This window comes from Otolemur garnettii, unplaced genomic scaffold, assembly GCF_000181295.1.
Source record: "Otolemur garnettii isolate 467f Iridium unplaced genomic scaffold, OtoGar3 scaffold00190, whole genome shotgun sequence".
In the NCBI taxonomy this organism is placed as follows: domain Eukaryota; kingdom Metazoa; phylum Chordata; class Mammalia; order Primates; family Galagidae; genus Otolemur; species Otolemur garnettii.
The window spans coordinates 2,165,336-2,273,790 of NW_003852585.1; the positions used below are offsets into that span (position 1 = coordinate 2,165,336).

Sequence of the window (108,455 nt, forward strand, 5' to 3'; positions counted from 1 at the left end):
AAAAAAAAAAAAAGAAAGAAAAAAAAATAAGAAAGGGGGAGTGAAGGGAGGAGTACAAATGAAGGCGCCTAGTGACGAGGCCAGAGGCCACAGAGATGTTCAGCCCAGGTTTATTGAAAGGAGAGGATGACCCGCCTGGGCAGTGCAGTTAGAGACCCCTTTTATATGGGGCTGTGGGCAGTGGACAAATTCCATAGCTTGCCTGGAAAGTTAGGGTCCTTTGAAACAAACTTCTGCGGGGTGGGGCTAGCTAGATCCTTTGTGTCTTTGTCTTCAGAGGAAAGAAAGATGAGGAGGGGAAAGGGTTTCCTTCTATGTGGCTGTGTTAGGCCCCCCAACATTCCCAACTCTTGTTAAAAGGGGTGACGGGGACAATAGTCTTCTGCAATTGCTGGCTAGACAGGGCCATAGTTGTCCTTAGTGGGATGAGCTGGGTATTGGTAGGGCTGCGTGGGTTTGGGGTATATCTCTCAGGCAGTCCTGACTGATTACACTGTTTTCAACCTGCGACCCTGGCTCCAACTGTGCTTGTGGCCATCCCTTCTATCTGGGACAGTTATGTGAATCAAGGCATCATCTCCTTTTGGCTTATGCTAGACTGATTTTTTTTTCACCTGCAACTGGAAGTGTACTGGCCAATGCAGTTACACACAGTGTGGTAGAGTGGGCTAGGAGACAGGAGGCCTGGATGCAAGCCCTATTTTTGTCATCAGCTAGCTCCATGACCTTCAGCAAGACACATCCACTTACAGGACTGCATTCATCATTGTTAAGAGAAATACACATCCATAAGGGAGATGAGGGCCCCACAGTCAAGAGGCATGGCCAAGCCACATGAGTAGAGTCAGACACCTCTACTTAGGGGTCACTGTTCAAACAACAGCATGAATCAGAACTTATTCTGATGACAGAGCTGAGAAGGGAGGCCACATTTCCTCTTCCTCTCCCTTCTCTGTAGTCTGTGCAACTGCCCTCCACACTCCTGGTATCAGCAACCACTTGCAGGTTAGAGGCTCCCAAGCTAGACCCAAATCTTGGCTGATTTTGATGCCAACATTCCTATAAGACATCACCACTAGTCTGGCCCAGAGCTGCTACCAACTCAACTTGTCTGTGCCAGCATCAGCCTCTCAGCCTTGCAACCTAACTCAAGGCAAGGTACAACCAGTTAGCCAGCCACTGAAGCCCAAAAGACAATGTTTGCCTTAGAGTCCACCTACCACTTCCTTCTCATATGTGAATGTGTCTCTCTAGTGACCACTCACCTGATTGGGTCTCTCTTACCTGCTAAGCATTTTGGCACACTGCCCTATTCCTAATCCGATTCCCTGTTCCAGACCCCATTATTCTTCATGTACTCCACCTGCCTCATGAATTAAAGCCCCATCTGTGTGCCAATGCCTGTAAAACTTAGGCTTCCAGCCCAGACACCACCCCTGAACTCCAGGCTCATATAAACCAACTGCCTCTTTGATATCTGCTCTAGGATATAATTGGCATCTCATAATTGATATGTTCAAAGCAAAGAACATGCTGTCTCCTAACCCTGCTCCACTTGGAGAGACTTCTCCATCTCAACAACACCATTTTTTCCACAACCTAAATACCTGAGAATTCTCCTTGCGGCTTCTCTCATACCCAACAACCCATCTTCACTCAGCAAATCCTACCGGCTCTAACCTGCAGGTCTTCAAATTATATCTAAAATGTGGCCACTTCTCCCCTTCTCCACAGCATGGCGCTCTGGGCTGCCATCCTCACTTGGCCTATGGCAATAGCCTACTACCTACTAGCCTCTCTGCTTCAACTCCTTCCCCTCCATGGTTCATAAAATGGATCCTAGTGAAATCTATAACAGATCATTCACTCCTCTGTTCCTCCAAGGCTCTCCCTCATCTGCTCCAGTGACTTCTTTAACTTTATTCCTTACTTTTCCCTCCCTGCGAATGACATCTAGTCTCCCTGCTAATCCTTAAACACTTCACTCCCACTCCAACCCAAGGCCTTTGTGCAGGCCTCTGCCTAGAATGCCTCAACCCATGGTATCTATATGGCTGAACAACTCCCCCCTTGGAGGTATTATTCAAATGTCATTTGTCTCAGGCTTTCCCTGATCATCAAAAGCTCTAAAGGAAACCAGAATATGAGGCATATTTTGTGTGACATATTCTGATTGCCTTCAACTTCTTAAATGATTTCAGCTGTATGCACTAGCCCAAGTACTACTGTGTTCTACCTCTACCCTAGCACTTAACATATTCAAGTTCAACTTTGGGTTTGTATGTATTCTACACTAGATGGTAAGCCAGAAAGCAAACACCATCTTGTATTACAGATTATTCTTTCACCAAGACCTCATTCATACATTGTTGAATATCTGAAGATGAGTGACATCCTCACCTTTCTTTCCAAGTGCTGTTTCAGCTGTGAGTAGTTTTTAGTGAAGCTAACCACTGGGATGATTACTGTATTAAAATATATTGTAATTACACCAAGATGGAAACAAAGTGAGGGAGTGTTTCTTGTTGTTCCTGTGCTTCTGGAAACTCCCAAAAAGTTCAGCACATTGCTATGACTAAGGCTGGCAGGAATGAACTCCTGAAACTCACTGAGGTACATTGCAATAATGTCTGTGCCCTAAGCACAGTCTAGCGTCAGGGAAATGGCCAAGGCACAGGAAAACTGGATGTCCGGGCTAGAGGTTAAGCCATCCCTTGTCCTCAGAAGATGGGATGGCTCTTCTCAGTTGAACACGGGCAATTTATGCTTCTAATTTCTCTAAGTTCTTCTGTGTGTGCCTCGCATGTAGTAGGCTAGCAAGAGTTAACGAAAACAATAAACCGGTTCGTTCAAAGTGTGAAGAACTGAAAGTAAACGATTCTGTTTTCTTGCCTCGTGAGCAGTTTGGAAGTTTTCCATCCCAGTTTTTCAAATCACAGTATCTTTGCCCTGATCTGCACCAGCTCCCACACCTGTGGGGTCAGGTACCCCAGTCCCCACTAACCACCTCAACGTCAAAGACCGCAAGCTGCAGAACTGGGGTCTTAAAAGCACATGAGGCAAGGTGACCCTGAAAGAGGAAAGCTGAGGCGAAATACCCCCCCCCCCGGGGATTCGTGGCCTGGGCAAGGACAGCCAAGGGGTCGCCTAGGGCAGCAAGAGATGGCACGGGAAGTGGTTTGACAGGTCTGAAACCCCTCTTGGGGTTCGGGGAGCTGGGCTCACGAGGCGGAAGTGAGCCAGGTGCGCTGCTGGGGCAGGTCGGAGGGCGGTGACCAGACTATGGGGGTACAGGGTTTCCGGAGGGTGGCGGAGGAGACCGGAGAGCGGCTGCCCATCTCCGCTTCGGCCGGGCCCTGCGCGGCGCGCGGGGTGGGGGCGGCCAGGCCTCGAACAGGGCCCTCGGGAGCGGGGGCACGGGAGGCCGTGGCGGCCAGGGCCCCGTTTACCTGTCCAGGGTCTCCACGCTGGGCTGCCGGGAGCCGGCGGTGGCGCCCCCCGCCACTCGAGGAGGCCTCCTGCCGCCCGCTGGCCCCGGGTTCGGACCCCCGCCGCCCTCGCAGCCCACGGCCGCCGCCGCCGCCGCCGGCCTGTCCATATCGCTCCCAGCTCTGCCGCCGCGGGGACGCCACAGTCGCGAGGAGAGCGGCGCCGGGAAGATCCCACTGAGCGCCTCCTGCAGCCCAGCTCTAGCGCCCGCCTCTGGCGGCCGCCGCCATTAGCTGTCACCTGGCGGCCCCGCGTTACCCACAAGGCCGCGCGCGCGCGGGGTCGGGGGGGGGGGGTGGCGAGGGCGGGAGCGCGGAGGGCGGCTCGCGGGGCCTGAGCCGGGTCCCCCCAAGCGCCGCTGCGCCCCACCTGGGCACCTGTCCGAGGAGCCTGAGATTTGGGTGCTAGGGCATCCTGACTGAAGGACCTGGGCACGTACCGGGCCACTGGGGTTAGGAATCTCCAAACGGATTATGCATAAAGTGCTGTGCTCTGCGGTCAAACCAGGTTGACTATTAGAGATGTGGGGTGTAAACAAAACTTTGAGGAAATAAAGAATTACAAATTATTTTCCCCCTCAACTGTCCTTCCTAGAAAAGCTTTAGGTTGGAGACAAGCCAAGAGCCCTGGGCGCCCCTGGTCTTGACATTTTGAAGCACTAGCAATTTCATGCGTTTTAGCAATCCCTACACAGCCCACTCTTGCTTCCACTCCCCCCCCACACACACACACAGGAACCCACCCCCTGCCATCTGTAGGGCAACCAAGTGTTCTGACGCTGCCCTCGGAACTTCCGCCCTCGGTTGATATTAAGACTAATATTTAACTCCTGTTTAGAAATCACTGCTAAGAAAATCAAGCCAATGTCTGATGCTAAAGGTATTTAGAACATTTGCCTCCTCCAAGGCTAGATTTCTTTCCCTGCTCATTTTGTTTGGGTTCCGATATCAGTCTGCTGTCCCCTCTCAGCTCACCTTTGATTATGTTGGGAAGGGGAATCATGACAGCCCCCTTGCCTGTGATTTCTCTGAGTAGGAACAGGAGTCCTATGACCCAGGCTGGCTAAGGACATAATAAAGGAAATAGTTCTCTTCCTATTAAAAGACAGACTTGCAGACAGGGAGTTACCTGTGCTCAACAGACTCATCCTGCCCTGCCAGCTTAATAGCTTCAAACTGAACCTTGAGAACTTGATGCCTAGAGCCCTGGCAGCCATCTTACACCCAAGAGGCGGTAACCCTGGGCTGAAAGGATGATAGAGTGAGAAGGGCTGGGAGGAAGGAAAGGAAAATATCTAGACACACTGGAAAATCACCTCATGCAGCCTTCTTGTTTTCCAAAATTATTAAATCAAATGGTAAACTCATTATTATGAACTGAATGCTTGTGTCCCTCCTCAAATTCATAGGCTGAAGCCCTAACTTCCAACGGTATGGTATTTGGAGAGGATGCTTTTAGGACAGTGGTTCTCAACCTTCCTAATGCCGCGGCCCTTTAATACAGTTCCTGTGGATCCAGACCCACAGGTTGAGAACCATTGCTTTAGGAGGTAATTAAGTCATGAGGACAGGGCCCTGGGCTAATGGGATTAGTGATCTTGGTCTTTCCAGAACAGTGAGGAAATACATTTCTGTTGTTTAAGCCATAGTCTGGTATTTTGTGATAGCACCCTGAGCAAACTAAGACACCCACTTTTAGTCAAGTATTTTGTTACAAATAACTGCAAGCATCCTAGATGCCCTGAGATTTGTCCGAAAGAAAACTGTGCAATTTTAACCATATTTTAAATACCATATTCTTCAAAGAGGAATTCACTGTGATCCTAATCAGGCTTCCAATTCAATTAAGCACACTTATTAGGGGATAGAGATGAATCTGACATATACCCAGGTAAGATGTTCACAGGCAAATGGAGGAGACAGAAAAATTAACAATGATGTTACAAGTTGGTAAGTGCTATGATGGGGACAATCACACAGGCTATGGGAACACCTATTCCTCCAATCCATGGGAGAAGAGGAAGTCAGCAAGACTTCCTACAAAGGGTGACATAAAGCTGAATCTTATAGGATGAGTAAGCGCTTGGTGAGATAAAGAAGTCAAGTCATTCCAGGCAAAAGGCACAGTAATGGAAAAAGGTGTGGAGTAGGTTAAACAGCATATTAAAGTGCAAGAGAACTCCAAGAAATTTAGTGTTGCTGAAGCATAAAGACAAGTGAGGGTCTGAAATGTTAGGCTAAGATGTTTGAGCTTTGTTTTATAGTTCAGTGGTTCTCAAAGGTTAATATTCAAGACTCATCCCCAATCTGCATTTTTGAAAAATTCTCCAGGTGTACCTGATACTCACTGCACTTGAAGAAATACTACTGTGTAGTCCTCCTGTGGTATATTATGATTCCAAATACAGCTGTAATAATATCCTCCATTGCACATGCTTTTTTACATTCAAGAAGTGGAGTCTATTTCCCCTCCCCTTGAGTATGGACTGGCCCTGTAACTTCTTTGATCAATACAATGTGGCATAAGTGATGCTTGCTATAATTACCCAGGCTAGGCCTTAAGAGATCTGCAACTTCCATTCTGACTTCTGGAAATGCTCTTCAGAATTCTGATGCCAAGCTGTGAGGAAGCCCAAGCAGCCACGTGGAGAGGCCCATGCAGAAGACAACCACAGTTCCTAATCAACAGCCCCAGCTGAGTTTCTCAGCCAACCTGGCCAGCACCCAGTACTAACTGCCCACCATGTGCATGAAGCCATTTCAGTCCTTCCAGCCATCTCAGGGGCCTAGTCAATACCATGTGAAGCAGGAGAATCTTATAAGTAACACATAGATTTTTTTTTTTTATTTTTGGGGAATCATTGAGGGTACAAAGACCCAGGTTACACTGTTTGAAACCCATAGATTTTTGATAAATAAACTATTGTTTTAAGCCACTGTGTTTGAGGGACAGCAACAGGAGCACCTAGACATTGTTCTTGATTACTGATCCAGTCCCTCACCTGCTCAATTCCTTTCCCCACTCAGCTGAGAATACATGCACAAATCATAGCCACCCTCTAAGACAGAGATTTTCTTTCTTTCTTTTTTTTTTTTTAAGACAGATTTTCAATCAATGTGTTGTGGCACACTGGTCTGCCATGAAAGGACCTTAGGTGGGCAGCAAAAAATTTTAAAAATCATTAATTAAATTATTTTCAAAAGAACTTCAAAGCACAATAAGTATATTCCTTTTTTCTTTTTTACTTTTTTTAAATCAACATAATTTAAGTGAGCCACAGAAGTTTAACTGTAGTTCAAGTGTGCCGTGAGATAAAAAACATTGAAAAAGACTGCCCTGAGGAGTGATTGTACACTAAGGTCAGCAGCTGTTACACATCTGAGATTTTACTCTAGTAGCAAGCTAAAAAATTCACTACTTGCCATACTTTGACACTCTGACAGAAAACATGATGTCTCTGGGTCAGAAACAAAGATAGTTTATTATTTACAGCAAAAGCAGCAGCCAGAGCAGTATCCTGGACTGAGCCCTAGTCTCTACTACGTGACATTTTTTGGAATGCAACCTTGCCACTCCTACATCAAGAGATAGCATCTATTTCCCCTCCACTTGAATGTGGGCCACCCATGTAACCTCTGTTGACTAATAGGAGGCCAGATGGTATCTGCACATTTAATGGGGGTACATCATGACAAAGGAACTCCAAATTTAGGGAACTGTGATCTTGTATTGGGCTGCTAGTGACTTGTCTTTTTTCCCTGCAGAGAGAATGATTATTCATCACCTGAAAATGCAAGCAAATCTTCTCTGTAGAGATTTATCTTTACTACCTTGGATTGGCTTCAGGGAGGGAGACATCTCAGATGGCTCTTTATACCAACTTTCTTAACTCAACTATAAATGCATTTGCTCAGAGGACCCTGACCATACAGCAACCTGAAGTAGTCATGGAGGATTGTCTCCTAACACACACAGGCTCCACCACCCCCTTCTGCCATGCAAGGTTCATGTGAAGGCCTCTCTATGGTTGCCCAGTTGATTTTTGCATTTCTAGAAATCACTCTAAAGGGACAAGCACATGGCTCCAGAATGTCACCCGGAATTGAAGTTGTGTGCTGGGAGACATGTGAGTAGTGAATTCTTAGGCCTTCACTTCTGCTCACCAGGGGATAGTCAAGGCCTCCTTCGTCCTCCCCACTGCATTGCACAGCCCCTGCTGGGGTAGTGGGAGATGTGTGAGCCTGTGCTGTATGTTTATGAAATGTTTATGCAGTGTGCTATAGAAAGTGTGAAAACCACTTGCAGTACATGCATAAATGACAGGGTGGCACCTGTGGCTCAAAGGAGTAGGGCACCAGTCTCATATGCCAGAGGTGGAGGGTTCAAACCCAGCCCCGGCCAAAAACTGCAAAATAAATAAATAAATAAATAAATAAAGACAAAAGTGACTTGAGACACTCTTTAATATGCAGATTCATGAATTTTACCACAGAAAAATCTAAAAATTTAGTAGCGTAAGTCCTTGAAATGATTCTCCTACAGATGGTCTGAGGGCCACACTTTGAGAAATCCTGTTAGAGATAACAAAGACAAGACCTTGGCGAGGGGAGAACAGATCATATTTACCTACCAGGAAGATCCTAGGGGTTGCATGATGGAGATGGATTAGAGGCACAGGAGTGGCTATGGGAAGGTTAGTTAGGAAGACCTGGTACTTGAAGGCCGGGCATTGGACAGGACTCAGTGACTGATGTACTGCACAACCTGGGCACAAAATGGGGAAGGAAGAGAAGCCAAGATGGGCCAAGGCTGGCACAGAGGTTTCAGACTTGGATAACTGGGTAAAAGGAGAAATCAGTCAGTGAGATAAGGAATCCAGGGTAACAAGTGGGTGGGAGAGTTGAGCACGTAGGATAAATTGAGTCTGGACATGTTGAGTTTGATTTGCCCTAAGTCCCAGCCCAATATGGTGCCTTTCTGCACGTTAGAAGGTAAGACCCCTTCCTTACAATACTGGACTTTTCTTTGTCTTAAAATTGTCATTATACACCAGTTTTGTTAAAACTCAACACAAACAATGTATCCTAATCATTTGTACCCTCATATTAATCTGAATTTAAAAATACTCAACCTGTGACCACCATATGCCAAGAAACTGCCATAGTAGACCTAGAAATCTGTAAGGACTTCATTGTGAATGATCTGTCTTTAGTCCATTTGGGCTGCAATAACAAAATACCACAGACTGGGTGATTTAGAAGCAATGGATATTTATTTCTCATAGTTTTGGAGGCTGGGAAGTGCAAGCTTACGGCTCCAGTTTGTGAGGGACTGGTCTCTCTGCTTCCAAGATGACACATTATTGCTGCATTCTTTGGTGAGGACAAATGCTGAATCCTCACACAGCAGAAGGTAGAAGTACAAAAAAGAGCAAACTCCTTCCATTAAGTCCTTTTATAAGGACACTGAATCCCACTCATGAGGGTGAGACCTCAGGGCCTAATCACGTCCCAGTAGACCTCAGCTCTTAACGCCATCACAAAGGGGGTTAAGTTTCAACACGGGAATCTTGGGGGATAGTCAGACCATAGCAGTCCTCCTTAGAGGTGACCCCCTTGTGCATTGCACAGTCTGTACAACAAGGCACAGTAGCCTTGGGAGATGCCTATGAGTATCTAAGTGGAGATTTTCAGTAGATAGTTGATCACAGGGTTCTAGAGTTCGGGAGAGAAAGGTAATAATAATAAAACATTGGTTAATTGCCATAAAGTTTAAAAACAAACTTTTTGAAATTTACCTTTTAGCTCCCCAATTTGGGAACTATAGTTGAGGCCACTTCTTTCATTTCTGGAAAAGAAATTAAGCAAATGAAACTGGACATGACTATGCCTTATAAAATTAGTTTCTCAAAAACATATTTTTTTTAATAAATAAGCAACTCTAATCCTTGATGGAACTACATGTAACTGACACTGCAGAGAAATATCTGATCATTTGGAGGGGTTGTAATTTCAAATAAAAAGAGCAAGACTTTGGTCCAATCTTTATGGGCAAGTTTGGATGATACTTCAATGACATGTAAAAATGTATTTATTTCAGGAGTTGAAAATACTTTGCTCCATACCCAGGGATTAGGATCTAAATATCTTGGGAGTACTGCCTACTAAAAGTACCAGGTGAAGGTTCATCAGAAAAGGAGAACCAATTTTGAGAGCAAGAGAGGTGAGATATTTTAAGAAATTCGCATTGGCTCATGTGATTGTAGGGGCTAGCAAGTCTGAAATCTCCAGAGCAGGGTAGCAGGCTCAAAATTCCAGCACTCCACTGGAAGCTCCCTGAAGAGATGCCAAGGGGAGCTGTTGGCCACTAGGCACTGCGGTCCTCCATATGCTGTAGAAACCAAGAGCTGGAGCAGCTGGGGTTAGCAAGGCCCCAAATGTCAAAGCATCACAATACAGTAAACAAAACACACAGTCAATACATGCAGAAGCTTAGCACTAAAGAAAGTGTCTTCTTAGGAGCCTGGCAGCAAAGAAAGCAAGCTGTGCTCTGAAGGAAGCAAGCAACAGAGGCACACCAAAACCCTTTTCTCCTCTGCTGTTTCTCCAGAGCTCTTTACTGACAAGAATTCAGATTATGCAGGCTGGTAAGAGAAATAGAGTATTTACAAAACTCACCTCCATTATCACGGAGCAGTTAAAGAAGAGTGGCTTTAGAATTGAGATATAGACATTGATGACTGCTATAGAGACTCACGGGCTGGCTGGACTGAAGGACACCGATCTAGTTTCTTCCTACTTCCAATCCACATCCCACTTGATGATTGAATTCCTTCAAAAGATCCTATTAGGCACTGCTTCTAAAGATGTAAGGGCAAAGAAAGAAAACCCTACACTTTAAGCATACTTCTGTCCAAAGTCTCAATCAATACAAGGCTGTCCAAAAGAAGCTGACTCCATAATCAGTGATTATTTCAATGACATCTATTTAAGGGTGCAATTTGACCAATATGTAGACATTGTCTGAAACAGTGATTTCTAAGCACTTGGTTCTGGACTAGCTGCACAAAATTACCTGAGGTGCCTTTAAAAAAATTTTAGGTTTCAGAAAAATTGAATGGAGAGAACGAAGAGTCCCCATATACCCCCTCCTACAGTAACCCTCCCCCACCTTGTATCCCTATTATAAACATTAGTGTGGTTTACAAGTTACAAGTTACAATTGATGAGCCATGATTGACATATGGTTGTTAATTCAAGTCAATAGTTTACATTCTTTGCATTGTACATTCTATGGGTTTTGACAAATGCATAATGGCAATGACATGTATCCAACATTATAATATCAAAAAGAATATGTTCGCTGTCCTCAAAATCCCATCCTCCACCTATACATTCCTCCCTCCCTCCCCCAAACCACTGGCACCCACTGATTTTTACTGTCTCCATAGTTTTGCCTTTTCCAGAATGTCATATAGTTGGATCATATAGTGTGTAGTCTTGTCAGATTGATTGGCTTTGTCCATGGATCAATTTGCACTTAAGTTTCCTCTGTCTCTTTTCATGGCTTGATAGCTCATTTGATTTCAGTGCTAAATAATACAAGCAGTCCTCAAGTCACAAACATCCACCTTGCATACAACTCATGCTTACTTACCAGTGGGGGCTTTTACAGTAAGTCCCTGAGTTACAAACATCTGACAGATGAACAACTCACACCAATGGAGGCTTTCAAGGTAATAGGTAAATGTACCTGTTCCAATTTACATACAAATTAAACTTAAGAACAAACCTACAGAATCTATCTTGTTTAAACCTGGGGAACAAATGTATTCTAGTATCTGGATGTACCACAGTTTTGTCCACCTAGTCATATATGGAAAAACATTTTTTTGAGACAGTCTCACTTTGTCATCCTCAGTAGAGTACCCTGCCATTGCTCACAGCAGCTTCAAATTCTTGGGCTCAATTGATCCTATTGCCTCAGCCTCCCAAGTAGCTGGGATTATAGGTACCTACCACAATGCCCAGCTATTTTTAGAGACAGGGTCTTGCTCTTGCTCAGGCTGGTCTCGAACTCCTGAGCTTAAGCAATCCACCTGCCTCAGCCTCCCTGAGTGCTGGGATTGCAGGTATAAGCCGCCACGCCCAGCCAGAACATCTTCATTGCTATGAACATACACCAACCATGTCATAAACATGCAACAAATAAACATTTTGTGTGAAGGTCTTGCTTGGGTTTAAGTTCTCAGTTTATTTGGATAAATGCCAAGGTGTATAATCTCTGGATCATGTCGTAAAACTATATTTAGCTTTAAAAGAAACTCAACTACCTTCCACAGTGGCTGTACCATTTTACATTTCTACTGGCAATGAATAGGAGTTCTAGTTGCTTCACATGCTCAACAGGATTTGATGTTGTCAGTATTTCAGATTACCCATCCAAATAGGTGCGCAGTGGTATTTTCTTGTTTTGATCTGCATTTCCCTGATGACATATGATGTGGAACATGTTGTCATATGCTTACTTACCATCTGTACATCTTCTTTGGTGAGGTATCTATTCAAGTCTTTTGCCTGTTTTTTAATTGAGTTGTTTGTTTTTATATTGTTGAATTTTAATAGTCCTTTGGATATTTTCAATAACAGTCGTTCATCAGATATGTGTTTGACCAAAATTTTCTCTCAGTCTGTGGCTTGTCTTGTCATTCTCTTTACAGTGTGTTTCACAGAAATTTTAAGTTTTAATATAGTCCATCTCGTTGATTTTTTCTTTCGTGGATTGTGCTTTGGTGTTATATCTAAAAACTCATTGCCAGCTGGGCATGGTGACTCAAGCCTAGGCAGGATGATTGCTTGAGGCCAAGAGTTCGAAAACAGCCTGAGTAAGACTGACACCCCATCCCTACAAAAAGATAGAAAAATTATCTGGGCATTATGGTAGGCACCTGAAGTTCCAGCTACTTGGGAAGCTGAGGCAGGAGGATCACTTGAATCCAGGAATTTGAAGTTGCCAAATGCATCCTTGCCTGTGCAGTAGAGCAAGACTATTTGTACAAACAAACAAACTCATTGCCAAATCAAGGTCACCTAGACTTTATTTATTTAAACACAATTTGCATACTAATTTTATAACCTGCATGTAGCAATGTTTTAGTAAAGTTTTAATTATCAGCTCTCTGAAGAGAGAAAGAAAAACAAAACCTAACTACAGCCTTGCTGATTTCTGTGCTGATTTCAGTGTACCACCCTGTCCTATTCAAGGAACCAATGTGACATCACTGACTGCAGAATTGGGAAGACATGCTCACCATTGTTTCTCATAAGCTGTATGAGCCAATCCCAGTGCGCTGCTAATGTCTGATCACTCAGATACTGTAATCTGAAGTTTTATCTGCTTTTTGTTTTCTATTGGTTTTCTCTGAAAGCTTCCAGTCACTGCTATTTTTTTTACATGAGATGTTCATTTTCTTTGGAAAATTATTTGTTCAATTCTTAGAGGCCTGGGATAAACTTATGTTCTTTTAGAGAACATTTGCTTTTGCCATGCACCTGAGGGCACCACAAGACTGGTGCCTGAGGCTTTTTTAACCAGTGAAGTGAAGTGAATTTGGACTATATATCACAGAGCCTGCTGGCAAGGGCCATTTCTGAGGAATGTTTTATTCTTTTTCCCTCTCCTTTGCTCTGGGCCAAAGCAAATTTCCTTATAGTCCTCTGCTACTGGGGATGTGGTGGCAGGCATGTAAGAATATTGAGGTAATCAGATTCTCTGTCCCCCTTGTATTCATTCCCAGCAGCTTCTTTAACAAATCACCACGAATATATCTGCTTAAACAGCATATGCTTATTATGTCACAGTCCTAAAGGGCAGACGTCTGACATGGGTCTCACTGGGCTCAATTCAAGGGGTCAGCAGGGCAGTGTTCCTTTTGGAGGCCCTAGGGGAGAGTCTATTTCCTTCCTGTTTTCAAGTCCTTGGCCGATGCATCCTATAGCTCATGGCCTATTCCTCCATCTTCAAACTGAGTCATGGAACATCCAGTTTTTGTCACATGGCATGGCTCTGATCCTGTTCTTCTGCCTCCCATTTCCAGTATTAAGGACCCTTGTAATTATATTGGCCCCACATCAATAATTCAGGATGACTTCCTCATATCTGTGATCCTAATTCCCCTTGGCTGTGTGGCCTCACATATTCACAGGTTCTGGTGATTAGGATGTGGACATCTTGCAGGAGCCACTATTCCTTCCATGTTTCTTCATGTGCACCCACCCTCCTCTTGTCTAGTCACTGAGGAAGGGAAGTCCTCTCTGTTGTTCCCAGCAAACATCCCTGTGTTCCATCCCTGCCTGGACACTTTGGCTCATCTACACATGGGGGCCTTGTCTAGTCAGGTGACAGCTCTCTTTCCTGTGTGTAATCTTCCACTCTGCACCTGCTTCTTCCTCCCATCATAGGATAACACACACGGCTCTTCCTTTGTAAATTCCATCCTCCTGGTCTCACTTGTCAAGTAGTTATAATGCCATCTCTCTCCTTTCTTTATAATCAACCCTCTGTAAAGAGCGACCTGCACTTGTATATCCTTCACTCACTCATTCATGCATTCAAATAAATATATAATATATTGTGCACCTATCATGTGCCAGGCGCACCTTGGCCACTATAGCCAAGAACGAGACAGAAAGGGTCCCTGCCCTCACACAAACTATAGTGTAATGAGGAGGAAAGACACTGAACATAGAATTCAATGTAGTATGGCCAGTGCAATGATAGGGGAAGTATGAGGTGCTGGGCAACGCAGACCAGGGGCCCTATGTATTGAGGGGAGGGGCCTCATTATTGAGAGACATTTAGGCAAACAGAGCTCATAGCTAGTTGGAAGAATGGCGGCAGAAGGTGGGACTATTTTTCTTCAGTTTCTTTGTCCTCTCTTCACTGTAACACATTCCTGCCCTGTGATCTGAAACACAGGCCATGGCATCGCCTTGAAGCTTAGTGATCCTGGCACTAGAGTAACACATTTCTCAAACGGGGTGCCCCCCAGGCCTTGTTTCCCTTAGCTGCTAGAATCTTAGCCACTTTCAATTCACTGTTCTTTAGCTTCTGCTGCTAAAACAGCTTTCATAAACATCTCTAGGGTCCTCTTACTTTTCCAAAGGGACTACACATGTTTTTGGCCTTAATTCACCAGATCTCCCAGGTTAAGCACCTTCTCCTTGAAATGCTATTTTCTCATACCTTCCATAGTTTTCTCTCCAAATCTGTATTTCTATCTGACTTCTTTTGTGAGCCTCCATCCTAAACTCAATCATGTCTAGGACACCTGTTCACATAAGCATGTCCCAAAATGGCCTTAATATTGGGCGTGCTCCTCTGCTGACATTCCCTACTTCTGGAAAACCTACCCAACTGCAGTCACAGACAACCTCAGTAGCATTTTTTACTTCTTTTGAACCACTTTTTCCCTGTTACAAACTCCTTTTGATTCTTTTTCAATCTCTATCTCTACTCATCTGTACTCCAGGCTCAGTCCCCATCCTTGCCACCATTTAGTCTTTCTGTCCCCAGCTTTGCTGCCCTGAAATCCATCCTCAACACGTGGCCCCCCAGGTGCTCTATGGGCAGCCCCTGACTAGCTCTTGGTCATCTTCTGCCCGGCCTGTACAATCCAGGACAGGAAATCCACCAACTTTCCGTGACTTCCTACACACTGCACCCCGTCGATGGTACTACGTGTTTTGCTCATGTCGTTCCTTTCTATGGTCATGGTTTCTTTGCTTCTCTTTATTGTTTACCATCCATATATCCCTAAATAACAATTTAGCTTGTTTTTGAACTGAAAAGAATGGATAGTACTGTATATAGTACAGTGTCCCCTTGTTCGAAGTTTTGCTTTCCATGCTTTCAAGTACCCGTAATAAATGACTATGGTCTGAAAATATTAGTTTTGAGAGTGAGAACATTGACATAATTTTTATTACAGTATATTATGATAATTGCTCTATTTTATTATTATTGTTGTGAATCTCAGTGTCTGATTTATCAATTAAATTTTATCATAGGTATGCATGCATAGGCAAAAGCAGTACACATAGGATTGCAAACTGTCTATGGTTTTAGGCATCCACTGGGAGTCTTGGGATGTATTCCTGGAGGATAAAGGGAAAAAACCATGTATTCTTTTGTACCTGTTTGCTTTAACATGCTTATGAAATTCAACTGTGCCATGTTAGCTGAAGTTTCATTGTTCATCCTGGATGAACACATTCTATTCTATGCTCGAATTTATCTGTTCTGCTGTAGATTGACATCGGAGTTGTTTCCAGTTTGGGGTCATTGTTTTGGCTATTAAAAAATGTTGTGAATATTGTTGCACATGCCCTTTGGTGAACAGAAGTTGTTATTTCTGAAGGCTATCTCTATACTGAAGAGTAAAATTGCTAGGTCATAGGGTAGGTATCACTTCAGTTTTACCAGATAATGCCAACTGTTCACCTATTGGCTCACAACCTTGTCAATACTCTGAATTGCCAGACTTTTAAAAAAATTGCAATACATGGGTGTGGGGTAGTATCTCATTGGAGTTTGATTGTACATTTCCCTGATGACAGATATGACTGAGATCCTACTTTTTTTCTTTTTATAGAGTTTTTAAAACTTTACTGTATATATTTAAGGTGCACAGGATGATGTTATGATGTACATTTAGTTAAATTGTTACTGTAGCCAAGCAAATTGACAGATCCATCATCTTACATAATTACCCATTTGTGTGTGTGTGTAAACAACACCCAATCTACTCTTTAAACAAAACTCCTGTATACAACATGGTTAACAATAGCCTTCATGTTGTTTATTAAATCTCTACACTTCTCTGTGTTACATATCTGCCTCTTTATTTCCTTTGACATACATTGCCCCATTGCCTTTCCTCCACCACTGTTTTTTCTTTCTTTCTTTCTTTCTTTTCTTCTTCTTCTTCTTCTTTTTTTTTTTTTTTTTGAGACAGAGTCTCAGTCTGTTGCCTGGCACCATCTTCACTTACTGCAACCTCAAACTCCAGGGTTCAAGCTATCCTCCTGCCTCAGCCTCTCCAGTAGCTGGGACTACAGATAGTTACCACCATGCCCAGCTATTTCTTTTGATTTTGTGGAGATAGGTTTTTGCTCTTGTTCAGGCTAGTGTTGAACTCCTGACCTCAAGTCATCCTCCTGCCTTGGCCTCCCAGACTGCTAGGATTATAGGCACAAGTTGTGAGCCACCGCACCTGGCCTCCACCACTGTTTTGTTCACTCTGTGTATTTGAGTCTTTTTTTAGATTTCATGTGTAAGTGAAAGTTTTTTGTGTGTGTCTGGCTAATTTCAGTTAGCAAAATGTTGTTCAGTTTCATCTATGTTGTGGAAAATGGCAAGAATTCCTTATTTTTTGAAGCTAAATAATGTTCCCTTGCATGTGTATATTTATGTCACATAGTTCCTTTATCCATTTGTGCATCCATGGACACTTTGGTTGTGTCCATATGTTGGCTATTATGAATAACACTGCAATGAACATGGGAGTGTAGCTATCTTTATAAGGTGGTGACTTTATTTCCTTTGGGTACGGATCCAGAAGAGGGATTGCTGGGTCATATGGTAGCTCCACTTTTTTGTTTTCTTTGGAAAAGTCCACATTGTTTTCTAATAATGGTATCAGTTGCAAGGTAATGTCTTACTGACTGATTTGAATTTCCCTGATGATTAGTGGTGTTGAGGACCTTTTCATTTACCCCTTGGCCATTTATATGTCTTCTTAGGATAAATATCTATTCAGGTCTTATGCCCACTTTTTCGGTTGGGTGGTTTTTCTGCTATTGAGTTGCGTCAGTTTCTTTTATATTTTTTGGATCTTAACTGCTTATTGGATGTATGACTTGAAATATTTCCTCCCAACGCATAGGTTGCCTTTTCCTTTTCTTGATTAGTTTCCTTTTCCGTGCATAAGGTTTTTAGTTTGTTGTAGTTTCATTCATTTATTTTTGTTTTTGTAGCCTGAGCTTTTGGTGTGATATCCAAAAAAAAACTTTGCCAGGGCCAATGTCAAGGAGTTTCCCCCTATGTTTTCTTCTAGTTTTATAGTTCCAAACTATATATCTGATAAGGGGTTAAGATCCAAAATATATAAATAACTGATACAACTCAATAGCAGAAAAACAACGCAATTGAAAAAATGGGAAAAAAACCTGAGTGGATATTGCTCCTAATAAGACATACAAACGGCCAATGCTTATGCCAGGCATCCTCAAACTACGGCCCGTGGGCCACACGCAGCCTGCCGAGGACATTTATCTGGCCCGCCGGGTGTTTTTGCCGCCACTGCCTGTCCTGCTTAGCAGCCGACTCATCCCAGGGCCCGCAGTCCGGCCCTCCAATGGTCTGAGGGACAGGGAACTGGCCCCTGTTTAAAAAGTTTGAGGACTCCTGGTTTATGCCTTCTATCCGTTTTAAGTCATGTTTTCTATGTCATGTAGGGATTCCATTTCATTCTTTTGCATCTAGAAATCCAGTTTTCCCAGCACCATATATTGAGGAAACTTTCCTTTTCCCATTGTGCCCTCTTGGTACCCTTGTTGAAAACTAGTTGACTGAATTTATTTCCAGGCTTTCTATTCTATTCCATTGGCCTATTTATCTGTCCTTGTGCCAGTACCACGGTGTTTTGGCTACTATAGCTTTATCATTTTAAATCAGAAAGTGGTTCTTTCTCAGAATGGCTTTGGCTATTCTGGGTCTTTTATGGTTACATACATATTTTAGATTTTTTTTATTTTTAAAGAATGTCATTGGAATTTTTGGAATTTTCATAAAGGTTGCTTTGAATTTGTGAATTTCTTTGGGTAGTATGAGCATGTTTAGCAATATTATTTCTTCCAATCTATTTCTTTGTGTTTTCTTCAATTTCTTTCACTTGACTTCTATAGTTTTCACTGTACATATCTTTCATTTCCTTGGCTAACTTTATTCCTAAGTATTTTATTCTTTTCAATGCTGTTAGAAATAGAACTGCTTTCTTGATTTCTTTTCTGGATAGGCTGTGTTCAGAAATGTAAATGATTTTTGTATGTTGACTTTGTATCCTACAACTTTACTGAATTCATTTTTTAGTTCTAATAGTCTCTTTGTCATCTTAAGGGTTTCCTACGTATAGGATAGTGTCATCTCCAAATAATTTTCCTTTTTCCCTTTGATCAATATGTCTTTTATTTATTTTTCTTGTCTAATTGGTCTTGCTGATACTTCTAGTACTACATTGACTAGAGGTAGCGAGAGTAGGCGTCCTTCTCTTGCATCATATCTTAAAGGAAAAGCATTCTGGTTTTTCCCATTGATTATGATGTTAGCTGTGGGTTTTCCATAAATGGCCCTTACTATGTTGAGGAAATTTCCTTCTCTACTTGAATGGTTGAGAAAAATAATGTTGAGTTGCACATGGTGGCTCACAAGTATAATCCCAGAACTTTAATAGGGCAGGAGTTCAAGACTGGCCTTGGGTAAGATAGCTAGACCTGTCTCTACAAAAATTATCCAGGCATGGTGTCATGCACCTATAGTCCCAGCTACTTGGGAGACTGAGGCAAGAGGATTGCTTGATTCCAGGAGTGTGCTGTGAGCTATGATTGTGCCATTGCACTGAGTGACAGAATGACAACTTGTCTCAAAAAAAAAAAAAGAAAAAGTAGAACTTTGCAAATGCTCTTTCTGCATAGAGGTGATTGTATGGTTTTTATCTTTCATTCTGTTATTGTGATATATCACATTCATTTGCATACATTAAACCAGACTTGCATGCCTACTTAACTTTTAAGACTTAGTTTTGACGATATTCGCCCAAAGTTCCCCTGATCCCTTGGGAGGGCCCAGAAGCTCTCCATTTCTTGATATCATAGCAGGAAGCATCCTGCATGGAAATTACTGGTTAACTGGACTATCTTCCCACTAGGCCAGCTGCTCCTTCTAAGGAGGCTACTGCTGTCCTTATTTGTGCTTCCCCAACAGCTGGTACAGGTCTGGGTCAGAGTGACAGTATTTGTTGAAGTGATTTTGAAAGGAAAAAAATCACCTTTAGATCTGGACCTTAGTCTCATTTATAAAATAAGTGGAAAATAATTATCAGTTGTATAAGCTTGTGGGGAGATTACATAGCAGTGTTTGGCATGTATGCCTCCAATGAACAGGTCCCCGTTTTCCATTTAGAGACCAAGGTAGTTGAAGTACATGGTCTGGCTTTGAGTAGAAGAATAAAAATAGGGAGTAGAATTGAAGGCAACTCTAAGTTTAAATTTTATCTGAGATGTAACAAATGAATTGAACTGGTCACTTAACTAATTGTACAGCTTGTAATGGGAGAACCCATCAGTGTGTGACTTCCCACCTTGCAGACTTCTCTACCATGCAAAGCTAAAGAAACTGGGGGTGGGAGGCAGCATAATGCCCCCTGCCATAGATATCCACAGTCCAATCCCCAGAATCTGCGAATGTATTACAAGCAAAGGGGAAAGTAAGGTAGCAGATGGAATAAAGGGTGCTAATTAGCTGACCCTGAGGTGGGTAGATTATCCTGGGTTAAGAAGAGCCCAACGCAATCACAGGAGTCTTTTAGTGTCAAAGAGGGAGACAAAAAGAGAGTCAGAGATTTGAAGATGTTATGCTGCTTGGCTTTAGAGATGGAGGAAGGAATCACAGATGAAGAAATGCAGGTGGCCACTAAAAGCTGGAAAAGGCCAGGAAGAGAATTCTCTTCTAGAGCTTCCAGAAGGGCAGTGGCCTTGCCAATACCTCCAGTGAGATCCATTTCAAAAAAAAATTTTTTTTTTTTGCAGTTTTTGGCTGGGGCTGGGTTTGAACCCGCCACCTCCAGCATATGGGGCCGGTGCCCTACTCCTTTGAGCCACAGGCACTGCCCCTCACTTCAAACTTTTGACCCCCAGAACATTAGGATATCAAGTATGTTGTAAGATAGTAATTCACAACTAAATTGGTGATTTATTACAGCAGAAAGGGGAAACTCATAAATGAGGCAAATGCCATTTTGTGCTATGAAGACAGTACATGCACAAGTGATTAAAATGCAGTTTTGAGAACATCAAAACTTACTATAACTTTCTACCCATTGACCAACTCCTCACGGTCTCCCCTTCCCATCTTTCCTCCCTGACCTCTGGTAACTATTCTACTCTCTACTTCTATGAAATCAACATTTTTAGATTCCATATGAGTAATATCATGGGATGTTTATCTTTCTGTGCCTGCCTTATATACATGCACTGAAATATCTTATGCCCCATAAATATGTACAACTACATCAACTATAAATTTTTAAAAATTAAACAATAAATCTTTCCATCTCACTTTACACAAGCTATGCATTTCTGAGAATGACTGTGTTTGAGTTGTAAGGAAACTTCGAGAACGTGAAGCCCTTCATTGAGCAGATGGAGACCAAAGCCTCCTCTGGACCTGCAGCATGTCTGGATCTGGGAGGATGTCACCTAACACCTTCTGGCTAGAAAACAGGGCCATGAGTCAGTGCCAAGCCCAGATGGGAACCAGGGTTTCCACACATCCTATCCAGAGTTTTAATACAAGTTTGTGATATAGAGCTGGTGAAATGAGGTGAAAAACTTTTTAAATAATTTATGTGGAAGTCACTGAGAAACAATTTCAGAACCACTGTAAGTGAATGAGCATGTTCTCAAAAGCTACTAGAGAAATGATGTGCAAAACCTTAATGGCTGTGTCTTAGTGTTGAGCTATTCTATGTTGGACATATAAATTATTGAAAATAAGGAATCATCCATATTTGAATCTAAGCCTCATAGGAATTGAGGATACTTTGTTTTGCAAATATGTTTAATACAAAAGACCTTGCTAACAATTCCTTAACTAAGGTATAAATGTACCAATAAATGTTGCCATATCAGACTATTTCAAATATTGGTATTCAGCTTCATGCTTTTAGTGATCCTGTGAATCTAAAAAAAATGTGGATGAAGTCTACTTCAGCCGTAGAGCACATTTCACAGATGTGCCGACAGTATTCATTCTTGATTGCGGGTTGCACACTGGTTGCATTCCTTACTTCTCTCAGGTGTTCCCTGCTTTTGCTTTCACGGCCATCAATGGCTATGACCGCCAACAGTCACAGGTGTGGTGTGTCCACTCTGTAATAAATTCCTACGTTTTAAGAATTTTCTCTTTATCTAGTCCTGCTTTTGCCTAATGTCTCCAAATGCCACGACAATTGTGTGACCCTACAAACCTGCCTTATATGGAAATGGCTGCAAGTGATGAAATACTAGTCAGCTTATTTTGAAACTTCTGAGTATCATTCCTTTCAGTAAAGCAAAAGGATAAGCTTTGCTGCATTATCCAAGACAGATCAGGGAATGCTATGACTAGATTTAGAAAAAAAACCTGTTATATCACCATAATTATGGTGTCAAATTGTTTGAAGGATTGTCCCAGGGACAGAGGTTATTCTATTTCATCCCAAAAGACAGAACTAAGGCCATTCAGTGTGACTTAAGGAGAGACTTCAGCTTAATATCAGTATGAATTTATTTTGATGCCGTGGGACTTGGGACATGTCAGTGAAACGCTATAGCAAAGAGATTGTCCTAGTTGAAGATGGGGATAATAGAATATCACCTAGGAGGTTGTAGTGAGCGTTAAATGCAGCAACGTCTGAGTAAGAACTTTGCAAAGCATTTGAAAGACTCATGGCTTAAAAAGATACGCTCACTCTTTTGAGAGTCCTATTTTACCTTGAGAAAAGGGGCAATTGTAGCTTACTGCCCTCTATTTAGCATTCCCAGGATGCAGATATATAAACAACAAAATTTCCAACTGTCTACAGTATATGAAGAATACAAGCATCCTAACTTAAAAATATTTAAAAATTCTTACCTAATGAGATAGCAAATATGGCTTACTTTAATCAGTATACCTTCCCCTACTATCAACTGCCATGTTCTCCATTCAGAGCCTAAAGTTTTACATCTATTCACTTCAGTACTTTTTGCAAAAGCTATCTTTATAGACATTTATGACTCTTAAAATCTCCACTGTTTATGCACTGAAATGCCCAATATTGCTGGAATTTTGAGAGAGACCTACAAGGTTGCCAGTAAGATAAAAAGCATGTGAAGTGGACCCAGGAAAAGAAAGTAGGATGGGTGTCATGCACATTTCCAACACATACACAGTTAGATACCTGAAAATAATACTAGGTTTTAGTTAAGATATTTATTACAGCACTCTTTAGTCATTATTGCCATGAAAAAGTTTTCATGAAATTTCACAAAATCCTTTAAGCCATTAGCATTAGCTTCTTTTTTAATGGAGTGACACTTGGTTAATTTAGGAAATATTTACAGCATTTACAAAAAGCAAGAGAATGTCTAATAAAATTTCTTATACTTACAAAATTCATACATTATACTATTGTATTTGAGATGTCTTATTCGGTAGATCAATTAAGCTATGACATAAAATAATTTACAAAGATATATTTAATCTCTTAATTCATTGAAAACAAAACCATATTAGCTATAAATAATCCTTTACAAATCACTGTAAAACACATTAATTGTTTTAACTCTAGCCTTAGCTTTTACAAATATACTCACTAAATGAATTAGTTCAGATAGCAAATAGAACTGTGCATTTAAAATTTTGCTTTATACTACAAAACAAAACAACCTGAAAAAGCATACTGCCCAGTACTTCAAGTAAAAATCTGCAGAACCAGTTTTTATGCACGCTTGGGGGTGGGGAAGAGAACCCAACACCATTTAAATTGAAATTCATAAGCAGTACTTTCAAGAATACACTCAGCAAATGTACACCTGGGGCATTTGTTTCAAAGAATGATACTCTAGCAATAGCTCATGCATCCAAGATGCATAACTACATTTTGGCAAATAGGCTGGATTGACTAGAGCAACATTTGCAAAAACATTCACCTAAGCAGCAAAATGCACCTCTCATCCTCGAACAGTGCCACCCCCTGAAAGTGACTCAGAATTTTAGGCAAGCTCATGAAACAATTTAGAAAATAGAACTGGTAGTTAACAAAAAAAATCAAATCATATTTAACTGGGCCCCATTAGTTAGATTTTTAATATAAAAATAAGCTTCTCTTGCAAATTAGGGGAAAACATTTTATATTTCCAACTAATGAAAACCTCATCCCCACAGCTATTTCTACTTAAGTCACCACTTACGATGGTATCAGACTTGGCAATTATTTTAACACCTTGCTTTTGGGTAACGCCTAGGAAGCAGAGCTCAATTTGGTTTTGGCAGGAACTCATTGTTCACATTTGGACTCATTTTACATCATCCAAAGCAACCACTAAGCAGCTTGGGGAACATCCATCTCCCAAACATATTTTCCCCTTCCAATGTACAGTAATGTTTCAATTAAGCCCACAAAATACATATCGTATACATAGTATTTCTCTAGGGGTAAATGCAATTTAAATCTTATCTTTCAAAGCTGCTTTTTCAAGGGTGTCAGGACTTCCCAAAACCTCTTGTTGGCTCCTTTCTCCTGATTGCCGTGTGGACACTGTAGTTTTCTTGTAATACAGATTCTAGAAGGCACATATTCAAGAGTTTTAGATTATATTAGTTCAAGTTCTACACGGAGGCAAATATTTTAATCTACTTTACACAGATGCCCAAAATAAAAGTCAACTATTTCTTTTATTTAGAGGAAGAAAGTGCCAAGGCTCCCCTCAGAAGTGAGTTTGCACATGGGGCACCATTTGGGAAGAACTAGAGGGTGAAGTTGGGGGGTCAGGAAGCTTGGCGGAGTTGGCGAGCTGCAATTCCTCCAGACGCTTTATGTATTCATCGCGCAAGGCCAAGAGCTCCATGTAGCGCTGCTCCACGGGATTCGGCTGCTGGAGAGAACCATGGACATGGGTTATACTCTATGCCACAGACCTCATCTGCCCCACACATCTGCAGTAACTGCTGCTTTCTGAATAAAGCCTTTCATCAAGGTTTAACATAATACATCCGTTCCTTAACCAGCGTGTCAATGATGCATACAGAAAAGTACCCAGAGTACTAAATCACCACCAAGAAATAAAGAATGTGCACATTTCTTTGTATGTGTCACCATCTTTTAAAAGTTTAATGCATGGAGACACAGTTCCAGCCTCCTGAGCTGCCTGTCCCAGGCCCAGCATCCTTCCTCCTTTCCTCTGAAGGACTTTTCTCAAGTTAGCATGTGGTTTTCCTTACTGTACAGATGTGTGACACTTTTCCTATAAGTGAGTGTGCAGAAACAAAAAACATCATTACTTTATATTTTGTCAAAGTTTACATCACTAGTACCATTCTGTATTTATCAAAATGCTTTGACCCAATGCTATCCATGGGTTTTGGATTTGATCCTTGTTGAGTCTCACTGAAGGGATGTACCATAGGCTGTCCATTCAGTCTGACACTGATGACTGTGACTTCCAGAGCTCCTCAGTAGTAGATGCAACGCTGTACCAAGTATCCTCGTACACGTTCCCTTGTGCACATAAGTGCGTGACGCTCTAAGGAATTTTCCTAGGGGTGGAATCACTGAGACGTACAGAATGGTCTCTTCAACTTCACTAGATACTGCCAAGTTGCTGTGGGATGTGGTGATGACACCTTACGTTGTGTCCTCATCAGCATTTAGGAGCATAAGATTCTGAGGTTTTTTTCCAATTTGAGGACATATCATGGTATGTTATGGTAATTTTCAGTTTGCATTGGCCAGCTGGAACGTGGTTTCATATGATTATTGTCCATCTTAACACATGGCTGAGAGCAGCAGTTCTGCTACCCTCTGGCCTGGCTGTGAATTCTGAGTCTGCCTCTTACAGCTGCATAACTGGGAGTGGGCCTCCATCTCCCAAAGTGTAAAATGGGACTAACAACGGCATGCACTTCACAGCGTCATTGTGAGCATGGAGTTATACATTCTGTTTTGCTACAATGCTCATTTCTTTGATGAACAAATAGTCATTGATTGATATTAATAAAAATGTAAAAGGCTGGAGCAGAAGGTGATTCTCCCCAGCCTGTTCATTTTTTCACCTTTGCACTGAGATATTAATCACAGTGCACAAATCTCAGCATCTAGCTCAATGCATCTGTACATATGCGTACACTTACATCCTCACCATCCAGGTCCACACACACAACAGAACAGTCCTACAAAAAAGTTTACGCTTTAAGTGATCAGGGTATATGAAGACCTTAAGAGAAAAACAGAAAAATGTCTACAGAAGCGCCTTCCTTTAGCGCACACAGTGGCTTCCAGAACTGTCCTGTTTCCTACTGCGTTAGCAATTTGTCGAAGTTGTGGGCACCAACAAGGAAGCTGTGAAGACGATGTGTTGATGAAAGAGATGGGATCTGATTCTTGATGCTAAGGAGAATGTTATCATTGGAATCAGACACCCTCCAGGACGTGCAACCCAGCAGAGGCAGCATAATTTCTGCAGCTGTTGGAATAAGCTAACATGAACTGGGGGGCTTAAAACAACAGAAATTCATTTCCTCCTGTTTTTACAGATCAGAAGTCCCAAATCAGGGTGTCAGCAGAGCCACACACAGTCTGAAGGCTCCAGGGGAGGATGTTCTTGCTTCCTCCCGCTTCTGATGGCTTCCTTGGTTTGTGGCAGCATCACTTCTGACCTCTGTCTTCACATAGTGTTCTCCCCTGAGCCTGGGACGCAAGTCTTATCCTTCTCTCTCTTATGAAGACATCTGTCACTGGATTTAGTGCCCAATGTGCCCATATTTATTTACCTGTCATTGGATTTAGTGCCCACCTGCCTGAAATCTGGGATGAGCTCATCTTGAGATCCTAAACTTAATTACAACTACAAAGGCCTTTTTTCTAAAAAAAGAAGGTCACATTCATTCACAAGTTCCAGGTGGAAATGTCTTTTTATGGGGGGGAACATGGGGAGTGGGAATTCTACCCACTAGAGGCTGCCGAGGAGTCAGTCAGCTAAAAGCCAGGTCCAACTGCAGTAGAGGTGTAACCATGCCTGCGTTTCTACTGGCATTGCTGCTTTCGTTAGCACTGGGATTACAAAGGTCCCTACATTCGCAGGTCTCCTGATTCTACTCTTCCCATAAACACTGTTACTTGTAGTGTATGTTGACACTATGAAGCTTTTCAGGAATGCTTGGTAGAACACCTAACATCCAGTAGTGCTGTGCACCGTTTGTTAATATCCTTGGCCCATTTTTCTCTTTATAAATTGGACCGAGGGCCAGATACTGTTCTAGGTGCTGAAGATCCATTATTGAACAAAAAGGGCCCAAATACTGATTTTCATGGCCTTTATCCCCCAGCAGGGGGAGATAGACAAAGAACAAACAATGATCTCGTGAGTTCTACAGAACGTTCCAAGGTGCTCAATACTATGGAAGGGAATAGCAAGGTCAGAGGGTTACACTCTAAACTATGTGGTCAGGGTGAGCCACACTTAACAGGTGACTTCTGAGGAAAGGCTTGAGGGAGAGGGAGGGTGCCGAGTGGATAGTGGAGTGTCTGAGGAAGATCAGAGAGGCCTGTGTGTGCAAAGCAGAATGTGTGAGAGTTGGTGAGGAGGTCCGGCACTTAGAGAGATAAGGGGTAGGGGTCACATGAGGCTTCAGAGGCCATCATAAGCACTTGAGCCTTGACTCTGGGTGGGGTAAGCAGCTACCTGGCTAGTTCTGAGTAACAGAGTGGCAAGATCTGCTTTACAAGGATGGCTTTGGATGTCATGCTGAGAAGAGACTAGAAAGAAGCAAGGGGGTAGCATGGAGGACTCCAGCTAGAAGGCTCCTGTCACCCAAGGGAGAGGGCAGGCAGCCCACCCTGGGATGGGGGTGGGACTTACAGAGAAGTGTTTGGACTTTGTATGTTTTGAAGACAGAGCCCAACAGGCTCTCCCTACAGATTAATTGTGGGGTGTGGGAGAGAAAGGGAGTCAAGGACTCCAAGGCTCTTGGGCAGAGCAAATGAGATGGGGTTGCCATGAACTGAAATGGGGAAGCTGGCAAGAGATGGTAGTTTGGGGGGAAACATCAGGAGTTATGTTGGGACATGTGAAGTTTTATCTGCAGTCCCAGCGTCATCCATCGAATGGTCTCCTCTTTTCCTAGTGTGTTACAATGCTGCTTTTGCACTATTGCACACCTCCATGTCTGCGTGGGTTTGTTTCTAGGCTCTATTCTGGTCGAATATATCTTAGTATACACCAGGGCCAGTTCTTCCTTGGTATTCTCCAGAATTGTCCTGGCTATCTTTAAAGCTTCCCTTTTCACATGAAAAGGATTTGAGAGTTTAGAATTTAGAATCCGTTTGAATATAGAATTGGCATGTGCCAAGTAGACAGGAAAAAGAATCATGGGTAACAATCATTTTTTGCCAATGGCATGACTATGTAATTAGAAAACCTAACAGAGTAAACAGAGAAAATATTAAGAATCAAAAGATCATTTAGTTAAGGAAGGGTATAAATGCATAGAAGTCATTGGCCTACTGACAGACACATGACTCAGAGGATATAAGAGATGAGTCCACTTCTGATAGAGTACAACATAATGAGACAACATAATGAGAAACGAAACAAAGTCAAGTAGCTGTAATGTCATACCTTAACTTATCACTTGGGAAATCACTTCTAAACTAAAATATGTACCAGCTTAGCAAGGCATGGAAGACAGGCAATCAGCTAGTTACTGAAGTATTATAGGCTTCAAACAATTTTCATATTCATATCCCTACTGACTCATCTATTGGAAAAGACTCAAATATCATGCAGGTCAGCCTTTAGCATCTGTCTTCATTCACATCCTTTAATTCCCACTGTGCAAGATTTCAATACATCCAACGTGGTTCCCAAAGTACAGTGTGAGGCTCGCCGGCAGGTGGATTTCCTACTCAGGTTTATCATGTGATTAGTCTATACTCTTGCTTTTGGCATGAGTAATTCCTAATACTGAAGTATCAAATCTATTTACTGACAGCTCACAAATGTTAAACACTGGTCTTTCCATAAACTCTGAGCGTTTAAGTCATAGCAAGGGTTAGTCGTTCTTATTTTTTAAAGCACAATAATCTTGCCTTCTTGGAGGCTAACAGCTCATTCTGAGGAGGAACTTGTTTTGTGCCTTTCAACATTGCTAGTGTACTACTGTGTTGCCAATACTGTAGGTGCCCAGTCATTGTTTGTATTCCGGGTTAAACAACTGAATAATAATTTAACTTTTAAGTGGCTAAACACACTTTTAAGAAGTCCTATGTGATTTGATTTTAATCTATTTATATATGAAATAATATTCCACATAAACAGATCTTCAAGAAAATCTAATGTATATTAATTAATACCTTTGTTACAAATTTATTCCTGTGCATTACAGTCATTGGTTTATGTTCCTGGCTGCCCTTGCCAGCCTGGGAGCCCCTCGTGGACAGACACTGCCTGTTCTGTATCCTCCAGTGCCTGACACAGGAGAACACTCAGTATCTGGGAGATAAAAATACCAAGTGCCCAGGGACATAAAGATGTGTGTAGAACAGTTCACATTCAGATAATCTACATAGAAAGAACAAGTCATTTTTTTTTATTGAGTCAAAACTATTATCTCAAAGTACAATGATAATAAACCTCTATCACAGAATGAGCAGTCCTATCTGGTCCAATTCCACTGTGCTAAGGTCTATGAGAATAATAGTTCTACTGATGTGCCCCAAACTTGATCTGTCACACAATTATCTTTATTCCCTGTATATATTCATAAACAACTTGCTCTAGAGCAGCAGTTCTCAACCTGTGGGTCACGACCCACAGGAACTGTATTAAAGGGTCATGGCATTAGGAAGGTTGAGAACCACTGCTCTAGAGTCTTCAAATGTCAGGAACTTCTCTAAGTACAGATGGGTGAGAAGAGGTTACAGGAGCTGTGCAGAAACTGTCAATGTTTTTTTTTTTTTTTAAGCCACAAAAATAAAGAAAGGGCTTATTTTATAGGGCAAACACGGTGCTCATCTACAAAATTTTTTTTTTTAATTTGAAAAGGGTCATGTCCTCTGTAGAAGTGGTTAGAACCCTGGAAGGATTCCTGTTTCCTCTTTACTTGCTATCCCAAACACCAGGACTACTGCTAAATCAATTCCCTCAACGTGCTTCTCAAATCTCAAACTAAACAAGTAAATGTTCCCAATCCCTAGAATCTGTCCCTTTCCAAACGAATACACATTTCAACTGTTAACAAATTGAAAAAGCCTTTTATGTAAGTGGCAGAGACCTTGAAATGAGGATGCCAGCTTGGAACAGACATTTCCCCAAGGAGAAGAGCACATATAGCCTCACACGCGGCCAACTACCTGGGAGGAAGGAACAATCTGAGAGAAAGACCATAGTCATGATGCCCTTTTGGAGCCAGCCTATTTTTGGTGGGATGAAAGCTGGTACTTATGCAAGACTAGACTTTGAGAACAGGTAGTTGACCACCCAAACCACAAGAAAACGTGTGAAACTTTACAAAAAGCCATCAAAAATATTGAATATTTATAATGTTTAGAATAGATCAATAAACAGAGGTACTGCCAAGCCTTTCCAAAAAGGCTGCTTCTCCTTCTGATTTTGGGTGGATTGAGGGTAAGAGAATGAAATGCTCAAGTGTGTCTTTAAAAAATTTGAAGTCCTTCACTGCAAAAATCATTGTTGCCATCTTTGATCAATAAATTGCCAACTGAATTGACTATTCATTAACAGATCAATTTTCTTTATTGTAGATGAAAAGACCCACAGAAAAAAAAAGCCCTCCGATGTTAACTGACCTACTGCATGAATGTACCTGACTCAGACGGTAGCAAATGTTTTCTCACCTTCATAGGATCATCTGAGTCCAGTCAATGCAAAGAATTTTCTAATGATGTATCTATGACGTGTAACCACTTGAAGGGATTAATAGAAATTCCTGGCTATGAAAACCCAGAAATTTTCTAAAGTTCTAGATCAGCTTACATTTTAGTAAAAAATTCTATCATTCACACTGGCAGAAGAATTTAAGTTTATCAAAATACATGTTTTAGTAATTAGAAAACAATGTTAAACTAAAGTTGTATTTAAAGACAAGTGTTTTTCAGCTTATTTTTTCCTTATAATATTAAAAACAACCATACCAAAAAATATTATCTAGGCCCAGAAGGAATTATTCATAACAGTGCTACTTCACTTACTTGTTGCTTGATTCTGGGGTTCCATCTGATGTAGTAATTCACCCAGAGTTCCAAGTGACGCATACTGGCAACTGGGTATAAGACTCGATTGATTTCTTTCGTATAGAAGGGGTTTTTGAATTTTTCTTTATTACTGTTTATCAGCGACCATAAAGAAACAGTTCTTTCTGTAACTTTCTATAAAGAGAGAAAGTAAAAAGCTAAAGTCAAAACACACAAATACATAAGCCATTTTGCAGCCTGTGGCAATATAGGTCAGCAGCAACTTGAATCATACATTTGCATTATCCCTATAATAGCTCAAAAAGCCTCATGGGCCAGTGAGTCCTTGCCAGCCACTTACTGATATTTGCATACATAATGGCCTATCTTGAGAGCCACTATTTCTGCTGGAAGACAGGGGTGCAAGATGCTATACCATTAAATGCAATCCACTGACCTAAGACTATTTCACTGACCTAAGACTATTTCTGGCTAGGTAAAGCATTTACGAATAGACAGGTGGTATGCTCTTTTTAGTTCAGTGGAAAGAAAAATTATCATAAGACCTCATCAACTTTTTAAATTTTTCTGTTTGTTAGAACTATAGAATCTTAACCTGTGTCTACTTGACAGTAGGCATCTGGACATAAAGTTATTTTAATCATCCATCCAGATGTTTAATCTATCTCATATCAACAGCTAGACATTTGAAAACATCTAGATAATGAACTGTACTGAGTCTTTACTTTTCAACCTGGTATCTGTCATCTCATAAAGATATTCATATTTTCGTTGTTTTTTATTATAGCTTTAACCAAATTTTGGGTATAAATTAAGGGGAAAAATACAAGATTTAAAATGATCAAAAGTGGAATTTGAAACTCTTCCTAGTAATAACTTCAAGAAAAGAACAATAAGCTAAAACTGAAACCTTTTAAAAACAATATCCTAAAATAAATGAAGAAATTTCTTAAACATATATATTTCATTAACATGAAGATAAAAATGATAGCATAATTCTACCTTTTTTGGATCTGCCTACAACTTTAATTGTACCTTTTAAACGACAAAATCCATACTGCTTTGTATTTGTATGCATTTTTTTTGAGAAAGGTCACTCTCAGTTGGCCAGATTGTAGTGCAGTGGTACAACCACAACCTTGGGGTCAAGTGATCCTTTCATCTCAGCCTCCCAAGAAGCTAGGACGACAGGTGTATAGCAGCATGCCCAGATAGTTATTTTTTAAATATTTTTTTATTAAGTCATAAACATATAGATCATGTATACATTAATGCATATAGGGGGCACAATGTGCTGATTTTATATACAATTTGGAATGCTTATATTGTGATATATTAACTAGTCAGACAGTTATTTTTAAAATTTTTTTTTTTGTAGAGATGAGGTCTTCCTACATTGCTCAGGCTGGTCCCAAACTCATGGCCTCAAGCAATCCTGCTGCTTCAGCCTCCCAAAGTGGTGGGATTATAGGCATGAGCAACTGTGCCTGGCATGCATGTTATTTTGTTTTTATTTTCATACATGAACATAGTTTCAAAAGTTAAATAGTCTGAAAAAGTTATAAAAAAAAAGAAAAGAAAAGAAAAAACTTTCTTCTCTCCCCAGAAGCAACAATGTTTGATATTTTTCCCAGGCTTTGAGGTATAATTGACAAATAAAAATTGTATATATTTAAGGTGCATGTATGATGTTTTGATATATTATAAATTGTGAAATATAATAAAGTTCATTAATATGTGTATCACCTCATATGGTTTCCCTTCTGGGGGTGATAAGAATACTTGAGATCTATTCTCTTAGCAAATTTCAAGTATACATTATTAACCACGGTTACTCAGCTGTACAACCTATCTTATAACTAAAGGTATGTACCTTCTAAATGACATCTCTCCTTCTCCCCTCCCTAGTAACTATCCTCCTCTTCTCTGTCACTATAGGTTCAAGTTTCTTTAGACCCCAAACATAAGTGGGATACTGTGGGATTTGTCTTTCTGTGCCTGGCTTATTTCACTTAGCGTAATGTTCTCCACATTGCTATAAATGACAAGTTTCATTCTTTTTTATGGCTGTGTGTGTATACACACAACATTTACTTATGCATTTCTCTGTTGATGGACATTTATTTAGGTGATGCCATAGCTTGGTTATTGCAAATAAACAAACATGAGAGTGACAGTATCTCTTTGACATACTGATTTACTTTCATTTAAATAAATATCCAGTAATAGAATTGCTGGTTGTTCTAATTTTTTAAGGACTCTGTGCTGTGGTTTGGGTTGTCTTCTCCAAACCTCACATTGAAATTTTATCCCCAGTGTTGGAGGAGGGGTCTAATGGAAGGTATTTGGGTCATGGCTGTGGATCCCTCAGGAATAGATTAATGCTGTCTCGCAGGGGTGAGTTCTGACTATATTAGTTCCTGGGAGAGATGGTTGTTGAAAAGGGCCTAGCACTGCTCCCACTCCTTTCTTGCTTCCTCTCTAGCCATGTGATGATCCCTGCACATGCTGACTCCCTTTTCTTTGCCTTTCACCGTGAGTGGAAGCAGCCTAAGGTCTCATCAGATGCAGATACCGGCACCATGCTTCTTGTACAGCCTGCAGAACCGTGAGTCAAATCTTTTTTCTTTATAAATTATCCAGCCTCTCATACTCCTATACTGTAACACAAATGGACTAAGACAACTTCCATATTGTTTTTAATAATGGATGTACCAATTTACAATCCTATCAACAGTGCATAAATGTTCCCTTTTTTCCACATCCATGCCAGGATTTATTTTTTGTCTTTTTGAGAATTAGGATGAGGTCGTATCTGGTTGTGGTGTTGACGTGAATTCCTCTGATTGTTAGTGATGAGCATTTTTTCACGTATCTGTTGGCCATTTGTTTTCTTTGGAGAAATGTCTATTCAAATTCTTGGACCATTTTTTTAAGTGAATTATTGCTTTTGAGTTGAGTTCCTGTCAGAGGCATCATTTGCAAATATATTCTCCTATTTCTCTAAGTTGTCTCTTCACTTTTATTGTTTCTTTCATTGTTTAGAAGCTTTGTAGTTTGACAGAACTCCATGTATGTATTTTTGTTGCTTGTGCTTTTCAATTCTTTTTTTTTGTTGTTGTTTTTGAGATAGAGTCTCAGTACGTTGCCCTCCTTAGAGTGCTGTGACATCACAGCTCACAGCAACCCCTAAATCTTGGGCTTAAGTGTTTCTCTTGCCTCAGCCTCCCAAGTAGCTGGGGCTATAGGTGCCCGCCACAATACCCAGCTATTTTTGATTGCACTTGTCGTTGTTGTTTAGCAGGCCCAGGCTGGGCTTGAACCTGCCAGCCTTGGTGTATGTGGCCAGTGCCCTACTCACTGAGCTATGGGCGCTGAGCCTACTTTTCAATTCTTATTAAAAAATCTTTGTCCAAACCATCATAAAGCATTTCCCCTCCTTTTACTACTATTTTTAGTGTGTATCTTACACTTAAGTCTTTAATTCACTTGAGTTTGTTTTTGTATATCATGAGAAATAGGGGTCCACTTTCATTCTTTTGCCTATGGATATCTAGTATTCTTGGAACCATTAACAGAAGGGACTGCCTTTTCCCCAAAAGTGTGTTCTTTTGTTAACAATCAGTTGTAAGTGCATGGGTTTGTTTCTGCGTTCTCTATCCTGTTTCATTGGTCTGTGTACTTTTATGCCAGTATCATGCTGTTTTGGCTACTATAATCCTATAGTATGTATTTTTTTATTTCAAAGTATTATAGGGGCAAAAATATTTTTGCTGACATGGATTGCTTTTATAATAATGCTTAAGGCATAGTTATAAGTGTTCCCATCACCCAGATAGAATTTGTTGTACTTACAAGGTAGGTTTTTACTCCCCCAACTCGATTTTGGTTGAATTTCACTTCCCTCCAATGCACATGTATCCTCATTGGTTAATTCTAATTTAATAATGAGTACATATAGTATTTGTCTTTTGATTCTTGAGGTACTTCACTTGGGATAATGGTCTCCAGTTCCATCAAATTGTTGCAGAAGCCACTAAGTCATTCTTCTTCATAGCTGAGTAGTACATATATCACATTTTATTAATCTACTCATGAACTTATAGGCACTTGGGTTAATTCCACATCTTTGCAATTGTAAATTCTGCAATTGTGCTGCAATAAACTTTTGGGTACAAGTGTCTTTTTGATAAAGTGACTTATTTTCCTTTGGGTAGTCACTAGTGTCATTACTGGGTCAAATGGTAGGTCTTCTTTGACTTCTTTGAGGTATCTCCATGCTGTTTTCCATAGAGGGGTACTAATTTGCAGTGTCATCAACAGTATATAAGAGTTCCTTTCTCTCTGCATCCACACCATCATCTATTGTTTTTGGACTTTTTAATACAAGCCATTCTAACAGAGGTAACATTTCATTGTGGCTTTAATTTGCATTTCCCTAATGATTATTAATGTTGAACATTTTTTTCATACATTTATTGGCCATTCCTCTATCTTCCTTTGAGAAGCTTCTGTTCGTGTATTTTGCCCACTTTTGATGGGGTTGATTTTTCCTCAGTTCTTTGAACATTCAGGTTATTAGCACTTTATTAGATGTATAGTTTGCAAATATTTTTTACTATTCTGTAGGTTGTCTGTTTGCTCTGTTGATTATTTCCTTGGATGTGCAGGAGCTTTTTAATTTAATCAAGACTCATTTAACGTATTTTGCCAGGCATAATGCACACTCATATTTTCTGACCCAAAACTGTCAGGAAAAAAAGCTTCCATTTTAATTCTTCAATTAAAATTTATTTGTTTATATTTAGGTACTTTTTTATATTATAAATGAATTTTAGCATTTATTTTTAACATATTATGGTACAAGAAATTTTATGTAACAATTATGAAACACAAAAACAGGCACACAGTATAAGAAATTTTATGCACTGGTAACAAATTTACAATATTTATGCATCACAGAAGGCCAAGAGGTCTCCGTTACTGTCAATATCAAAATTATCATCTTCTTCTTTATCCTAGTAAATTTCATCATCCTCAGTTCAATCCACAGCATTGCTGATGCCATGATTTTTAAACTATTTATGACCACTTCCTTCCTGACCCTGTTCCATGATCTTAAGATCCAATCATAATCCCGGGAAATGGATGCTTTCTTGATTCTGCCTGCAGGTGTTAAATCATTACCAGCTGACTGCACCCACGATATCCCGTATTTCTTCATTAGGGCCTTAAACAGCTTATTTAGTGACACATCAGGAGGTTGTAGTTGGCTGGTTAGCCCACCAGGTATCACAGCAAGTTGGGTTTTCAAGTCTGCTGTGATTGCTTTTGCACTTTGTGTAACTTGAGCTTTGAAGTGATCAAAGACAAGTAAAGCTATTTTCTTAAGTAATCCTCCAGACCAGACTTTGTTAAACCAGACTTTCATGCCTTCTTCATTCATCCACCCTTTTTCATGTATGTGGATAACTCCACTTGGAATATTTCCTTTTGGAAAGGTTTTTCTCAGATGTTCATAGGTGGTAGCTTTATCCCATCTGTACAACAGGCTGGAACAACAGTGAAATGTGTTTTCTTATGCCTACTAGTTTTAACAGCCATGGTTTTTGCTCTTTTGATGTCCACAGTTCTGTTGGATGGCACATCAAATGTGAGTAGGACCTCATCCATATTGGCAATTTGGGACAGCTCAGAGTTGTAAGTCTTTCAAAGATTCATAACATAAGCATGAAATTCCAAAACACTATTCTCATAGGCTGCTGGATGTTTGGAGGCAAGTTTTGCTTCTGTCTTCATGCTCAAACCTTCTCTGTTCATAAAGTTAAAGCACCATTTAGGTGTCCCTGAGAAATCATCAATTCTTTTTCACATACAATCCCTTTATTCTCTTCTTATATCATCTCAGTTGAAACAGAGATCTCAGTTTGATGCTGCTCCAGAATCCAGGTCTCCCCCTCTTTCTCCACCTCTGGCCCCTTGCATTGCCTTCTTCTGTCTTGGCATCTGAGGAAGGTCATTTTCCTGTTGATGATACTTCTGTGGGAGAAGGTCCAAAGTGTCTCTGGGAAGCTCTATTGTGATGCTCTTTAGCATGTTTAGTAACTGTCAGCTTAAAGCTTAGTGTGTATGAAAACTATTTTGACATTTTCCAAGGGATTTTTCAATAATTTTTGTAAAAATATCAGCTAGATTGCTAGCTCCTGCTTAATGTGTATAAAGAGAAACACATTGTTCTTTGTTGACTGAAAATGCTTTTGTTGCAAGTTCATTGTAAGTTTACAAAACCAATTACTGAATTCTATATTTTTGCATACACATATCATTATTGCTTTCTAGAGTCATACCTCTAATGCATAAACATAAACAAAAGAATTAAAAACATTTATACAGATATAGAATTAGTACTACTCATGTACAATGCACGTCCTAGTTCTTCCCTTAAAAATTTGGGCAAAAAGCATACATTATTCATGCCAAAATGCAGTATTTTTATTGTTGCTGTAATCGCTATTGAGGTCTTCTTCATAAATTCTTTGCCTCAGCCAATATCTAGAAGAGTTTTCCCAACATATTCTTCTAGAATTCTTATGGTTTCATGCTTTACATTTAAGGCATTTATCCACCTTGAATTAATTTTTGTGAGTGACAAGAGATATGGATCCTGTTTCTTCTGCATTTGGCTGTCCAATTTTCCCAGTGCTGTTTATTGAGTAGGGATGCTATTCCCCAGTGGATATTGTTGTCAGCTTTGTCAAAGATGAGTTGGCTATATGTGGCTGGTCTTATATCTGAGTTTTCTCTTCTTTTCTATTGGCTTTTATCTTTATTTTTGTGCCAATATCATGGTGTTTTGGCTACTACAGCTCTATAATATAGTTTGAAGTCTGGGAATGTGAGGTCTCCAGATTGGTTCCCTTTGGGTGCAAGGATGGTTTATCATACATAAATTGACAAATGTGATTTACCACATAAACAGAAGCAATAACAACAATCATGATCATCTCAATAGATACAGAAAAAGCATTCAACAAAATTTAGCACACTTTCATGATAAAAACCCTCAATAAACCAGGCCTAGAAAAAAAAGATCTCAAAATTATAAAAGAATATGACAAACCAACAGCCAACATTATACTGAATGGGAAAAGTTGAAAGCATTCCCACTAAGAATGGGAATAAGACAAAGATGCCCACTGTCACTACTGCTATTCCACATAGTGTTGGAAGTCCTACCAGAGCAATTAGGCAAGAGAAGGAAATTAAGGGTATCCAAATCTGGAAAGAGAAGGTAAAACCATTGCTTTTTGTTAACAATATGATTTTATATCTAGAAAACCCCAAAGATTCTACCAAGAGACTCCTAGAATTGATATATAAATTCAGCAAAGTCTCAGGTTACAAAATCAATGTACAAAAATCAGTAGCATTCCTACACACCAATAATAGTCAAGTTGAGCATCAAAAATCAAAGACTCAATACCATTCACAACAGTGACAAAGAAAAAATACTTAGAAATGTGCTTTACCAAGGAGATGAAAGATCTCTACAAAGAACTATGAAATATTGAAGAAAGAAATTGAAGAAGATACAAAAGGAAAAAACATATCATGCACATGGATCAGTAGAATCAATACTGTTAAAAGGTCTATACTACCCAAAGTGATTTATAGATTCAATACAATCCTATCAAAATAACAGTGATGTATTTCACACATCCAGAAAAAATAATTCTATACTTCATTTGGAACTGGAAAAGAGCCCAAATATCGACAGCAATCTGTAGTATATTTTGAAGTCAGGTAGTCTGACACCTCCAACTTTGTTCTTTTTGGTCAAGATTGCCTTGGCTATTCAGGGTCTCTTGTGGTTTCACATGAATTTTAGGATTGTTTTTGTATTTCTGTGAAGAACTTCATTGGTACTGTGATAGGGACTGTTTTGAATCTGTAAACTGCTTTGAGTAGTATGGACACTTTAAATTCTTCCAATCCATGAATACAGAGTCTCTCTCCATTTGAGTACTTTTCAACTTTTCATCAGTATTTCATAGTTTTAATGTAGAGATGTTTCACTTCCTTGGTTAAATTTATTCCTAGGTATTTTATTTTATTTTATAAATGGAATTACTTTCTTGATTTTTCAAATAATTCACTACTGGTGTATAGAAATGCTACCAGCTTTTGAATGTTGATTTTGTATTCTGCAACTTTACAGAATGTTTATTAGTTCTTTCAGATTTTTGGTAGAGTCTTTAGGGTTTCCTATATATATGATATCACCTATAAACAGGTATTTTTTTTTGAGACAGAGTCTCACTTTGTTGCCCTTGGTAGAGTGCCATGGCATCATAGCTCACAGCAACCTCAAACTCTTGGGCTTAAGGGATCTTCTTGCCTCAGCCTCCCGAGTAGCTGGGACCATAGGTGTTTGCCACAATGCCTGGCTATTTTTTAGAGATGTGGTTTTGCTCTGGCTCAGGCTGGTCTTGAACTCGTGAGCTCAAGAGATCCACCCACCTCAGCCTCCCAGAGTGCTAGGTTTACAGGTGTGAACCACCGCACCTAGCTATAAACAGATCATTTGACTGCCTCTCCTTTCCAGTTTGGATGTTCTTTCTCTTGCTTAATTGCTCCAGCTAGAATTTTCACTGCTATGCTAAATAGAAATCGTGAAAGTGGGCATCCCTGTCTTTTTCCAGATGTTAGAAGCTTTCAACTTTTTCCATTTAGTACAATGTTAGCTGTGGGTTTGTCTTATGGGGCCTTTATTTTGAGGTATGTTCCTTCTATGCCCACTTTATTGAGAGTTTTCATCATGAAAAGATACTGAATGTTATTAAAGGCTTTTTCTGCATCTATTGAGATGATCACATAGTTTTTGTTTTTCATTCTGTTGATGTATCACATTTATTGATTTGGATATGCTGAACCATCCTAGCATTCCTGATATAAATCTCACTTGATCATGGCATATCATCTTTCTGAAGTGGTGTTGGATTCGGTTTGCTAGTACTTTATTGAGGATTTTTGCATCTATGTTCATGAGGGATACTGGCCTGTAGTCTTCTTTTTTTGTTTTGTCCTTGTCTGGTTTTAATATCAGGGTGATGATGCTGGCCTGGTAGAATGAGTTCGGGAAAATTTCCTCCTCTTCAATGTTTCAGAAGAGTTTTAAGAGGATTGGTATTAGTTCTTCTTTAAAAGCTTGGTAGAATTCATTTGTGAAGCCATCAGGTCCTGTTTTTTTTTTTTTTTTTTTTTTTTTTAAATGGAATCTTGCTATGTTGACCAAGGGCCAGACTGTTATTCCTGGGCTCAAGTAATACTCCCATCTCAGCTGGGATTAGAGGTGTGTGCCAACACATCCGGCTCTGGTCTTCTCTTTGATGGGAATCACTTTATTATTGATACAATCTCATTACTCATTATTGGTCTGTTCAGGTTTTCTATTTACTCATGATTCACTTTTAGCAAGTTGCAGGGGTTCAGGAATTTATTCATTTCTTCTAGGTGTTCCAAGTTGTTGGCATATAATTGTCCATATACTCTTATAATCTTTTGTATTTCTGTAGTTTCAGTTGTAATGTCTCCTTTTTCATTTGATTTTATTTATCTGAATCTTAAAAAAAAATTAGCCTAGCTAATTTTTCCAATTTTAACTTTTCTAAAAACCAATTCTTTATCTCATTGACTTGTATGTTAACAGTCTCTATTTAGTTTATTTCTGCTCTTATCTTTTTTTCCTTCTTCATACTAACTTTGGGTTTAGTTTGTACTTGTTTTAGTTTCTTGAGGTAAAATGTTCAGTCATTTGAGCTCTTACTGCATTTTTGATGTAAGCATTGATTGCTATAAACTTCCCTCTTTAACTGCTTTTGCTATATCCCATAGGTTTTAGTATGCTGTGTTTCTTTTTTCATTTGTTTCAAGAAATTTTAAATTGTTATCTAAATTTCTTTTTTGGCCCATTTGTTGTTTAGGAGTATGTTGTTTAATTTCCATATATTTATATAGTTTCCAAATATTGCCATTACTGATTTCTAGTTGTATTCCATTGTGGTCAGAAAAAATACTTGATAAACTTTCAATTTTTTTTTTTATTTGTTGATACATACTTTGTGGCTTAACAACTGATTTATCCTGGCTTATGCACCATGTGTTGATGAGAAGAACTTGCATTCTGTAGCTTTTGGTGGAATGTTCTATAAATGTCTGATAGGTCTGTGTGGTTTAACTCTGATGTCTCTTTTTTGGTTTTCTGTCTGGATTTTTTTTTTTTTTTTTGCAGTTTTTGGCCAGGTCTGGGCTTGAACCCATCACCTCCGGCATATGGGGCCGGCACCCTACTCCCTTGAGCCACAGGCGCCACCTCTGTCTGGATGTTTTATCCACTACTCAAAGTGGGGTGTTACTGCCTATCTCTTGCTTTAAATCTAATAATATTTACTTTATATATTTGGGTGCTTTGGTGTTGGGTGCACATATATTTAAACCTGTTACCATATTTTTTCCATGTATAACGTGGACATTGTTGCCCAAATTTTTGAGGGAAAAATAAAGAAAAATAAAGATGTACATTATGCATAGGTAGTATGGGTCAGGAATGGGGGAGATTAGTGGGTTTCCTGGGCCACTGTGCCCTCCTGCCTGGACCCAGTGGGCACATGGGTTTCCCATGAGGATCTGGGATTCAGCGGGAGTGGGCTGAAGTGGCCTCTGCTGAGAGCTACAAAAGAGGGGTGGGGGCAGTGGTGGGGCTGGTGAGGCAGGCTGTGGCTATGTGGGCTGTGAGCTGAGGGCCCGTTGCATAGAGGGAACCTGGAGCCCCACGCAGCCCCAGGGAGCTGCCTGGCTGCCCACAGGCCAAGCAGCTTCAGAACTTCCACTCCCCCTACCCATACATGTGTGGCCATGCTGGCTGAAGCCTCTATCTGACATGGCAGGAAGGGAAGGGCTCCTGGGACAGATGAAAGGGGTAGTCTTTCCAGAGTGGGCAGCTGCAGGAGGATACTACGATTTGCACATTTACCAGGGGAATAATAGTCCTCTCTGGATTGGTCTCTCATGGCCACGAGCTGGCCAATTCTTCAAGGAGAGTTTTCCTGAGAGTTTAGGCCAAACATCATGGCTACCCATCATACACAGGAATGTACCATACATGACAAAATATGGTGCATTCCTGTGTATAATGCATACCCATGATAATGTGTACCCATGATTTTTGGCCTAAACTTGCTGATTTGATCCCTTATTATTATGTAATGGCCTTGTCTCTTTTTACAGTTTTTGACTTGAAGTAGATTTTATCTGATATAACTACCCCTGCTTTCTTTTGGTTTCCATTTCCATGGAATGTCATTTTCTATCCTTTAATTTTCAGTCTCTGTGTCTCTTTATATGTAAAGTGTGTTTCTTGTAGGCAGGATATAATTGGGTCTTACATTTTATTATCCATTCAGTCAGTCTATATTTTTAATTGGGGAAATTTAATGCCTTTTACAATCAAAGTTATTAGTGATAGGTCAGCACTTACTCCTCCTGCCCTTTTTCCAATTGTTTTCTGGTTTTGTATATCCTTTGTTCATTTTTTTCTCTCTTATTATTTATCTTTGGGGTTTGGTAGTTTTCCGTATTAACAAGCTTTGCTTCCCTTCTCTTTATCATTGTCTTCTCTTTCCTTTCACTACAAATACCTAGTAGAGTTGAATCCCTGAGTTAGCTGGGGTTCCTCAAATGCAAAGTGGGCTCGTTCTTAGCTCCTCCATTTCAAGTTTGAGATTCAGTTTTCTCAAGCTACCTTATTTACCACTTACCCCTTGGCATTTCAGTTTCTAAATGCTTGTTGCTGTGTTTCCTTTCTTATTTTCCCTGCTATAGGATTATGACTTTTAACAGATTTCCGTTACTAATATTTTTATGGAGTTCTAGGAGTCCTTGCATATCTTTAAAGTTATTCCTACTTCCTGAGGGTAAAGTTAATCTCTTACGAGCTATCATATCCTTCTTATTTTGTGGCAGACTAGTATATTTTGGTGAGCCTTTACAAAAATGATTGGCATTTTTACTCACCTGTCTTTCTCGAGCAGATTCACAGTTGAATAAGAAAGTACCAAATCGGCAACTATACAGATGATCCAAAATTGTAATCAAAAATCGTTCATTGAATTCAAAAGCTGTAGGGAACTGGAGAAAAACAAACACAGAAAGCATGAAAAAAATTAGGACTGATCTTTTATAGAACTGAAAAGATAACACCATAGAAATGAATGGTGAATGCCATATTGTAAGCCTGTAGGAAGGACAACAGAGGCTGCAATCTTCACATACCCAAGAGCTCATTGTTGGTACTTTACTGAGGACTGAGAAATTTAAATAAGCATTAAATGATGGGATAAAGAGGAAACTGAGGTAAATAGGCTGATTTTCTGAATTCTCTTAGGTATTCAGGGAAGTTTCTTTAAGGTCTTATGAATTAGGCTATATCTAAATCTCAGTGTACACTAGACATAAAAGACAACTTGGTATTGTGAATTCAACTAATCTTCCCTTAGTAAAGGCAATACAGTTACATTTTTAATTTGAAAACCTTAATTATTGAAAATTCTAGACATATAAATAGTAGCAGGAATAGAAACGTGAACTCCTATGTACCTATAACTTGGCTTCGATAATTATCTACATGTGGTTAGTCTTGTTTCTTTCTCTATCTCTGCCCTATATTATTTTGGGAGGAAATCTCTGATATAATATTAAAATATCTAATTTAAACATTAAATTGAATGTATTTTCATCCCACATAGGCCTCACCTGTTTCGACATTTGCCATACACAGTCAATAAACTGGAGAAAAATAGGAGAGCGGTCAGCATCTGTGTGGTTTTTATCACCATGACCTATTCTCTGAAATGAATTGGTAAAGAGAATTTGTTTTAATTTGTGGGTACAAAACCAAGAAAGCACATAGCCCACAAAATGCGACATTACCTCTAAATGCCAAGTTTCTCAGGGAGTACACAGTATATATTTTCACAGCAATATAAACAAATAATATAAAGTTTTGAAATAATGGACATTAAGTATATAAACTTACACACGACACCAATACAAATTGGCAAAGCATTATCATTGTAGCGATTGTCACATCATTTCATGCAATTGGCCTTTTGTACAAGTCCTGGACAGCTGTAGATAGAATGGACTAGATCAGTGGTTCTCAACCTTCCTAATGCCATGATGTATTTTCATTGTTACAAAAGGGTCGTGACCCACAGGTTGAGAACTGCTGTACTAGATTGTCCCACGTAGCATGCTACTAGTACGCCCAATGCAGTGCTTTTAGTTGCAAAGGGAGTACTTGTAAAGTCTCAAGGAAAGAATCACGTAAAAAAGTATGATTATTAGAAGTAAAAGTTCTTTCTCTCTTATGAACAATACAAAATCAAATATCTTACAACACAGTCGTTTGCTAAACCATGATTCTTCCTATTTGAAAATGTGATTCACGCTGTTTATGAAGTTGGACAGAGGCTAAAAGGCCCATGGGAAACACTGGGGAAATGGCTGAAATGCTTATTCAAAGAAGAAACATTGTCTGCCACTTGAATGGTTCCTGTCAAAATGAATTACCAAAAAAAAAAAAAAAAATCTGTAAGTCAGTAGGGAGCTATAAGATACTGCTTAAACTAGAAAGTATCTTGGAATATGCGTTTTAATGGGTTGTCTCGATGATTTTGAGCAGGGGCTATTTTTAAAAATTTATTTTAAATTGACAGATAAATTCGTATGTATTTACTGTGTACAATGTGATGTTTTCAATTATATATACATTACAGAATGACTAAATATACCTAATTAGCATATGCTTTACCTCACATAGTTATCAATTTTGTCGTGAAAACACTTTATATCTCATCTCTTAGCATTTTTAAAGAACAAAATATGTTATTAACTATAGTTACCATGTTGTACGATAGCCTTCTTGAATTTATTCATCTCTTGATTTTAAAAATGCATACCAGAGAATAATAAAAAGCCTCAACTAAAAACCTAACATTTCCATAAAATGTATTTGGCTCTATTAGCTATAATATTAGTTGAGAAAGAATTGTCACCCTGTCCTCACTCTTTTGTAAAATTTTATTTTTTTAATTAAATCATAGCTGTGTACATTAGTAAAATTTTATTTGAAATATGTCTGTGCAGACGCTGCACTACTTTCAAGAGAAATTATAAAAATGGAGCAGATGGATAAACATGTCTCCCAAAGACTTTCACTACTCACGGCATCATACATTTTTAAGCCTATAAAGTGGTTTTTATTATATTCTTCATTTTTTCACTGTTATAGTGATATGTAGTTTAACAACTAGTTTCTTAAATCCCGAGTGGCAATAATATGATTTTTTTAGATTAGCTCTATTGTTTACTTACAGATGCAAATTTATGTCCAAAACTTATCCATTCTTTTTGTACCAATATTTCAAACCCTTCAATGCTCCTATAGAAGCTGTCCAACATCAGCATGGCCAGGGATGTCAGCTGAGCAGTCCTGTCCCATCCATCACTGCAATGCACGAGCACAGAGGTCTTCCCGGAAGAAACTTTATCTGCCACTTGAATGGCTCCTGTCAACACAAGCTAGCAAAGAAAAAGATGTGAGTCAGCAGGGAGCTATAAGGTACAGCTTAAACTAGAAAGAGTAGTTTTTAAACCTAGAAAAAGTCATGCTCTACAACATCAATTAATGTCTAGACTGGAATTTATCAAAATGAAAGACCAGGAGCTGCAGGGTCTGTCGTTCTTCCTCTATAATGCACTTGAATGTGCCCAGGTACTAAAAAGCCAATCCAACCAAATGCCACACTGTATTTTAAACTTACTTTAATGGATGTGATTGTACTAGTGTACTACGGTTGTCATAATAAAGTACCACAAACTGGGTGGCTTAAGCAATAAAAATTTATTATCTCATAGTTCTGAAGGCTAGAAGTTCAAGATCAAGGTGTTGGCAGGGCCATGCTAAACTCCAAAGGAGCTAGAGAAGGATCTGTTCCAGGCCTCCTTCCTAGCTTCTGGTTGTTGCTTGGCTATGGCAGCTTAACTCCAGTCTCCACATGGCATTCTTCCCCGGTCCAAATTTCTTCTTTTTATTAAGGACACCAGGCATGTCTAAGAGGGGTCCCACAGTACTCCACTATAATAGTTTCATCTAAACTAATTACATCTACAAAGACCACAAAGACCCTATTTCCAAATAAGGTCATACTCTGAGGTACTGGGAGTTCAGGACTTCAACATATGAATGTGGGGGGACAGAATTCAACCTTTAACAGTGATCAAATTAAAAAAAAATCACTAGCCCAACTGATCCCATCTAGACCATAAAAGTCTGATACAATGAAAATCACATTTTGACCTTTAAATTAACAAAATATAAACTCTTATTTAGCTCACAAAGAGCAGAATACTTGCCTTAAACATAAAGTGATAGCATTTTAGTAAATATTTGAGACTTACAAGTACCACTAAATTTATACATCAATGAGTCATTGCTATGATGTCATTTCTTCATGCTTCAGATATTAGGAGGTATACTTTTTAAATCCCACAGTACTTATCCACCGTAAGAATGTGCGTTGAGTAAGATTTAGTAAATTTATACAGTTATGCAACCATCACCACAATCCAGTTGTACAACACTCCCATCACCCAAAAATTTCCTTGTGCCATCTAAGGTCAATCCTTTTTATCATCAGCCCTAAGCAACCACTGATTTCCTTCCTGTCTCTCACACATTTGTCTTTGCTAGACATTTTATATAAATGATACCAGGCATTAGGTGGTCTTTCATGTCTGATTTCTTCCACTGAGCATGCTTTCAAGGTGCATTTGCTTTGTAGTGTGCATCAGTACTTCATTCCTTTTTATGGCCAAATAACATTCTATTGTATGGACAGACCACATGGTATTTACCCATTCAACAGCTGATAGACATTTGTTTACTATGAATAATGCTGCTGTAAACTTTTTCACATACATTTTTAAAGGGACATAGTGTTTTTGTTTATCTTGGGTAAAATCAAGAAGTGAAATGGATGGATCATGTAGCAAACATATAAGAAACTGCCAAAGTACTTTCAAAAGTTATTATGCCATTCCACATTCCCACAAGCACTGTATGAGGCTCCGTCTTTTCATATGCTTATCAACCATTTGCATATACCTTGTCATGATGAGTTGATTTTTAAAAGACTTATTCCATGGAGCTCCTGGAATTTTAACAGTCATGCAACAGACATATATCATAAGGTGACCAGACATCCCACTTTTAGCGGGACAGTCCCGATTTTTAACAATTTGTCCCATGTCTCATGGCATTTTTAAAAAGTCCTGATTTTGGGAAAGAATGCAGGGCAAGCTAGGGAAAGGCGGGCGAACGGGAAGGGAATATACGGTTTTCGGTTGCCATGTGGCTGTTTCACCAGGATATGAGTTTTATATTATTTTTGTTAATTTTATAATGTTAAACTTTAATAATAACAAATTGTTGAGAACTGATTATCAAGAACTGCTTATCAAAGTTTGCATTGTTGGTCAGTTGTTAGAATTCGACCACCACTGTTTGGACTTAATGAACAATGGCATTTTTTGGCATTCGCAACCACGAAAACATTTTGTAACTGTCTCTCAGAGGATATACATCGTACTGCGTGCTAGTGCTAGTTAAACAAATGATGTCAACAAATCAGCTATTCAGATAATTTAGGTAATTTATTTATTTATTTAGTTCATGAATTTAGCAGACAATACTCGTATTATTTATATTTTATAGTGGCAGCAAAAAGTCTAGTGCTGGCCTTGAAAGTGACATGACTTACGAGGTATCATTACTAAAAAAATACGGCGATAAGGAAAAGGTTAAATTTTGGGCATCAGCAAAAATCACAATAGAGAACAAATGGTTAGAAATATTTCATCATTTTGAAACAAACCATGTTCCATACAACAATGCACTAAAATTGTGGGATAAGCGCTGTCCTTACCAGGAACTAATGCCGCGACTGAATGCGTTTTTTCCTACGGTAAATAAAGTATAGAGACATCAGAAAAATCAGAATTAAGTGTTGAGACTTTGAAAGCCATTTTATGTGTGAAATATAATTTTAAAAATTCTTGTGAAAAATTTCATGACCTTTTAAATGACAGCAATCTACTAAAAAAAAATCACTCAAATGAGAAATATGCCAAGGAATAAAATAATACCATACAAAATTTTTTAATGTATTATATTTGTAAATTGTACTTGTGTTGAAATTTAAAAAATATATTATAATACTATTTTTGCGTTCTATGAAAATTTTTGTTGCTCCATATAGACTAAATTTTTAATTAAGAACCACCCCCTCTTGCCCCAGTCAATGGTGCCCTGCCTTACCAATGTTAAAATCTGGTCACCTTAATATATCATGGTCACTTTATCTAATTTGAGAAAACTGAAATGCTCACTTATTTCAACTAATTCAAGAAAAAGTCAGTGCAAGTGAAATAGATGCTGTATAGACAATTAAAAAAATATATAACTTCATTAGTTTTACATTAACAGTAACTGAAGATAAGTGGACAAAGTAGTGCCCAAAAGGAAAGGTTAGGAGACCTGAGGATGACTGACATGTCCCTTACTTGTACAAAACTCATTACTCCTAAAATAACTATAGCAATTTATTTCTTCAAGCATTTTAAGTATTCTCCTTAAAATCCTATTTGTAATTTTAATTTGAGGGACTTCTGAAGAAAGGGCTATTGAGAAGCAATGGTGATACACTGGAGTCTAGTAGAGTCTACTCTAATCTATTTGTGTCTCTAATGCATTTTTACAGAGGGCAACTCTCACTCCAGATACTTCTTTTATCATGATAAAAAGGGGACTCAATCTTGGTCAATTATTATGAAGAAATATTAGATGTTTTCTAATTAATTATGAATTTTCATGATCACTTCTGACAGAAACAGCTGTAATTATGTAATGAAACTAAATTAGATTTTCAAAAACACATCTTAAATCTTCTTTCTGATATAATTGTGACTGATGGGGAAACAGGAGCCATCAGGCAGTACACTGCAGGGTGAAGAGTGCTGGCACCCTGGCCAGGGTGCTGGGAGTAAAACCTCATTCCACCACTTTTGAGATCTTGCACGTTGGGCCAATCCTCTACAATGTGAGAAGAATGGTATCCCTGCCAGCTTGTCCTGGCCTAAAAGATATTCCACATAAAGTGCAGAAATTATGCATATGTTTAATGAAAGCTAGCTGCCACCAGCTTCCACATTGCTGCTATCCAAGCAGTTTAAAATAATATGTCACTTATAAAAATGAAGGCCCATGGGGAAGAGTTTTGAAAGCATAAAGAGTAAATATAAGCTTCAGACACCAGAGTCTCTTTCTTCCACCCTGCTGGGCTCTGTCAAAGGACTGGAATGAGGGCCTAGGAGGCATGCCAGGGATGGTGGTCTTCTTGCTACAAAGAGCTTGCCCTGGTTTCATGCATTGAATGGTGAGATCATTTCACCAGACTACAGGTTAGTGACAGCCATGCCACCTCTTTATCAGTAGCCCTGGGCCTGCAAAGATGTAGGAGGTTGAATGATGATGAAAGATATCTAGGTCCTAACCCCTGGAACCTGTGAACTACTACCTAACATGGTAACAGGGACTTTGTGGATGTGATCAACTTTGAGATAGGGAGATTATTCTGGATTATCTAGGTGGGCCCTACATTAGATCACATGAATACTGATAAGGGGAAGACAGAAAAGGAGAAGGCAATGTATCCACAGAAACAGGAAATGGAGTGATGTGGCCACAAGCCAAGGAATGCCAGTGGCCACGAGCCAAAGAATGCCAGTGGCCACAAAAAGCTGTAAGAGGCAAGGAACAGATTACTTCCTAGAGATTACAGAGAAAGTGCAGCCTAAATGTTCCACCCAGTCCACCTTGATGGTATACACATCTCTGTTCCACTGCCTGAACTGCTATGATTTGACAGATGTCTGAGAAGCCCTGGGTCGGATGTTCTTATACAAGTCTGTCTGGGCTTCCCAGTCTCTTCAGATCACCTCTTGTCTCCTTGGAGAACAATGATAGTTTCTTTCATTTCTCTGTACCATAAGTCCTAACTTCTACACTTGATCTTTTGCAGATAGCCTTGCCTCATAATTTCCTCAGATATCTGAGCCATTGAATAAGACCTTTCACCCAGTCTCTCTTCCTTCTATCTAGCTAAGAGTCGGAGCTCAGCCACCTTGCCAGTAATTCCTGTACCTATGCTCTTTAAAAAAAAAAAAAAAAGGTTTCTCTTCTTTGCACAAGTAATGTATATGCCCCCAAAATGGAAAATAAAAGGACAAAAGAAAATAAAAATTATCATAGTTCTAATACTCAGAAATAATAATTGTTAACATGTTGGTAGCTACTTTTTAATACTTCTTTGTACACATTTACCCTCAAATTTGGGCTGTTGGTAGCTCTTTTCACTTTTATAGGATGAACATTTCCTCACATTATTATTGTATTACATGATTCATAATGATTGCATATATTTCATTATATACATACAATTTTTCCTATACATTTATATTGTTTCCAGTTTTTTCCCACTATTATAAAAATTCTAGTAAAGTCATCTTTTCCGACCTGAATTATTATTTAAAAAAAAAAAACTGCCTGAAGTGAATCTCTTGTCTGTCTACAAAGAAGGCTAAAGCTTCCTACAACTTGAAAAGCCCTTCTAAACCTGCCCCTCTTCAACTATTTTTCATTTGAAAAAAATAGTCTATGTTTAATACCTCTATTTCCTCAACTCTTCCTCCCACCCCATCTCTAGACATCCATGAATGTCCAACCTTTAAGGTCATCAAAGACCTTCCTAATAAAGTTTCCTCAAGTCCCATTGACCCTTATTCTTAGACAGTCAGTACCACTATCTTCCTTTCATTTCCTCATTTCTCTTATTTTTCCTTCACTGAGATCCACTTCTCACCCCATCCTGAATACAAACATGGTCAAGGCTCCATTCAAACTCTTCTTATTTTCTCCCTGTACACCCTCTCTGTCCGCATCCCCCTTAAAGGGCTTAGCTTGAGTCTCTTGCCCAACAGTGGACTCTTAAACTGACATCTCATCCCTATGTGTCTATTGTGAGCTCCATTTTGCATAGAAACATACCTGATGGACACCACTAGGTGGATGCACACCATTCTCACAAATGCATGGTGTTTCTCTTGATCAAGCTCCTGATCAGGAATACCCTTCATTTACAAATGACAACATCACTTTCTGTTGGCTAGACTCACCTTCTCGGCATCACCCTTTATTTCTTAGGATACTGCACCTCACGAATCATCAAGTATCATAGGCCCCTCCTTGGAAACATCTTGTGTCTGTTCCTCTCATAATCTCTTCACCCTCACAATGGCAGCATTCTAATTTAGGCCTTTACTATTCCCATATGTGCACTCTTGAAATGGCTCTGTTTTCTCTGACATCACTTTCTTATCTCTTTTATCTATTCTACAAGCAGCTCCAAAACGTTTTCCTAAAATACCCTGCTATTCCAAAATCTCTGGAGCCTCCTCATAGCCTAACCTAACAGTCAAGGCCCCTGTCTGGCTTCTTCCAGCTGTCTAGATTAACCTGCAACTATAGAAATCCTTACTCTTCCTAATATGGTCTCACCTAAGCTTATTTCTGGGCTTTGATCTCTAGAATGGATCCTCCCATCCTGTTGCTTTCTTCAAGGGTTAGATCAAGTTCCACTGAATCCCGGAGGGCCTATTCCTTCTACTGATTCTGACATGAAGGCCCACTTGGTACTCAACACATGACACCTTAGAATATTATGGGTTTTTTTATTTACACATACGTATCATCTCCTCAACCATACATGAACCTCCTTAAAACTTGTACCTTTTCCCACTCACAGGGGCTAACATGATGCTTTGCACACAAAAGCATGCAATCCTTTTATTAAAAAATAAAACTTAATTTTAGAATAGTTTTAGATTTGTAGAAATGTTGTACTATAGAAAATTCACATATACTCAATCCAGTTTCCCCTCTTTCTGACATCCCATGGCATACTGGTCACAACTCTGGTATGTCACACTATATGGTACATTTGTCACAACTAAGGAATAGATACAGATGCATTATTAACAAACTTATTATTAACTAAGGTCATACTTTATTTGAATTTCCTTAGTTTTTATTTAATGTCTTTTTTCTGTTCTAGGACCCCATCCAGGATCCACATTACATTTAATTGTCACAATTGTTTTTGAATTTTTGAGGATCATAAATTAAAAAAAATAAAAGACACTATGGCCTTGTAGTATAGCCAAAAGTTTGGTAGGATGATATCCCCAGCTTTGTTTTTATTACTAAGAATTGCCTCAGCTATAGAAGGTTTCTTCTGGTTCCATGCAACATGATGAATTACCTTTTCCAATTCTTGAAAGTATGATAATGGTATTTTAATGGATTGCATTGAATCTGTAGATTGCTTTGGGTAGTATAGACATTTTCACAATGTTAATTATGCCCAGTCATGAGCATGGTACATTCCATTTGTTAATATCCTCTGCTATTTCTTTTCTTAGGGTTTTAAATTATTAGTAGAGGTCCTTTACCTCTTTTCTTAGGTATATTCATAGGTATATCATTTTTTCTGAAGCTACCATGAAGGGAATTGTGTCCTTGATTAGCCTCTCATCTGGGCTGTTTTTGGCTATTTCTGGCATATACAAAGGCTACTGATTTATGGACATTGATTTTATATCCTGAGACAATGCTATATTTTTTGATCACAACCAGGAGTCTTGTGGTTGAGTCTTTGGGGTTCTCTAAGCACAACATCATATTGTTGGCAAAGAGTGAGACTTTGACCTCCCCTGCACCCATTTGGAGGCCCTTTATTTCCTTCTCTTGCCTGATTGTATTGATTAGAACTTCCAGCACTATGTTGAATAGCATAGTGGCATAAAAAATAGAGACATTGACATTTGGAACTGAATAGAAAACCATGAGATGAAACTAACATCTTATAGCCACCTGATCTTTGATAAACTAAATAAGAACATACACTGGGGAAAAGAATCCCTATTCAATAAATGATGTTGGGAGAACTGGATAACCACATGTAAAAGACTGAAAGTGGACTCACACCTCTCACCACTTACAAAAATTGATTCAAGATAGATAAAATATTTAAATCTAAGGCATGAAACAATAAAAATCCTCAAAGAAAGTGTGGGGAAAACACTTGAAGATACCAGCTTGGGGAAAGACTTTACAAAGACGACTTCTGTGGCAATTGTAACAACAACAAAAATAAACAAATGGGACTTAATTAAACCAAAATGCTTGTATACCCCTAAGGAAACAACAACCAAAGCAAACAGACATCCTTCAGAATGGGAAAATAAATTTGCATACTATGAATCGGACAAAAGCTTGATAACTAGTATGTATAGAGAACTCAAATTAATCAACAAAAAAGACCCAACAATCCCACATATCACTGGGCAAGAGACATGAACAGAACCTTCAGATGAATGGCTAACAAATATATGAAATAATGCTCATCATCCCTAATCACCAGAGAAATGCAAATCAACCCTGAGATATCACCTAACCCCAGTGAGAATGGCTGACATCACAAAGTCTCAAAGTTACAGATGCTAGTGTGGATGTGGAGAGAAGGGAACACTTTTACACTGATGGTAGGACTGCAAACTAATACAACCTTTTTGGAAAGAAGTACGGAGAATCCTCAAAGAACTCAAATTAGACCTTTCATTTGATCTTGCAAACCCATTACTAGGCATCTGCCCAGAAGAAAAAAAGTCCTTTTATCATAAGGACATTTGCACTAGACTGTTTATCGCAGCTCAATTTATAATCACTAAATTTGGAAATAGCCTAAATGCCCACCAACCCATTTGGATTAACAAGCTGTGATATATGTATAGCAGAGAATACTATTCAGCCAGTAAAAAAAGATGGAGACTTTACATCTTTTGTATTAACCTGGATGGAGGTGGAACACATTCTTCTTAGCAAAGCATCACAAGAATGGAGAAATAAGAATTCAATGTACTCCATTCTAATATGAAGGTAGTAGATGAGCTAATAAAAGGTGAAGGGTAAGGGAATGAGCAAGTGGGGAGAGGGAAGGAAGGAGGATGGGGGGTCACAGCGTTTGGCACACCTCTTGGGGGCAGGACACAACATAAGAGGGACTTTATTTAACAAATGCAATCAGTATAACCTAATTCCTTGTACCCACAATGAAGAAACATTGTACCTTGTACCCAAACAAGAAACATTTTAAAAAAGAAAAAAGACAAGACAAGTAAAATAGAAATATAATTCCTATTAAGTTGGAAAGTAAATTTAGATTAGATAACAATCCATCTCAATCATTCACGTTTTTAAAGCTAACTTTTTATTAGTTTGTTTACAGAACTAAATGGCTTCTAAAAGTATTAGTTCCCTCAGATACCTTCAAGTACTTTTACTTTAACAGAGTGTTGGATTCTTGATGTCTTTACCAGGATTAAGGATTAAACATAATAAAAACACAAAACTCATTCTTTACATCCATTTAAGATTAGTTTAAAAAAATCATCTGTCTAGGTCCATTAGGATCATATCCAGTAATGGTTAGATAATAAGTTTAGCTATTCCTATATCAATGTTCATGAAAGACTGAATTACTTCCTTCCAAAAGATGTGAAGAGTTATTTCTATAAACTCTGAAAATATTCTAGATTGATGTGATGATATCTTTAGGTATGCAAATTATAAAGAAACATGAAACTGTCAAATGTAGAGTCTCCTACTACAAATAGTGTTAAGTTCTCTAAAATTGAAGGGATTAAAAAAATTCCTGTTCCACTATACAATTACAATGCAAATGTCATATTTGCACATGTTAAAAAAAATACTTGCCTTGATATGTTCCAACCAATGAGTAGATTCCAAACTGGACAACCAATGAGATTCTTCTACATTAGGATAAACAATGTCTTTCACTTTTTTTAAAGATTCTCGCATAACATGAATATTATGAATGTCTAAGAAGAAAAGTTCCGTGTTATGATATGCATCATCACTTTCATATCCTCCTCCTGTTGCCTAAGAAACAACACAATATTCAAACAGTTAGGTTTTCTGTTTCATCAGTAACTTACACAAATATCTCAAAAGTTATTTGTCCTCCAAATATCAATCAAAACCACTCAATTTAAATAATTGATGTGACTTGACTTCCTATGCAACACTGAATCTCAACATTAGTCATACTTTGAGCTAGAAAAAAGGTGGCTGACAATTTCCTGAGGAATCTGTATTCATGAGAAAAAATCATCTTCAAAAGGCTCTATAATTACTCTTCTTCGGGATCTGGAAAGACAAGGGCAGGTATGGAAAGGTCCTCATTCTCCATCAATCTCGTAGCTACAGGGCCACTTGTATAGGACATGATGCGTTAGAAGAAAACAACAGTCTTTGGAGTCAGACCCAGTCTGACAGGTCAACTTAGGCCTCTCTTGCCATGTGACAGGGCAAGGTATTTAACCTCTGTGAGTTCCAATGTCCTCTTCTGTAAAATAGGGCATATACTACCTAGGTCTCACAGCATTAGGGAAATTATGCTATATCTTAATAGCTGATGCCAGTCACCATTTAATGAGCTCCTGTGATGTCCCAGGTACTGTGATTTTTATTTTCATAATTTTATCCTTGACAGCAATATTGCAAGATAGGCATGTCCCCAAAGTCACACAGGTAATAAGTGAAATTTAAGTCTAGTTTGACGTTGAAGTCCAAACCTCTTCTACTACACCATAACTCTCTCTCTCTCTGCTGTGCAAACACCCAGGATAGAGTACAGCATGCATTGAGTCCTCAAGGAAAAGTTTTCAAGAGGAGACAAGATGTGTACCACCTCCTCGCATCTATAAACATTAACTTGCCAGTCAGGCTCTGGTTCACCTTCACAGGGTGGTGAAGTTTGCCTGTTCTGCACGTGGACAAAAAGTGGTGCTATGGTTCCGTTTAGGAATCTAGCAGCATTCTGCTCAAAAGCTTTGAAATGCCATGGAACATGTGGCCCTTTACGAAAAATTAATCAGTTCTGCGACTTGCAAAGAAAGAACGTTCCACAAACTTGATATTGAGCTTGGGAAGAGGACAGGGAAACACCTGCCTGGAACCAAAGAGAAAAGGGGAAGTTACCAGGCAAATGTGCAGTCACTACAATATGCCTCTTTTATTTTTAACAATGGTGGAAATATAAGTTGTAGCCAGGGACAAAAGGGAAATTTTCCTGCAGTCTAAGTAAGGCTACCACTTGAACCTCAAGCCCAAAGGCCATTCTGACAATGCAAAGGCCTTGGTCTCCAAAGACTCTAGGCAGGAAAATATATTGAGGCAGGAATATTTCTTTAAAGCTTTCTCTAAGTCTAGATGGCATCAGTAATAAGTAGACAGCCAACATTCACTTTGCTGTTTTTAGAAAAGTTATTAGCTAATAAATAAGCAGACACAGGGGCTACTTTCCTTTGCCTGGGGGCTCCTGCCCAGCTGGCAGTCACTTTTGTAAACTACAGGCACAGGGCCTGGGAAGAAATGGCCTGTCTACCTCTTGCTAAGTCTATAATGCAATGAAATGTCACCCTTCTCCTCCCAAAGACGGACGACCTGTTTGTCTGCACGTGTGCTTTTTAAATAGCTATGGTGATTTTCAAAGAGATCCTTGACACTGGAGTTCCTTTCATAAATAACTGAAAATGTTACGTGAAAAAATAAAAGGAAAAATATTATTCATTGCCAAAGTTTCTGGCAAAAACAGACATGAATACAGTTCTACTTTGATTCACCAGTATACTGCTACAAAAATAGAAGCAGTTGGTGCTAGATCCTACCTATCCCTGGATTTTGCTTGTTTAATTTAAAATCATGTCACAATGTGACATTGCTTATTACATCTGGGGCTGTAAATTGCTAAATATCCACCAAGGAGGAACAATTAGGTCCAAAGAGAACAGAAGACAGAAAGGGTAAAAATCAATTAGTCAGGCATACATTGAGTTCCTCACAGCTTGAATTTTACATTTCTGGTTACTTTTTAAGTCTCCTTCTGGGTTTTCCTTTCTTCAACAAAAAAGAACAACCCAAATTACCTAGTAGAATGATCTAAAGGTCCAAAGGCCTGTTGCTATGGATATAGACAAGTGGCAGAGAGACACAGAAGGGGCGGGGGAAGGACACAAGTGTGGTTTTAAAAAAAAATGACACAGGGATCTTGAAGGCTTAGGCTTTTCCCTTAATATTTTCCTTCCCTTGATTCCTAAGAGGACTAGAAATAGAGGATTATTCCAGAGTGTTAAACAGGTATTCAAGACTTCTATTGCTATAATGAGCCTTCGAGTTAATGTAATTAATATATTTATTTCATACATTTTAATATTTTAAAATATCCTCTCTAAATTCTTCATTTTAATGTTATATCTATTTTAGGCTAAATATGTACATGGAAATATTGTGTTTAATACACGTCTTCAATCTGAATTATATATGAAGGATAATAGGAACAGAAATATATAAAATGAAGGAGAATGCAAGAAGATACTTAGAATTAATTTCCTAAGTATTTTATTTATAATTCCTAATTAACTTATCAACTTAACTTCCTGATTGCTTTACATATAATTTCAAAATCATTTCTACACAAAAAGCAACCGTGGTAACAAATAGCTGGTCTAAGAGCATGCATGTGGCAGGGGATAGATGATCTGTGTGCAAATAATGGAGTGGTGTGCTGCACACGCACACACAATTTGACACAGCTTAGTTAGTGCAGACAGACATCACAGATTCCATCAGGAAGCCGCTGCATCTATCCAAGCGGCTCAAGGACTTGTTGTGCTTTCTGGTTCTTGTCTTGTGTGTTCTGAATAATTGAAGATGCCAGATAAATGGCCTTGGGATAAGCAAAGTATTAAAGATGATGAAATTTAAGCCTATGGCTGATGAGAAACAATAAATCTGAGAGGCAGAGTGGGAGTGAGAATGGGAGTGAGCAACTCAGGACAGACCAACTGTGAGCATTTGGAAGTGACAGCTGGCAATGATGGAAGGAGAAGGGAAAAAAAGGAGAAATCAAACATAAAATGCGCATCAATCTGGGCCACTTAGCGTGGGGCCAAATAGCCTCACACCTTGCAGTAGCTTCTGAAGGCGACACTGCACACCGATGTCCGTAATCTACTTCCAATGCATTTGATATGTTCTGTTTAAGAAGGCAAAAGGCCAACTGAGACAGACGTCTTTGAAAATGTTAACCTTTTGTGTGTGTGATTAGAAAATTCACATACGTGGGTCCACTCATTTCTTGAATTATAAATGAGAACACATACTTATAAGTATATGGGCATGGGGAGAGAGTGTTTGAGTAAGGCTAAAATTTAAGGCTTTGAATTATTATAGCTTCCTGCAACTCCTCATAGATGCCTCATCAGCGTACACATTGAGAGTGATCACCCACAGCCAAAAGAGCTGCAAAGTGATTCTAACTTTTGCCTGCTTACCATTCTGACCAAAGTTCATTATAGTTCTAGATGTGCCTATTTACCTGAAATTTATTTTCATGTAATTTGAATGTATTCAACTTTTAAGGTAAGTTTTGTGATTAAAAATACTTTCCACCTAAGAGAACGAGTTTTCGTAACTATTAATGTATACCCACATGTTGACAAACCATGGCAACAACATTCACAGACAACACTGCACCCTGTATGTAAGCTAAGTTTCCATCATATCATTAAATACACTCACCTTATTGGCCACTGCATTTACGTTGGGTCTTGCATCATAGATGGTGAGTTTAGAAATTTGTCTATTAGTCTCCCTGATGATGTCGAGATATTTCTCATCATCTTTATTTCGTTTACCACTCATACCAACAAGAGGCTGACTGCAACGGACAATGACTGTCTTGTTTTCTGGATGAATCCATGACAGCACCTATGTCAGAAAGTTTAAACTATCAAGAAATCACATCTCAAAAAAAAAAAAAAAGAATAGAAAAAAAGTACTAACAATCATGAAGAAGTGAATCTAATTGTGCTAAAATAGAATATTAGTTCATGTACAATTTTACTGTGTGTGTGCCCAGAGACATACATTTAATAATTGTGTCTACTTGGAAAACAGAGCACATGTACAGGTCATTTTCTCAACAGTCTCAATTCTAGAATCTAACACAGGAGGGAAGACAGACAAAGGGAAGTAAAGAAAAATCTCAGGACAGCACAAAGAGCAGCTGGTCTCCACAATGCAGCTTGAATACCCGATGCCTAGGAGAGCTCACCAAGCCTTCATTCAGAGTCCATCTTCTCTCATTTTACACCCAAACCCAGCACAATTGCTAACCTGGTTTCCCAACTCACAGCAATACATATAAAAACTAGCTAATAATGTAATTTACCAATCACTATCAAACTGTATACCTGAGATGGGGAATTGTGTGGTACGTGAAACAGATCTCAACAGAGCTGTTAAAAACAGGGAGCTGTGCAAGTGCAACGTGCCAGGTGACAATGTAGGCTTTGGGGTCAGGTGCCACCTCTGCCATGGCTCTAACATTAGACACCTGACTTGCAGCTTCTCTGGCTTCCTCTTCCTCTTTTGTCAAATGGGCAGAATAATGTGATCTCATAGGGTTGCGAGGAGGCCTAAAGAAGAATACCCAGGAAGTCTGCAATAAACTCTGGCTTTCACTTGCTTCTAGAGGCAGGTTCAGAAACCACCAAAGTCAAATACTGAAAACTATGAGACACAGACACAAAAACTGAAGAAGCATAATTGTGTGGGCTCACTTACTATAATACCAATACCCTGATGTCTCTGAGGTCACCCCACTGTGATAGCAAATCACAAACATTGATGTTTATAAAAATTGGTGTTTATAATGACAATGGGTTGAGAAAAGATTACACAATAATGAAAACGCTCAGTCATTCTTAGAGCAAGTATATGAATCCTCTTGCGCCATACTAGAGACCGATTAAAAACATCATAGTAGCCTCTGCCTAAGAGCCCAAAAGCTTAGAGCTGGGAGCCTTTGGAAAGGCACTGGCCTCCCCTAAACCTTCTAACTTCTCCTGCCTATTCCCTATGGCCCTGGTATCAAGGAAGATTAAAGGAGTAAGATCATTTTTTAAAATAACAAATGGATTATCTAAGAAAGACCGTTTTGAACTGCAAATTTCAGTTGGGCCATAGGCAAGAAACTGCCCTCTGCCAACGCCCTCCCTTCTCCCAGCCCTCTGTTCTCTGCAGTATCACATTAGGAAAGCTACTCTCAGAGTTGTTTCAACTTTCAATTTATTTTATTTGTAAGGGGATGGTTCTTCCTATCTTCTCAAAAAGATGCTTGTTGTAGAGCTGAATGGCTACCAATAATCTTCACAGTATCAACTACCATGAGTGCTTTTAAAGTATATGGCATTGTATTATATTATTCTTATTAAAATTATCTAGAAACCACAGATAATTAAGGATGTACACAAGTATTTAGCCACTGCAAAATGTTTATGACAGCATTGTTTACAACAGCAAAAGATTATACAGAACCTAGATATCTCATAATAGAACTAATTAAATAAATCATCTATACATTAGCACATGAGCATATCATATTTAGCAATGTGGGAAGTTTTTATAAGCTATTGCTAGGTAAACAACATAGACACACATCATAGAATTTCTTTTTCAGATATTCATATATATATATATATATACACACACACATACACACACACACACACACATACGTACACACACCCAGAGTGTGGAAGGGTGTATGCCAAAAATGTTAACACTGGTTCTCACTAGGTGGCAGACTCCTTTCAGCTCAGTATTTTCTAAAATGTTTAAAATAAACATCTTTTACTTGCATGTTAAAGAGTTCCACAAAATTAACACAAACCTGTTTGAGAACAAAGGAATATGTATCCATTAATGCATATGGATTATCTCATTACCCAATGGTATTTTATTATAGTTTGTATCTTATTTACATGTAAAATAAAATCTCTTTCTCATCAATTCCTTCTGTATTGTTACATGGGCTTTTATAAAAAGAAATGACTATTAAATATCAATGATTTCACATTAAAGGATGTAAGTCAAGCTGTAGACTTACAGTCAAGAGTCAGGTGGTTAGAAGGTATTTTGAAAAGAGCATATTACCCTGCTTAATAACACCTGAAAACAGACCATCTACAAGTATGTAGGGGTAATGGACAGCTTAGCCCTAGCTTTTTTAGGAAATGAAATGCAAATTGGTAGCCATTACAAAGTGAGAATAATCAATAAAATGGCTAAGTAAAAATTTAAATTCTATTTGCTCTAGTCATCCAGAATCTTGGGGATGATTGGATCAAGACGGCAGACTGATGGGCACGGTTGTTTCATTTGTTCTCCTGCCACAAACCCCATGAGATTTACCCACATATACAAATGACACAGTAGATGCTAAATAGATATTGACTGAATGAATTAGTGAATGAAACTAAACCACACTACCCTAGCCCACTCCTCCTTGTAGACAAGGCACTATCGGAAAGACAACAGGCTAGGGGAAGGGGTGTGGCCTTGGGCTATTGCACAGAAAAACATGGCTAAGCAGAGTACAAGGAGTGAACTTGTAACTCTAGTTTCATTAGCACTGTGTTCTAACACAATGAGTTAAGGGCTGTATTTTCAAGTACAGTATATATCACGAAGATATTAACAGACACTAATAATAGGGAAGAAAGTGGCTTTTAGGATTTAAAATTTATATTATGCCAATAATATAAAAAAGTTTCTCATAATTGTCCTTTTAAGGACAAAAACGTCTAGACTTAAAAGTTAAAGGCAAGGTGATATTAAATCTTAATTTCTTCAATGTTTGTTTTTAAAAACTTACTAATTTTGGACAAAAACCAATGTACTTATTATGACAGGCCCTGAAAATTAACAGGGAAAAAAAAACAACTTCTAATTTTTTAGTCTATAAAATTTATGTACAGAGTAGAAAGTTTGATGCATCCATGAATACTTAAGGACCAAAAGAGAGCTTTGTGAACTAGGTTCAATGACAGCGGAAGTACATTGTCTGGAATCCTCTGTGCCTGACCACAGTTTGATAATGGCTTCAAGGTAGCCTGCAAATGTGATGAAGAGGAGCTCATGCTAGTCACATCGAGGACATGGCAAAGCTTTGCTTACACATCGATAACGAGCTAGTGTGTTCCTTCGGCATGATCAATCTGACATTTATTGAAAGCCTATCGTGTGTCAGGTGTCATGCCACAAAGATGAAAACCACGCAGGGCCTGTCCGTCCTTCCACACAACACTTGATTCACACACAACAATGTTACTGGTGCGTCTTCCTTCCAGAGTTCTTTACTCACATTCATTCTTTGCCCTTGGCCACAAGCTCCTTGTTGTCATACTTCCTTCTCCATTCGGCGTGGTGCTTTGCACTCAGAAGGCACTTGATAAATATTTTTTGGAATGATATTCCACAAGGAGCATTTCTCTAAATACTTGCCTACCATTCTTATGGAATAAAAGGCACTCTTTGAAAGAAATGCTAATTGCAGTACTCACTGGAATTCGATTTCGGGATCTGAAAGTGGCAACTCTCCTGAGGTCATCATCCGAGGCACGATATGGAACCACCAAAACGGCTGGGTAAGTGTCACAGAACTCATAGCACTTATTAATAAAAGTTATTCTCCAATGGTGATTAGGTAAGCCCTGCAGGAAAAAAGGAAGTCCAAGTCAGCACTGCTTGACTGCAGCTCCGGGCTGCCCGTAGGCCTCTTTTTCTTCCTCATAGCAATATGTACACATGCCTCTTTGACCCCAGGGTAATGACGGCCTACCTACTCATAATAAGGGTGCCAAATCAAGAATCCAGACAACGCAGGAACACAAGACACAACACCGGTGGCAATTCTAAACTATCATTTGTAAATATCGATTCTCTTGGCAATCTTTCTTTGTGTCAACATACTCTTTACTACTTACATAATAGAGATTAACCCAAGTTCACCCCGCACCCATGCACCCCTCCCACCTCTAAGAAAAGTACCCTGTGTCATCTTAATCTGTGTCTAACTGAGGATCAAAAAGAGATCAGGCAACTTCCTCTCCATGCTCAACACAGAGTGAATACTTCCATCTGTTCCAAAGTGGAGAGAGGCTGAGCTCGTAAAAAATATCACAGAGGGGAAGTAAAGGAAAACCCCTCCAGGGAGGCTCATTTCGCCACCTCCGATAATTTTTTTCAATCAAGTCTTTGGAATCAATGATAGCCCCATAGGTTGTATGAGAAATACAGTCATTTGCATTTTAAGCAGACTGCAAATGTGACAGGGAGACACCTTCCATCCTATCACCTGCCCACAAAATTGTATTTAGTAGGGATACGATGATCCAGAGGTGGTGAAATATTTCCTCCCCATACTCACAAATGCACAAATAAACACACATGAAAGTGAGCTATGTGGGTGTTTGCTTTGGGGACAGACATTGTACCTTTTCTTTAGGTCTGGCCCTATAGACCACGGACCAAACAGATGCTGAGTCTGATGCTGAGTCCAATTAGAGAGTTATAAGTCCCATCAGAAAGTTATAAGAAAAAAAGATTGAATATAATGGCAGTCTAGAACAAAGTACCTTCAACAGTTCATATATGCATGCAATCTTAAAAACAGGAACTGTTTGATTTCAAGCTGGAAGCTTTGAACTAAAGAAAAAGTCTTAATATTACTGATAACACTCCAAAAATAAAGTAAAATATTTTACTATATAATGTTACAGAGGTCTCCAAAACATGCAAGACGCTTTAATGGTCTTCTTTCCATCTTAGTCTGGTCCAGAACAAAGGTCATTAAATGAGAGGTGTACACAGCCTTTGAAAGCTCAACAGTCTAAACCTGATTTAGGAAGCAATAGGATATATGACCACACATGTGGTCTAGGGCTCAACTATTGCACCCAAATTCCAGAGCATCAGATCAGCTCACAAATAGGCAAAGCACTGACCAAGATTAAAAAAGGAAATCAGCCCAAGTTGTTCACCATCCCAGGTGGTGAAGGTGGTAGCTAGAAAGCTCTTCTCAAATCTAGGGTTCCACATTTTACTTTATGTTCACGACCTTTTCATAGAAAGCAACTGGGTTTTATTTGATTCTCAAAGCTCATTCAATACAATTTCCCAATTATCTAAAGAGCTTTGCAGAACAAGAATTATGAAAAAGTTCATCAAAAAAGAAAATAAAAATTCCATCACAAAACTCCTACCTGACCTATAGAAGTTGGTTACACCAGAGGTCAAACTGTGGTTCTTGTTACATAACATGCCCAAGATTTTCTTCACAAAAATTCCACAAGAGACCTTTGTTCCTGAACAGCTACATTATACCAAACCTCTTGCCTTTATTATAGCAACCATGCATTTAGATGAAGTTTATAAGGCAGCAGAGTAAAGGCAATTTTAATGTACACTCAAAGGTTTCTTGGAAAACACATCATTATAGGAAAACAGTTCCAATTCACTTGACTTTGCAAACTGAAAAGAATATAATTTAAATCTAACTGTCAGTAATAGTTAAGCTTCCAAATATACAAATAAATAGCAACATTAATCCCTAAGATGTAAGGGATAAGAGGCTTGACTTTTCTAGACCCTAATTATTTGATCATTTCATGAACACAAAACAGATGTTCTTCACAGAGGGAAAGAAACAGAACTTAGTCATCCAGGCTTCAAGGCACCTGCACATGGCTACGGAATGAGCTTATAGATTACCGGTGACAGAATGAGCTATATCGTGCTACATGTGGGTAATACTATTGCCATTAAAAAGATATTCAGCAAGGACGTCAGTGATTCTCAGAAGGCATGACTGGATGACATACTGTTACTATGCGTGGTGGAGATTCAGCTCGTATTAGACAACAGTATCTAACAACTTACCTGCCTTCTGTATTCTTCGACTGGGTTGTAAACTGTCCATCCATCCACATTAAATTTTTCTTCATTTAAAAATGCAAATAACGGCTAGAAAAGGCAAAAATAAAATTTCAAAGTTCAGTGTAAAGGAATAGTTTACTATATCTTTTGATTTCTCACAAAATAAGTTACACTAGATTTGCTGACCATGAAATTACAACCAAAACCAAGACTTAAAACAAAAGAACAGTGGAAAACTCAGACCAGACTTATACTAACTTCTATACTGAGTAGTAGTTCCTTCTGAAACTTCAATTTTCTATGGCTACAAACATCTTTTAGTTTTTTTAAATGATGCTACATACACACACACTCGCACACACACACAATCAGATCTCCAGACTAAAGAGTGCCTATCAGTTTTAAACAGTATTAGCCATCGATTAGGTAAAAGCCACTTAGAGACAAAAAGAAAATTCAAGCATTATTATTAAATAACATAACTGCTTTGAAAGGAAACAATGACATGTTTCTCTATTTAAAAAAAGACAGGGCATTAGGGACACTCTTAATTAACTGCTGTCTGTGAATTCTCAATCAATGGCCTGGACACTGAAGTGATGGAACTCAGACCTCTCATCCCTGCTCTATCTATGCTCGCTCTCAAGGCACTATTGATCAATTTCATGGCTGTAAATGCCATTCAGAATCTCCTGACTACTAAACATCCACTGCTCTCCAGCACCCTCTGAGCACCTGACTTGGTTATCCAAGTGCCCACTCTACAACCCCAGACTGTGTAAGAGACACCTGGAGAACTCGGAAGTTAACACATTCAAAGCCAAACCCTTTGCTACCCCTAACCAGGACTGTTCTTCCCACAGTCTATTCATTTCAATAAATGACAGCCCCATCCTTCAGCTGATTAGGCCAAAAACCTTAGAGTCAACGTTGTCACCACCTGCCTACCACCCTAGCCCAAGCCCCCACCATCTCTCATTTAGCATATTACAATAACCTAACTGCACCCCTGCTTTCATCTTTATACCTCAGAGTCAGAGTGGTGGTGGCACAACAACATAGGTGAGATCACGTGTTTTCAGTGTCCCAAATCCTCCTGTGGCTTTTCACCTCACTTGAAGTAAAGGCAGAAGTCCCTCCAATGACCTATGCAGCCATCTGCCACCTAGCCACCCATCCCACATCACCTCTGCGCTCAGCCTTGCTCACCCTGCTCCAGCCACACTGGCTGTATGTGTCTCTCCCGGAAGCTATCAGCTAGGCTCCAGCCTTTGCATCTGCTGCTGCACCTGCCTGGAATCCTCTTCCCTCATGGCTTCCTCTCACTTCTCACATCTCTGATTAAACGTACCCTTAGAAGGCCTTTCCCAACATTCTAAAGACAAACACCAGGCTACGCCCACCCCAGCACTCCCTGCTGTCCTTCCTGGTGTACTTCTCCGTCACATAGGACCACTTGACAAATCCGTACTTGCTGACTGTTGCAGCTCCTGTCCCCTCCCCTGGCACACGGGCCCCGTAAAGGCAGATGCTTGCTTTGTTCACATCCTTTATCCCCAGTGACCACAACAGCACCTGGCCCGCAGTAGGCAGAACGTACATGTGCTGACGGAGTGAAAGCATGACGCCCACACAGCCCCACACAACCACTTCCGCTAGAGGCGCTGTGTCTGGATACTTTTTTCTGGGTTACCTCCTTCCTCACCCATTTTCCCTGTTACCAGCCTGTTGCCTTGAATACCAGTGTTCCTCTCCTATAAAACAGAGTATTACTGGACAGCATCACTTAGCAGCAACAGTTGTCTGTATTTGAATGGCAAAAGGATTAAGGTAAAAACTGATCAAGAACATGTTCTTGGAGTTGTTGAACTTTCCCAAGCACGCAGCACCCTCAGCAGGTCTCAATTCTGGCAGCACTAGGGCCAAGTGTTGTTTATTGCAGATAGATGGCATGCCAGCCCCAAGCTAGTAATGATGATGACCGTGCTAATCAATTCGCTAAGACTTTAGCCTGACACCGAATCCATGAGCAATGCTTAATTACTCAGTACCACTGGGGAAAACAAGTGATTCCTGTTGACTGAAGTTTACCACAAAGACAGAGGGACTTTTGATGAACAAAGCACTAAAATATTTGGTGGACTCCTTTACCCATAAACAGAATCTACAAACAACCCCTAAGTTTTCTCTTGGTGATAAGCCATCACCTTCCACATCTGACAGTACAGTGGTCAGTACCTAGCAGAGGGAAATCCTCAGCATTGCTGAATGCTGTTCCATGGAATAGTTGGAGATAGCAGATGGTTTGAGACATACACTATACTGTTACTCAGTTTAGAACAAAACCTAGACCTGGCTTTCTTGAAATAAGCTTCTGAACTCAACATGGTTTGTGTTTACTTTTTAGTCGTTTGCATCTTTCCCAAGAAGTTCAAGTGAATATGGTAGTCTTTTAAGAACAAAGGAAAAAATTCTTAAATCAAAGGCCCAGATAAAACTCTCCAGACAAATCATTATACGTAGTAATGCTGTCAGTACTCGTTAACTTACATGCAGCATTTTCAACTTAAATTATTATTTCTCAATCACTAATATTAAAGCACTTTTTTTCACTTCAAGCATTCTCTCCTATCTCATATGAAAATCACTAAGTTACAAAATTGTTTGTAGAAGATGAAAGCTATATGGCTCAATCAAAATTATCTCCATAACTCCCTTAATATATTTAAGAGAACTCAAACAGAAGCAATGTCATTTTTTCTTTTATATGAGAATGAAACAATGTCCCCATAGTATGTACAGGTGGCCTCTCTCATGAGATCACTTCTACATGTCACATTCCAAATAATGTCCAAGGTGAGTCAATGAACTGGGAACCTTTACCCCGAAACATATCTGTGGGAACTTGGAGACAGGAAAAGCTCCCAGTTTATTCCTGATACTGAGAGCCAGACTTGGACCCCCAATATTTCAGGAAATATAAGACTCACCCGATAGCCAATACTAATATTTCTGATCATGAAATAAACAGTAACACATTGAATATGTGTGTTGCACTGAAGCTTAGGGTGGAAAAGACCAGATAGATGCTTTAAAACACTATTTTTGCCATTCAAATAAGTTAGCTTACAATGACAGAATAACATTTTTTAAAAGTATTACTAGTTAGTTTTGAAAAAAAGACACAACATTAAACACTAAGTATTCCACCAACTGCTTGGCTCAACTGAAACAAGCGTTCTAAAAGAGCCAGTGCTGACATTTTCTAAAACTGAATGTACCAGAACTTACATTCCTGGATATTTTCATTTTTCTTTTTTTTCCTTAAAGGTTCAGATAAGAAGAAAAGCAAGGATTTCAAAATGAAAGCTCTCAGAGTAACATAAATGTGGATTATTACGAAAACAGTAAGTATTAAAGTGAGGATGCCAAAATATATTCATCTGTACATCATTATTCAAAAGTGTAAAATTCTCCACAAGGGGTAACTTGTTACAAGCCTAATTAAAGCTACTGTCTGAAAACTGTTAAAACCTGAAGTTAAGAGGTTACATGTCATGAGGTTTTTAGCTGTCGTTTCTCTTATATACAAAATATTCTTTTAAGCCTTTGAGGTTTTTAGTGTTATATTAGTGCATTGACATTTTCAGGAATTACTCCTAAATATAACCTAGGGTCAGTTTTGAACCTTAATTTGGGAAACTGAAGCTGCACAGAGAGAACTGGTTCTAGAGTTTTTCCATTGTAACCATCTCACAGGAGTCTTGTTTGCTGGATGGTAATGATAAAGTCTGGCCCCTGACCCTGTGCAAGAGCTCATTTCATTTCATTGCCTATGGAAGACGCAAGAACGATGCAGCCCTGATGTAACCGAGTCTTAAGAGAGGCAGTATCTGCCAAGCGTAGCTTTCAGTTGATGCTTCAGGCACCCTACCTGGCTTTCTTCGTGGGCCTGGTCCTCAGCCAGGGCCCTGCCTGAGTCTGGGCTCAGCAGGGCTGATTTTCCCACATGCCAGGGGATGCCTGTGTCCCTCTCACCCCCTAAGGAACCAGAATCTCTAGGGGGTGACTCCCCTACTTCCCTGGTCCTACAAGGGCCACGTGGAATACACCAGAACCTTCAAGAACCTCACTTAGGGTTCTGCGTGGTCAAGCTATTGGGGGGATGCTGTGCCCTTTTTTAAAAAGTTATTTTGAAATGATTATAGATTCACAGGAAATGACTCTTTGCCCAACCTCTCTCAATGTTAACATCTTGTATTACTAGAGTATAAAATCAAAATGAAGAAACTGATATCAGAAGATACACACTTTCAAATGTCCACTCCCTACCCTCATCTACTAAGTGGGTCTTTATTTTGCTCTATATTGGTATTTGGGCATTTCATCAATTCAGATTCCTACTCGTCAAGAGATACTGTGCATGGAGACTTTTAAAAAAGCAATCATGAACATTTTTTTATTAAATATAGCACAATGTAACATTTGAAAAATGTTAAAGGACAAAGTTGAGATGAAAATCTCTGATTTCACACCAGGGATAAAAACAGCTCTGACATAGGGAATAGATCTTGTCATTTTAATTTAGCTGCATTTATCATTGTTGTGTCTTGTGAGGAGAAAGGCACTGAAATGAAGACCGATTTTAGCTTTCACTTAATTAGCCATTATTTTTAAATGGCACTTATATAAAGATCACTGATTTGATTAGATTTTTTGTTTGTTTAGTAGAATCTATAAATGTTGATCGATTCCTGAGTTTCCTGTGAGGAAGAAGAGCTGTCTTCACTGTCTCAAGACCTCTTCACTGCATGATGAGAAGAATAAATTAATAAGCTCCGTACACTTGAAAGTGCTTTCAAATGATGCCACCTACCATGCATTGATGGACATGATTTTCAGGAAGATCAGAATATCCCAATGACATAAACAAGCTTAAGTCTCCAAATAGCTACCCTTCATACTTTAGGGAACCATTCACTAACTGTTTCTTTTTGGATTGACTTCTGCAAAGTTTGAATAGAAATTTAAATGATCACTTTTTTTTCCTAATGATTTCTCAAACCGAAGACACCTTTTTTAAAGCTTCCATCTGTCATGTAATGGTGCAGTAATGTGTACCATTTTTATCTTTTAGGTTACACTTCAGAAATAAGACCTCGTCGTTGAAGGAAAAAATGGAGGAAAAACCTAAAATTATAAAGAACCATAAGAGGTACTGAAATTTGGCAAAGTATATAATTCTAACACCTTAATGGTACAGAATTCTTTCAGTGTATTTCATAGAACTTGACACAGTAAGTTCATTTAAGTCAGTTTTGGTGCAGTTACTCCAAAAGCCTGACCTAAGTTTCATAGGTCAGAAGCAACTAGCACATAAATTACCATTTGTACTTCCATTTGCCTAAGTAACTCTCCTAATCCTATTTGTACCACTGACTAAACCCACAACGTTGGGGAAAATGGCTTGATTTTTCTAGGTGATGGTTACTTTCGTATATAAATGTATATATTTGTTTATTCGGGAAAGGGCCATAAAAGTCCCTTTAAAATGTCACTTAAAAGCATTTTGAAAAAGAACATTCTTTACAACCTGTCCACAATCATAATCATTGGCTGACATTTCTCAGGGTTCATATGCTACACCTCTTCTCACTGTAATTCTTTCTCTTCACAATTTTGGCCACATCTACGAAAATGCCAATGATCACATCCAGGCCCACCAAATAAATGTCTCCCCAGGCCAGAGCCCTGGGTCTCTGTAGTCACCTGCATTCTTTATCTACACCTTGTTGTCCCACAGTCACCTACAACTCAGCCTCTTCCTCACTCTCTTCTATAACCTCAACCACTAACCTCACCACTGATCTGGTTCTATAAGCTGGATTCCTCCCTGGCTTTCATCCTGTCCTTTCTCATAACTAACTTCATAACTAAATTCAGTAAATCACCAAATTATATGGATCTTACCATCTAAATCTTTCACAAACCCATTCTCTCTCTTGTCCCATTTCAAGTCCTTATCATCACAGACTGAGGTGACTAGCAAAAATCTCTAGGAATGAGGCTAGAATGGTGGGTCATGCCTACAATCCTAGTACTTTGGGAGGCTGAGGTCTGAGGCCAGCTGGGGCAACATAGTGAGACTCCATCTCTACTAAAAAAAAAATTAGGTAGGTGGGGTGGCACCTGTAGTCCCAGCTACTCAGGAGGCTGACAGGGAGGATTGCTTGAGCCCAGGCATTCAACACCAGCCTGAACAACATAGTGAATCCCTATCTTTAAAGAAATAGAAAAATTAGCCAGGCATGGTATTGCAGGCCTGTAGTACCAGCTACTTGGGAGGATGACGTAGAAGGATTGCTTGAAGCCCAGGGGCTTGAGGTTGCAGTGAGCTATAATGATATCACTGCACTACAGTGTAGGCAACAGAGTGAGACCATCTCAAAAAAAAAAAAAATGTTCTTCAGAAATGTTCTTCTTCCCTCCTCCACTCTCCACTCTTCCACCTACCCTACACACTGCAGCCCAAGTAATTTTTTGAAATAGAAACCGAATCATGCTATGTTCCTGCTTAGTACCCTTATGTGGATCCTCTCATCTTGAAATTAAAATCAAAACTTCCCGGCGGGGGGGGGTATGCTAAGCTCTGCAAGCTCTGGCCCAGCTCCCTCCCACACACGCACTGTGCTCCTGGACAACAAACCATGTGTGAATCCACTCTTTGCCTTGCCACAGAACATTCCTCCATCCATTTCTACCTGGCACATGTTCCTACTCATTTTTCCAAATCTGCCTCTTCTAGGAAGCCTTGCTTTATGCTCCCATGACATCCTGAATCATATGCGTCTATTATTCTCCGGTCCCCAGGAAAGTTGTACTTCTTGGGGTGAGGAAGTGGGTATGAGCTCCAGTTCTCTGAGTCTAGCCATAACGTAGGCATTCCATAATTGCCGAAGCCAGATTGGGGAGGAAAGGAGCAAAAAGAAGAGAAACACAGAGGGGTTTGCCCTACCAGACATTGCAACATCTTACAAAGTTTCAACAGTTAGAAGAGTGTTACTGGTGCATGAATAAAATCACTGATGCGACAAGAGAAACACTTAGAAGTAAAACCAAATACACAGAGAATTCAGTGTAAGATAAAAGTGGTATTACAAAGCATCAGTCTAGTCAACAAATGATGTTGTAACAAGTGGGGAAGAAGGAGTTGGATCCATATCTTATACTTTAACTCCAAGTAAATTCTAAATTGTTCAAATATTCAAATCTTGAAAAAGAAACCAAAGTACTACAGGAACATGCAATAATTCTTTTGTATGTCTCGAGTTGGGGAAGACTTTCCTGACTGGGATACAAAATCCAGAAGCTATTTAAGAAAAGCATCCAGAGAAGAATTACCATTACCATCTTGATGTTGCTCTCCTAAGAAAGGCCTGCTTAAATGGATGGCTCTTGGCTAGCACCTGGTAGTATGGAGTTCAGAAGTGTTCCCAGAATTCCCTAAGTATAAGAGTGGTTTTCTGTGCTTTAAATGTTTGTATAAATGATATAGCTTATGTCAAACTCCTGCTTTCTTTCTGGGAATTTGGAATTTTGATATGTACTAGGTGGTAGGTTCCCACATGACCATACCCCAATAAAAACTACACACACCAAGTCTCTTACGAGCTTCCCCAGTTAGCAATATCTCAAATGTGATGTCACAACTTGTTCCTGAAGGAATTAAGTACATCCTATTTGACTCCATTGGAAGAAAATTCTGGAAGCTTGTGTCTTTTCCCTTTGCTGCTTTGCTTTGTATCTTTTTGCCATAATAAATCATATGCTGAGTCCTTCGTATTCCTAGTGAATCACAGCACCTCAAGGAGTTCTCAGGGACTCCTAACACATACTCTCAGTAAATCATACCACCAAATAAATATAAAAAGTTCTCCATAGCAAAATACACCACAACATCAAAATACATAGGGGAAAATATTTACAACTCTTTACATGTCACTATAGCTATTACATAAAGAGTACCCATAAGTACCAAGAAAGAAACCAAAAACCCAAAAGAAAAATAGGTAGAAGACACAGAGAATAGAGAAATAGGAGTTCAAGGAGCTCAAACCTAAAGATATTCAACTTTACTCAAGTAAGATAAATAGGAAATAAAACTTTGAAGATACATTTTCATCTATTATATTGTCAAAGATCAAAAATTTAGAAAATATACTGGGTTGGAATGGTAAGCAGAATAATGGCCTCCCAAAATGTCCATGTCCTAATCCCTGGATCTTAAGTTATATATGTACCATAAATGGTAGTGAGGAATTAAGATAGCAGATGGAAATATCATTGTGAATCAGCTGATCTTAAGATAGGGAGATTACCCTGGATTAGCTGGGTGTGCCTCACGTAATCATCACAAGAGCTCTTTTAGATGGAGGTTGAAAAGTGATGAGGGAAGCAAAGCCAGAGTGATCAGCGTGAGGAGGTCTTGACGCACTGTTGGCTCTGAGGATGGAGGAACAGGGCCACAGACAAGGGCTGTGGTGGCCTCTACAACCTAGAAGAGGCAGAGGATGGATTCTTCCCCAGAGCCTAGAGACCCTCTGACACCTTGAGTTTAGCTCAGTGAGATCCATTTGAGACTCTGACCTGCAAAACTGCAAAATGACAGACTTGTGTTTTTTAAGCCATTTGTGACAGCAGCCCCAGGACGTCTGCAAACAGGCCCTCTGACGTGTGGCATGTGGGAGTGAAAACCAGTACTTCTGTAAAGGGGAATGTGGCAACATCAATGATTCTAAGAATTTAGCCTACAATATACTTGATCACATTCAAAATGTATATGCAGGTGAGTCACTGCAGTATTTATATAAACAACTGGAAGTGGTTTAAATATCATTAGAAGACTGAATAAATAATGGCAGGGTCAACAGAGAAAAGACAATAAAGCGAAGAAGCCCATTCCTTAGAAAGCATCTCTTGGTAAGTGAGAAAGCCATGGCACGGGATAGGAGAGTGCGCACAGCACAGCACAGCACCACAAAAGTGAGAGGGCTCAAGTCTCCAGGGCTGGAGATGGAGGACAGAAAACCCCAGACATCTGTGTAGAGGGCAGCAAGATGGCTGAAGTGTGCTTGGAGGGAGATGTTTCTACTGTATACCCTTTAGGTTTCCTGAATTTTCAATCATGGCTATATATTAACTATTTAAATATTAAATTAGAGGTAAATGCTTGTTGACTAAATCCTCTTTCTAAACAGCACATTATTATCATTGATGGCTCGGTTGCTCCTGCTTCCTATTCGTTCATTCTATTTACTTCCATATATTCACTCAATCAATATTTACCAACAGGAAGAAGAATACTGGTGGAGAAAAAGACATGGCCACTGTCTTTAGGAGTTAGAAATCCTCCAGAGGAGAGAGGCCAGGCCAACTACTGATCATATAAGCAGGAAAGAGCAAGCACCACGAGAAGGAGAGGGGAAGGTCCTGGTTACTGTGGGACAGATGGGCCTGGAGGGACACTGATTGCATCTGAGCTACCTTGGAAGGTAAAGACGAGGTTGGACATGGTAATGGTGACAACAAAAGGCTCAAATGGTGGCCAAACTCAGAATATATAGCCTCAGCAAACACCTCAGTCCACGCTCACCTTCCTGAATATAAAGGGATAAAAAAAGGTGGGGGGCCACACTGTGAAGGGACAGAGGTACCTATGCATGCAGAAAGGGGGGGCACTGAAGCTTTGGTGGGAAAGGAATGAAGCAGTTAGGGTGGGGGGTTAATCTGTCCAAAGGCACAGGTGGGGTAGATGGGAGGCAGACTGGGGTCAGAAAACCAGGAGAAGCATTATTCCAACAGTTTAGAAGAGAGGAAAGGAATACCTCAGCTAGTCAGGATGGGGAGGAAGAATCCCCTGGATTTATAAATGTTAAGGAACAGGGAAACCACTTATGACTTTGATTTCAGATGTGAATAAAGAGGAGGAGGGCAATCCCATTAAGTGTGACCCGCAATGCAAAGGGTTAGTTTTGGGGAAATGTGAGGGTCATTTTAAACAAATGTTTAGGTGTTGTTTAAGTTAGGTTGCCGCTTCCGTGAAATAAGAAACTATAGGTTTGGAAGTTACACTCCAAAAAGTAATGCTGGTAGACATGAGAGAGAAAGAAAGACTGCTGACGGGGTACCATGGAGCAAGGAGGAGAAGGAGAATAGACTTTTCTAGAAAACTCACCTTTATATGGCAGAAGGAGCAGAAGAACCAGAAAAAATATCAAGAAAGGCAAAAGGAGCAGGAGACGTACATCTCAGCAGCTACACAGAAAGTGTAGTTTCACAATAAGAGGGAGAAGTGTCTGGAAGGTGATGGTCTACATGCTATAATGAGACTTCTGCTGAAAACATCTCAAAATGCTGAATACAACAGAAAGTTTTTAAAAATGCACTAATGAGCTTGCAAGGGCAGAATAAATACTCAGAAGCCAAAACCAAACTGCAAACAGGCACACAGAGAGTAAGAGGAATGCCCTGGCTTGCACCTTCAGGACACTCACACAACTGGCTTTCGTGGCCTCTTGGGGTATAGGAGATAGGATGCAAAGGCCTGGGACCACCCCAGATGGGGCATCAAATTGGAAATCTCTCACATGCTCAGGGGAAGGATGAAGGGGAAACAACCACCTGGGCGCTCCGGAGAATTTACATGTGCCTGTCCAGATTATTGGTGCTGAGCAAGGGAAGAAAAAAAACCCTACCATCATTCCCACTGGAAATCCACAGCCACAAGTCAACTCTCAAGGCATCTGTAGCCAAAAGTCACAAAAGCTGGATGGGTCCCAAAATATCAACTGGAGAATTGAATTTATAGCCGTCCCAAACCAGTAGTGCCTCAAGATACCTGGCAGAAGGAAACACAAATCCTCTTTTGGTAGAACTGCCTCAATCCCAGCCTCAGAGTATACCCAGAGATAAAATTCTAAGTAGTAGGTGTTCACAGGCAACGATCACCAGATGTGCCAGAAACTGAGCACCGCAAGCCAGCAAAACCACACCTGCCTGTGGTAGGAAGAGGCCATAAAGACTTTGGGTACTGTAATGATCAGACGCATACTATAAAGTATGTTTAATGTGTTTTCAGAAGCAAAAGAGGGAGTGAAAAATCTGAATAGAGAAGAAGAGATTATAAATAATGACCAAACAGATCTGAAAAAAGAATCCAATAGAACGTCTATAATTGAAAAATATAATTATAAAAAACAAAACTCAGCAGATCAGGCCAAGATGAAGAAGACAAAACTGAAGCAGCTGGCCAGCATGCACCTTGACAGACAAAGACATGACCCGTCAATCGGTATTCTTTACAGGCTGGGGGAGGTGGCTCATGCCTGTAATCTTAGCACTCTGGGAGGCCGAGGCGGGTGGATTGCTTGAGCTTCAAAGTTTGAGACCAGCCTGAGCAAGAGCGAGACCCCATCTTTACTAAAAATAGAAAAAGAAGCTGGGCATTGTGGCAAGTGCCTGTAGTGCTAGGTACTCAGAGGCTGAGGCAAGAGGATCACCTAGCCCAGTGGTTCTCAACTTTCCTAATGCCGTGACCCTTTAATACAGTTCCTCATGTTGTGGTGACCCCCACCAAAAATTATTTTTGTTGCTACTTCATAACTGTAATTTTGCTACTGTTATGAATCGTAATGTAAATATCTGATATGCAGGATGGTCTTAGGCAACCCCTGTGAAAGGGTTGTTTGACCTCCAAAGGGGTCATGACCCACAGGTTGAGAACCATGGACTTAGCCCAAGAGTTTAAGGTTGCTATGAGCTATGATGGCATGACACTCTACTCAGGGTGATGGAATGAGACTTTGCCTCAAGAAAAAAATCAGTATTCTTTGTATTTTACATATATTTTATATTCTTTTGTATCCACTCAAAATGTAAAAACCACAACTTTGAAAGAATGGAGTGGTTAAGACTCAAATGATGGTAAGGTCTAACAGATTACCATGTTTTATAACTTGTAAAAGCTTGAGTCACTTTCACAAGAATAGTTCTGCTTGAGAAGGAGGCCTGGAAGTCTGGGCACAGTGAGTTATGGAATGGAGGCTGAGGATGTGCAGGCAGGCAGATAACTCTAGGCTTCTTTTTTTAATTTTAGGTTGATGTGACAGCATAAACAGCCAGGTTACAATGTTTGCATTTGTTAGGTAGAGTCCCTCTTGTAGTTGTGTCCATTAAGTGGGAGCATACCAATCCACTTCCCTCTTCCCCTCTCCCCCAGCCCCCAACTTGAATTGACTTTTTGTCTTAGTGGGCATCTATTAGATCATCTACTATCTTCATATTAGTATTGGATACATTGGATACCTGTTTTTCCATTCTTGTGATACTTTACTAAGAAGAATATGCTTCAACTCCATCCAGGTTAATAAAAAAGATGTAAAGTCTCCATCTTTTTTATGGCTGAATAATGCACATCAAAATCACCCTGAGATGTCATCTAACTCCAGTGAGAATAGCCGGCATAACAAAGTCCTAAAGTTGCAGATGCTGGCACGGATGTGGAGAGAAGGAAGCACTTTTACACTGCTAGTGGGACTACAAACTAATACAGCCTCATTGGAAAGAAGTATGGAGAATCCTCAAAGAACTCTAATTAGACCTCTCATTTCATCCTGCAATCCCATGACTAGGCATCTACTGATGGAAAAAAATCATTTTATCATAAGGACATTTGCACTAGAATTCTAGGATTCTGAACACAGACACACCAATACCAGGGAAGAGTCCTGGTGAAACAACAATTTCAGGAGATGAGTAGTAGGGAGGAGAACCAAGTGCACCCAGAAGCTGAGTGGGAGAAGGAAGTGGAGAGGGAGAAATCAAGAGAATAGAGGGTCAAGTCTTAGAGGAGGCAGGAAGGGGGGAGATTTAGAAGCATGATTAGTCCCTTAACTAGCCAAGTTTACTGTTTATTCAAGGAAAAAAAAATAAGCCTTGGCCAAAAAGAAAATATAAAAACTAAGACATAATTTTTAGCCCCAAGACCATATCTAGACTGAGAACGAGTGTGGGCAGCAGTGTGGCTGTGTGTGGGGGTGTACATGCACTTCTCAGCTCGATTCCCATGGGAAAATCATTTCTTTCTTTTTATCTATTAACTCTGTAATCGGTCTAGAAAGTAAAAGTCCACTAAGTTTCAGCCTACTTTAAAATTTCACAGTTATTTATAAAAATCTCCTCATTTCTGAGCTGAAGACAAAGGAACAAGGCATTGTATGTTAATTCTCTATTCCCAGGATCATTTATACCTCTCATTCAAATGAGCAAAAAAGATGTTCACCCCCATAATCAACTTTACCAATTTTTTTGCAATTCTTTTTAGAAGCCAGCATAATCGGTAGAGGAAGAGAGGACACAAGGGAGAAATGGTGAAGAGCTTAAGCGTGCTTGGGTGACCTGGTTCACCAAAGCTAGGAAATAAGAAAAAAGCAGCAAACACTGTGAAAACCAAAGCAGCAGCACCAAGTGCCTGCAAATGCCGATGGACCCTGCTCCCAAAGGTGCTGCTTCTCTGAAAACACTGCTTCCAGCCTTCGGACCATCAGTCTGTGGGAGGCCACAGGTCTCCATGGCAACCTAGTTGCTTCTCTCCTGAAATTAGAGAGGGCAAGACCAAGTCCCCTCATCTGTGCCTGTTCTCATTGACATAAAGGTCAAATTCCCCACCCAAGACAAGAACTTTGCAACTATAAGACTGCTTATCATCTCATACAAGAACAAGGAAGATTCGTGATGCCAAAGAGCTTAATCCAGAATGTTAAGGGAAAATGGGAAGTGCAGAAATATAAACTTGAATGGTCCCCTGAAAACAGTAAGCCTGAGCTGGGTCAGAAGATGAAAAGAAAAAAAAATGGAAAACAATTTCTGAGGAATTCTATTCATTACTTATCACTACCTCTCACATCTCACATCTTTACTTCAAATGCTTTCTGGATTTAATACTCCAAAATGCAAGACTTTTGATGAATCCTTTATGAAGGTACAACCAATGGTTTGTTAATAAAATAACACTAATTTTTATACAGTATCTTTCTTTTAAAGAGCTTAAAGTGTCCCACATGCTATCATGATTGCTTTATTAAGAGTCTTGAGGAAAAGTGTGTTGCTGTAATCATCCTTATCCTTTATATCTGCTGGGAACACAGTGCTAAGAATAGAATAGCAAACATTTATTGGACACTTACTGCATGCCAGGCAGTATTGTAAGCACTTGACATTTAATTCCCACAAAAACCCTACAGGGTAGAAACCGTTATTATTCCCATTACAGATGAGAACACTGAAGCATGTAAATATTATGTCACTGCCAAGGTCTCCAAGCAGGTAAGTGACTAAGCCAGATTCAGACAGGGCTGTCAGGCTCTATGGCACGTGCTTGTAAACACAGAACTGAAAGGTTCTGCAAACAAGTCCCTTCACTGGGCCTCCCGATAAGTGGCTCTGGCACCTGGGTCTTAGGTTTTATCTCTTCTAGCTCTAGACTTCCCTTATGTGAGTCTACATTCCATGAGTTTATTCATAAACTCAAAATTTTCATTTAAAATTCAAGAAGATACACGTATACCTATAGCTATAAAGATAGATGTAAGTGACTTTAGTAATGCTGATGATAACTTAATTTTATTTTACCCTTATCTAAGGTGATGTTTTTCAAACTTTCTTGACCATGACTAATGGTAAGCAACGTATTTCAACACCATGACACACATCTGAAAGAAATATTTCATGAAACTTACCCATATTCTGTGTTATGCTCTTAATATATTATATTCTATTCCAATTTAAAATGTTGGTTGAAACCTAGTCAATTAACTTTTATGACTAATAGGTTGGGATTGACAGTTTAAAAAGCTCCTATCTAAAATTTAGATTATCTCTGATTATCCCATCTGAGTAATAAATGAGCAAATAATAAAGGAAACCAATCAAAGAACACTGCCATTGAACATATCACTCTGACAAACTCTTTATCTTTCTGTATCTAATAGGCTTTCTTCAAATGTATATAATTTTTATTTCTGCCATAAAAAGGTCACCAGAATATCAGAAGTATTGGAGACTTTGTTATAAAAACTTATCATTTACATAGAACTAGTATCAAGTTACATGCAATTTATGAGATTTCAGAACAATTTCTAGCATTTGAAAATCAAAGCAAAGGTAAAACAAGAAAATAAATGCTTTGGCCCAAATAGAATATGTTACCTAGAAAATGTGCATGTCTTATCAGATTGACATAATACAGAAACAATCAAGTTAATGGTGCTAAATAGCTCAAGTTCAATTTGAAGTGTAAGTCCTGACTTAAACACACAGACTGGGGAAAATACTAATGGGAAAAGAGGCCAGAGAGAGCCAAAGGGGTGGTCTGAAATAGAAAAGCCCACTCATGGTCTATTCATCCCTGGCTGGATTTGGGACCCAGCTCACTTGGCCTCCAAACACCATTTCATAGATGCAATAGCAAGTTCACTTCTGACTTCAAAATGCCAATAAAAATCACTGAGATAATCTGCAGTTGGCTGAACAGTTCCAATAATATTAACAAAGTGATCTTTTCAAGCAGGAGCCTTTTGTATTGCTCAATGCAATCAGGCTTAGGTTATGCGCCCAGGAAATCCCTTTTTGGCACACTCTCATGTTCCCCACTGTGGCAGTTTGGAAACTTTTCTTCCCCTTCTGTCTCAGAGGAATAATAGTCCCTTCTCCTTTCCAAAACTGCCCCACAAACTGGGCTTGAGCCCATTCCTCTCTGCCTTCTCCAGGATCCTGCTCTAGAAAAGATCTCTCTTGCCTTAAAAAGAGGCAAAGCTTCTTTCTCCTGTCTACAAATAGTATTTATTCACCTTTCTGAATTCTAGGGGGAAAAATATGCTACTCCGACCTCTTTTTTGAAACCATCTACTCTCCCTTTAAACCCCTATAAACTGGCATCTGTCCCCTCCAACCTGAGATCATTTTCCTAAATTCACCAAAGTACAGTAAACTTATGCCAGGCACTGGATTAGGCACTGGGGATACAAAAATAATAAATGGATGTCCCAACATCAAACAGGTCATAGTTAGGAAGTTGGGCCCCCATGGAGCTCTTGATCCCTCTCTTCCCTGGGCCTCCTACATGTGATACCCACAACCATCCCCGAGAACCCCTCTTCCTTTAAGCCCTCTACAAACCACACACTCCAGATGCTTCTTCCACCTCTCTAACCACTCACTTGGCTCCTTTCCCATTTTTACTCCCTACAGGCTGGTCTTGTCCAAGGTTATGGTTTTGAACTTCTCTATTACATGCCAGTGTTACTTATCCAGGGAACCACAGAGGGGCTTCAGAGGGACCAACCATTCCCTAAAATTTTATGTGAGGTTGTGTATAGAAGTGCATTTTTCAAGGGAAGAGAAACTACAATTTACATCTTATTATCAAAGACGTCCATAATTTCCAACAGGTTAAGAACCACTATTCCAAATGTATACCTCCAGACTCTTCTGTGGGGCAGGACTGCAGTAGTCTGCTGTCAATTCTGTTAAAGTACAAGAAATGCCACACATATCCAAAGCAGAACTCTTTGTTCCTACTCCTTTCCCTTTCTTCCACCTGTTTCACAAATGAAATCCTTTTCTGACTTCCCTACTCTGGCAATGGTGCCTACCCTTCTCAGCACTCAAGCCCTAAGCCTCCTGAGTACTTTTTTTCCACAGGGACTCTGGAATGAACTTCACTGATCAAACATGCACATGCTGGCCTGAACATCATGGACTGATCTTCCAAAAGTAGTGTTTTAATCTGTATCTTGTATTATTTTGGTGACTGACTGAAACTTTCTTTAAGGATGACTTTTAGTAATTAAAATGTAAGAGAATGCCACGTCCCCAAACTTTGTAGGAACAATTCAGTTCACATTTTCTCTCTGCTTTGTTACTTTAGTGACTTCCCAAAGGAAGAAGCAGTGATTCCCAGCACAGATACAAAAAACATGGCCAAGTACCACAGACTTGAGAAGTCAAGGTCTCTGTGGATGACTCCAATGACAGCAACAAGGAATTCTTGGTATTGCTGCTAGGTTCACAATGTTCAAAAATATCTATCTGTTTGTTTCCATATAGTGATTTTGCCCTCAATTTCTATTAAAGCTCAGTTCAATTAAAAACTTTTTCATTGTAAAACTCTCGTGCAGAAGTCACCAGGCTGAGACTAGAGAGAGAAAGAAAGGCTGAGCCCCATTTTTAAGCTCGTAATATACCAGGCTGGGTCGGGGTATGGCAGGCAATTCCAACATTATTACACAAGGCAGACAGAGGTAAGTGCTCTCATACAGGGACCTGCAAAGTCTGACTAGTGAAATGTAAGAACCCTCACCTGGGAGACGCACAGGCATGGCAGAGAACCTAGGATTGATCAAGATGTGGAAGGCTGAGCATGTGGAGGATGGGCATCAAGGAGACAGCATGGTGGTGGGGAACTTCAGGTAAAGGGGACAGAAAATTCCCAACAGAGAGAGCCCTACGTGTGCCTGAGGGTCACGAGGCTGTCCTATGTGGCTGCCATACACACCGTAGCCATGGAGAATCACTGGGGTTTTGTGTTTATTTATTTTTCTTTTTGTGGGTGTGGTGGGTGATACAGTGACATGATCCTACTTAAATTTAAAACAAAACAAACAAACAACAGCTGGCAACACTGTGCAGAAGGAGTTGGAAGGGGAAGAAGCTGAAAGAAGGGATGCCTGGTTGGAAGCATGGCTCAAAGTAGGAAGCTCAAGTACAAATAGGAAGAAATAGCCAAGAGTAACCAGTAAGTAGAACCTACAGGATTTGGAACTGATGTGCCTATGGGAGGCAACGCAGGGGAAGAATAGACAGTTGCCTTCAAGTTATCATATCTAAACAACTGAAGATCCTCAAATTTGCAGGAGATATAGGACAAAGTATATTTTATGAACTGCAAAGAGGTTAGGGCCATAAAAAGAGATGGTGACTTTATATCTTTTGTATTAACCTGGATGGAGGTGAAATACATTCTTTTTAGTAAAGTATCATAAGAATGGAAAATCAAATATCTAATGTACTCAATACTAATATTAAGCCAATAGATGATCTAATACCCTCCCACATGACATAAAACTCAATTCAATTCAAGTTGGGGGGAGAGAGAAAGGGGGGAGGATGGGTATGTAGAAGTATGAGGCACACCTTTGGGTGTAGGACACAACTATAAGAGGGACTCTACCTAACAAATTCAAATATTGTACCCTCACATTCACCTGAAATTTAAAAAAAAAAAAGAGGTTAGGATGACAATGAGTTTGTGATTCTTACAGACTTCTAGAGAAAGTGTCTGAGGGTTAGACTTGCTAGACTCATTCAAAGATAATATCAGGGATAGATATTGTCATCTCCATAGCAGTGACAAATTAAATAATGTGACTAAATGAAACCACCTATCGAAGCAGTACCATAAGCCCCATAAATGCATCAATATACAAAGTTATGATTCAATAAAAAATAATTATAAAAAAAATAAGGGGAAAAACTAAAACTAAAATAAATAAAAACCACCAAGCCAAAGTGAGAATAAAGTGAAAAAAAGAAGAGAGTAGAGCACTGGCAAGATGTTTACATTTAAGGAAAAGACAGAGGCAGTGGAGACTGGGGAGGAGCTGTCTCCACTGCCTTTCAAGAAGGTGGTCAAAATGTTGAATGCTGGGGAGAGATCAAACAGAATGAAGATGTAAATGAGCTACTAGATTTGGTCGGTAAAAGGTCATGAGCCCCATACCCGAATGGGGCTAGAGGAATGAAGGGGCTGCAGATGAGGATAGGCCTACAATATTCCTTCCAGACATTTGGCAATGAAGTGAGAGATGGGACAGCAGTTTCCGGAGAAAGTTGGTCAAATACTTGTCTTTTCCTAGAAGATGTCAGAGAAAGGGGATAGCTAATAGAGCAAGACCTTGCAGGAGATGGACTAGGGCTTTATCTCCTTCAAATGTTGTACATTTCTAATACTTTAGGGCCAGACATGCATAAACCAAGATAAAACACATTTTCTAACTGAACTTTCACATATTAGACTCACATTCTCACTTTCACTATAATTTTAAAAATATTTTCCCATAAAACCCTTTTTATCCTAATAGAGTTAAAAATTTAATATAGAAATAGTTGTAAAATCACATATTTAATCAGAAACTTAGAAAAGGCTGAAATTGAATACAGTGATACAAAAATCAGTGCATTGTTTCCAAGTGCTGCATTTTCATCTGTGATCAACACATGGCTCTTCTACTTAAGATCCTCTCATCACTTTCAGCATAGTCTGCAGTATAATTATCCTATGCTTCAAATAAAGGAATTTATACCATAATTTTTAAAAGAATTATGTCCTCACGCTCCCTTTAATGGGCACTCACTTCCAAGTTTGCTTAGAGCCAACCAGAAGAGGAGAGGGGTAAGAAGATGCAAGCAAATCATGACAAAAGAGAAGAGGACAAGATCAAGGCAGGGTGTATAAAGAAAGATTGTCAAGGGGTGAGACTCACGGAAAGGCTTATTTTAGCCACCTGGTAAAACTAAGGATACTCCAACTGTTTGGTGAAGAGAAAGGAAAAGTTTTAGGTATGCATAAGACTGAATCACCTTGTGGACTAAGTCATAGATTGTAACTGATCAAATGCATAATAAATCAGTGCTGCCAAATACAGTAGAACCTCTGTAGTTGACTACCCAGGGCACTGTAACAAACTGGTCAATATACAGAGGTGGTCGACATAAGGAACCAGGCCTACTAGGCTAATACATACACATGATGCATATCTGGTCTATGAAAATTAGGTCAACTTAAAGAGGTGGTCAGTGTAGGAAGGTGGTCAACTATGGAGTTTCTGCTGTATTATCATTTGGATGGCATTTGAAAGCATTTAGTATATATAGTCACCTGGGGCAATCCATCCTGCACAAACTGGCAGGGGAGAAACCTAGTCCCTCTGGAAATAATTAAATCATAGTTGATAAACAACCCTGCATACATATTACACTGGGGAATGCAATGGAGTTAAAGAAAGAAGATCCCAGCCCACAGGCAGTTTTCACAGAGAAGGCACTTGAGGACCTTCTGACACCGAGGAGAACTCTGGAATTTACCAAACTGTGGGCCAGCGGAAAGGCGTATCTCATGAGGATCTCAAACATATCTCTTCTGCTATGGCCTTCCTGTTTCAATGCAAACCTCAGGTTTCTCATGTCCTAGGAAGCAAAGGAGAAATTTGACAGTTGAGCCTTCAAATAAAGTCACTTTAGTTAGCAAAAAAATCTTCTGTTCATTAAGGGAGAAGAGTCACTTACCTAAAAGGGCAATGAATCTACATTACTAAGAAAATTGCTTTGTTTTATATGATAATTGGAAATATCCATTTTAAGAACACCTGGAAATATTCCTGTCACAGCCATCAGTGTAAAGAGAAGATAAAGCAAGTAGTGCTAAAGAGAAAATTTATTTTATAAAAGAAAAAAAATCAAGCCTTGCCCTTCACATCATCTATCGTATCTATCTACTTTGGCTGGTTTCTGAAGAATAACTATAAAACAGTATTTTATCCATGCAACTTAATACCTGCTATCAAATACAATATCAACATTGTCAAACATGTCATTAAAATACAGCAGCTTTCTCCCTAATTAACTGGCATTTTAAACTCACATGCAAGTAATGTAAGTAAGATATTTTTACTATGTAATTTTGCTCTCACAGAGTTCTTTGTTAGCCACATTAAGGTGCCCCATATTAGTACTAACTATACTTTTGGGAACTAAAATTCTATGGTCAAAACCAGATTTTAAAGGTACTTTCTGATACATCTCTCTCCCATAAGCAGGAAAACTATCTTTTAAATCAAATCCAACACAAATAAGCTCTTTTAAATGTCAGTTTGTATTACATATAAACATAACAGTCTATCTTATTTCAAGATGAATTTTTTTAAGGTTGTCTCTTGAAAGAAAGTCACGATGCTGTGACTGAGTGGTGGCTACATATCAAAAATATTGTACTTTCCATTCTCATTTTAGAAGATGAGCACTGTGCTGGGCCTTGGGAGTGCAACAGACCAAGTACCTGCTCTCTTGGGTATCACAATCTTCGTATTTTTCAAATTGCCTTTTCATTTCTTATCTCAAGAGTACTCTCAAAGCTTCCTACATCCTTGGTCTGAAGGACCAGCAAAGGGTGTGCCAAATGTAAGATATCCTAAACTGCAAATGGAACAAAGAATGTATAGGGAACTAGACACTAAGACTGCTAATGAATGACTTGAGATTGATTATTCTGTATACAGACATCTACTAGGCCTTGCCAACTCCTGGATTCTGTGTTTTCATTTTTAAAAGCATATAACTGAATAAAGTTCAACAACTAGTTCACATCTCATCCCAAGAGTATTGTGATTGTAGCTGTTGGTTCACAATGCAAAGCAATGAGCAAATGAAGGGGTAATCCTTTCAGTGGGATGATATACATTAAAAGGGTTTACATGTCAAATCTATTAAGAGTAGAGTATAAATGTCTTAACACAATAATTAAGTGAGGTGAAGGATATGTTAACCAGTTTCATATAAGCATTCCAAATTGTATCTAAAATCAGCACATTGTACCCCATAAATGCACTAATGTATACAGTTATGATTTAATTTAAAAAAGGGTTTACAACAGCCACAAGTACAACACTAGACATCTGAGGACCCTCAGGCCTCAAGGACCTGTGAGAAACCGTCTTCCTAATAGTCACTGGTCAGATGATAACTCTGTAGCATAATTGCCTTAACTTCCTGGCCAGAAATTCAACCATCTCTAAATAAATATTTATTCTGATCAATTGGTGATCTAAATAATTATTTTTAATGTTGCAAAGCACAGTTGATTCAAATGACTTCTTTTTTGCCATCTGGTTAAGATACAATTAAAGATAATTATTTCTTGCCAACAAGAAAATTGAAGCAGAAAAGGCAAATGACTCACAGGCAGCAGATCAGCAAATCTGTACCAGAAATACAAGCCTATACTAACTGGTATGTTCCACCTGGTCTCCTCAGAGTTGCACTGGCCAGGGAAGGGTACCTGGGAGAGATCCCTGTGGCATAGGAGTCTCCCACTCAGACCCTCAGCTCATTTAAGAACTGGGCCATATGGTGCTGCTCCAAGCCCTGCAAGTCCCCATTGCAATGACTCTGAAGGGTTGGTTTAGTAAGGCGTCATTCCAAGGCATTTGTAAAGGCATGACTTACACCATCACTGATTCTAAAAAAAAAAAAAAACAACACTGTCTATAAGCTGAGGAGGAGAGGAGGAGAGAGAGACAACGCTTGTGGCAGTATGGTTCTGCTTTGCTTTTTCGTTTTATTGAAAGATGCCAAGTGGTTGGCAAGGGCTTACAGGCTAACAATTCACACAATCAGGGCTAGCTTCTCCTCCATTGCTGGACAAAACCTCTGAGACTTATACCTACAGCTTGGGAGTTGCCACTGGCAAACAGAAATCCCCACGTGCATAGCTGATATAGCTAAATTTGTAGGGGTTGTAACTACTTTGGGGGAGAAAGAGATACAGTGGTATTATGATTATTAACCACAGGTGAAAGGTGACCTATGTTAGATGGGACAGTGAGTCATCTTTCTCCTACCACAGCAGAGTCCCTTTATATCAATGTCTGGTCTATTACTGAGAAAATGGAATATGACTATTATGATACCACTGTTTCCAGGAAGATATTTTGGCTGTAATCTGAAGATAAATGCTGTAATCTCATTTAGCACAGGCCTTGTTTCTCTGTTCATTGAATGAAGGACTTGGATTGGCTTGGTCAGAAAACTTTAGTCCAGGTCAGTTTTTGTATGGTCCTCAAAAAAGGAATGTTTTTCCCATGTTAAAAAGGGTTGAAAAAACAAAATATGTGACAGGAATCCTATGTGGCCCACAAAGCCGAAATATTTGCTGTCTGGCCCTTCACAGAAAAGGTTCGCTAACACCTGCACTAGAGGGACCTTTCATGGTCAACTGAGACATTTGAAAGCAACTCAACCTTCCAGGACCTGGCCTTTCCAGCTTATCTCAGCAAAGGTACCTAACTCTTCTGAGCCTTAGGCTTCCCACCTACCAGATGTCCCTCTCAGAGGGCTGTGCTGAGGACTAAATACAAAGCACCTAGCACGTGTTTGGACGGACACAGATGTTCAGTACACAGTTAATATTACAGAAAAATGTTAATACCTTTGAAAACTACCTCAGCAAAAGTTACAAAGCTAGCTAGAGGTAAGGACACAGCCTGCCAACAGAGGGCACAGTCTCTTCTAGGTAGTATGAAGCGATCTAGCTGGTAACACATGACATAAAGGGGCACCTGGAGCAAGCTGCAGCAAAAACTAAAGTGGGTTTAAGGAATTGTATCCATAAAGTTTTCTTCCCCCATCAGTCAAGCTAACAAACTGACCAGTTGCTTGAGTCCTTGAGTGCTCATACGCAGTGACCACAGTGGGCCCCTCGTGTGGGAGCTACTTCCCTAGACACTTGAGGAGGAATCATGTCCAGTCCTTAGATGAACAAGAGATTTCAATTGTTTTTCAAACCCACATTAACTTTCTACTATTATTCAACACTAACGTGCCCTGTTCTTTGTGTAAGAAAGTATTGAATCTCTTACTTTACAAGTAATATCTAGACCATAGGAATTTTCTCCTCTACTTGTAGCGCCTCCCATTTTTTCAATTCTTGAGATCACACCCAGAGGAACATCAAGTATTAGAGCAGAATCCTGTAATGGATAAAAATACAAAAGTCAGAATTTCCATCAGTATAATGAAAACATCACATATTACAAGAATCATATGCTTTCAAGGTGTTTTTACCTTGGCTCTTTTACAACCTTATGAACAAAAGTGTGATACAGATCACACGTGAAAGAGCAAGCATTAGGACAGTCAATTGTGCAATCAAAATACATCCCCAAACATTGGCCATTGTGCACTGCCTGGGGAATAAAGACTAAATGCCTAGGTAGATACTGCGAGGGTCCCCGGCATGTGACTTTCTGCTGTTTCTGTAGGCTTCTCTCCCACAACATTTTGTATCTCAACTAAGTGAACCCTTTCACTGATCTGCAGACAACACTTTGCAACCAGGCCGTGTGCTTTGCTCAAGGCATTCCCTTCCCCTAGAATGAGCTATCTTTCCCAACTACCAGAGTTCTCCTGATGGCTACCCTGGCTCAGCAAGCATCACCTCTAATGAAGTGTTGCTTCCCAATTCACTCAGGTAACATTAATCACTTGCTCCTCAGAGGCTCCGTGGCACTTGATTCAGACTGCTGTGACAACGAGACTGCTGCGACAACGTTTGCTTCACTCTGTCTTGTTATCACAAATTTACATGTCTGCCTCCCCCGACTAGACGACACCATGCGTCTGGAAATTGTGCTTGTCTCAGCCCAGAGTGTGTTTCCCACGGCAGAGGGCCTGAGCGCACAGTGATGCTTCTCTGTCATTTGCTAGCCAATGCTGGGTGCGTGTGGTCCGCAGACCGCTGGCATGATGGAATCACGTTAGTGAAGTAATATTACAATCACCACCACGAGATAACAGCGGCAGCTGCCATCCACGAAATACCTCTCTGTGCCACATACTTCAACACGGAGCTTGCATGCATTGTTTCATTTTATCCTCACTATCACTGTAAGATGGAGGTGAGATGTCCCTCTTTCCTGATGTGGCAACCAAAGCTTTAAAAAGCTTTAGCAGCTCGTTCAGGAAATATGGAGCAGGGTTGACATTCAAGCCAAGGCCTGAGAACACACATCCAAAGAATCATAAGAATGGTCTGATGCATCATCCAATAATCTCAGTCCTAAAAACTTGTGGCTATCAGTCAACAGGAGGGGGAAAAAGCCATATGCATGAAGACGTCCAGTGGAGCCCCAAGTGGAGATCAGGGTGCAGAGAATTCTAGTTAGTTCCATCTTGTTCCATCAAGTTGACTATTCAAATTATGGCACATGGAAAAAATAAATTTAAGTGGGGAAAAAAACAGCATACAAAATATCCTGTGATTACAGTAACATAAAATATGTATTCATATGAACAAAGAAATGAAAAGCTACACAATTTTTAATTCAAAATTTTCTTTAACATGTTAGGTAACTTTGACAAAGAAAACTTTTAAGAAAACAGATGTTTTCTGAGTTTTTGTTCTTTAAACATGTCCTTTTGAGGGATGCAAACATAGGTTTCCTTGTATTTCAAATCTTTCTCTTTAAAATACAATCTGAGGGCAGCGCCTGTGGCTCAGTGGGTAAAATGCTGGCCCCATATACCGAGAGTGGCGGGTACAAACCTAGCCCCGGCCAAAACTGCAAGAAAAAAATAGCCAGGCGTTGTGGTGGGCAAATGTAGTACCAGCTACTCGGGAGGCTGAGGCAAGAGAATCACTTAAGCCCAGGAGTTTGAGGTTGCTGTGAGCTGTGATGCCACGGCACTCTACTGAACGTGATAAAGTAAGACTCTGTCTCTACAAAAAAAAAAAAATACAATCTGAAAACTAAGAATTTATTCATAAAATATAAATGTAGCTCTTAGGGATATCTAGAAATTCAAAAACTATAAGACTGGCTGGGTGTGGTGGCTCACACCTGTAATCCTAGCACTCTGGGAAGCCAAGGTGGGTGGATCTCTTAGTGCTCAGGAGTCAAAGACCAGCCTGAGCAAGAGCAAGACCAAGACCCCATCTCTACTAAAAAATAGAAAAACTAGCCAAGTGTAGCAGGCACCTGTAGTCCCAGCTACTCAGGAGGCTGAGGCAGGAGGATCGCTTGAGCCAAAGACTATACAGTTGTCGTGAGCTATGATGACATCACATCAGTCTACCCAAAGCGACAGAGAGATTCAATTTAAACAAAATGGTAAGACTGTGGGCATGTGTACCATGAAATACCACTCAGCAATGTATGTGAATAAACTATGGATGTGTGCAACCTGGAAGAACCTAAGAAAGGGCATCACTTGGAGTGAATAAAGCTAATCTCACAAGGTCATGTGCTGTATGATTCCTTATAGATGACAGTCTTAAATAACACAACTGTAGAAATGGAGCACAGAAAAGTGGTTGTCCGGGATTGCGAAGGGTGTGACTAAAAAGGGACATGAGTGAGTTCTTTGGCAGTAATGGGACACTTCCATATCTTCATTGTTGATAGGTATTACATAGGATAAAATGCCACAAAAACTGTGTAAAAAAACACACACAAAGTGACTATACGAAAACAAGTGCTGAACTTTAGGTATAGCCAGAGTCTAGTTAATAGATTGTACCAATCAACTCACTGGCTTTGGAAGCAATGCAGCTTCATCAGGGGGATTTGGTTGCTGGGTACATGAGACTTCGCTGCACAATTTTTCTAAGTTCTGTGCGTTCATAATTATTTTAAATAAAAAAGCAAAGAAGTCTCTGGGCATAGTTACCATAGTGTAAAGAGCACAAGCTCTTAAGGTAGACAAAATTGGTCCAATCTGAGTTTTGACAAATAAATGTGTAACAAAAGCTGGATAAAACTTTGGCAAGTTACTATTCTCCTGGCCACATTTACCTGCAAAGTAGGGATGATTAGAGATAATGGATTTAAAATACCTTGCACAGTGCCTGTCAATGGTAGCCAGAATACAATGGAAGTTATTATTATTATTACTATGGCAAAGAAAATCTTAGTTTTTGGAAGACACAATTGTGCTCTGCAAAGACAGCAGATCCATATGCTGTAGCATTCATCTGACAGGTCTTTCTGTTTGTACCTATAAGGAGGAATTTTTCAGCCTCCTACATGTGGCTGAAACCCAAATGCCCAAGGGGGAAAAATGTACAGTGTACATATACAGCTGCATATTATAATGTATTTTCTTCTCAATACAGGCCAGTTATTAAAAACATGCTATCAGGCAATCTGTTATTATGCTTAGATTATACTGCATTGAGATTTATGATGATCCGTGGACTGTATTCAAAAATGTTAAACTTATACCTAAAATGCATGGACTAGACACTGAATAAAAGTCTGATACTCTAACACCAACACAGAAGCAAGAATATTTTAAAAAACCGAGTTAAAAGTAACATAAAGCCTTGCTGCTGTCTGTCCCTGTGCAGAGGAAATCCTATAGCTCACACTGCCCTGACCCTACACAACACAGAAAACAGGACACTGAAGAGAACCAGCCAGCTCCTGACCAAAGGCACCTACAGCCTAATGAGGCGACTTGCCACATTCTCCCTGAATGACACATTCAAGATCGGATAACTCAGCAGGTCAAACTGGAAGATCCAGGAATAGGAAAATTAGTTTAACTCCTTGGAAACCTGAGTCATCACTATCTAAATATCATCAAATATTTAAGGATTCTCAAAGATCCATTCTAACTCAATGCTGTGCCTTTGTTCCTCTAAGTATCTAAAATAAAAGAGAAGTTAATACTACAAACAAGCTAAAACAATGCATTCACTCTCTCCAGTGCCTCCAATACAACATGTTACTCTCTCCATGTAACATAAACTGTCTTGCACAAGGGGGTCCATGAAGATAAGAAGCAAGGCTTCTCTCTATCTGGGAGATAAGACACATGTACCCAGTACCCATGATACTAGGTTACAAATGCCAAGATCCCTAAGAAAAGTCCAAAGTGGAACGGGATGGAGAGGAGGGCAAGCCAACATCTTATTGATTGGCATGCATGAAGGATTGGTGGTGATGACCACACTGAAGATGATCCTTTAAGTATGAAGCAATATCAGTTGGAGACTGGTATTCCAGAAACAGGTGAGAGTCACATCAGCTGCACACATGGGAAAGCATGAGGATTTTATTAAAAGTCAAGCAGGCCAAATTTAAGACCAGGTGGCAAGAATTCCCTAGGGAATATCACAGGGTTAGGATCAAGGTGACTGAGATCCAGCAGATGCTTTTTGAGAAGAGGATTGCCACAATCAAATGGTGCTTTAGAAGATTCATATAGCTGCACTACCACTCTGGACTAGTAAGGAGAGGCTACACCTACTCCTCAAAATAATGGAAGCTGATGCTTGAGTGTAAGGGGAGGCTATGAGGAGCTGAAAGTGGAGAGGGCCAAGACAGGCAAAAGCCATTAGCCACTCAAGAAAGTCAAAGTAACTCGGCTTTAGACTTAGATCTCTGCCATGAATACTGGTGGTACCACCAAAAGATGCGAGGAGCACAGGAGAGGGGTTTGGAGAAAGATCAACAGACCCATTTTAGATACCATGGGTTTGAGATTATGATAAATGAAGCAAGTCCAAATATCCAGGTGGCAGCTACAAATACAGAACTGAAAGAGATCCCAAGGGCACTTCAAACTCAAAATGTCCAGAAGTAAAGACCTGATTCTTATCTGCAAGGTTGCCTGTCTCAGTGGCTGGAAACCAAGGAGTCACCCCTGACATCTCCTACTCTGCCACACTGACCTTTAAATGAGTCTCAAATCTTTCAACCACTATAACCATCAGCAACTCCTCTGGCACACTGCTACAGCCACCATGGCACCCCTACAACTTGCCCTCTACAGCAGCCAAGGCAGCCTTCGAGAAAAGCACATCTGATGCTATCGTTCCTCTGCTCCTACCACTTCAAAAGCTTCTTGACATTGAACCCAAAAAACCCAAACCTGGAGAGGGTAGTGGAGAGATGTTGGTCAAATGATACAAAATATCAGTTAGAAGGAACAAGTTCAAGAGACTATGGCACAACAGTGAGTCTAGTTAGTAACATTGTGTTGGATTCTTGAAAATTGCTGAGAATAGATTTTAAGAATTTTCAGCACCAATGTGTGAGGTCATGAATATGTTAATTAGCATCACTGACCCATTCCAGAATGGATATATATTTCAAAACAACACAAGTACATGATATATGCAAGATTTACCTGACAATTAAAAAAATAAAAATCCAAAAGCTGAACAGGGTTGGTGAGGCCTAGGTCATCTGGCCACTGCTACCTCTCTCTCCTGCCTTATCCATTGTTGTTCTCCCTCTCTCCACACAGCCACACTGTCACCTTGTCATGCTCTCCCCTTGGTCTCAGGTGCTCACAGCTGCTTCTCCCCTCTGCAGGCCCCGCCTCACCTCTAGGTAATCGGTGTGTGTTCTTTAGACATAAGCCAAACATCATTTTCTCAGGGCAATTTCCAGGCCCTGCCAACTACTGCAGTTCAGTGCTACTGCCCCACAAAGCTAACGACAGGTGGCCATCTGAAGAATCCATGAGTCCCATTAGAACTCAGAGCTTTCTGCGGGGGGGACTGTGTCTCTGTGCTCACCACCATATCTTAGCACCTAGCATGGTGCTCGCCACATAGCAGCTGTCAAGTATCCAATGAGTAAGGAATGAAAGATTGGGAGTGGAAGTAGGCAACTGCAAAGAAACTGACAACTGAAAAGGAAGAGGGTGAGGGTGGGGTTCTGGGCAAACCCATGTCGGAGGCAGGCAAGAAAACATGACCCATACAGAAGGCAAAGGCAGCAGGGGAGAAAAGCCAAGAGCGCACGGAAAGGACAGAGAAGGAACCCGCCACTGCAGAGAAGGGGCAGGCCACTGCACAGAAGCGAAGACACTGAGGACTCCACCAAGGTCGCTGGAGCAGAGTGGGGGAGAAGCAGCTTCGACAGGGAACAGAAGCCAGAATTCAAGTTCAGGACTTGATGGTCTGGACGTAGCAGCAAGCATGAGTGGGCTAATTCTCAAAGCAGTTCGGCAAAGAAGGGGAAGAAAGAGGAAATAGCATTGGGGGCAGCAGGAATGCAAGGCAGAGGTTTAAAATGGAGAGACTTGAACAGATCCACACAGCCAGGAGAAAGCAAAATGACACAAAGCAAAAAAGTAAGATGCAGAATAAGCTTTGTGGCACTCAGACTCCACAGGAGGAAAAAGGAGAAAGGAGAAATGTATGATGAGAGGGATTCACTTTGGAAAAGATGTCTAATTCCTTTCTCTCGGGTAGGACAGAAGGAAGAAAAGATGGGTAAAGGCAGACCCCTTAGGTGTTGAGAGGGGAATTTATAAGAGCTCAGAGAGGGTTACTTTTAACTCTTCAACAGAACAAGAGACAGGGTTAGCTAACGAGCATGGAAGGTTTGTCACTGCAGTGGTGGAGGATGTGATGAGAACTCAACCCAAGAGTAAAAAGAATTGCAAAGCGGCAATGAGACCCCTTCTGAGGTCAGGAAGCCTGAATTGGCAGTGGAACTAAGAAATGAGGTCCATTACATGATTTCGTGACTGCCAATGTCAGGGCTCAGCAGCCCACAGACTTTCGAGTTCAGAGATGACCATGGGAATGAGGGACAGAGAAACCAAGGGTATTAGCAGGAATTGACTGTTTTCATAACCTAAAAACAACATCCACTTTGCAGCAGCCATATAAGAAGACAATTTAAGAGCAGAAGTTAAAAAGAATACCTAGAGGATGGTTCCGATTCCCACGCTAGGAAGTTTGATTAATCGTGGTCTATTTTCACATTATTTCACCTACCTTAAAATGAAAGGAACTAAATCCACTAGGCAGGAGGACCTCAACAAAGGAAAATAGTAAAAACTTTCCAGCGCATTCTTTGAAAACTATTACAGGAATCCTTTTTGCTAGAGCTTGTAGTGAAGTGGGCTGGCCTCCCCTTTGGCTTTGAAATGCTCACAATGGAAGGCATACTTTGCCTCTCTTCCTGGTGACATCCAAGGCTGACAGCTCCAACGGCTGCCAATGACAGAGATTAGGGGATATAAGTGCTGTTGAACTTGTCAGATGCTCAGCTCTTAGATGTCATGCCACCTAGCACCTGTCTAAAAGTCATTTCCAAGCCGGATATTTGAAAGACAGAGTCTGACATGCAGACGGTCCACCCACCTTGATTCTCCAAATCCTATCTCAGCACAGGTGATGCTTCACACAAGCCAAGTAGACCACACCACACTAGTCCTGCACAGAGATAGCCTTTCTGGAGTAAAAGTTAACAGAGTATGTGCTGTCTTTGTAGAGGGTCAACAAAAGAACCATTGATTGAATAAGATGTAAGACTCTTTGGGTAATACTCTGCCATAAGAATAGAACCACTATGATTCTATCTTTCCAAGAAAAGCCAAATAAATTTCTCCTTGAAGTTAGTCCAGGAAGAATGTACTGTTTCTTTCTTATCACAAAGTGAAAACTTTATACCCCCCAACAAGCTTCTTATCTTGCCAGAAGTCCTCAACCTAGAGGCAAATTAGATGAAAAATTACATTTCAAATTATAGGGTTGTGATCTGCTCAACTGGAAGACTTAGAAGCCCCCATTCCTTTAGCTTCCTACACATTCCCTAGATGACATTTTATTTTTTAAAGGAATGTGTGCAATGACCAGGACTGAGAAATTCCAACTCCTGGCTAGTGACTGCCTCTGGTGTGGAGGTGGAGGAAGGGATGCGGTTTCCCTGGCTAGTTGGTGAATCTACAACTGTTTATGGCATTCTTTAAAGGCTTTATATATTAAATATTTCAAAATATTTTCTAATGAGGTTGGGGGACAGATGGTAGGGAGGGGTGGGGATGAATGTGTGTTGTAGATGGAAAAAAGGGCTGGAGGAGGAGTCCACAGATGAGGAAGCATATAGCTTGCTTAGGGACTAGTGACCAGCCTGTGGGAACCAGAGCATGGGTTGTGTTCTCTGTGGAGATGTGGGAAAGAACACTGCTGGGAAGACAAGATGGGGCACCTTGGACAGGACCGTGAACGCTGGCTGAGGAATGCACAATAAGATCAGAAAGGAGTTGTAGGCTGCATATCAAGGAGTAGGTAGAATGGAATGGGAGAGGCCGAAGGCAGGGAGGCCTACCTGAAGAAGCTGCAAGGCCTGGGGGGTAGGTGATGGTAGGGGTCAGGCCTGGAATGAGGGTGGGGCAAAAGGACTAGCAAGGACAGGGCAAATGTGCAGACAGTGGTGACTCCAGGGTAAAAGGCAGAAAAGCGACCCCATTAAAAGAGACAAGAGGGCAGCGCCTGTGGCTCAAAGGAGTAGGGTGCCGACCTCATATATTGGAGGTGGTGGGTTCAAACCCAGCCCTGGCCAAAAACTGAAAATCAAAAAAAAAAAAAAAAAAAAAAAAAAAAAAAAAAAAGACAGACAATAACACCAAAAGTAGGAACTGAGAGAGGGAGAAAGAGCTGAATAATCTCAGTTTGGCCATGCATCTGGGATGCCAGCTTAAAGTTGACAGATCCACAGGACGTGGTAACAAATGAGAACCTGGGGCTCAAAGAAAGGTCAATACCCGGGACGGGGCCGGGCTAGAATGTGCTTTTCCTCTTGTCAGCTGCTACCCTGGCTCACATGGAATGGGGCTCGGTAACCTCTAAGCTTTGTCTTTTTAATTTCTTATTTTTAATTCTCATGGGTACATGAGAGTTATATATCTCCGCCGGGTACATGTGATGGCTTGATATAGTTATACAATGTGAATTAATCAAAATCAGAGTCATAAGGGTGTCCATCACCTTAGGCATTTATAATTTCTTTGTGTTAGGAGCATTCCACTTCCACTCTTTTAGCTATTTTGACGTGTACCCAAACTTAGTGTTGATAATAGTCACTTTGTTGAGCTATCTAAGGTCATTTATTGTATCTAACTATTCTTGTACCCATTAACCATCCCCCCATACCCCTTGCCCCCCACTTTTGCAGCCTCCAGTAACCATCATTCTACTGTGTCCACCAGACAGTTGTTTGAACCTCTGGCTTAAGGAGCTCTGACAGCGAACAATGTCACCTTACCTAGAGAAGCCACTGAAGCCACGGGGAAAAGAACAAATGGGCAGAAGCTCATGAGCCCTGGGAGACCAGTCAGACTGCCACCTGCTGCGACCTCCTCATGGCCAACTCCATGGCCTCTTTTTATTCTTTATCTTACTGTACCTTCCAACATTTCACACTGAAATCCACTCCCTTTTTGAGATTTTTCTCTCCTACGGACTTCGCCTGCAGGCTTTTATCAGGAACTTCCTGCTGCTCCACTCCCACTGCTTTGTCTTCTCTGCTGGGGCTTCTTTCTGTCCCCACTATGGAAGAATGCTCCTGACCCTAGGGTTCTGGCCCCAGCACACAGACTTTAGCATCACGCACTCTCCTCAGGTCATCTCAAGTGCTGCTGTGGGCTTCAGTACCACCATGGTGCTGATCGCTTCAGAAGCGTCTGGGTCACATTTACAACTACTCCTGAGACATGTCCACTTGGCAGCTGGACGCCCCCTCCTACAGCCTGATTTCCACACAGGACTCATCCACTACATGCCTTCTATGCTGTCGATTTCGATGAATGGGGCAGCTCTCATCAGCCAAGTGAAAATTCACAGGAGTCATCTCTTGACTCAGTTCTTTCCTTAAATTCCTACTTCCAAACGCCACCTGCATACTTCCAAGTCTCTCACAGCTGTCCCCTATTTTTTATCTCCACTACAAACGTATTAGGCCCTTGTCACTTACCTGGAAAACTAATATAACATCCCAGTTAGTCTTCCTGCTTCCCTGTCCCTCTCCTAATGCATCAGACACGCTGAAGCCAGAGTTCTCCTCCTGAAACACACATCTCATACGTCATTTCCCACATAACCTACACAGTGCTTAACTGAGACTCATAAGACTCTTGAGGCTGCTGGATCTTCTTCCAGCCTGATCTCCTCCTGTTCCCTGATATTCAACTGCAACAGATCACTCAACCAGCTCCACAGCATATGACGCTCTCCCTTATCATTACACATGAAACACGGAAAAGCGCCACATGGCCACGGAAATCCACCTGATATTTTCCCCACCCCACCCCACCCCGTCCCTCCTACCCAGGAAATTGTTACCATTCTTCAAGACTTAGTTCCAGTATCACCTCCTCTACAAAGCATTCTCTGACTCAACACTTTGGGTTAACAGTCCTCAAAACAAGAAGTTATAACCTCGCAGCGCTATGCATGCCACTGTACACTTTGTCATATTACACCATAATTGCTCATTTCTATATGCCATGAGGCTGTGCAGACCTCAGGGTAGAGTATTCTTCACCTTACATGGTGTTAGATTCACCACAGTACTCAGGGAATGTTTCTGGAATGAAGACATGAATGTGTGAATGAACAAGGCTTATCTTTCTCATCTGCTATAATGTCTGAACCAGAGTTCTGCAAGAGAATCCGAAAAGTCTTTCTCACGGTAGTCTACCCGATTAACAGGGCACCACACACTTACAGTCGCCCTGACTATAGTCATAACAATAACCCAAAGCCAAATGTCTTAGCTCCTTCAATGCCAAAAGGTGGCTATGGAATTCCTCAACTCCAAAAGCAATGCTAGTCCTCATGATGCCACAGTGTAGTTGAGTCTGTGCTGTGGTCAAACATGGCAACTAGACCTTTGTCCTCTGAGCAGTGCTAACAACACAGGGGTCTGTTCCCTCCTGAGTTCACTCAATGAAGATGCTTTTACTGAGAACGGACTGTCTACTACACACTGCACTAGCTAGGCAGAAAGGGCCAAAAGGACTGGGCAATTGTTCAGACCACAGACAGAGCAGCAGAGAAGACAGCACTGTTTATGCTACACACTGGCTGAGCACCTTCAGTGTGCCAGGTCTCACCCGAAGAGCTGAAAAATCACTGGGAAACAAACAGACAAGAATCCCTGTCCTCAGAGACACAACAAACAAGATGAATCAGAGAAAGAGGAGATAGTGGTACGTGCCCAGGAGAAAAACAAAACATGAAAGAAGGGTATTAAAAGGTCAGCTAAGGTGGCCAGAGAAGGTTGCACAGCAACGTGTTAACACAGAGGCAAGAGAAAAGGCTGCAGAGGCACAAAGGAGGAGCGATTCCTTCATGGGAAGCTGGGGAAATCTCCAGGATGGGCATGGCTTTTGAGGTGGGTTCTGAAGGATGAACAGCAGCTTCTCAAAGGAGCAGAGAAAGGCTTCCAGGTTCAGTAAGGATGGCAGGTGAGGGGAAAGGGGAAAAGGGAAAGAGGAAGGGGCTTGGCATATATTGAGAACAGCACATTTGGGGAGTTGTGTGAGACAAGCCTAGAAAAGTGAGAAGGACTTTTATGCCACACAAAGCAGAATGGATCTTATTCTGCAGGCAATGGGCAGCCAATGATTATTTCAGAACTGAGAGGCTAGCCAGCAGCCTTGCTTCAAGGAGGATCACTCTGGAAGCAGTGCAGAAAGGTCCAGGTAGAAGGGCACTGTGGCCATCCAAGGACATGACCACCATTCCATTCCTCTACTTCCCTGGGCAGCAGGAGGCAGGGAATCTGCCCTTGACATGTGGGGGCTGACTTCAGATTCAGACCACACACAATCTGGACTCATTACTCCCACTGCAGTTTACATACCTGAAACAAACAGGTGTCCACTTCAAAATGCCAGTGACATGACAGCTCTTTGGCAAACATACAACAACAGTTTTCACACTTTCCAGCAAGATTTACAATTAATGCTCTTATTTAGGACTTTAAGTGAAGAACCACTATGATGACTATGTTTTAAGGCTCCTGTATAACCACTTAAAGGGCATTCTTTATATGACATTTTCTGCTATTAGGTGCTTGATTTTACACTTGGACTATGTTGTGGCCAATTGCTGAAAATGTTTATGTAAAACTCAGTGGAAGAAGAAATAAGTTAGTAATTAGTGTCAGGCAGGCATCTTATTCACCCACTCGGCACTGATCCCCACTCTCCAGGGTGCCATGTGAAAACAAAAATAAAACTTTCTAAGTGTTCTCCCGATTATAAAAATAATACCTGCTCATTCTAGGTATTTTTAAAAATATAGACAACTTAAAGGAAGACAACAAAGCATAGATAATTTCACTCTGCAGATATCCGAAGTACTGAAACTCTTGGTGTATTTTCTTCCAACCTCTTTTCTACAAATAATCAGTTTGTTTTACAAAGTTGAGATCACACTATACATACAATCTTGTCACGTCATCCCAGTGTGAGTTTCCCCACCTCATCCTCAGTGATAGCATAAAATGGAACCAGGCATACATGACCAGTCAATAAGCAAAGAGTCTCAGAGGCAAAAGAGACTATTATGTTTGTTTTCATTGTGATTTTTGATAAATCTCACATATATTAGCATAAAATCTTTCATTTTACCCTACTTTGACGCTTGGGAGCTGTACAGAACACATCTAATCCCTGCCCCACACATAAGGCACTTCAAATATTCAAAGACGGCTCTATCATGCCTCTCTGTAGGCTTCTTTTCTGGAGGCAAGATCAGCATTTATTTTGGTCAGTAAGCATATTGCAGTCCCTTCACTAGTTTGGTTTGCTTTATCCGGACTCTCTCTACTTTGTCAGTGCCCCCCCTTAAAATGTCTATCACCTGGCTTTGAACATGACACTTCAGATGGGGCTACTGTCTCATTTTGTCCAGCCATTATATTATACTTCTAATAATTCAGCCTATAGGTATATTGGCTTTTTAATCAGTCCTATCCAATTACTAGTTCCAATAAGCTTGGACTCCTGTTGAGACAGACTTCCTCCATCCTTTAGTGATACAACTAGTTTTTACTAAGTAAATGTTGTCCATGTTAAATTTTGCAGTATTAGTTTTGCTCCAAACATCCTAGCCAATGATATAATTTCAAACCCTGATTCTGTTATCTAGCACATTGGCTAGCTTGGAGTTTCTCACATATTGGACATGCATGCCTTCTATGTGGTCCTCTGCACTGTAGTAGAAATGCACAGCAGGATGTTAGGGACCATCCCTCCTAGCTGGCATTAAGCACCACCATTCAACTTGAGTGTCTTTACCAGGGTCTGTCATATGGCCTTGATTCCATCAACACAATGTGTCAGTAACATTCCCAGTGGTTTCCTTCTTTTCTAGGTACTTAAAAATTATCTGTTTAAAATTGTTATTTTTAGAGTTTTTGCCAATTATTACCAAGGGTTGACATCTAGCTTGCTATTAACTTCCAGAATTTTCCTTTCCATTCTGGAAAATTCATTCATCTCCAATCTTAACGATGGTAGAGTCATGCAGCAGAATTGTGCTGGGCCCACCTCCAGCCTTAAAAATCTGAATAGATTCATATAAATGAAATGTCCTGTGGCCTGATCTATGCACCCATCCCCATGAGCACTTTGCTTTAGGAGATACTATAAGTTGAAACAGCTATAAAAGTAGGCTCCCAAAGCTAAGGCAATAAATAACAAACATTTTTCAGAATTCACACATAATGCAAATTATAAAATAAAAAGATCAGAATATACAAATTAATCTAGATTAGACTTGTCCTAAAAAATAGGTGGAACAAAAGCAAAAGCTACATTTTCCCCAGCAGTCTTGGGTCTCCTGCTCACTCTTCTCTGTGCCCTAGACCTGTGCCCCTTAGTCCATCCCTTCAGACTGACCTGGGCAGTGACAACCCACCACCACCTACGTAAGTCCTTCTGTGACAGCCACAGAGGCTAAACATCCTCTCGTCCTCTTCTGGGCCATCTCTCCTCCAGGTCATTGTTTCATCAAGTAAACAGTCCTTGAAATGCTATGGCAAACATTTCACAGCCATGGATTGAAAAAATAGAGTGGCAGTGTGTGATATCATAGTCATCCTAGTTCTCCACTTGCTACCTAGGGCTCTGTAATTAAACACTTGGAAAGTTCCAGAATGGTGGGCCTTAACAGGAATTTACATCAGTATTCTCCTCTGTGATCTTTCAGACAATAAAGCTGTATCTAGACCACAGGCCTGGACACTCTAATGATGCCTATCTAGAATATCTGTCACTTTTTAAATGTTTAATATTGATGGACACTGTATTGTTTGTTTACCTCTATAAGTGGTTTTCATTTATGCTTCTAGTAAAGAACCACTGTTCTATATCTAACTTCTCCAGAATAGCAAATAGTTACAATTACTGACCTACCCTCTACCATTATGAGGGATAAAACCTACTTTTTTCAATTTACTCTATTCCCTACCTATGCAGGTGTTAGTGTTAAATGAGTTTTGTAGAAGCAAAAAATTAAAGACTTGAGAAGCAAATATATCCCCCATGTTAATCCGATCAACAGTCAATCTTGCAAAGTAGAAGAGAAACAGTTTAGCATTATCTTTACAGTTTAGGGTCATCTTTACGGTCTTATGTTTTACTTACCATTTCCAAACTTCTTAAATAAAGACGATAATTTGTGATGTAAACTCTTCCCTTAATGGGGCCATTGAAAGGACATATGTAAATAACTTCTTTGTCTATTAAGATAAAAAAAGTACCCTAAAATAATGGAAATATATACCAAGATACACAACAAATGGTACTAATTTAAAATAAACTATTCCGCTAAGAATAACTACAGCAAAAAAATTACTGAAAAGGTAGGCAGCAAGCCCTGGCAATGCTTCCACGTCACAGTGCTTGGTTGAGTGGGAGCAGTGGGGGAACTACACTGCAGTGACAGCTATGTGGGGCAAAGTGACAACAGAGAGAAGTGAATGAGGGTGCTGTTGCTGCTACCCCTGGTGGGGGGAAGGTGATTATTTGAGCTATTTCAAGTAGAGGAAGGCAATTCATACTGGACAGTCTCATGGACTAACCACCTTAGGTGCTGTGGTTTGCCAACCTCTAACCACACAGTCATCATGATGTTTTTAATAAATAAATGTCAGCAGTAGAAATCTTCCTATAGTCTATTCTTTCTTTTTAGTAGTCCAAAGAAGAGTTTAAGTAGGCTCACTTCAAACACTGAAGTGATATAACACAGATGGGCAAAAAAGTAGTACATCTTTGGAAACATAAACATAAGGAGAAATTAAATCAGAAGAGTTGATTAATTATAATAGAACTATATATTTGTCTTATTTTCAAGGATGTCCTTGAACGAGTCACTGGCTTTTAAAGAGTTTTAATGATTTTCAAATTCTTTTTTCCTCAAGCACTAAATAAAACATACCTAGTAAGGCTACTTCATTCTAGTTCTATTAGGGACTATCTTGGTTAAGGTTCAGGCACTGATGCCTAGCACCAAAACTTCACATACGAAGATCATCAAAAGTAAAAGATCTTTGCTTCTACTCATAAACTGGGATGGACACATCCCACTGGTTTCCATTTCAAAACTAGAATGTGTACAAATCTGTGGACCCAGAATAGTTTCTCGAGGTATATAACTAATTCACAAAGGTACCTCATATAGCACCTTCATCTAATTAGTACTGTGTTTTAGCCATTTAAGCCAAACAACTCAGATCTCAGTCAATAAACTGAAAGATTCTTTGAAACAATGATGATGGTATCATTTCTAAATACACTGAATCTGAGAAGAGGGTGTTGACCGTAATTTGAAATTTGAATGCCTACCAACATTAGCACTTGGCTCAGAAACTTCCAGATGCTTCTATATTCTTAAGCCAGAATGATCTGGCCCTATCCAAAGAAGATACCTTCTTAATTTATCATGAAAAAATAACACATCAAAATGCTACCTCAATATTACCAACTTCTGTTTTCTGGCAAATGAAAGGTATTTTAAACTGATCAGGTCTCCTATATTTCAAAAAGGAAAATACTTAAGCCTTCAAGACTTTTTCAGTTTATCATTTTAAACGGATACCATAGACTGGAAATCTTAGTATTATTTCGTTCTTAAACCTTCAGCCATGAGAGCTTATAGGTCCAATGAGAGACTTGTAAGAGAGAAACCCGAACTTTTTCCCCTAAATTATTCTCAGTCTTTGGCACAGAGACAAGAATATCACTATCCTTATGAGCATGAAGCTCTTGAAAGAACTCTGATCAAGAAACGAATCCCGAAAGTTCTGAGTTAACACCACTGTTATTTGTCTAACTCTGACTTCTAAAGAAGAAACAGCCCTGAAGCCACCTGACCCTGCTGGACTCCTCATCAGTGCAAATCCTAAGGTCAGAGGGTCTTACCAGTGATTAGTGTTTCTCCAGGAAGTCGAGGGACAGACTCACTGAGATCCCGAGTGACTCCATCTTGAGATGGCTAGAAACGAGACAGAGGCATCAGGAGCAATGACATTACTATTGTCCAGGTTTTAAGCAACCTGGAGCATAAGCAAGTAGAAATACATGTTTTAAAGAAAAAAAAGTAGATCATTCACATTTGAGAAAATTGGCACAGAAAATTCAAACTTCATAAATACAATCTAGCATCAACATTCATTAGATGTGTTAACTTCTAGCCTGTATTTAAATAATGTTAGCATGCTTTTCAATAATGTTAATTTTAAACAACACTTCTAAGCACTTTAAAGTTAAGAGCTTCCAGGAAAGTGATAAAAAGTCAATATTAAGTGTATTCTATAGTAGGCATATACTGTGGCAACTTTTTATTCATATTAAACACTCGGCCATCTTTTGTAGAGAGCAGAAATGAGAACTTTAATCTCATGAAACCTTAACTGAACAACAAAACAAAAATTTGCCAGAATCCTATTACAATGCTGGAAAATAAATGTTATTACATATTGAGTTTTGTATTTTCCTTAGATCCTTCATCACTTTTTATTTCCTCACCTTTACTAAGATCTTTATTCTAGTTAGAGGAAAGAGTGGTCTATTGGAGAACTTTTGAGCTGACAAGGGCCTTGGGAGCCATTCATACAAATTTTTCATGTTACTGTATAATTTTTCTAGGCCTCCTGCTTTTAGGGCTATTCCCAGGGGTGTGCCACATTCAATCTCTTCTGCAGCTCTGCCGGGAAGGCCAACTAGTAACCACTAAAATGCACAGGTGAGTTCTTGAGAGTCCAGTATGCAGTGGACACTCACTGTCCTTCAAGTCCTTCAGCTGCCCCGGGGATTCACGCCCACAACATGTCTTAGTTTTAAGACACACGAGGCACTTCTCTCACATCTATTTGGGCAAAAGGTTTATTCAGCAGTATTTTTCATTGCATTTTTTTCTAGTTCTTTGCCAAAAATCACACTGCAGTCATTTCACATGTGAAGTTAGCAATGCTTCCCCCAGAGCGGTTTTCTATTAAGTGGAACAAAACACAGGAACACACTTTTGTGAATTATCAGGGGGCTCTGCAAATAGAGAGAATTACTATGAATTATGAAATAAGAAAAATGTGAGTTGTATGTTTAAATGAAACATTAGCTGTCAAAGAGGGGTGTTTTGCTGGATTTTTAAATGGTTTTATCTCTTTTCTTCAGACACAGAATTTAAATTCCTGGCCAACTGTAAACATCTTCTAGTGCTCACAAGCTAAGCATTTTAACTAAGAGGGAAGACAAATTGTTCCCAGTTGAGGAATGCCTTCCTCTGTGAGAAACAAAACTACATATCTTATATAAATGTAAGACTGGAAAGAAATTATCATCATCCTTTAACATTGCCTCTCACTAACTAAAAACAGTATAACAAGCAAATGTAATATTCAGTATGCCTTTTAAATGCCACATTTCTAGGTCAGGGGAAGAAAACATAATCCAACCACACAATAAGGGAAGTGAATATTTGATTAAGGCAAGATAACATGGGATTAACATGGGATATACTTTATATCAGAGTAGCATTATGCAAGGACTTATAATTACATTGTTGAAGTTACTCTTGTGCTTAGAGCTGATTCTTATGCCATAAAAATACTACAAGAAAATACAATAAAAATCTATATAATTTTGGGGATGAAGAAGGTCCTTGTAGACACCCAAAGCAGAAAATATAAAGGAAAATATTGATAGCTGAGATTACATAAACGCTTTAAACCTCTATATTTCAAAATCAAAACAAAATACCACAAATATAATTAAAAGGTTGACAATAAACCAGGAAAAACACTTGTAACACATATTATAATATATCAAGAAAAATTATAAATCAATAAGAAAAAAAATCTCCCTGAAAATCCCCCCAAAAACAGGCAGAGGACATGAATAATCACATCACAAAAGAAAAACAAATGAATGACACATTTAAAAGAAAAAAAGGTTCACTTCATTAGCAATCAAGGAATATAAATGAAAAGACAGCATTTTGCTCCCATCTGATTGCTTGAGCATTGCTATACACCGCAGGCAGGAGTACAAATTAAACTTTCTGGTGAATAATCTTTTTTTTAATTATTATTGGGGATTCATTGAAGGTACAAAGAACCAGGTTGCACTGATTGCATTTGTTAAGTAAAGTTCCTCTTATAATTGTGTCCTGCACCCAAAACGTTTATCCATACATCCTGACAGCCCACTCGCCTCCCTCCTTACCTCTCTCTGCTCTCCTCTTCCACCCCTGGTGAGTAATCTTAAAGGGCCATGAATAAAGCTCATTTTAAATTTACTCCTTCCTTTTAATATATATTCTAAAATCTGCTAAGAAAATAATTTTTCCCCAGGACACCTTGAACCATTTGCTGTTCAAGTTATATTTGTTTTGGTTATGCAACTACTATATCATCATAACTAGAAAAAATACCAATATTTAGGAAGGGTAGCAGCCTGCTCAGTGGGCTGTGGCAGTCCACTATCTCCTTGAAAGTTTTCAAGGTAGAGGATTGCCTAGTACCTTAAATGTAACATCTGGCAGTAATTCACAAGACAGAGGTTCTCAAAAGGGAAGTCACATGAAAGGATTTACAAATGCAAAACTCACTTGACACACATAAGGTATTGTATCTAAAATCTTTTTTGGAATGAGATGAGATAATAAAACCACATGTATTCCTGTATTTATACAATGTGAATGAATAATGAAATTCATAATTCAATCAATCCAATATGACCACGTAATAGTCAAATATGAAAAGAGAAATGCAGAGGAAGAGATAAATCTGAAAACTCAACTTACCCTCTTAATAGACTCATTCTCCAAGGAGTGTGAATTATATTTAGAAGTTGATGCAGAAGCCATCCTGGAAGCTCTGCTGAAAGAGACAACATTCAATATCAACTCAGTTTGTGACATCTGAGATTGACATATTGCAGCTAAGAACAAACAGGGCTACCTTACAGCCCCTATTTGCATACAAGGCCCTAGTGGAAACGAAACATAGAGACAACTAACCAGTGTGCAGGTAGTATGGGAAAAAGCTTCGGTCAAGGTCACAGAACTAGGGAAGAACAGAAAGGGGGAGCTAAATACACAAGGGGACTCAGTGGAAGAGGCCACACACATTTCAGGAACTTTTAGTACTTAAATTGTTGTCTAAAAAAACCACAATGCTGCAGCCCAATTCATAATTGCTAACGCACGGAAGAAGCCCAGGAGCCCATCTATCCATGATCAATAAATTGTGGTATATGTACACCATGGAATACTATGCAGCCATTAAGAAAGATGGACAAACTGTGGTATATGTACACCATGGAATACTATGCAGCCATTAAGAAGGATGGGGACTTTACATCCTTCATGTTCACATGGATGGAGCTGGAGAATGTTCTTCTGAGCAAAGTATCACAAGAATGGAGGAAAAA

General features: G+C 39.8%; 2 protein-coding genes across 4 annotated transcripts in view; both read right to left on the reverse strand.

Moving 5' to 3' along the window:
* MTMR1 (myotubularin related protein 1) overlaps window positions 1-3,759 on the reverse strand; it is a 70,033-nt gene extending 66,274 nt beyond the window's left edge. For both annotated transcript variants that reach the window (XM_023507576.1, XM_003800938.3), the window contains exon 1: window positions 3,450-3,759. In XM_023507576.1, coding sequence (XP_023363344.1) covers window positions 3,450-3,598 — 149 coding nt within the window. In that variant the 5' untranslated portion in view covers window positions 3,599-3,759. The remainder of the gene's footprint in view (window positions 1-3,449) is intronic.
* A 19,001-nt stretch (window positions 3,760-22,760) lies between these two features.
* Window positions 22,761-107,895, reverse strand: MTM1 (myotubularin 1). Of its 2 annotated transcripts, none has more exons than XM_023507581.1 (14): window positions 107,827-107,895; window positions 104,946-105,018; window positions 103,170-103,264; window positions 88,625-88,735; window positions 85,077-85,178; window positions 64,881-64,964; window positions 62,504-62,653; window positions 58,677-58,865; window positions 54,789-54,974; window positions 45,212-45,418; window positions 43,589-43,681; window positions 42,851-42,964; window positions 30,776-30,952; window positions 22,761-24,443 (listed from the first exon to the last, which is right to left on the reverse strand). In XM_023507581.1, the coding sequence occupies exons 1-14, from the start codon at window positions 107,887-107,889 to the stop codon at window positions 24,276-24,278; spliced, it is 1,812 nt and encodes a 603-aa protein (XP_023363349.1). In that variant the 5' UTR covers window positions 107,890-107,895; the 3' UTR covers window positions 22,761-24,275. The 2 variants fall into 2 exon arrangements, with proteins under 2 accessions (XP_023363349.1, XP_023363350.1); XM_023507582.1 differs by having other exon boundaries at window positions 23,161-24,440.
* Window positions 107,896-108,455: the final 560 nt, after the last annotated feature.

Coding starts and splice junctions, on each gene's coding strand:
- MTM1 (XM_023507581.1), bottom strand. CDS start 107,889: ATGGCTTCTGCATCAACTTCTAAATATAATTCACACTCCTTGGAGAAT. Junction 105,019..107,826: donor AGAATGAGTCTATTAAGAGG/GTAAGTTGAGTT, acceptor TCTCGTTTCTAG/CCATCTCAAGATGGAGTCAC. Junction 43,682..45,211: donor TTGGACATAAATTTGCATCT/GTAAGTAAACAA, acceptor AATTCATTTCAG/AGAATAGGTCATGGTGATAA.